The 144,179-nt window shown below is 41.7% G+C and overlaps 4 protein-coding genes and 2 non-coding genes across 8 annotated transcripts; 4 read left to right on the forward strand and 2 right to left on the reverse strand.

The window, feature by feature from the left end:
* Window positions 1–13,371: 13,371 nt before the first annotated feature.
* Window positions 13,372–22,293, reverse strand: prph2a (peripherin 2a (retinal degeneration, slow)). Its single transcript, XM_064321050.1, has 3 exons — window positions 21,293–22,293; window positions 19,221–19,467; window positions 13,372–15,676 (listed from the first exon to the last, which is right to left on the reverse strand). The coding sequence occupies exons 1-3, from the start codon at window positions 21,871–21,873 to the stop codon at window positions 15,467–15,469; spliced, it is 1,038 nt and encodes a 345-aa protein (XP_064177120.1). The 5' UTR covers window positions 21,874–22,293; the 3' UTR covers window positions 13,372–15,466.
* Window positions 22,294–24,172: 1,879 nt separating this feature from the next.
* tbcc (tubulin folding cofactor C) lies at window positions 24,173–26,111 on the reverse strand. Its single transcript, XM_064321054.1, is given in 2 exon segments — window positions 24,173–24,874; window positions 24,877–26,111. Coding segments are annotated over 2 exon segments (960 nt in total). The 5' UTR covers window positions 25,673–26,111; the 3' UTR covers window positions 24,173–24,710.
* Window positions 26,112–28,059: 1,948 nt separating this feature from the next.
* On the forward strand, window positions 28,060–46,640 carry bicral (BICRA like chromatin remodeling complex associated protein). Of its 3 annotated transcripts, none has more exons than XM_064321052.1 (13): window positions 28,061–28,340; window positions 35,545–35,595; window positions 36,171–36,251; window positions 37,097–37,145; window positions 37,421–37,486; window positions 37,666–38,955; window positions 39,081–39,126; window positions 39,384–39,442; window positions 39,734–39,783; window positions 40,151–40,296; window positions 40,453–40,547; window positions 41,514–41,616; window positions 42,406–46,640. In XM_064321052.1, the coding sequence occupies exons 3-13, from the start codon at window positions 36,211–36,213 to the stop codon at window positions 42,903–42,905; spliced, it is 2,445 nt and encodes an 814-aa protein (XP_064177122.1). In that variant the 5' UTR covers window positions 28,061–28,340; window positions 35,545–35,595; window positions 36,171–36,210; the 3' UTR covers window positions 42,906–46,640. The 3 variants fall into 3 exon arrangements, with proteins under 3 accessions (XP_064177123.1, XP_064177122.1, XP_064177121.1); XM_064321051.1 differs by having other exon boundaries at window positions 36,206–36,251; XM_064321053.1 differs by lacking the exon at window positions 36,171–36,251 and having other exon boundaries at window positions 28,060–28,340.
* Window positions 46,641–50,691: 4,051 nt separating this feature from the next.
* LOC135247520 (echinoderm microtubule-associated protein-like 4) lies at window positions 50,692–80,190 on the forward strand. Its single transcript, XM_064321055.1, has 21 exons — window positions 50,692–51,088; window positions 59,562–59,738; window positions 60,737–60,872; window positions 63,488–63,513; window positions 65,614–65,737; window positions 66,728–66,877; window positions 67,345–67,417; window positions 67,968–68,078; window positions 69,661–69,756; window positions 69,975–70,109; window positions 70,424–70,559; window positions 70,644–70,795; window positions 70,988–71,113; window positions 71,651–71,782; window positions 72,012–72,079; window positions 72,190–72,278; window positions 72,605–72,702; window positions 74,010–74,097; window positions 74,786–74,884; window positions 75,385–75,515; window positions 75,743–80,190. Exons 1-21 carry the CDS (start codon window positions 51,064–51,066, stop codon window positions 76,166–76,168), a joined length of 2,598 nt encoding a protein of 865 aa, XP_064177125.1. The 5' UTR covers window positions 50,692–51,063; the 3' UTR covers window positions 76,169–80,190.
* On the forward strand, window positions 68,792–68,885 carry trnai-uau (transfer RNA isoleucine (anticodon UAU)). The gene is made up of 2 exons: window positions 68,792–68,829; window positions 68,850–68,885. It is a non-coding gene; the product is annotated as a tRNA-Ile (tRNA).
* Window positions 69,476–69,569, forward strand: trnai-uau (transfer RNA isoleucine (anticodon UAU)). Its single transcript has 2 exons — window positions 69,476–69,513; window positions 69,534–69,569. It is a non-coding gene; the product is annotated as a tRNA-Ile (tRNA).
* Window positions 80,191–144,179: the final 63,989 nt, after the last annotated feature.

Raw genomic sequence — 144,179 nt, forward strand, 5'->3', positions numbered from 1 at the left:
TGGCAACATACAACAGAGACATGAATTATGGCATTATCTGAAGGCCTCTATCAAGAAGTGTTCTATCCAGACTATGTATGAAATGTGTGCGTAATTTATATATACACATAAATCGCAACTGTGCTATTTATTTTACAAAATCCACATCAGCTAGTGGTAAAACTATTGTACACAGTTCATTCCCAACATGTTTCCCATCGCTGGAAAAAAATAAAAAAAAAGATAACTAAAGGCAGTTAAATTCAGCAAATGTTTTTTCAAGATCCCCCAAAACCTCTCAAAATGGCACATTTTGAATAATGTTTTGAACAAGTTATTTACACCGCAAAAGAAGTTTTCTTCACTCAGATAAAAGAGAAAAATATTTTTTAACATGCTTTTGAGTGTCAATATATTACAAGAATTACCATTATGTTGAATGTTGAAATACACGTTAGCTTGTAGGAATTATGACATAAAACTAATATTTGAGGTTCAATCTGTGGCAGCCGCAGTGGCCACTTGTGATGTCAGCTGCAAGTGCATTATTCAAATCCTGAATGTTCCATCACCATCAGTGTTAATCAATGGTAAGTATTCCAAAAATATATATTTGTGGTATCTAAGTGAAGCTACAAGCCAAACTTGGCAAGTCTTGCTAAAAATGTGAGTAGTATATAGAAAATTGATGTGGTATAATAAAAAATTCTGAGAACACAAATTGACTTTTTTAGTAAACTTCCATGCCTACCAGCCGACATATCCCTCTGCCTAGAGCACCCTCTTCGAGCAAGACTCCGCTTTCCAAATCTGAAAACAAAGCCTCTAATTCAGATTTGCTGTTTCAAGATCTTCAGTTACTTCTGTCATGGTGCAAAACCTTTTTCTCTGATCTGCCATGATTCTAAATATATTTTATAGAACAATACTAAGTTGTTTTGAGAACTAGCTCACTTCAGTCTGTGTGCACTCTCTGCCTGTCAGCACAATCTACATCATGCGCAGGGAGGGGAAGGCAGATATGCACTTGTGATTACTTGTGAATGGCGGGACCTATAGACACCTGTGAGGACTTATTTTAAGGTTACAGTTTTGTCTAATTCATCCTTTAACTTTATTGATTTAAATATGAACCTATCCCTAGTCTGCTGACCAAAGGAAACACCAAGGACTGCTGCACAAGTGTACACTGGTTGGATTGAGTTGAGAAGACCACTGGCAAACCTGATTGGCAAATCATGTAGTAACAACAGAGACCCTTGGGGTGTTCAAGTCCAGCCTTGATATAGTGCTGGTTGATCTCTAGACTAGAATTAATATGAGTACAGTTGGGCTTAATGGCTTGATCTGGTCAATATATATTATTATATCCATGTTGGTGTTGAAGGGCACTGCAGTGGGTAGCACTACCTCACATCAAGAAGGTTGTGGGTTCCAATCTTGGCTTGGGGTCTTTCTGTGTGGAGTTTGTATGTACTCCCTGTGTCCACATGGGTTTCCTCTAGGTACTCTGATTTCCTCCCACAGTCCAAAGACATGCAGGTAGGCTAATTGGAGACTCTTAATTGCCCATAGGTATGAGTGTGTAAGTGAATGGTGAGTGTGCCCTGACATAGATTGGCGGCCTCTCCAGGGTGTATTCCTGCCTCTCATCCAATGCATGCTAGGATAGGCTCCAGCACCCCCCACAACCCTGCTCAAGATTAGCGGGTATAGATAATGGATGGATGTTGGTGCTGACACACAAGTAGGGTTATAATAGCTCCAAGTTACACTGAATTCCACAGACTTATTGCAGTACATAATATGGCAGAACTCATTTTGTGAGAGTGATATGCATTGTCCAGGCACTTCCAGTTCACATACTGAATCACATTCAATCTCTTTTCAGGGGCAACGCTGACACTGGAATGCAGAGGGGAGACTGACACCCTAGGGACATGCAGGCATGATGGCACAGATGATCAGTTCTTGTGAGTGTGTCTAACCAAACCACTGCATTTAATAATTCCGTGTTTAGACTTAAATAATGCAAATCCTACATTTTTGAATGTTGAGACATTGACCTTCAATCTGCATATAATACCGGGGAACTATTGAAGAGAGAATTAAGTTTTTGTATCTCTAAATGTTTTCTTTTTTACTACCCCCATTACTGTGGTCATCAAGTTGATGGATGTGTGCGTCTGTGTGTGTGTGTGTGTGTGTGTGTGTGTGTGTGTGTGTGTGGACATGCACGTGTGTGTACGTGCATACATGTGTGTTTGTGTGTAAGAGTGGTAGGTACGCAGGTGGAAAGTACATTCATATGGGAGTGTTCATAGGACGCTGCAGGAGCAGGACCCAGGTGAGCTGTCGGGAGGAGAAGGAATTGAGCAGCCGTTGAGCGCTTGAGCAGCGGGTTAATGACCGGGAACGTGTGGGGTTCTGCCGTTCAGTCATACCAACCTCTGCTGTTTTCACCTTTCTGCGAGGGAACCTCTGCCTCTCTCCTCGCTCCATTCTGCCTCATTAGTCTTTCATTAAGCAAGCGGTTAACGAGCTGGCACTTAGAACGAACCGGTCTCCAAACATGCTGCCTGTAATCCCCAGGCCCGGCCGACAGAAGGCCTGTCTGACTGGTAATGACCTCGTTAATTAGCCCTCTGTCCCCACACCTTCACCCTGTCTCTCTCAACCGAACCAGGAACGACTGGCCGACCAGAGGACTGAGAAGACTTTATAGAAGGAGCTGACCTGTGGGTGATACTTGTGCACTCCTATTCAAAAATAATGTGGCTCCTCTGTAGTTCAAATAACCAATTTATCATATCAGCATAAGATACATCATGTTTTTACATCGTGCACCTGCCCTCCCAGCGGATGTACCACATTTGCTTAGGTTTATTAATCAGCATTTGAGCGAATAGATTACAGAGCTTTACAGATAATAATTTGATTATTTTTATAAAACATAATCAATCATGCCTTCCTGAGTGTATAGATTACAGAACAGCATCACCAAATATCATTGGCATTCCACAGAAATGATGCTCCCCACAGTTATATATAGGTATATAATCTTTGCTGTGCCGGTGCATAGCATCGCTCATAACACACCTGTCGCTCATCAAAATCGTATCAGCAGTTATAATAATTATGTCACATTTTAAAGTTTTTTAAAATCTAAGTGTCTTTCCTTTCACTTCTACTATTGATCTGAATCACATACACACAAGCACACATACAAATATGTATAATGTATGTGGTGGTTTCAATATAATTGCACACTCCAAAAGGAAATTCACTGGTTTTACTTCCTAGTTTCACTGTCTTCTGGTGAACTTCTGACTCTTGGAAAGTCCCTGTGCGTGCTGTCTGAAGACGGGCAGCAGTTCGGAGCGTACTAAATATTTCTTCATATAATCGTCTGTGCTGCCCAAATTGATCTGGCAGCCTGCCACCTGGGCCTTGGCAGGCTGACTCGTTTGCTGGCCTTGATACCCCGCCTCCTTAATTTGATTGACAGAGGGAGTCTCATCTATCCTTTTTGTTGTTTTCCCCCCTCCATCTTAGAATTACCGTCAGTGGGGGCTTTCAGTCAATAAATAACACCCATTTTCATTATGGTGAGTGGATTAAATGTGACAGGGAGACATCTCCCTGCTCCCAGATCTTCTTAATTCTATGACAGGGAAAAACATCAGCATGACTGAAGGAGTTTGTACATTTTTGGGGACCTCGGAGGAAATGTCAATGACAGGTCTTACAAACCAACGTTCACCTGCTACAGCTCATTTCTGATCTCCATGATAGACAAATTCATTGTGGACTGAGATTATGAGACTTTGGGGCTAGGATTCCCCCTGGATTTCCATCTGGACTGTACATTTATTAGTGCCTGTGTCTCAGAGAAATCCAAAATGCTTGAAGTGAAGCGATGTTTTCTTGTCTGCCATATTTAAAAAAAACATTATGCATGTTTCAGGTTGTATATGAGGGGTTTGAAAGCTACTCTGCAATCTATGCCCATTCAACCACACAACTTTGGTTCTGGACACTTAAGAGGGCATCCATCTAAATACACTTGGTTTATCGAATGCAATTGATCGAATGCTTACCTGCATTAATTGCATACTCCTGTTTCCTTAGTCACCTTGGTCGTGCCAAGGTGATGTGTACCCATTTGATGATGACAGACCAGCTGGTAGGCTACTGCATGTGCACTGGTTTGCTTTGATGTTACCAGGGGAACTGGCTAAGAGTTTCAGTGGACAGATGACATAAACCAAACCAGATATGTACTCTGTTTAACAACAAACATCAACTGTTCTACTACTGACATCAACTGTTCTACTACTGACACTACTGAGAATAACAAGAATTCTTTTTTTCAATGAGCCAGTCATTTTTATGTGGCTCCAGATTAGGTATGTTATAATTAATAATGACAATTCAAATACAAATGTTGACATTAGAATTCATGAATTCTTCATAAATAAAATGATTTATTCCCTTCTTTATACAAGACTATGCATCATTTTTACCTGGAGTCTTAATTGTCTTACCCATATTCAATTTTACAGTACTTTTGAAAAATCTTTTTTCAGTATGAGTGCAATATTGTATACATTATTCCTGCAATACATTTTCTCTGTAAAGCTCTGTCTGGCTTACAGGAAGTATATTCTCCTATAGTCCTTTGTTTGCTTCTTGTCTGCAGCAATACAAAACCACACATTTGAGTCTTGGTAAATGAAGAAATGAGGAACAGAAAACAATGGGTGATGCTCCATCTTAATTTAACAAACTACTGAAGTCATTACTGAATGTGAATGGCTTAATATGTCCAGCACACCTATGCATTCAGGCTCTCTGCACTCTCTACAAAGAGAGCAACAATAGAACACCCATTCAGATCTATCTCTGCTGGCTTGATGAGAGTGGTAACGTGTTTTTTCTTTAGATTTAGAATTTTCTGATACAATATCAAGAAATGTTAATGTATATACAGTGCAGTCCGTATTTGGACAGTGACACAGTTTTTATTGTTTTGGCTCTGTACTTTGAAAAATTGGATTTAAAATAAAACAATGCACATGAGCATAATGCTTTAATTTAAGGGTTTTTACAGCCATTTCCAGTGGTCCATGTAGGAATTACAGCCCTTTTTATGCATAGTCCCCCCATTTTAGGGAACCAATAGTAATTGGACAAATTAACATAATCTTAAATCAAGTCCTATTTAGCATTTGGTTGTAAATCCTTCGCATTCAATGACTGCCTAAAGTCTGTGACCCCTAGAATTCACCATATGCTGGGTATCTTCCCTGGTGACACTCTGTCAGACCTGTATTGCAACCATCTTCAGTTCCTGATTGTTTCAAGGGATTCTTGCCTTCAGACTTGCTTCACCAAGTGAAACATATGTCCAGCTAGATTGAGGTTAGGAGGTTGACTTAGCCAGTGAAGAGCATTCCACTTTTTGGCCCTAAAAAACTAATTGGGTGCTTTAGCAGTGTGTTTTGGGTCATTGTCCTGCTGCAAAGTGAAGAGCTGTCCAATGAGTTTTGAGGCATTTGTTTGAATCTGAGCAGATAAGATGTCTGTACACTTCAGAATTCCTCCTGCTGCTACAATCAGCAGTCACATCATCAATAAAGACAAGTAAGCCAGTTCCAGTGGCAGCCATAGGCCCTGTTCAGACCTGGCATTAAAATGCGTCTTGGGTGATCCGATCACAAGTGGACAGCCCTAACTACAGGTGTTAATGCACCCAAGACGTATTGAGGACGCATTGAGATCCGATCACTCAGAGCACATTCGGAGGTGGTCTGGGTCGCATATGGCCACATTCTTTTAGCAGTGTGTACACGAATGCGTCCTGGGCCACATCAAAGGACCGCCTAGTCAACTGACGTCCTCTGCGTAAGCGGACGTACTCATTCGCGCGCCAATGGCGTCACATTAAAGTGCGAAACAACAAGAAGAAGCCACAACAACGTCAAACACCTTGGGCGATTTGGTTTGCCTGGAACACGCCAAGGAGTAGACCCAGTCTGTTTGTTTTTTAATTTTGCCTGCGTGCCAAGGTCTTTGCAAACTTCTTCTTCTTCTAATTTCTGGCAGACTAGGCACAGGTAGTGCATTGCTGCCTCCTGCTGCTTAAAAACAACAACGCATTTGGTCTTTGCAAATGAAAATGATGTACATGTGTATTAGCATATTGAGCGGGGAAATGAGATCCGATCACAAGTGGTCACTCGAGACGCATGTGGAGATGTATTCTGATGCCAGGTGTGAACTGACATCCGTCTCGACTGAATCTAGACACAATCTGGATATATCTGGATACAAAGTACAGGTGTGAACAGGGCCATACATGGCCAAATTATAACACTATCTGTATGTTGCTTTGGATAAAAGCATCTGCTAAATAAATGTAATGTAATGTACCTGTATCACAGATGAGAGGGGTTGCTTTGCACCATGAGCAGTATCCATACTTCCTTCTTTCCACCACTTTGTCACAGATGAATATTCACCTCATCAGACCAGCATCCATAATGCAACTTTCTGCAACTATCCTATTCTCCTTCCCCCTATTTTGCTTGGAGTGAAACATTGCATCCTTTGATGATCTGTAAGTCATATTTTTTTAATAATGGTTGAACTGATTAATGAAAGGCCTTATCCGAAATTCTCACAAAGGATGACTTTATAATTAGTATTTCTGTCAAAGGCAGACAGATAGAATAACAACACTGACATGCCTTCTCTTCTAATACACGTCTCAGGGTGACTTGGGGGCGGGGACTGAAGTGAGACGGACATTTGTATTGGTCAGGAAAGGGAGGGCAGGGCGTCGGCAGCCTGCCGAGGCAGGTGAGTGATTGAGCAGCTGAAGACCAGTCCTTATCTGACAGCAAGTCATCTACACACATTTCTCTTTAATTCTGAAAATAAGTAGAGCCTTAATGTGATTGATGTCACATTGTGCAGTGGCAAAGGTTGAAATTTAATTAACTTTAGACGCGAGGTCTGGAAGCTCACCTTTAATTTATCATTGCAAACATGCTTTTGAGGATGATCCCTGCCGTTGACGACACAATAACTTTGCAAGATCTTGGTCTACAGCTTCAGTGAACTTGAACTGACTCACAGAAGGGACAGGACAACTGCAAAATCAAAAGGTGTGCTAGTGCAAAAGGGAATGAGTTTCTCACACAAAGGGAGGACTACTTTTGGAGTTCAGAGCTTTCAGGTTGTTTAGCCTCAAACACATTCGCACTACATTTAAATTTCTTCAAAGAAGCTCTTTTTTTTCTCCAAAGGAGGCAGCAATGTGAGAGTAATGCTGAAATTGTAGTTGGCCGTCTGGAATAGGGATAGGGAGCATTATTTTGCTGGAGTGCTTATAGATTTTATACTTTGAAGTGAGAAAATTCATTTCCATTTTTTGCATTGCCATGGAAACAATTTGATCCCGCAAAACAGGGGTTAAGTAGCATAAATGTGCTGAGTGTATCAGTGAGTCTCTTTCCCTTACTGTCTCATGTGGATTGACGGCACACTCTGGTGAGTGTGCAAAGGTGTCTTTTAGGTGTATGTATGAGGCTTTTCACATGTATTGTATGTTTGTTTTTTTTTAGGTTGGGGTTGGGCATTTCAAGTGAAATTCAATTTTTGAACTGAAATGTACTACATAGATGAATTAATTGAATTTCAATTCACTTTGTGAACTGACTGAATTGAAATGGATTTGACCTTAACCTGGATGTGTGGATGATGATGTCATTAAGATAGGGGTTCTCGAACTCATGTTTTTGTTCCAACCAACCTGCAAAGTTTGAATTGTAGCGAGCTATTGCTTCTGCTTAACCAGGCACCAAATGACTGTTAATGTCTGTGGAAGGATTTACTCTCTTTTGACACACTGTCTGTCCATGCATGCAATGGCGTATAAAAAGTTTTGGTTTGTGTATGCAGGGTCCCATTAGCTATACTGAGGGACTGCTTGGCCAGTATTCATCAGAGAAACTTGTAGGCGGGCTCATCTTATTTCAGAGAATCTATGCAAACCGGAGATATTGACATTCCTATGTACACAATACTTTTGGGGTGTATCCAACAGCGAAACAGACAACAATGATAATTCCTCTGAAGAACTGCTGAGTAAACAATGGACATTCTATCAATGTTTCTCTGAGTTAGCATGCTTTCGGGACTAAAAATTACAATGGACATTGTTCGCTGGATTCTTGCCTTGATAAAGATACCAATTTAAGGGATTAAATGATATATTTACAGATGAGTGAGATACAAACTGATGAAAGTGTCATACCCTGGTCACAGAAACAAAATCAATGAACCAAAGTAGGGCATGACAGCAATGCTCCACCTGGGAAACAAATCTACCTTCTTGGGGCCACAACCTCCCTAATCAATACACTACACAGTATGTACTAGTATGCAAGACGGGAAAAGGCTCTGCTTATAAATGATATAGCCTACATTCACTTTTGCCACAGTTCTTTTCATTTTGTGGTGTCTCAGATCTATCTCAGATGTATCTTGCGAGACATCACTGCAGCATGCCTCTTTTTAACCATTCTCGACGCCTCAGATGTTCTGCTGATGCGGAATTTGAGGGGAGCCCAGCATGGTGCTGTTCAAAAGCCCTCATCCATGACATCTTTGTCATCTTGCAAAAGTTTCTATAGCAAATTTAACAGTATAAACCATGGCTTCCAGAACACAGAACACCGAATCATCCTTCAAACAAATGTGCTAAATAGTCTTAAATGACCCCACAGAGATTCTCGGGAAGCTCTCTGTGGGTGCAGCAAGGAACACACACGAGCGGAACGAGAGCAGATGAGATACACAACTCGGGACTTTTTCCCGGGTTGTCCAAAATCATTAGGGATCACTCCAGGCATCCTGTGAATTAAAGTGCAATTAGCACAAAGAAAGAAAGAAAGAAAGAAAGAAACATGCTGTGCTCATGAGACAGAGAGCACAATGCAAGGAAATCTGCAGTGTCATTTATTTGGTTGGCACTGTTTTGCAGCCAGCAGTAGAAAAGATCAGTATCCTTACAGCTCTGTTCTGTAGGTTACATTGCAAAAGCAAATTTAATGCCTGGGATTGCTTGATAACACTGAATGATTTTACCTCTAATTTACCTCAAAGCAGGATTAGTCATGGGTGGAGAGCGGGGAACAATAACATGGGCGCTGTTGTAATAAGCACCACCAGACTGTAGGGTCATAGATCACTGACCCTTCCTGCGTGATGGCTGTGTGTTTGTATGTGATTTCCTCTCGGTTCTCCCCACCTGACACATGGCTCACACTTCAGGAGCTAATGGCGGCCTCGTGCTGCTAGCGAGAAGCGGTGACAGAGCAGCCATGGAACGCGCGCAGGACAGACGCATGTCACAGACCTGACATTCAGGTCATCCCAGCATGAGTCCATCAGTACAGAGGAAATATTCTTTTATCACAAGAAAAAAAAAGAATGCACTGATCCTGGGGTCAGTGTGGCCAGGTGCTAGAGGGACGTGTCAGTACAGATGTCATATTTTGAACAGAAATGCATCTCTGGCAATGTGAAATTTGATGTTTTGTTTCAAAGGTGTAACGGGGACTTAACCTAAAAATATACACCCTATGGAAAAGGATTAAGATAAAATATTTCCATTCCTTTGAAGCCAGTGCGCTTCTTATAGGTCCTCTCCTGATGGAAAGTGTGGTGAGAAAGCACCATCTTGTGGCTGTGCGACATACTTGCTCTTCTGTATAAAAAAGAAAGGCTGTAGAAACCTATTATTTGGCAATATTCTCCCTACAGATGTGTGATCAATGGACGTCAGTCAGTAGGACATGTACTCCAAGCACTATATTGTCTTGAGGATGATGTCTTTTGAATTCCAAACTGTCTTACTTGCTATCAAGATGAGATACATTTATTTTTATTCTACAAACTATGTTTAATTTGGGAGAGAACAAGTTTCACTGGGAGGAATGTCTCAGAACATCACACAACAACATTACTGAGAGCACTTCACAAATGTGTGAAATTAAAGTATATGATAAATTATTTTTTAGTATTAGCAACATATCATTGCAGCAGTATGTGCAGTGAGCTTGTTGTTCTATACAAACATGTTGATGTAACAAAAACCAGTAAGCATTTTGGTAGTCCAGGACAAGGATTGCAGAACCCTGACCTATCACTGATCTAAACCAACAATGACCTAAACTATCATTACCCTAAACTAACAATGACCTGAACCATCACTGACCTAAACTAACCCTGACCTAAACTATCACTTTTTATTCCTGTGGTTTTTAATGTGGTTTCACTTTGTAGCTGTAGAGCGGTGTGTTAGTGACCCAGACACAAGTGCTTGTTTGCTGATGCATCAGATGCTTGTGGTGGGTATTGTATTTAGGCAGCAACAGTGCATTCGAGATGAATTTCCCTCTGGGGACAATTGAGTACATTTTCATCTCAATCTCGGTGTTTGGTTATGTGTATCCTATTGTATTAAAAAGAGACAAATTATGATTTTGATATATTTCAACTGTATTCCACATTAAAAGGTCTCCTGAAGTTGTCCTATAGCGTTTAACTGGACATACGGGACTGATATTTGCTCAGTCAGCTTTGTAGCAGCTGGAGTAATTGAATACAGCATGAGTAGATCCCAGACCCCAGTGTGATTTATGGTTCTATCTCTCGGTTCTCTGAATACCTTCATTCCACTGGACTGAGGCAAACCTTTCAACTACACCAAGTCTATTTATCTCTGTCAATTAGCCATAGCCACTCCAACCTCCCAAGGAGTGAGACATCTGAATCCCCACACGGTGTTTGGCAGGATCCAGTTATCAAATCAAATCAAATCAATTTTTTTGTATAGTTACTCTATTCAAAAGTGACACTGGCACCCCTCCCTCCTGTCCAGGACCTCCAACCTGTTGTTCCCACTTTCCCTATCTCTCAGGTCCCTCCTGGACACACAAACAGCAACCTCAGCCAACCCTGTGCCTCCGACACCCACCTCAGTAAAGCTGAGCTAACAATACCTGTGCCTGATCTGTCAATTACCTTCAGCCGTTCCCTCTCACCACCCCCTCCAGCAGTCCCTCTCCTGAAACAGGTCATCTTATCAATTAGCCTGCACATCCACCTCCATCCCCTTCCCCCTTTCTGACCCCCCCCCCCCCCCACTCAACCCACTGTGCATCCCTTCCCCTTCAGTCCTGCTTGGGGTTTGGGGGGAATGGAGCCTTTGAAATGCCCAAAATAATAAAAAAAACACTATTGCTTGTGTGAGTCGTTCAGAGGCTTTGTGTACAGTTTTAGCTGCTTCTATGATGATATAGCCTCTTATATTATTCAATTTTCATTACTTTCATTTTCAAACTTTTTAACAAGCTAAGGCAGCTAAGCTAAAGCATGTTATCAGTTCAAGAACAATACTTGCATCCCTCTGCTAACCTTTTCTTTCCATCTAAAGTCTATTTCTGTTATCTTCAATTGCCCACAACATGTTTACAGCTTCCTAATTAATCTGTTGCTGCATTTTATAACTATAATGGTGATTCGCACATCATGTCAGTGTGAACCTTCTAAATTATGTGCAAATACACAATCCACAGTTGTACTACAGTATTTGTTATAAAAAGTCCTCTTTCTCCATATGTGTGACTTACATGACTCCTTAGCCACTTTACCATATTAGCAAATTTTGCAAGTTATATCATTATGGATATGGTTGCACACACAGCCTCTGACTAACTTATTATCACAGAAATGGCAGCCCTGTGAAGACTAATCACATCAGAAATATAAATATACTTTAGAGAGCTGTCATTTTGAGGACAAAAATAATTTCTTCACCTAAAATGAATAACAAAACAAATTTTTATGGATAACTATTTCTTTGACCCATACCCATTTTTGACCAGGGAGGTCAGTTAATTCCCATCCAGAGTAGAGTTTCTAATGGAAGCAGTGGAGCAGGACTGGGCATGTCATGTCATGCATCGGTTCTCTCTCCCCGCTCCGTGACACCACAGCATGTCAACTCTGACCCGTCACGTCCTCGCCACCCCCCCACACCACCCCCCCTCCCCTTAGATGGCACTTTTCTACGTCAGTTGAACTATCCTGGAACATTACCTGACAACAGACTAATCTGTTCATCATTAAAGCTGCTTACAGCCCTTATCTCATCAGCTGCTCTTTGTGTGCCTTGGGCCAAATGAAGAAGTCACCCTCCTCTTCACCCACCATCTCCCAGAACATTCCACCATCTTTACCTGTCTGTCCTTTTCAGGCTGTCCTCTTCCCAACTCTTGCCTCGTCCTTACCTACTCAGGGAATTTCTGGTGCAGCTGCCTCTGGCCATTAGATGGCCAAAAAAATGGAGGGATTACACAATCTAAAAACACATTGTAACACTTTATATGTGTGGTTACAGATGCAAAAAATCTAACCACTGTATTATGGAAACTTCCAGAGAGACAGGCCTGGACACCCAAAGAGATTTCAATTGTGTAGCTCATTTTCATAGAGAACAAAACAGATGTATTGTACCTCTAGGCTATCATCAGACTAGTGAGCACATAAAACAGTTCTTGTTCTTTTGGAACTCTTGAACCTTAGAAGGGTTCATGTCTGTTAACTGAGTTCCCAACATGAATGGATGTAAAAATCTTTCGGTGGCATTCATGTAATGACATGTTTCTCTTTGTTCACATTTGTTCCGTGTAAACGCTTTTTAACCATTCAATTATTAATTGCAAAAACACTTGCAACTAGCTAATTAGTCAGAGCACATGAATGTCAATAAGACTGTGAGAGAGAAAGACCTCACATGTAATGTGTGTGTTTCATTTGTAATGCGGGTGTCCAACAGAGGCTACAGTGAAAGACCAGCATGCAAATGTGTTTGTTTCGTCACTGTCCAGTGTGGGGTCAGCGGTGTGTCCTAGCTGTCAGACCTGCTTTCATCCAGCAGAATTACAGTGGGCTCACTCCCTTAGGCCCATGCGAGTGCAATCCTCCCATAATTCTTGTCCTGATCCTATTGGATAAAGGAGACCTCCTGCGGAGCTCCTAACAGCCCGTTGTCCCCTATATTCCAGGTTTTATCTCATTCTTCCATTCTCACTCAGTAACTTTTTCTCTTTCTGAATTCACTTTTCAGTTGCAGTTTCAGCAATTATAAAAGTATGTAGTTTTAAACTTAGTAGTAAACTTGTAGTTTTTTCTTTTCCATCAGACACTATATTTTTTTATTTTCTTTTTGCAGTGGTATTGGTTGTAAAAAGTAGCTGTTTGTGCTCACGGAAAAGTGAATTGGGGTAATTGCTGAAAGAATTGTGTTACATCCAACTAGGTTGAAAATCCAAACTAAAGCTTTATTTAACTCTGCACACACATCTATGCTAGGCACAAAAAAGAGAGTTGTTCTTTGGATTATAACAATTCTTTACATTTTTAAGATTAACAATGACATTTAGAAAAAATATGATATAATATATATTTATGTAAGTACTAAACTATTTACAAAGAAATGAAATGATTGTAAATACATAAATTTACATTTTTTTGATTAGTACAATTCCAGTATAACCTCAGATCTTGGCTTCTGGAGCACCACCTGTACTGGTTTAGATGTGCTATGCAGGTGACTCCAGAGCCTTTGAACCTTCAACCTAGTGGCCCCACCTCTTGCCCCCTTGGTGACCCCCCTCCTCCCCCAAGGTTACTCTGCTCTGGTTCAGAGGGGCAGAGTGAAGAGGTGAGGGAGAGGAAGAATAATTTTAACTGCCAATCGCAGTGTTCTCCTTGGCCCTGAGACGTCACTGTGCCCCAGGTTCTGTGGGCCCTTCTTTAACCATGTATGAACATTCATGCTAAGTATGGGGTTGTGGGAGTTTTGGTCATTAGGTGTTCTGAAGGGCTGGGAGAGGAGGGTGCCTGGGGTTGGGGGTTGAGGGGCCACTGTACATCATCTCACACTTTGACCTGTCATCCTGTCATCCTCTGTGCCTGAATGCCACAGCCCTGTTTCAGAGGATTTCACACTCAGAGTTAGTGCAGAAGCTGCAGACTCCGACAGTAAGCGCTTCTCGATCTGGAAGGCCAGAGGGACTTAGCGAACCTGTGCGCACCTTTGCCTTGTGGGGCTAGATCTACTGTCCGACTCCAACCCCCCAGACCATGACAATGTGATTGATCATGCTGACTCAATGCTGACTCAATGGAAAAAAAAAAAAAAATTGTTTTTTAAATTCCGTGTACAGAATTCACCTGCCAATGTTACAAAGACCCAAACTGAACAAACAAAACAAGACAGAATTACAAGTTAAATCTTTAAGATGTCACAACAGTGTTCTATCAGCCCTTCTGTAGAACTTCAAACCTTCCAGAGACATAGGACAGCAGCAACCTGACATCTAACCCTGCCACTTGCACAAGTCATGTTTTAGCTTTTGTTAAACCCTGGAGATATTTAACCCGGTGGTTGCACTGAAGTGGGTGTGTTTGCATACCAGCACTGAATAGTGTCGAGTATGTTAATTAAAAGATAGCATATAAGAACATGTGTTGCATGCGTCTGTGTACATGAGTAGATGTCAGGGATTGTTTGAAGAGTGTGTTCTGTTTGTACATGTGACAGAACAGACCTTGAAAGGCTGGGACAGAGAGCTGAGACATGGATCCGACAGTTGCCTAACATATATAAAATATATCATATAGCGTAAAAGCTGCCAATAGAAATGGCTGCCCTTCGTCATAGAAATACAGTAGAAGATTTGGAGATTTTTGGGGATTTTATCAGGTGGGATCATACCTCAGCTGGAGAGGTGAATCATTCCTGTCGTGTCAGAATATTGGCCAATGTTTACCACAATTTCAGATTTCGATGTAACTACTCCCTCCCCACCCAACCATTGTGTAGCCATTGGGTTAAATATCCGCCCAGAGATGGACTCCTAATTCAATGAGAGAGAAAAAAGAAGCAGTGTGGGTAAAATAATTTAGAGGGTTGAAAGAGGGTTGAAAAGTGAATGGTTTTCACAAAACGTAATACAACATTGATTTGGCTTGTATTACAAATGATGTGTGCATCGTATTGGAAGTCAATGTCAAGGAGAAGCAGGTGAGTGTATGTGTGTAGGGAGGAGATTGATACATTTTACAAATAATTTTATACAGAATTTAACTTGTGGCCAAAGACATAACTTAATTCACAAAAATCCTTATTAATTCTTAACTGACAAAATATTTTTGTAACAAAGACATACATATATGAATAATAGTTTGTTTTCTTTCTGGTGACTGGAGTGGTATGTGTGTGTGTATGTATGTGGGTGGGTGTCTGTGTTTTTTGTGAGGATACTTATTTTCACTCCTTCTTTGCCCATCTCTCTCTCTCCCCCACAGGAGGGAGTGGTCTCAGTTCTTGTGGGTGTGGCCCCGCTCAGCTTGCCGTGGCAGCAGGCTGCTCCGCTCCGCCCTCCTCTATTTGATTGCTCTTACCCATCGCCTTCATTTTCCCCATGATAGTCGTGAATGTCTCCTTCACACTCTTCTCTAGAAGCCAGCCCTCACTTTCACTTTCTGGGTCCTCGGGGTTCACCAGGGTTGCCAGTGAGGTGTTCACATACTGCAGCCCCACCATAACTCCCACCTAGAGGCCAGAGGAGTGAATAGCATTATTGGGGTCCAACACTGACAGAATAGCAGAGCATGGGCCATCATAGTCATACTAATGAGTCATATTTCTAGCCTGCCTTGTACTGCCAGCCCTGTTTATAGTTAATATGGAGATCGCGGTATGCTTAACTGATACTGTTATTCAAAGACTGCATAGAGGAGAGTTACTTGTGGCTTACTCATTCTTTAGCTGAAACAACTTCTTGTTTTAATTGTTTGACCTTGTTTGTTTGGCCACACATGTATTATCTTAGTTGAGCCTGAAGCATATTTTCTTTTTTTTCTGCACTGCCATGCCTAATATATGATTATCTTGTAAACTATATCAACCTGTGCAGTCTTACCCTTTCATTGTAGCTAGGTTACACTTCATCCAAATGAAAGATCCAAGATTGCCTGCAGCAATTCATTGGTGTTAGCTGTGTTAAATTGTGTTTCCATAGCAGAACTGAGCACTGCACAAAGATTTTGGGGGCGGGTGTTTGGGTTGCTCTGTGAGGTTAGTGGTCGGGTAGAAACTGAGAAGGGAAAGGTCAGAATTCATATCACACATGACAACATAGTTGCATGGCAACAGTGGGGGCACTGTAGAAGTCATGGTTGACAATGTATTGTATTTGTGCTTAAACAATATACTACAATCTATCTGACTTGTCTTTAACTTGGTAAAAAAATTAGTTGTTGATGCAGAAGCCATGGCTTCTTTTTCATTACATTACATTACATTTATTTGGCAGACGCTTTAATCCAAAGCGACGTACAATAAGTGCATACCAAAGGTCACTGGAACAACTACAAAACACAGGTCCGACAAGGTACAACTCATCTTGTAAGTTATTTATGAACACATTAAGTGAACACATTAAGTCCAGTTCACACATTAAACATTACTCTCTGACCTAACCTATGCTAAACTTTTCCAGGCTAACTGTTTATCCTTCTCAAAAGCTTAACGCCTCAGAGAATCCCTGACCATCTGACTTGGTATCACGGCAATGGGTGTGTAACGACATTCTTGCATAATCTCAGCTATTTTGGGTTCACCACGTTCTTTAGTTGCGTTTTGTTCCTGATAACAGCTACAGACCTAGTTCAAGTGGCAGTTAGTAACCATATACAGTCACCTGAAAATTATACATGGTTCACCCTAGCAGCAACCAGAGCTGTATTTACCATACAGATTAGCTAAAACCTCAAATTCAGGTTAGTTAAAAAAATTATGATACACACAATTTTTACTTATGTATCACTTTCTCCTTTTATAGCATGAATAAAACACTCAGATTCATGACAGCTGTGTTTATCAGACAGAGAACTCTGAATCACTAAAGGCAGCCTGCTATTATTGCCAATTTAAACAAATTTGCATACATAAATAACATAAATTAGCTTTCGCATTTTTAGATATGGACAACTCAAACTGAGGTCAAGACTCAGTATTGTCATTAAAGGTAACATTGAACCGCTCACTATGTGTAGGTGTGAAGCAAGGAAATTAGTTGCAGTTTTCTTCAATTCACAGTAAAGATCTTTGAGGTCCTGAGATGAATAGTGCAATATAAATGTGATCCCTTATTATTAGGGTATTATCCTTATCATTTCTTAATGTGCACAGACCTCCTTTATCAAACCTTAAATCTTTGAGACTTAATATGGTGCCAGTCCTCCTCTGTCACAGATGCCACTGTGAACAGAGTTGTGAGAGTCAAGTGAACACAGAAAGTTCCTCTGCATAGAGGGAGATGGAGAACTGTGATAAACAGTCTACAAATCCCCTGGAAACTAAGAGTACTGAAGGAGAAGGGAGCGTAAACGCTTTGCGATGCCAGAATCTGCATCAGTGCACAGGCACCGGAGTGCATGTAGACTCCACTGCTGTCTTTCCAGGCCTTGCCATGTTTCCTGAGATGGGATTAAGATACGACACAAAGCTGCAGCTCATGCCAGACTACACGAATTGGCCCTGGGTGCATCGGGGGTGGACACTGTGGGGGAGGGGAAGGTAAGGAAGTGATCAGAGATCAAACCCAGGCCCACCAGTGCTCTGCGTTGACCTTAAGGCAACTACTTCAATCAAACCACCCTACTTTTGGGTTCAGTTACTAGGGCCAATTGTTACTGGTTAACTATTGAAATGATTCTTTTTTTTTTTTTTTTGCAAATTAAATTCATTTAAATTAAATTTATTGAATTTTGAACATTTTAACATTGTGTCACAGCAGACACATGATCCATCCTAATATAGACAAATTGGTTGTTAACTTTTCTATGCCCTGTAAAGGATTTTAGGATTTACCTCGCACAATGTTAAAATATGTTTATTCCCTATTGAAACCAGAAAATACAAAATAAGTGTATTTTTACAGAAACATTTACTTTTTCAGAACACCAATGACAACGAGTCTGCTTAGCTAGTTTTCATCTTTGAATTTGAATTTGGCAGCATGAGGAATTGGTCAAAGCAGTGCTACGTTAGTTGGACTTATTGCTTGTTTCTTGTGCTGTCATATGAAATTGTCATCCCCGCACTGTGTTCTGAAAAAGTTTCATTTGAAACTTGTCAGATTTCTTCTTATAAAGATTTTGAGCAATGTGAAATCCTTTTAGTGATTTTTTCACTCAGTGCATTCTGCTGTTAACCAAACAATCACATCCCTATCACGCCTCTTGGCCCCAGGCCTGCACTGTGGATATTCAAACCTACCAAAGGTTTTCTATAAACCAGCCAAATAGTCAAATATTGTATTTGTGGAGCATTATAACTGCCTTACCACCAAAGCAATTAAAACAGAAGATTGAGACCAAAATTGATGGAAAAGATTGGTGTGCCTATTTTACATTAAACTGGATGTAGGCCAGGATAAAACACACTGGCTATTACACAGATAGCAAACCTTTTCTGAAATGTTATAAGGAGATCCCACATAGGGGAAACCATGAAAGGAACCCAACTGGATGTCAAAGTTTACTACTGTAGAGTATAAATCTCACACTCTAATGGGTGTGATTTCCTGAGAGACAGCATAGCTCGCATACAGTGAAAACCTTCCAAAAAACAGTATTATGGACCGCTCTTCATGAACAGGTCATCTGCATGCATCATGGCAGCTGTCTTCCCCTAAATATACATTTTGTGGTATGACTCTGGGTAGAAAGCTAGTTCCCACCACTGTTGCACAAATTATAGACAGGAAGCAGCCCTTCAGAATGCATGAGATGATTTCTGGTATGAGCTCATCTCACCTGGGCACCCATCTTGCCAGTGATCTCTGCATGCTGACCTGAAGGGATGAACCTCAGGGGTCTCCAGTAGATGCAACTAAGGCTTTGAATTGCTACACTCAATTACTGACTTTAGTGGCCTTGTTAGTGAGGAGACCTGATGTGTATCAACAGGCATAGCTGTAAAAGATTATTTGCGGTTTAGGATTTCCTTCTGTTTGCAAGGGTATAGAAAGACCACTCAAGAGGACACCGACTTCTTATCTTGGCTATACTACTCCCTGCCAGTGTCTCACCTCCAGCACAGTGACAAGCAGCACCAGTGCTCCAATGGTGTTCATCAAGCCCCCATAGTAGGAGACCAGGGCATCTCGGCAACCCCGTTTCCAGATGTTGAGTTCTTCTGTATAGTGGTCGTAGCTGTAGTGGGCGGAGTTGTTGGTCATCTGGTACTGGATGCAGGGTCTTGGAGAGCTGGGATTGCAGCAGCTAAAGGGAACCCCATCCATCAGGTACTGTCCATCCACATTGCTATGTATACGGCTGTGGATGGATAGATGGACAAACCATTCATGGAACATGTTGAGATATTTGGTCCATCAGAGTGGCACAGATGTTGACCCAAGACCCTGATCTAGTAGATCACTGAAAGGTTAGAACACTCACATGTTGTAACATTGAAGCTATGGAACAATAATGCAGTGGAACACAAAGTTCTGGACCAAGACCACGAAAGAACTGGATGAGAATTATTGGCGTATCTTTGAAAAGTTAGGCTAAAACCAGTTGAGAGAGCCATATCAACACAGGATTCCAAGAATTCATATATTGTTCAATATTTTACTACATGAATGAGAGACAAGACACTTTCTGGGACATTCAGTCTATCTGTGAAGGCAAATTTGTTTACAGTTCAAACTGTTGGGGCCTAGAGACCCTTTTATGTTTGTCATAGATTGATACATATTAACAGAGTGAATCCCTTCCATTCAGCACTGTACCTTTCACTGAAGCAACACTTTTATTCAAATATGTTGGCAAACCAAGTTCAGAAAACACAGGAGGGATGAGGATTTCAGGGAACCAAAGTGAGAAGATCCCAGCATATTCTTACTGAGGCAGCTTGCTCTGGGGCCACTGCTGGTGCTAACAGTGTCTATTCACAGCAGCTCGCTTGGGTCTTGTGATGATTGAAGGAGACAGTAAGCCTTAGAGGTTGTGAAAAAGTGATCAAAGAGGATTATGGTCTAAGTAAAAACAGGCTCATGAGCCTGAAACCACTTACACTGCCCACTGGACTACCCCTGGCCCACTGCAGCACCCTTCTCCATTACACAACACTGTGTCCCCCAAACTCCCCCAAGGCAGCCGAGTCCCACCCTTTCAACCAGGTTCTCTCATTTGCATACAACCAAATTTTGCGCTCACAAATTCTATTATATCTCTATCTACTGCACTGCACTCCATGTAGCCTGGAATGCAAACTGCATGTAACACATGACACAGTAGAAAAAGTGCTTCTCAAGACATTCATTAGGTTAGAGTGTGTCTATTTGAAGAACATTAAAGAACACTTCAAATATCCATGGCACAACATGTGTCAGATGAACATCAACAATGAAGGCTGGACACTATCTTTCAAGAGACTCACTGTTTTTCAATCTCTAGACAGGAGACTATCTTTAAACAGACCTACTGCTTTTTCATCTCTTTTTATGTAACTGTTATATTTTATGTAAGTGGCTATTGTCAACATTTTCTTGTGAAGTCTATGTTATTTCACATCTCACACAGTACATCCTGGGTGGCTGCCCCTCTTTGGTTTCAGCACAGTTTACAGATATCCTGCCACCTGATGGTGGCATGTTGACACAAATACACACCAGTAGTGAACATGTGATATACTCTTGTTCTCAGAAAAGCTATTGTACATCTTCAATGGCTGTCCTCCAAGCCCCTTTAGTGGGGCTAATCTTTTTGACAGTTTTTTGCTTCACAGAAGTAAGGTTTCTGGTGATGAAACCTCTCTTTGAACTTTCAGACTAGCAAGCTGTGAATCTCAATCAGAATGGCACCCTGTTATACTGCCCAACAAAAGGAATCTTTTTCATTGCCTTGAAATTTGTAAAACCCTTAATAGATATGACCCTTCCACAGCAAAACACCTAGGAAAACCCAAGCAATTATTCATCCATCCAACAAAATAGAATATCATAAGCACCATCTGACTGTCCTGCCCTTCCAATAATCACTCCACAGAGACTTCAAGCTATTTCAGCCATGCACGCAAATCCATACTTCAAGAAAGAAAAATTTCTTTACTGATTTAAATGGAAGGAAGGATGTTGGAGAAGGAAAGAACACTCACTCTTTGACCTGCTTGGCACTGAAGTCCAAGTACCGGTTGCTGACCCACTGGATCTCAAACCAGTCCCTGTAGTTGTTATTCCCACAGCAACGAAACTCCATTTGCATCATGTCCAAGGTCTTCTTCATGAAGCAGCGGCCAGGTGTGTCCGTGTCCTTGTAGAACTTCATGCTGTTCTTCAGCCCCTCAGCCAGAGTGAACTGGAGGGCCAGGCGAAGGGAGAAGCAGAGCAGTGCCGTGATGAAGAGGAGCACATTGAAGATGAAGCAGGTTATCAGGAAGGGTTTCACAACTGATTTCCACTTGGCAAACTTAGTGGGATCCAGGGAGTCATAGCAGATCTTTCCACCAAAGATATTGAGCCCACAGGCCAGCAGCCCCATCGCAATTAGCAGGTTTGGGACAAAATGGCTCTCGTTATTGTCCATAATCTCACTCCGCTTGCGAAGCTCAATCTTGAAGAAGAGTCCCATGCTGAAAACCAGCACCCCAGCCATCACGGCAAACCAGTACATCAGCCATAGCCCCTGGGCTAACTTCACACGCTTCTTCAAGTCAAATTTCACCTTCAGAAGCGCCATGGTCACTCACTGTTTCTCTCGTCTCAGCCAACAATAAATTCAAAAAAATCTTTGAAATGGCTTCTTCTCTCAGTCTCTTTATTTTTTTTATTTTTTATTTTTAAAAATAAACCTTCTTAAAATTAATTTTCTTCAAAAGTTCTTCGCTGCTTTAAAATTCACACAACCTTAGACTACTCAGGTGTGGAAGACACAAGGCAGATATATAATCCATTCCTTAGAAAGGGGTTCCACAATGGGTTACTTCGTGCCCATCCTGGGCCACCCCCCCAAATATCTGAAAATCCTTTTAGCGAGGGCGACAGGGGTCGGACCTCAGCGAAAACTATAATATTTTCACCCAAATTAGCACCTGAAAAATGGGATCTGCAGGTCCCGCAACAAATTCAGGTGGCCCTTTCCCTGAGAAAAGAGAAGGATTGCCCAGGATCCAGGTGATTAAGCCCAAAGTTGCAGTACGTCATCCTAAACCTGCTAATCAGCTCTGATCCCATTTGCAGAAAATCCTCCGGCAGGAGATGAGCCACAGCTCTAATCTCCTGCTTTACCCTGTAATTGGTTTCTATCTTCACCTGGTCAGGGACACCAGGAGCGGCCCGGGTCCACAGGAACCTAGGTGAACTTATAACTTGGACCGGTCAGGGCACAAAAACCCACAGTGGGAAGTCCATCAGCAGGAGGAATGCATTTAGTCAACTTGGGGTTTTGGGTGAGAAAAACAATTTGAACTTCTCATCACAAATTTAACAAGCTATCCTTCCAGTGACCCAGTTACACCTATAGATGAGGCAGTAATGTGGGTGAACACAGTACAGTGCAGTCTGTCTGGGCTAGTTGTTACAAGGTTGTGATTTCAGTGGTGAGAGTTAGTCGCAGCGCGATTCAGTAATGCTGCTCCATGTTGATGACACATGAAAAAAATGAGTGCCACCAGATGCCGTTTTCAGTGGTGTTGTATGTAAAGCTGGACTGTGCCCCTTGGGCACAGAAGATTGGCACACTGTATGCAATTTCTGAAAGAGAACAGGTGACGGGGCAATGGCCAGCGTGGGAATAAAAAACAAGACCTCATGGTGCAATCTGTTTGGTGGGAGTCACAGCGGATGCACTCCTAATATCTGCACCTGCCAAATTTATTCCTCCATCTAAAGGCATCATACAGAGAAGTGTGCAGCATGTGGCTTCTGAGGCCTTTGGGGTTGTTGTTCCAGGTCAGTTTGCCCTTGGATATAGAAAGATACACTACAAAGGAAAAAAAAATATGGAAATCATGAAACAAATAAACATATTTGTTTTCGGTCTTTCCTAACTTGTGAAATCATTGAGTAGATATATGAAACACAAGAAAATAGCAAATATCCACCTATTAAATATGGCAGTAGCATAATGAATTTTCTACAAAGGGAGTTAAGCAATTACATTGCAATATGCAATAAACCTGACAAATCAGATCTGTTCTGAGAAAGCACCAGTGCTACCAGCCAAGCAAATCCACTTCTGGTGACTTTGGAGCAAACCATACAGTATATTCCACCCAAGGAAGGGCTTGCATATAAATGTGGCCTGTCTCTTTGTTTAGTGTGTTTTTTCCCTTTTGTGACAAGTGTTAGGCAACTTATTTCTGACCAATTAAGGTAAAACTGCTGAAGTCACTTTTCACACATAGCCCTTTCTTGCTCTGCAGAACATTACACTTCTGCAACATTAATATGTACACCATATCATTTTATCATCATGTTTCATACCATGCTTCTGTGTTCTCCAAAAGTATGGTAATGGTAAAGTGAAATCTGCTATTTTTGCTATATTTAAGGTATTTGGATTTTAGAAGCACACCCTCCATAATTTTTCATTCAAAGTCTTCTGCATATGGTGGCTTGTGTTATATGTGCCAATAGCCAAAACAGAGACTGTGCAGCTGAAAAACTTGGCTCCATATTAAACAGAAGTTGGACATTGTCTGGTAAGTAACATATTCTTTGAAGAAGGACTGTTTGCCTTTACTCTCCTGAATTTAACAAGGATGTTGCAGTGATGGGATGCATATTATGAATTACAGATGGAGCAAGCAAAAAAACATTTTTAATAATACCGTTTCCAAAGAATGCTGACTCCCAGTTTGTCTTATATTTGAAAATATTTACTCACCAAATAAGTTTTGCGATCTCATGAATAGTATGTTCCATGTATATTCCATGTGAAAGTTCATGACCCCGGTACTCCATGTTAGTGGTAACAGAAGCACGCCTTTTTCCTTTTTATTCTAAAAGACCAGTCTTGAGTAAGAAAAGCCTCAGCCTTTTTTCAGTTTTCTGGCAATTGGTTTAATGCATAACAACATACACACACAATGTTTTATTATCCCACAGTAGAGGATTGTAATGGCAAATTTTCACAAGGCAATGATACCACATTTAATTATACTTCAAAAGTAAACAGAGGCTCCTTTATGAAAATCACAAACTTGGTTAATCATTAGCCTACCAGCAATGCTGACATTGCAATAACCAATTTATATAGGGTACACATGTTCTGCTATATTTGCATCCCAGTTTATACCAGTTATGATCCTTTGAATTGTTTAGGTTATATGACGACATGTTAACAATTGGTATTAGATTTTGATTTTATGTGGCCGTTGTCAGTTCATATTAGCATTTTTGGAGATCCAAATATTCAGCGCTTTATCCAGTGTCAAAGACTATTGCTTTTCCCTCTCAAGGCTTTACAAATATACCGGTAGCGGATTGGAGTAGTGCAGTACTGTAAGTCAGATCGTGAATGCGACAAAAACAATGTCACATCGTAACTATAGTCGTTCCTGTCTATCGTGTTTATCATTTACAAGTGCATTTCTTTGCTAAATCAGGAATGACAGTCCAGTTCGGAGACGGAGTGCCCACTGCGAGCCAGTTGAAATCGTCCACCTGGTTCCAATAGTTTCTTTCGATGTCCAACCCGGACAAGTTAAACAGTCGACAGTCCTCGATGATGGGTCGGCGTGAAGGCACACCTCCGTATCTGTGGTCTTGTGGGTTCTCAGCTGCTGCCATGGGAAAGCAAGGGTGCAGCCAGTGCACTGGTCCACGAAGACAGAGCTGGAAACCGGGCCACAGAGTATTTCCGAATCTTGGACATGATTTATGTACAAAGTTCTCGGGGACCCAAGCAAACGCACCTTACAATTTGTCAGGTGCGAAAGGAGTACGTCTCGCTGGTGGATCTCGTCCGCACCCTTCGTCAAAACCTGCGAGTGGGCGTGGGTGGAAAAACCGCATTGATTTGCGCATACAACGCTGTCCAAGGCCAAGCTACCATCACTGCAGCCTGAATTTGTGGATGCGGGGTCATCACGAGGCTGTGTGACTTTATTTTATTTGCTCCAATGTTGCGCGACCGAAAGGCAAATATTTTACTGGGGATAAACTTCTTCTAAGGAGCATTGTAGTTTCTGTAACGATGCTTGCGCTTGCCTTAGCTCATATTGTGTAAGAAACACTGTGCTATCATTCAGAAACTTCTGAAGCTGTTGCATCCTTGGAGTTGCCTCTTCTAAAACCCGGTCACGATCGGCTTCAGGACAGATCGACAACAGCTCCTATATTGCCGTCTTCTCTGTGTTAAACGTGTTAGAGAAGTAATCTATTTTTTCTTCTGAAACGGATAACTTTTCTTTAGCCTCTTTGCGCCGCGCCGCTTCCTCCAGCCTGTCCTGGTCTCTTTTCAGTAACCTGTCAGGAATTTTTACCGTTTCGCGGAGCCAGCCCGGTACCTGTAATTCCCTGACACATCGCGCCATCAGATGCCACCGGCGCCTCCATAATCATATTTCTGTGTTTACATCAGGAAGCAGCTTCACGCATTAATGCATTCCGGTCGCCTCTCATTAAGAAGTTGTGTGATTGGTTATATCTTTTCTGACGTTTAAGTATACTGTATCTCCACTGGTTGCACATTTGTTTACCAGCATTATGACGTCTGCGGCTGGTAGATACGTAAATCCAAAGCATCTGAGTTCAAACGGTCCTAAATAGTCTGTGAAATTTCACTTTGGACCATAAAGAGATTTTAGACGGAACAACCGCAGATCACTAGTCTAAGAGGCACCTGGTTCAAATGTTCTCCATCACAGAATAGAAGCAGGAAAGAAGCATGCACGTGTGTGTGAGGAGAACGTTGATGTATTTAGCATGCTTGATTCCAGGAATGCTGTCACCGTCATGGGCTACCTATGCAGTCTTGGCTCACAACATGTGTTGTCCATCAGCTTTACTTTTATCACATTCTCTGTTTGACAGCTGGTACGATGAATCAGGCACAGGCCTACCTGTGCTGGCGGAGGAAACTGTCATTTTCAGTCTCAGGTCTACAACAGTTTTTTTTCTTTTTCTATTGGCCGAACCACAAAATAAAACAGTGTAAACAAGGCTTGTGCTTTCTTTAATGTTCATTTCATTATTTTCTTTATAAAACACATTTCTCATGATACAGTACAACATTGCCAGTGCAGATATGTTACTATGGGTCAAGTATAATTGCTTTGCTTAAAGTTAATTTGTGTAACCAGGTACATACACTGAAATACGATTCTCACTGGCTGTGATGACCTGGGAGAGCTTCAATACTACTTCTCCCTAAATTGGATTCATATTCATGACTCATGTCACAAGCCCTCATCACAGCCACATGACAGTTATAGTGAAAACTATACCTGTACATATGCATGGAAGTCATATTTTTAATCATGTACCAGCAGTAACACCCAAACAGGTAATGATAAGCTGACAAGAGGACTTTCATTATCCACCATCCCAGTGCTGAAGTTGCTGATGGATTTTCAGTGCCTTTAGCATAAAATATGATGCTAATATTTGAGATTATAATGCTAGCAGTATTAGTACTCAATCACATGAATGACTTTCTGTCATTGCCAGCATTGCATGAAGTCATGATAGTCAAAACCAAACAAGGTTTGACAATGAGTAAAATAACTGTATAGCAATCTCCCATAAAGTTATAGATTGTGACGTAAATATAAAGATTCTCCAACTATAAAAAATTGATGTTATAAATATTTTACTGTGTGGTTTTAAAATGTAAATGTGTTTATACAAGCTAATGTTCTTCTGTATTTGATTTCTTTCTCAAATATTTCATCAGTGATAACTACGACTTGGTGTTTGTCACTGAAAATATTGGCTTAAGTTATGGAGCAGTCATGGCATGGTGGTTGAATGGATCATGGAAATCTGAAAATAAATAATATTTAGATAAATGTTTTAAAAACATTAACTTGTTAAATACACTCATTGATTTAATTTACATCTGTAGGAAATTACTGAGATAACATGCACAACTGTAGCAACAGTAACACGTGCTTGAAGTTTCAAAAAGTTCAGTGGGCTCTTACCACTAGGAAAAGTATGAGAAAAATGCATTGATAGGCTGGTGCATTTAATCGTTTCAGTCCTTCACTGAAACAGATCATGTGTCCATTGTCCTTTCTTTAAAGTGTATTTTGGTACATGTTGTACAATGCAATGTTTGATGGAGCACCTGTTGTCACTGACACCCTGACACTGTAATGGGAGGAGCGCTCGGCATCAACACCTAACCACCCTCCATGTGACAGGGGCCATTAAACATCTGATTGCAACAACTGACCAGGACTTGTTCTTGATTTCAGGAAATTCCAGACTCTGCATAGGCACCATTTAGTTTCTCCTAGCATTTGGCAATATGGTTAAAATTGGTAGGCCTATACAAATCACACTGTAGGCTATGAAAGCAAAAAATAATAATAAAAATAAATAAAAAACAGGAGTCGTGGAAGTGGCAAAAAACTGGGAAAATAACAGAACTGGCAAAAATGACTATCTTTGACACCTGACTTTGACAGACACCTAGCCATAGTGGTAATACTGTTTTATAATAGGCTAATGTTTTGTGTGCTGCACTTACACGTTTATCAGCATATACAGTACTTACCCTATTTCCTAACACTTGGTGTGTAGGATTAGTATTCGCATTTGTTCAGTTAACACTCAACACCTGCACATGTCCACGAAATGACCGAGTTTCATTTTTGATTGCCATGACAGTTCAACACCTCGGTCGTTCCTGTGCTACGCCCCCTGGTGTTCGAGTTAATAATGTGTAGGCCTATAAGACTATCGACTAGTAGTGAATAATTATTTTGAAGAAAAAAATGAAACACTATATATAATAATTTGGTTTTAAAATGAACAGATTCGTTTCATTCCCTCAAGTTCACAGCGCGTATATTTAGTCTTCAGTTTCTATCGGTTCTGGTTCTGGCAGTACGGGCGTTATGTGCAGTCGAGTTGGTGATTTCCTCGGGGCTGTCTGCTTGCAGTTGCGGCTATCTGCATGAGCGCCACTGCCCCGCCGGCCCGTGATGTGATGGCGAGGAAACCCCGTTGACAAGGCACTGCTTTTTCATGACGGTGAGTTTCCCTTTGAGTGTATTATAATTTTGTGATAAAAATTTCAAGGAAAAACACACACAACCTCCTTCCTCCCCTTCCTTTGGGGAGGGATGAGAACTGGAGAGGAAAAAATCTGAGACAGAAAACGGGGAGAGAAAAATATATGAGTGAAAGAGGGAGTGGGAGAGGAGGAGGAGGAGGGGGAGCAAATTAAAAGTTGCCAAATGGATATATTGGGTTTCAAGAGGGATGGGGAGTGAGGGCTTTCCTCTGTTCTCCAAGGTCTTGATCTCATTCAAATTTAGATAAATGTTTTTTGGTCCCCAGCTGTTAAGTTTAGATGAAGAACACAAGCCAGAGGTTTTCAATAAACAGGGGAAGCTAGCAAGCAAAGCTACACCGTTGCTCCGTTTCAGGGCCACTGTGGAGAGAAAGAAAAAAAAAACAACAAAACGGCAAGCCTAGTTAGCGATATCACAAGACAGTAATTTGTCTACTAATTCAGCGGTTTGATATACTCGCGAATTTATTCTGACAAGCTGAGGTGAAACAGACGAAGAAAATCGACGCTTTCCCCATGCTGCCGTGCGGAGACGTTAGCTTGCCTGCTAGCTGGAAGAGTTGTAAATGAAAAGGGGACTCACGTCCACCTCGGCGGAAAGACGGCGTCAGCGAGTGAGAGAGCGAGAGAAAGGCGTTTTGAAATCGCAAGCGACTAGCTACTATTGTCTGTCAATTCATTCTATTTTTGGACGTAAAATTCCCAGCTATACATTACGTTTCCACAAGGCACAGGCGGGATAAAAGGGTTTCGAGCTTATGCTGCTATGTCGGAACAGGATGGGCAGGACAATGTACACTTGCTAATGCAAAGCAAATGCCGTTTTCAACGACGGAAGGATGGAACTGATTTTAAATTACTTCAAAGGTTGCCCCTACGTGCATTTCCACCCCCTATTATCTCTAGAGGAAGGAAAGGACATGCCGATTCCTTCAACCACCCAATTCTCGCTGTTTTCAGGCTACAGTGCTGTGTGTTAGCAGTCATCTTGGCTAATTAGCGTCACGTTAGTTTTTATCAGTATTATATTTCCCCCTCATTAATCGTCCGAAGAGCTTTTCATGAAAAGAAAATCCTTATACACACTCTTAATCGACGTATTCGCTAATGTTGGCTGTGGTTAATTAACGTTTTCTTCATGATTTTATGCAAGTCCTGTTTTTTCCTGAATGTGCTGTCGTAGTTGGCTAGCTTGCAGTCAGGTTTCCCCTTCCATTTTTGTGTCTTTTCGCTAAGACATCTGTGATTGGCATGTTTTATGAAACTTTGCGTCAGCACGTTTTAAATAAAAATGTGAAATAAAACGTGTCGCAGGTGTTGTCCTTGAACCTTTAACGTTGACTATGCCAGTCCTTTAATTGCGCCTCGTCCTTTGTTGGTTAACGTTAGCCTATAACGCTTTGGTGGAAACGTGTGCAGCTAACTTCAAGCAAATTACACACTTGCGTTGGCTATATCGCTGTATATTTCATAATGTCCGTTTTTACACAAAAGCCAATACCAGACTAGTTAACTCGGGTGATTGGCTGCGTTAGCCCAACCAGACATAGCCAGTTTTTACAACCTAAAGCTCTAACCGCCTGTTAAACCATGGCCATTTTCTTAGAACTGAACAACCAGAAATATTAATTGTTCTGGCTATTTACCGTGTCTCACAAGTACTTTGATATCCTTAGCGACTCCTAGGTACTGAAGCAGTTAGTTATCTATATGTTTATAATGAAAAGAGCATAATTTATTTTCTCGTTTCCATTCAGTTGTGAAAACGTCCTTGTCTGGCTGGAAGCCAAGGTGTGGCGTAGTTATTTGTTATAGCCGCCATTTTTATCAGTGTACTAAGTCGTAACGAAAACCTAGCAATGTTCCAAAAGAATTCAACATATTTTACAAAATAGTGACACGGGCTTCATGTAATGTGTCACGCGTTTGCATAACAAATACAAGATGCAAACATTGTCTATGATTTACATTATCCATATTAATTCAAATATAAAAAGATTAAATTAAAATATAACAGCCTATGTGCCCGAAATGCAGATGCAACATACGAAAACGTGCGGACCTGAAATGAAAATAATAATTCCAATGGTACTGTCATCGCATTTCGTTATTAAGCCAATTTTTTGTTTTTGTGTGTATGTGTGGAAAAAATACCTCCTAATGTCTGATTTGAAACTACTTTAAATAATACTTCCATAGCACTCTTAAGAGATGAGTGCTGCGGATTAATCTTAATGATAAGGTTATACTATAAACCCTCATGTGTACAACACTAATACAACAAACTAAAATAACAAAGACAAAAATAAAACAAATATGTGTGCCCTCTCCACCAGTAGGCATGGCCGAGACGGTCCGAAACGGAATGCTACAATGAAAAAATACCCCCAGCAGATCAGATGGTTGTGTGCTCTGCAGATACTGTTACAGTGAGATGGCCTACAGCTCTGGGGCAAAATAGCTACTGAATCTACTGGTTTCCTGTAGCTGGGTGCTCCAGAAATGAATCCATTATTAACTGAGGGTGTGCTAGTAAAGACCAGTTTCATCATAGGATCAGTCATGTTAGGCAATTTTAGCCGATGCTATCCAGAGCAACTTGCAATGTAGGAGAACAGTGTATTAACCTGATTTACATGACTAATAGACATGGCTAACAACCTCCCAGACCAACATATGTAGCATCACTAAAGCCCTATGCAAATGCACTCTGCTCTGCTAAGCAAGAGCCAAAATACAGCAAGTACTATATATAGATTACGTCCATAACAATCCCTATGTAAAATGATTAAAATCATAAAAATAAAATAAAAACGGCAAAACTTTAACTAGTACCAACTATGAGCTTTGGGGGTGGGCATGAGAAGGGAACCATAATGCAATCTAAAGGGCTGGTATTTAGAATGCGTCTGAAGATGGACACCTATTCTGCTGTCCTAACCTCTGCGTGAAGTTTGATCCATTATTGGAAGGGCTGACCATTTTTAATGTGAATCACTATATAATATGAAGAATGATACCACAGTCTGAAAAAAGAAACAACTACATTAGATACAGTGCCGTGAAAAAGTATCCCCCCCCCCCCCCCGATTTTTTCTGTTACTGCATATATCTTGCTGTGAATGGTTTCAGATCTTTAGACAAAATTTAATATTAGGCAAAGGGAAACTGAGTAAACACAAAACACATTTTAAAAATAATTTAATTTATTTAATAAAAAAAGTTACCAAACACCCATATGAAAAAGTAATTGCCTCCTTAGTTACTCAATCAACCAGTTAACCAAATTGAATTAATAATTAGATTCAGCTGATTGAACACAGCCACACCTGCTGATTGCACTTAATCCTGTTGAATCTAAACCTCGCTCATACTGAAACTTGCCTTCTAAGTGAAGTAGTCACCACAAAGTTTCTACATGCACACTATGCCATGATCAAAGGACATTCCAGAAAATATGGGGGAACAAAATTGTTGAAATTAATTTCTAAGGCTCTGGGACTCCAGACGAACAACTGTGTGAACCAGTATCTCCAAATAGAGAACACTTGTAACAGTGGTGAATTTTCTCAGGAGTGGTCAGCCTGCCAAAATTTCTCCAAGGGCACAGCGACAACTCATCCAGGAAGTCACAAACACTCCCAGAAGAACATCCAAAGGACTGCATTCCTCTCTAGCCTCAGTTAAATTCAGTTTCCATGGCTCCATTGTAAGAAAGAGACTGGGCAAAAATGCTAACCAAGAGAAACATCACTGCTCGTTTCACATTTGCAAAAAAGGACCCAGATGATCCTCAAGCCTTTTGAGGTAATGATCTGTGGCCAGTGAGTCAAAACTGGAATTTTGGATGACGTGGGTCCCATTATGTCTGGGGCAAAGCATATAAAGCATTTCACAGTAAGAACATTTTAACAACAGTCAAACATGTTGGTGGTAGTGTGATGGTGTGAGAATGCTTTGCTGCCCCGGGACCATGAATTCTGCTCTGTACCAGAAGTTTTTTTAATCTATTTTTAATCATTTTAATTTAGTCCATGTGCTTAACGTGAAGCATAATTTGGCTATACAGCATGACAATGGTCCAAAACACAAAAGAAAGACCACTTCTGAATTGCTGGGGGAAAAAAAAAAAAAAGATTTGGAGTGGCCTAACCAAAGTTCTGACTTAAACACAATAAAGATGCTGTGGCAGGAAATTGAAATGGGCAGTTCATGCTTGAAAACCCAGTTCTGCAAAGAACAGTGGGCTAAAATTCCTCCCCAGCAATATGAAAGACTGATATCAAATTATATGAAGCGTTTGATTGCAGTTATTGCTGCTGAAGGTGGTGTAATCAGTTATTAAGTTTACTTAAGGGCCATTTACTTTATCACACAGATAATATGGGTGTTTGATAACTTGTGTTTTGTGTTTACTTGGGTTCCCTTTGTCAAATATTAAATTTAGTCTAAAGATTTGAAACCATTCAGAGCAACAAATATGAAATAATATAAGAAATCAGGAATGGGACAAATACTTTTTCACAGTGCTGTATGTAATCTAGTATCCTTTCTGCTACATTTTGAATGTTTTTATTGCAGACATGAATGAGTAGCTGCTGCATCATGTGCAAAAAAAACATATCCAAAGTTCTTCCTCCAGAGGAGAACATTGTCTGCAACTCCTTATCTGCATGTACACATAGATTTTCAGTACTCCAATACCTTAGGATGCAGTCACTATGACCGTTCTTCGTTAAATGGACTGCGACTGAATTTCAACTGTCATGTGTTCTAAAATTGTTGCAGTGCTTAAAATGTTTAAAGATTTTCTTGTTTTCTCCTCATATGCCAGACCACAGTGGCATTTTATCATGTAAATGTAATTCCTTGCCATTGCAGTAGTCACCTGCTGCCTCACAAATTTCCCATGGTTCCTTAGCCATGATCAGGTTTTTGTTAAAGCCACAGGATATGGTGATTTTCATTGTAGCTGAGCACTTAACCAGTTCAGTTCTATTGAATTTTATTTGTGTAGCGGTTTTTACGGAAATACTGTCACAAAGCTACTTTAGAGAAATGGGAAAAATCAGGCAAGACTGAGTATGAACCACTAAAATCCAGCAAGTGAGGTAAAAACTCCCAGTGGGAAGAAAAACACTCAAAACAGCGGTGTGAGATATAAAGGGAGAGCCCACCATTTTCTGGCTGGCCCATTCTCAATGGTCAGAGATAAGCTAAATAGTAATAGACAGGTAATGATGAATCTACTGGAGCAAATAGACAAAGTAGTTGGACAGATTATAGCCTGGATTATAAACTAGTTGGTAAAATCGAAAGTCCAAGCAAATAAATGTTTGTCTATATGCAGATCAGGATGGATCTAGGCCTTTAGGTTGCATCCTGGCATGAGCTTGAACCAGGAGAGGTTCAGGACTGGATCAGACAAATAAATAATACAGCTAACCCTTCTGGATTCAGCATGCTTTTTTTTTGCTGTCCGAGACCAGGATCGGGTACCACTGGTCGAGACAACCTCCTTCCTTTTAGCTTTGAACAACACTGTCCTTTTTATCACTGCTGTAGAAACGACCTTGCATGCCCAAATAAATGAGAAAATCAATATTTATGTCAAATGTGTATTTACAGCATTTTTTTGCTAGGTACTGTATGCAGGGCTCCCCATATTTCCCTCGGCCGATCATGTTGAAGTCCTAGCGATGGAATGGGTTACGTATAGGAAATTACAGAAGTGAGTTGTCACCATGGACATTGGCTTTTGCAGAGCACCAGCCCATCTCCCTAATGAGTGTGAAGCAGCCTTGACCGCTGCTTCACACTCATTAACAGGGCTCATTTTCAGGTCCTTTATAACAGTAAAAACACTGGGCAGTTTAGAGTTTTTTTTTTCTTAGAAAGCCTGATTTAATAAACTTGATTTTCTGTTGGTTCAATCATTTGATACCAGTATGTCCTATACATGTCCACACAGTGAAAAATAAGAATAGTCAATTCAGCCACAGCTCACATCTCTTGTCATTGTCAAGGTTGTTCTGTCTTTAAAACAAATTCTTGAAAGTTAGCTCTAGAAATACCACCACGAGTTAATGTGCGTCTGTGTGTTCATGTATGTATGTCTGTCAAGCATCCACACGTTGAGTAAATGTCCATTCTAAGTTTTAAAGCTGACAGTGTGTGAGGAGCATGCAGACAGGTTGTGGTGCCCTTTCAGTCTAACCAGTACTTGCTTTGCCCCTCATTCTAAATGGCAGACTGAAACCAGAGATGAATGGTTCAAGATTGCTATTACAAGCCCAGGGTATCAGAGGGTTATTAAAAACTAAAGCAAGGTCAGGCACTATATAAGGATGAATGTGAATTGCCCTGGTGAGGCCTTATTAGTCAACAGGTAAAACAAAGGTACTTCCCTTAACTTGGGGATCCAGTCACCCAGTCAGTAAGTCAATGTGAAATGGTGCTAAATCTAGGGTTGCACATTTGGAGGCAAAATGTGATACTTTATTAAATTTGAAGCACAAATGGCCATTCCTGTTAGACTCAATAGAGCCCTAAGTCTGTTTGGTGAAAATCAAGAATGACATGTTCCCTTCCTCAAGTCATGCCTCTAATATGCTGGGGGAAACCTCCCTTGTTGGAAATATTCTCTCTTACATGGATTTAGTCTTTGAACAGTCATGGCAAGTACTCAAAATTTATGTATGTAAATTCTTTATTTCATACGTTGAACAAGATACATTGGTCTTTCAGACTCACTACGTTGATGTGATTTATCATCAGGTCTAGCAATGTAAATGTGCTGATATTGTTAATGAACTGGGAAGCTTTGCAGCTAAAGCAATAGTCTAATTCGACCACAAAAAGTTATGTCAGGTTGTGTTGGTACTGTGAATATCCATAAGCATGTATCTAGAGTGATGCAAATATTTTGAAAATACAATGTCTCAAAGTATTTTCTCCCTGCTATTCTATTTTAATATTTGTCTTATTTTCCTGGAGTCTGACTTTTGTGGCCATTAAGGGAACAAATAATTGAAAGTGTTTGCCCTTGAAAGTATCATCGTAAATCATGGAAAATATTAATCTTATTTGAACGGGAACCTTGTATGAGGGTGGGGTTGTGTGGACACCAGTTTTCATCCGCCCTTCTCTTTCTCCCTGCAGGAAATCTGGGGGGGGTTAAATGACTGACTCGATGGTCCCCACTGGAAACCAGTGAGTGTCACCTCTTTATTTAAATTCCCTCCCAGTTTAGAATGCATTGGGTTTGTTCGTGGGTCCGTCTCATCACTGCAGCCTACTCCTGTTTGGGGTGGTGCAAATGGGCACCTCTGTTTGCTGCTAACTGCAGCTCCTTCAGTCCTCAGGCCATTGGCAGTGCTGTGCAGCTATTGTGTCAGATGAGTACACTTTTTTGTGCCCAGCTGGTGCAGGTGCACTGAAGAGCTGCTCTGGCTAGGAAAATCCCACCAACTGTAGCCCTCCCTCTCTGAGCGACGCTACGGCTAATTATGCACTGCCCCGAGGGGCTGTGGACCACACTAGCTTAGTTAGAATTCAATACCAAACGTTTGGGGTGAATCCACACACCCAAACACAGTGCAGGATTAGCCAGCCAAAGCTCTTTGTTCCTTTGGAGCAGCTTTAATGAATGTTGCATCAGAAAACTGAATACAGCGGACAAGCTGTTTTCTTTTCATTCTTTTAATGTGTTTGAATAATATTTTTTAAAAGCATACTTGCTTATTTTTCTCTCAGACAAATCTGTGTGCTCTGAAACTTTTTTCAAGAATGTGATGCTAGGTCTATTCTCACCTCTTCCCAGGTGTCATGGACGATGAAGATGCTCGCCGTCTTCTAGATATTATAGGGTCAGTGAGTCACCATTTTATTGCCGTGGCTGTGTCATGAGAGTAGATACTTTGCCGATGCTGTTATCTGGGGCAACACAGTTTAAATGTATCATTTTATGAAATTGTACCACTGGAAAATTTGAAAGTTGAAAGCTGAAGCATCATTTATTATCGTGGTTGAAGTTACAATGGTGCCACCCCACATGGGATCTGATCCTGCAGCCTTGTAGCTAAAAAATATATATATATGTGTGAAATGCAACTGGGGAAGGAATGTAATGTATTTAAATTGTACCTAATAGGAGTTTACTTGGACTTTGATGTAAGTGGGTTATGATTGTAGTATGACTGGAATGGGACATACATTTTAAGATTGTGCATCAGGGATAGATATGGGATATGAGGAAAGTAGAATTGTGGACCAGGACTGGCCCACTCCTCGTAGCTCCTGAACAGTTTGTCCTGTTGACCACCTTAACCAGGGGTGTCCAATCTTATCCAAAAAGGGGCGGTGTGGTTGGAGGTTTTTGTTCTTGCCGAGCACAATGACACCTGATTGATTGAAGACCATGATTAGTTCATTAGTTAACTAGGCTGAAACAAACACCGTGCACCCACACCAGCCCTTTTCGGATAAGTTTGGACACCTCTGACCTACACCCTAATAAGCCTGCCTGCAATCGGTTGTTTTCCTCACCAGTCTTGTTTTTTTTTTCATGTTTTTTGTCATGCTTCTCAGCCTCCTTGTGATTGGTAGTTTTCTCACAAGCTTCCTGTCTGTTGACCAGAAAAGTTTTGACTGCTTCTCGTGCAGGTAAAGACCCTATCCTGCCTAACCTATCCTGTTGGTTTCTCTCATTTAGGGATGAGCAGGCTCTGAATGACTATCTTCATGGCCCCAACAGCAAATCGGTATGTCTTTAGCCTACTGTAGCTGCCTAATCAAGGCTGCCAACCTTGCACCATCCCAGTGCTGCCCATTAGTTTTGCAATGTAACATGTTTTGTATAATTACTGTTTCTAGCCCAGAGTTGTGTGCGTAGTGACAAACGTCATAGCATTGTGACAGCACCCAGCTGTACAGTGGAAAATGAGCTGTAAAATTAAATCTGAAATCAGCCTGGCCAGTTTCAACTCTGAAGTGGAAAATGCTACTGTGCTGACATTTTGTTGTCATGGTTTTGCAGATCAATGAAGATGACGTGACAAACACGACCTTTGGCTCTGCCAACTCTTTCTTTATCAGCAATTCTGTAAGTGGATAACTATTGCAGCGCACTTTGAGAAAGTACACGTTGCACTGCATTTTTCATAGAGGTTACACTGCATTTTGACTTGTTAACTTTTTTGTTACTTGTTACACTTTCAGTGGATAGATTAGGGCCGGTCGATTGAGGGGTGCGTGATGTGTCTTTGTCCACGTGTCGTGCAGGGAGGTACTGACTCCGCCCTGAAGGATGGTGGCAGCACCCTCAGCGATGTGGGCGGGGCTGGTGGGGCGGGGCTGCAGCTCTCCAGCAGCCTGCAGTTCATTTCGGCGGAGCTGGGCGAGGCCTCGCCCTCAGGGGCGGAGCTGGGGGAGGAGCAGCCCTTCGACATCCTCCAGAAATCCCTGCTGGAGGCCGACATCACGGAGCAGACCCTGGCCCAGGAGGCCCTGCTGGATTCCCCACCCCCGTCAGCCCCCTTCGCCCAGCAGCTGGCCTCTGGGGGATTCGGAGGCGTGACGGGGGCGGGGCCGTCCCCTCTGCCTTACCCCGGGGCCCAGACCCAGGGCGTGCTCCAGCAGGTCTCCCAGCAGCCCCTGCACAACGGGTCCGCAGGACACATCCAGGTGCTGGGGGCGTTTGGAGGCACGCCCTCAGTGATGACCATCAACAACATAGAGCGACCTCAGATCGTCCTGCGACCCGGGGGCGGGGCAGGCGGAGGAGGAGGGGGGCAGGGCGGCATGTTCGCCCCTCCTGCTGCGGGACAGGTCGGCGTCCCTTTCAAGGCCTGCGGAACGTCCATCCCCCTCCAGAACATCATCTTCCAGAGGGGCCCCTCCCCCCAGGCGCTGGTCCGGCCCATCCAGCCCAAACCGCTGCAGGTGGGCGGGCAGACCGTGTACAACATCAGCGGCCTGGGCCTCCAGGCCCCGCCCACTGCCACGCCCCCTCAGCCCGGGGGCTGTTCTCAGTCGCCCCAGCAGGTGAAAGTGGTGAACCACGCGGGTAACATCGTGATCCAGTCTCCCCTGGGGCAGCCGCAGCAGCAGCAGCCCGGTCAGTTCCTTCTGCCCACCTCCCTGTCGCTCACCCCCACCTCCTCCACCCACGGCCTGCAGGCCCTGAACGGGCAGATCCTCCAAACCTCCGACCGCGCCTCCGTCAGCACCACCTACTCCATCCTGACCAACCACAGCGCTGCCGTGCAGCTGGTCGCCGGGCAGAGCTTCGCGGGCCAGCTGATCGTCAACCAGGGCGCGGTGCCGGGGGGCGTCGGGCAGCAGGTGGCCCAGGTTTCCCGGGCGACGGGGGGCGTGGCCAAGCTGTGGCCCGGCGGGGCCGTGCAGAACCGCTTCACCCTGGTGAGCTCGGCGGGCGCTCAGGCGCTGGAGGGCGGGGCCACGGGGCCCCAGGGCCAGCAGCAGGTCTCTGTCAGTCTGGTGCCCCTCACGCAGGACCCCGTCCCCGCCACAAACGCCGCGGCAGAGCCGTACGCTTTCTCCAGCAGCCAGGTGAGACGGCTCGGCTCCCAGCCTTAGAGGTTCCTCTGCATCCCTTACATGATATATCAGGTTAATAAAATGAAATGTCTCCCTCTCTTTCTGTGGTGCCTGACTTTTTTTCTCTTTTTTTGCAGGACACTTCATCAGCAGCCCAGTTCATAAACCTGCCAGGGAACAAAAGTAGGGTTGTGCAGATGTTTTTAAGCGTGTGTGTGCGTGTGTGTGTGTGTAAATGTGTGTGTGCTGGTGTGGTCTTGGGTTGGGTGAATTTATGATGATGATGATGATGATGATTATTATTATTTTTGTTGTTGTTGTTATCATTATTATTATTATTATTATTTTATTATTATTATTAGTAATAGTAGTAGTTGTAGTAGTATGGTATTATGGACTGTAAAGTGCTTCTCATCCATTGCCTCTGAATTCCCTCACAGTTCTGAAAACTGTGACACCCATCAGCCAGGTTGACTCCACCAGCACAACAAATACCCAGGTATGAATAAAAGGGTCTGCTGGATAAAGCTGTGTGTTTGTGTTTGTGCACGCATGGGTGTGTGTACGCACATTCGTGCCTGTTATAAATTAAGAAATAAGTCACTTAAAAGTTTTTGAGCTAAAGTCTGTTATCTGATATATATACCTTCTAATCTACTGCTGGTATGCGCTTTTGTGTATTAAGATGAGGAACAAACTCAGAAAAGGAATCTAGAAAAAAATGAACTGAAACATAAACTTATGATATTTTTTTAACTGAAATATGATTTGTCTCGCCCTCACTGTGCAGCTCGGCTCACAGAAGAGACCCGCCCCTCAACAGCTCACCAAAGAAATCCTGTGAGTGGCTGCTTCTCTTTGCCAGTCTGTGTAATCGAGGCATGCAGACTCGTCTAGCTGTGCTGTGATTATTATCATCTATGTGAAGTGTGTTTTTTTTTGTGTAATGGTTCATCTTTCTATCCTGAGTTTGTAACTGCCTGAAGCTGTGTAACGTTGTGTTTCTTGAGTTGTGTTAGTTGTGTTGCATGTGTTTGAAATGCCAGTGCTTTGTCTCTTAGCGCTACTGTGGATGTAGCTTCATGTGTGTGTGTGTTCCTACTGTGTGCATTTGTAGTTCCGAGAGGCTGTGCACTTTTAGGGAGTCCTGTAAGATGATGTAACTCTGTGTAACGCCATGTGTGTGTGTGACCCTGCTCCATTGTAGGGTTCTCCAGCAGCTGAGGCGGGACCAGGCCAAGGTCCTGGCAGCAGACAGACTGCCCTTCTCTTCCTTGGAAGACGCTGCTCACCAGCTTCTGCCCTACCATGTGTACCAGGGTTCTCTTCCTTCCAACGAGGACTTCAAAACGGGTGACTCCACGTGTTTCCCCCCCTCCCTGCAGGGAAAAGTGTGTATGTGTGTGTGTGCGTGTGTGTGCACGTGTGTGTGTGTGTGTATGTGCATGTGCATATTTGGCCTTGGAATGTGAGGACCAGGCTCTTGATGACATGCATGTCCCCTTACAGTGGATGAAGAGTTTGAGACGGCGGCCACACATGTGCTAAAGCGAACGCAATCAATGCTGAATAAGTACCGGCGCCTCCTGCTGGTGGAGGCTGAGGTGAGTTGCTCATGCTTAAGTTGCACTCACACTGCTAGTGAACCATTAGCAGATTACACCAATGAAAATTTCACCAGTAAAGCTAATGTATCAAAACATTTGTCCATCGAATCTGCTTTAAACCTCCAAGAAAATAAGAAATTATTTTTCAGCTGAACTGTCAGGTTTAAATAAAAAATAAAAAAAAACATACTGTTTCATAATTTGCCTCCAGTTTGCAGCTAATCATACACTGCCTGGCCAAAAAGAAAGTTGCACACTCTAATATTTCGTTCGACCGCCTTTAGCTTTGATTACGGCGCGCATTCGTCGTGGCATTGTTTGGACAACCTTATGCAACGTCACAACATTTATTTCCGTCCAGAATTGCATTAACTTTTGGCCGAGATCTTGTATTGACGACGGGAGAGCCGAACCACTCCGTAAAGTCTTCTCCAGCACATCCCAAAGACTTTCACTGGGGTTAAGGTCAGAACTCTGGTGGCCAATTCATGTGTGAAAATGATTCCTCATGCTCCCAGAACCACTCTTTCACAATTTGAGCCCGATGAATCTTGGCATTGTCGTCCTGGAATATGCACGTGCCGTCAAGGAAGAAAAAATCCATTGGTGGGATAACCTGGTCATTCAGTACATTCAGGTACTCAGCTGTCTTCATTTTATTGCCGCATAACGTTGCTGAGCCTAGACCTGACCAATTGAAGCAACCCAAGATCATAACACTGCCTCCAGAGGCTTGTACAGTGGACAATGTCCAAAAAAATCCAAGCAGCAACTTTTTTTTGGCCAGGCAGTGTATAATCATGCCTTAAGGAGTTTAGAAAATGTTTCAATATGGGACAGTTGGAATACAAGTCACTGATCTGCATTTCGAATTTTGGTCTGCAGCCTGGTGTTAGATTTCTCCAGTTTTCATTTTCTCATTGTGATTAATCAGTGTTGTTTGACCCTGCCTATCTCTCTCAGCGAACCAATCCCTCATCGGAGTTGGTGATGATTGACAGGACCTTCAATCAGGAGGAGCGGAGCAACCTGACCCGGGACAAGCGGTTAGCGCTGGTGGACCGGGGTGAGTGGCTGGGCAGGGGGCAGGTGGGCAGTGTCTTCTCCTCCAAAAGCCCAAAAAGCCCCTTAAAAAGAAGAAATTATATTGTTCAGAATGGAGGGCTGTTTGTTTCAAAGCTAAAAATGGAAAAACAGGAAGTCAATAAAGAGGAAACAAACCAAAACACATATTCTCTTTGTTACTTTTTTGCTTTGAACACAAATCATTTTTCAGTGTTCTTCAATGATCTTAAAGGCATACTATGCAGGATTTCCTTCCTAGCTTGTTTCCTGTGTTTACAATCACAAATTTCTCCTTCTCCGTTCTCAGCCCCGCCTGCACTCCCAAGATGAAGACTAGACTCACACACTAACAAAACTAGATAATTTTGCTCTGGCAATCATATTGCAGACTGCTGAAATCACGTCTCTTTGTATAATAGAGCAATAGCTGCATTCATACCAGTCAGGCAGTCAAGCGTGCCAAAATGCTCAATAGCAAAAACTCTTGACTTCACTGTCATATGCAGTACAGTTACAGAGTGGCTTGTTTAAACTCATTAGTGATGGAACGGACCTACACTGGCCACTGCAAAATTCTTTAGCATAAGCATGCATATTCACTTCGCTTTTATTTTATTAATTTTTTTATTTATTTTTGCATCTTGACATAGTATTGCTTCTTGTATCTATTGCAACAAAAAAACTATGCCTCTCATATGCCTCTCCTGCCACATAGCTGAATTTACTTTGGAGCAAGTAATAAAGTTACCCTAGTGGTAATGTTATTGATCTTTTTATGCTTGTGTTTTAGAGGGTTTCCTGGAGGATTTCTGCTGCCTGGCCAAGCCTGAGGGTGTGAGGTCAGCAGGGCCGGAGACAGGCCCTGTGGGGGTAACTGAACTGCAGGGGGCTTCTTCTTTCCTGCCACGGACGGAGCATCACCACGGCGGCATGAAGGACCTGGGGAGTGTGCAGGCGGACGAGAACGGGCGGGGAAGCGCGGACCCCGCCCACAGGACAGAGCCGCAACCCGGGTGCAAGGACCCGGGGTGGGAGGGGCCGGAGGTGTCCCTCAGCGAGCACCTGGAGACGGCAATCAAGAACATCCTGGACCTCAAGAAGACCCGAAGGGGCAGCTACGTCAGCCACGCCCCCTCGGCGACGCCCTCGTCGGTACCGCACCAGGCCCTTTTCCCGCCTCAGAGACAGGGCCCGGAGAAGCCCCTCCCCTCAGAGCACAGCCAGCCGCCAACGGTCGCTCATACGGATTCGGTGCTGGAGGCCGCTGTAAATAGCATATTAGAATGTTAAACGGTGCCACGCTCGTAATTTGTGTTTGTGCCCCCCCCCCCAACACCGCCAGCTGTGCTTTTCCCAGGCTGGTATAGAGTGACAGAGAATAGGACAGAGGACAGCATTAGGGATAATCCCCCTCCTGCCTTCCTCCATTCTGTGCCTCTTGTTGCTCGGCTGCCTCTGTCCTGGGTGCACTTGTGTCGTCTCCCGGTGAAGCCGTTTACATGAAGGCATATCATCTGCCCGGGCGCGACCGCGCCTCGAGCTTCATGTGTGTGAGCGCGCGCGCGAAAGGGTGTTTACATTGGTTGTAGTGCAAAGGCACGAGTCTGCAAGGTGTGTGTGGTGTGTCAGGTGTTGTAAGCTGTGTTACATGTGTGAGGGGTCTCCCACCAGTCCACTGCAGTTCACACAGGTCAATTTCAACAACTGTCCATCTCCAAGATTGTCTTTTAGTGTTTGAAGCAGTTGCCCTGACCAATTAAGATACTTCAGAGAAAGTCTTTTTATTTTCATAATAATTTTTTGGTTTTTAAATATTTTATTTCATGTTGCTTTGTTAGTATTTTGTACCTTACAGGTATGTGACTACACACTTCATAGGAGTGGTTTTGTACAAGGTCAGTTTAAGGCCTCAGAATGAGGCATTTATGTTAATGTTTGATATTATATATATTTCTTTTTACATTTGATTTTTGGAAGATAAAATATCAAATCATTCTATTGTGGGCGTGGCACTCTGCTGTTGGGCAGAACCTTGGAAGCGGTCCTGTGCTGCAGGGTACTCATTTCAGTGGCGCACATGACGTTTGTGCCTGTTTGAGTGACGCACAGGAAGTCAGTGCTTATTTGACTGATGCCACAGATTCTGAAGACTAACCTCGTATTCTTAACATTGAAAGTTATGCCTTGATGCTGCTGAAGCTGCCTCATTCAGTTCGATCTTAAGAATATTTGTGAAGGTTTGTGTATGAAGGCAGTAGCAGCGGTGAAGGGTATTCTGTCATGGATTATGCCTTTCACTAAAACCCATTTATTGTAATACAGCACTAGGTACTCCTGTTGCCAATCAGAACCTCAACCTAGAGTAAGGAGGTTGAGAAGGTAGATGCAGGAGCTGTCCATCTGGTTACGATGCAGAATCTGTGACAACACACAAGTAAAAGCTCACTGGTGGTTTGCTTCCAAGGGGCTCAGTTTGCAAATGCGGCTGCTTCGTGTCGACGCAGTGAGGGGCGGGAGAGTGACTGAATCGCACACGTTTGGAGCTATCCTGTGTTATCAGTGACTCCTTATTTTCAAACACTCATATCGTTTTAGCAATAGCGAACATTTCAACGACTGACAGCATCTGATCGCCGTGCCTAATATGGGGCTTGTGAAGCCTGACTCTCCCATCGCCAGATGCTATGCTTCTGAACCTTGGCCCTCTGTGGTAGTGTGACCCTCCAATCAAGGTGGGACTGCACACTTTCACCTTTGATCTCGCTGGGGACAGGTGGCTGTGCTGAATTAACAGGGCTTTCTCAGAGTTCCTCGTGAGCTGCGTTCTGTTATTACAGTGTGGTTTCTGTCTTCCTGAGGGAACTACAATGAGAATATACTACAATGGCTGTTTGGCAAAGTGGCAAGAACATGTGCCCACTGAGTCTGAGTTTGGTCATAGTTACGGAGGGCAAAGTTCTGTAGGGACCCTGAAGGCTTGGGAATGGTGGAACCGTGGTCCATTCGAATCCATTTGAAGAACCACCCTCAGTACAGTATTAGTGAGTGTTTAATTACTCATCTAGGTCCTGCTAAAATGTGACCATTTTTCCAAAAATAATGTATAGAAGCATATCACAGGTTATATGAGTATGTGTGTGTGTGTGTGTGTGTGTAAGAGAGAGAGAGTGAGAGTGAATGTTTCATGTGTATACTGTATGTGTCCTTTGCTAATGTCATTTGAGAGGTGCCTATTTCTGGCTCAAAATCATCCATGGCTCTTATCATTAAAGATACACTACATTTCTAGTATGTTCCAGCGATGCCCCCCACCCTAAAAAAAGTAATAGGGGAGGGGCAAATTGAGCGGTAAAACCAGAAGGCCTGCATTACAAAGTGCTTCTTCACCTTAGGGGAGAACCATTACGTGCACACTTACACACATTTTTTTTTGCTGCTCTTTGTTTTTTGTGTGGCCTTCTCAGATTGCCTGTGGGGATGAGAATCTTAAAGGTGCCTCTCGCCACCTTCAGAATCATCATCAAAGTCGTCATCATCCTCGTTGTTTGGCCTTCATTTGACTCTTACTTTATATGGATGTGTTTGTACATCAGTCTCCCTCAAACACTTGTTTTGTTCTTTGTTTTTTAATTTTTTGTATAAACGTGGACGAAAATGTAAAACAAGATATTTATAATTTTTTGTAAGAAAAAGAGAAAATTCACAAAAAGCTGTAAGTTTTTATGTTGGCTGTGAAGTTTTAAATGAAGAAAAAAATGTATTTGTTTTGATTTATTGTCAAGCTCTTAGTTTCTTCATCGTTTTGTGTGGACGTTCATTGCAAAAACAAGTAAACAAATCAAAACATTAAATAGATTTTCAAATATAGCCTGAGACTGGCAAATGCCTGTGATCTTTCGACTGTATGTTAAAGGGTGTTTTTATTCTATCATTTTTATTTTTTCAGTTTTTATTTATTTTATGGTTCACCCTTTTTTCTTCCAAATTTGGAATGTCCAATTTTACCTATCTGGTTTAGGCAGTGATATCTATACTTGTGTAAGGAACATTGGATGCCCCATCAACCAGAGATGTCCCTATCGATTAACTGGTGAATGCTCCATCAGTTGAAACTCCTCCTTTCCATCACGATGCTGTAATTCAGTGGTTCCCAAAACCTCTTCTTGGGTACTCCCAGCCCGATCCAGCTATTTGATTTGAGTGGAATTGAGTTGTTAGCAGAACGAGGGGGCATAAATGGAAATTAGCAAAAGGCAAATTCCTCGTGGACATTAGGGAGTATTTTTTTCACACGGTGAGTAGTCACTGCATGGAATAGCTTGCCAGGTCATGTAGTAGAAGCAGTAGCTCTGGGGGTTTTCAAGACCAGGCTTCATATGGTGTTAGATACTGTCTAGTTTGTAAATAATCCGGGCACTAGGTGACCTTTAGTGGTAGGAAAATGGCGAGCATTGTTGGCCTGTTCTCGTTGTTATGTTATGTTACATTACGTTAGGTTACGTTACGTAATGCTAAACACACCTGATACACCTAATCAAGCCCTCGGTTAGTTGCATCAGGTGGATGCCTGGAACCGGCTGGGGGTACCCGAGGACGGGTTTGGGAACCACTTTAGCTAATTAACAGTCTGTACTTTCACAGTCAGGATGCAGTCCACAGTTGGACATAGTGCTCTTCCGATACAGGTATTTGCATCTGGTTTGCTGGCCACGCCCACCAGTCGACCCACCGCTAAGATAAGCTGGCCTGGGCTGAATTTTGAACAAAAAGATGAGCCTCAGGTTTGGTTAGACTCGGCAGGGATTATGTAGGGCTTATGCACTGACTTGTTCATGGGCATCAGTTTAAAGCAGATCTGCTAATCTCATCAGTCTGATCTTACATGTGAACTAGTGGACCATTCACATGATGTAAATATCTTTGGTCTGGTGTCAGAGATCTGGCTCGTATCTTTTTTCTGTCCTCATTTTGTTTCTCTTTGCTGTACTAAAATGTGATGCTAAATAAACATTCTTTATTCTGTAATTGGCCAATTGAAATGACACAGACCACCGAATTACATTGTAACAGTAAGGACTAGGTCTGTTCCCATTCTACCAGTTTAGACATTTGCCATTCGTCTCCAGTGATGTTATGTGGGCTAAACTCAAGGTTTAAACCCTTGCGAAGCATGTGGGGAAATTTGTATGGCCAGAATGGGGTGGAGCCGGTCAAAGCCACGCCAGCCTCTCTCTTATTAGGGTGGTTCAGTCATGTGACTGGATTAGCTCTGTCAAGCGATTTACCTTCCGATCCGTTTAACAAGACAGGTGAGTGACCTGGCAGCACGCCATCGTTCTTTGCCCAGCAACAAAGCAGCGCTGGACTTCCAGAAATAGGGAACGTTGCTGTGGCGATACAGAAAAAAAGTCTGGGCCAGCAGGGGGTGCCAGGCTCTAACTAGCAGTCCACAGTAACAGCAAAATACAGGACGTGGGAGGGACATAGTGAAGCTAATTGTCCAAAGGAAACCATGTTTTTAAAATAGTGCTTTCTGTGTTTTTCAGTGTTTGCAGTTTCATTGTAGGCAGGAGAATGAATGGTCTTGTTAACGATAAAAGTAGACTACTGTTTGTCTTTGCTTTAGACCACAAGCCCCCCAATGCCTCGATAACAGCCACTGCAATAATGGCAGATCATCAGCAATATCTAAAATGTCCTGCATTGCACACAGAAAGTGTCTGGGCCAAAAAATAACTGACACTTAAACTGATACAATTAAAAATAAATAAATAACAAAAAAAGAACAATCCCTCTAAACACACACACACACACACACACCACATATTTTTTATTTACCCTTTTAAATATAAGAGGGTCAATTTAAAAAAAATTGTGTTCAATTATTTTTGCTGCACAAAATTATTTTGGAATGCTAATGTGCCATGTATGATTATGTCGAAAAATTTCCTCCCAAAGTAATCGGTGAACAGTTTACAAAATGTTGTTTACCTGGATCAAAGGGTGAGTCCATTTCATGTAATTAGACCTTGAGGCCAGTAGATGGAGTGGCATTCACACTCATGCCATGAAGTGCAAATAACTACTGGTTACCGTCAGCAGAGGTGGAAAGTCCAGGGGTCAGAAAGCTAAAGTCCTGCCATGTGTTTCATCTACGTATGAACTCAGCCAGCTGATTTCACCAATTAGTTCTACCTCCTGGGTGGGGATTTATGCTAATTAGCAAATCCATGTGATTGGAACCAAATACTGGGGATGACTTTTACTTTCTGAACCTGGATTTTCCACCTCTGCCCATCCGCTCTAACTTCAAACCCTCAGCTGTAGTGTATGTGTGTTCTGTGGGAGGAAGTATGTGCAAGTCAGGACCTGGTCTTAGTGCTCATCTGACAGACTGCAGGTGCAGGATCAACCCAAAGGAGTTCCTATTGCGCCGTAATGTGAGACATGCCATCATATTACATTACATCACAGGCATTTAGCAGACGCTCTTATACAGAGTGACTTACACAACATTTTGCATAGCATTTATATTACATCCATTTATACAGCTGTCTATATACTGGAGCAATGCAGATTCAGTACCTTGTTCGAGAGTACAACGGCATTGTCCTACCTGGGAATTAAACCTGCAACCTTCAGGTTACAAAAAACCCATTATACTGCATGCCCTGCTAACTGAACCCCCCTTCCCTGGACAATGCTGTGACTTAATGATCAGCTCAATGGACACACTGCTGTATGAGGACCTTTTATAACAGCAGACAAACTCTGCCGAGTCCAATTAATGACCTCTGACCTTTTATTCCATACAGAATGTATGGAATAAATACAGCCCTGAAATATTCCCTGCATTAAAAAATGGTTAAATTGAACCTGGCAAAATGCCATGTGTAGCTTTTGTAGAAATACATGTTGAGAAGTCCATACATAGGACTGGGATTGCAGACCGCCTTCTGGCTGTTTATGGAACATCTGTGAATGGTATCCCTGTCATAGCAACATGCTATGACACACGCAGGAAGCAGAATAAATTACCACATCCTGTAAAGGTTATCTTGCCGTCGAAGAAAATTATTAGTCAGTACATGGAATCAGAGAGACAGCATGGCGTAACATGTACTTTATGCATATGTTAGATTAAAGGCTTTTTCTCCAAAGCCTATGTCTTTTGTCCTCCCAGAATTTAGAGCCAATTGTTACCTTTCTATGAATTGCATGTGGAGAGATTGTGCATTTGGTTGAACAAATGACCTTTCCCTTTGTAATTTGCAGCCACAAGCTATCATTAGGGTTTGTGGTGAAGTGAACCAGTTAATTGGATTCACCTCTGACCCCTGACCCTTGACTTCATTGGAGAGGCGAGGACAGTAACTTGAGCCGCAGGAGAGTATCGTGACACTATGATGTTAAAGTAGCATTGTGTGTTTGTTATGTACCTGAAGGTTTTGGGTCTGAATCCTGACTGGTGTTGTACTCATGTGACCTAATGATCTCTTCCACCCTTCTTTTTGAAGAAATCAATGTGGTTTACATTAAAATATAATATTCACTCAATTTGCAGATAGTATAAAGCTATAGGCAAGGGCTGAAGTACAACTCACTTCTCAGACCTGGAACAGCTATTTTTCTATTGAAAAGACGGTTTCGACTCACGGTTGCCTTTTGTCTTTTGCTTAATTAGTCCCAGAATGCTAGCCATCTCTTTTACTTTTGTGGTTATTGAACCCTGTATGTATAAATATGTGCACTAAAAAAACAAATAGCACAGCCTCTGCTTTTAGAACACTAGGAAGGGAAAATAAATGACTCTGTGAAGCAGGGAGTTGTTTGCAGCACACTGATCTGGGACATGAGTCAGTCCGTGGGCGGTCTGGGGGTGGTTTGGCCCAGACTCTGTGAGGCGGATGCAGGCTGGTGGCTCTGGAACGGCTGATGGAGTGAAAAATCTGCCCGCTCGCCTACAACACAGCACACGCCCTGACCACGCGCAAAGACACCCATTCAAGAAATATGATAACCTTTTCCAGTTTAATTAGAGAATCGCTAAATGCCTACACGTAACATTTGCACAGAAAATCTCCAGTTGTGGGCGGAACGAAAAGCGATTTCTCCAACCAATATAACTGACATGCCCCTGGCAGAGTAACAGTTTACATGGCATGGCATGTTTGTTCTGAAGTCGTATTTCCTTTTTTTAAAAAATATCAGGTCGCAATTTTGTCCATATAAATTTTGTCTGCGAAAATCAGAACCACCACCCCCACTCCCACCCCCACCCCCCTTTAGTCTCGTTCGACCAGCTCTGGTCAAAATGAAACTAATCCCATATCTCACCTCCAACCCATAAAACAGCAAGGGAGTTGATTCACCAACCGTTGGTGAGCAGGCGATAGTACGGCATAGCTGCCCCCGATTGCTCTAATTTTGCCCTAATCCTAATCCTAAATGAAATCCTAATTTTCAACCACGTATCGCACAAGAAAACCACAGTAAAGAGTAAGACCAAACCAAAGTAATTAAAATGAACAGCAATTATACTATAATTATATAAAGGTACTTCAGGCAAAAAAGAAAAAAATGAAGCACATTTATATAATGAATGAATGAAAGAATGAATGAATGAATTTTGTATCATTTTAGTTGTTGTTTGAGGCACATATAACATAGGTTAGGCTATACAATCTTTCATGTTACATAATAATAATAATAATAATAATAATACATATCAAAATAAATATAAAACAAATGCCTAACGTCAGATACCATTCTATGTATAAAACATACATAGAAGGGCAGAAAACTTACATTGTTCCAGTGAAAGCAACATTCGATCTAACATTTATAAATACTGTAGTCTAATACATAATATTAGCGTTTTACTCATAGGATAATGTGTCGTTTTCTTTTCTTCAGAATGTATGAATTTCCTATTTTTTTTTTTCAGATACACACATTACACCATGCAATTGAAATCTAAACGCAGTTGTAATCATTATCATCAGCGTGTACGGCGTGTAAACACGACCTATCTCGCTTAGACTTCAGACAAAAGGAAGGTACTATCATCAAAAATGACCCCGTGTGCCTAGACTGGGAGACGCGCACTGTCACAGCCAGTCAGGTCCGCGGGACAGGGGGAAACTCCCTGCGCCAAAGCAGGCGGGGTCGGAAACGCGAAAGCCTGGCACAGCACGGGTATCCCACCGTTGGAGGAACGCGACACGCAGAGCTCAGTGCACCGATAGTGGCGCTGCGTAGCCGGTTGAGGGTAGCGCCGATCCGGCAAACACGTTAGCATCACTATTTGATGCAAGGGACGGTTTGAAGAAACCTCCTGCTTGCCTTTACATAATCTAGTACTCTCCTCCTCGATTGCAAGACGGAACGTACATAGAACCAGCGGCCAACAAGTACATACATATCTCATCTGTGGATATTTCCAGAAATGGACGGTTTTGCCGGCAGTTTAGGTGAGTGGCATTTAATTTAATTGTCTTTTTTTTCTTTGCCGAGGTGATGCTCTTATATTCAATGGAATGTCTGGACATAGGGAAGGGGCAATTCAGGCTGTTCTTGTCTGAAGACAGGAGGATGTCAAATTGTAACATTATTTTGATGTGGTCTGCTGTATATGTCGTTTTGAAGGCGAGAATTTACAACGCTTTTATCCAGAGGACAATGTCGAAGGCGATGTTGTGCGTAGTCTTTGAGATTACATTGCTTTGTCTGGACACGGTTAGCCTTAGTACGCTTTGTCTAGCTGTGTTTGGAATATCAACTAGGCTACATTCAGAACCGTAGCTGACAGATCATGAAATATGTCAAGCGACGTGCAGAATGTAATTACTTGATTTTGTATTCTTTTCTCTGTCGTTTTCATGCGTAACATATCCAGATGTTGCGTTTTAATATTTTTACACAGAAAGCCTTAACGCCTTGGTGATCGGAGAGCCAAATGTGGAAGGCTCGAAATTATTTAATCATTTACAATTCCCTGGTTGCCTTTATTTAGTCTCGAGATCTCGGGCTATAGGGACATTGCAGGCTTGTTATGAAGTTTAATCAGTGTCTGGTCCGCACGCTGATAGGGTTGCGGCCGTCTCTGTGTCTAGGGACTTTGAGGCCGTTTCTGACAGCACATATATGCATTACAGGTCTTCTAAATGCTTGCTGAACCACACACAGTACGCAGGGAGCACTGTCTTCACACATTCAGACTGATGATTCATATTGGAATCCATGACAATATTCCTTAAGCGGCAAAAATAGCTCAAAATTTTGTTTTTCACTGGCCATTGTGGATTTAAATGTTTAAGAACCCATCAATATTCATGTGGGCAGTCAAGTTGAGGAGCAGATACTGTATCTCCTCTTTACCTCTCACTTGCCCTGTGCTTAGCACCCGCCCAAGCTGTGTGTGCCTCTCCAGGTTTACTCTGTGCAGTTATCACATGTGTGTTACAGTCCAAGAACATCTTGTGCTTGGCTCTGTACCTTCTGTTTGTGTCAGTGCCATTGTGTATGAAGTATAATTTAGCATTAGTGTCAGTATTTCTGAGGGCATAGTGTGATTCTGTGTTTGTGTCAGTATTGCCAGGGGTTTGGTGATCTTGCATGTCTGGGTCTGTGTGTTCTTGGCACCACAGTTCAGTCTGGGCCAGTACTGCCGTGTGTGGTGTCATTCATGTGTGTTTCAGCACTGAGCTGTGTTTGTTGTCATTACTCTGTTTTTGTGTCTGTTTAGCTGTGTTTACCATCTTTTTAGTGTTTGGGTCAGTACTACCATGTCTGATAGCATCACTTTGTGTTTATGTGTCCACTATTTCTTCTACAATATCATTGTTGTGTGTATGTTTGTCAATATTTCTGTGTCTGGGTTGCATTATAATGTGAACTGTACTGTAAATATATCCTTCAATGAGTATCATTTAGAAATGAGTGGTCCACTGTGGTTTCTCGTTGACATTGGTCTGAGTAAACATCGTAGTATATTGTATTGGAGCCAGCTACCATCCGCCACTAGCATATGTGAGGCAGTGAAGCCTTTGTTAGGGTTGACCACAAGAGGGAGACTGTAGAAATGAGTGTAAATCTACTGTTGGGTCTAACCTAAAAAGAGTTGCAAATTGTTACAGTCTTATTTTTGTCCACAGAGAAAGACAAAAAAATAAGATTTAATAAGCACAACTTAGAGGTTCGGATACAGGAAAAACTGGCTGTCCAGACAAGCCATTTTTTTTGCTTATATTTCCATACTGAAGAGGAAGAAACAGAGCTGAATTTTTTTGACAATACGTGAAATATGGAATTTATGGCCATCTCTGAGATTGAGAGGCTGCCATTCCTGTCTGGAGAGAGAAAGGCATGTGTGGCTTTGGAGCTTTGGCAGTGCGGTACGTTGCCACTTTCCACAAACTGCGGAGCAGTCAGTAACACAAGAATAAAACAAAGACCTTATATGGTTTGTGCGCTAATTTCATATTTATGTCTTGTAGATGTAGAATGCTCTTTCTTTCTTATGTACGTATCTGCTGTAACTGTGTTTGCTGCTGTTCATTCTTGAGGTTTGGTATGTTAGCGTATGCTTTAGCAATGTAAGTGTACCCTTGTAGCCATGCCAGTAAAGAATAGAGCCATTTGAGTCAGAGAGAGGTTGAGAGAGAGAGAATGAGAGTGAGATTGAGACTGATTATGAACAATCATAATAAATGAATTCTAGCAATGACTGACAGGCAGGGAGAAACAGAGGTTCAGTACATGGTAGTGCTGTGCTACAGCTGTTTGGTTACAGCCGACTAAAAGCTTTCCTAAACAGATGTTTCTGAACAGGCGAAAAACAACGCCGCAGAATTCCTGTGCCAAGGCTTAGGTGCCTCACAGCTAAAAGCCCAATAAAGAAGCAAGCCAAGTGCAGGGGGTGCTTAGAGGGCCAGGATGCGGCCTAACAGTCTCTTTTTGCCAAGCCATGCTTGCTGCTGGAGACTGCAGTGCCAGGCAGAGGGTCCTTAATTATCATCCTAAGATGACTTCCAGGAAATTAGTGCACATTACAGCACTACATCCGAGGTTGACGACACTTGACATTGGGATCCTCTGTCTGCCCGAGGTCACAAAAAAACTGAAGTTGGCTCGGCCATCCTCGAAGTACTAATACAGCCAAGTGGTTGGTTCGGACGTCCAAAATCTATTCACTTCCCGATCCACTGCATGCCAGGCGGCCAGAACAGGGTCTAGTCATGTTATATATGCGCACGCTGCTTGAGATTAGATGTGCGGATGTAAGGTGGTATGGTTGAGTGAAGCGGTACCCCTGTGAGTCTCTAATGGGTAGAAGGGGATATGTTTTAGGTTTGGTGGGCAGGGTGAGGAGAAAGTGTCGGTGCATTGGAGGGAAGCCGTGGGTGTACAGTAAGTTTGGGGGTCATATGGGGTTCAGTTTAAAGCATTTCCTGTATGGAATTTTACAAGAGCCTTACATAGACATTTAGGGGAACACAGTGAAAGGCTCGGAGGTGGTTTCTAAACAGCACTCTCCAGCCGCCTGGGATTCCCCTGTCTTTTAGCCACATGGGGGCAGCGTGTGTGTGTGTGTGTGTGGGGGGGGGGGGGGGGGGGGGCAGTTGGTGCCTGAAGATCCCTCTCTCCTGCATTGTTGGTACTGAGTGACTGTTCTGTGTGTCTAGTGCTTGTATTTTTGTGTATGAGGGGGTGGGGGGTGGGCATAGGGTATTTGGCATAGAAACCAGTTTACTGGGCCAGTGGGCAGTTGGGTGGGAGGGGAGTATCTGAGCTTAACAGAAATCTCAGTTGAAGATTGAGGTTATGTCACACTCACAGTGGGGGAGGAGTCTCAGTGAGAGCCACATGGTGCGCTGCAGGGGTTAATTCATCTTCTCCACCAGTTCTCCTTGAATAAAGATCCTCCGTCCTCCGGTAAGGCTGGATGCTGATAGGCTGATATTCCCTGTGATGCACTCTCCCCGGGGAGTCACGGTACCGTATGGCTGCAGCTACATACATGGGCAGCTGGCTACACCAGAAACCATGCTAATGAATTTGGAAAAGAAGAAAGCGTGATCTGCCCCTGCGGGAGTGGGTAGGGGTGGGGTTTGGGGGGTGGGAAGGGGGGGGGGTGTTTGGGGGTGTGCCCATAGGGCAGCCATGGCAGACCACAGGGGGGCTTTAATCTCTGAATTAATGTTGTTGTGAGATAGACAGGCTTTAGTATGGATTAAATTTGAAACTGTCCTACTCCTGCTTGGGGAATAGGGGCATCTAATCTGGGAGTAGTCAGGTGTATGTTAATGGAGGATATGGAGGGGGGCTGTGTTATGGATTAATGGAACAGTTTCTTTCTGGTTTACATTTTTTGGGAGGGATGGGGGAATTTTTGAGAAAAGGTTGGTGGGGGTGGGGTGCAGAGTTAAGATGTTAAATTCATATATTTTTGTTGTGGTTTCCTAGCAACACTGCCAGATCACAGGTCACACATTTGAGATCTGACAAGCAGTCTCATGATCTCCACAAATTGTAGACCTACTTCTGGCATCCATTAGGTTCTCAGGGTTTTCACAGTTTTGGATGGGCTAAATATAAATTTGATTGATTGTGTATTATTTACTTTTTCTATATTTTAACAAGTCATCTTACTGACTTATTTGACATGTAGATAGTGTAAGCATTATTCTATGACTAATCCTGCAGACAGAAAAATTCTGTTTTTAATCCGTAAGTGCCTGTAAATATACATGAACAGGTTATCCTGCCTGTTTTGTTTCATGTAGCATGAATAATAATTTAATAAGTGCTACATAATATACCATAACCATGGTCGTAAGAATACACGTTTCATAGCTAGGCATTTCATAGTATTGAAACTAGTTATGTTGAGCATTTGGCACATGATTTATAATTCATATGAATGCTTGCTTCAACTGCATGCTTCATAACCTCATGTTAGATATAATTTGCTCATAATGCTTTTTACAATGTTTTTGGCAATTATTCAGAGCTGATGAAGGACTAATGAAACCCCAGTTCAGGTGTTATAATTTAATATTTACTGTTGTGGGAATAAAGCCAAACGAGTTTATTACTTTTGGTCAGAAAGCCCCTAGACGGCCATTTTAGCCATGTTTGAATTACAGTGATGCGTCATGTTGGTGCAGGAGGCATGGACCGATGACATCATCCTGCTTTGCAGTAGGTCATGGGAGCATGGAGTGATGACCTCACCCGATCTTGAAGCAACTGGGCAGGCACAAAGGGTCTACCTGGGGTACGTCCCAGTACTCAAAAAATACATCCTCCATTTCTCTACTACCCACTCGCCTCCTCCGTGCCCTGGAAACCAATCTTTGTGTCCTCCCTCCCTCCAGTGTCCCAGTATTGGAGGAGACGAGTGGAGCACACAGAACTGTATTCGCGAAGCAGCTTCAAACTCGTCTCCTCCCCTCCTTTCCTCCACATACTTCCGGTTAGGAGGCGAGTGGTAGTGGAGGAGTGGAGGAAAGGAGGCGAGGAGAGAAGAGAAATGGGACGCACCCGTCGCCTCATATGGCAGCGGCCCATGGTTGCGCAGAGTGATGACCTCATTCTATCATGCAGCGCATTGCGCAGTGCAGAGCAGTCCAGTGCAGTGGAGCAGCGTCGTGAGTCTCTTTGGAGAGCAGAGCTGGAATCAGGCTCTAGTGTGCAGCCTGTTCTGACTGGAACGTTTCCATGGAAACCTTGGAGTGCAGAAAGTAGGCAGAGACCGTGATGTCCGTGATGACCAATCAGAGCGCAGCCTGTTGAGCACAGTCGTCCAGCACTTCAGGTTCTCTTGCTTAGTTAACAGAGCGCTCGTTGCAAGTTGCAACAGCAGCAGGGGGCTTAACCCTCAAGTGTAGAGCAATGGACCACTGAATGTGAAATGAAACGACTGTTTCTTTCAGAGTCCACAGTGTGTTTACATTTATTGCTTGATATGCTATTGATTTATGTTGATTTGTGTTGATTTACTGAGGAAATAGAGAGAGAGAGAGAGGGTGATAAGAGTATTTATGTTAGTCAGATCTTATGTTCCTGAGATAGCTAGTTCTGTGTCAACAGACAGAGGGAAGCACTCTCTGCCTCTCTCAGGGACTGCAGTGTGGAAATTGTTAATGAAAGCAAATGAAACTGGGGCAGCAGAACCGCTCTGCTCCATGGATTCTTCTCAGAATCTGCTGATGCTGTTTTATCTGTGTGTGTATGAGAGAGAGCGAACGCTACAGAGAGACTGAGACAGAGGGAGATGTTGTGAGGATATCGAGGCCATGATGAAAGCACTTGTCAAACCACTTTCATTTCAGAGTGGTACAGAGCTGAGGGAGCAGGAGGTTGCAGGGATGGAGAGAGGGAGGGAGAGGCCCTGAGGAAGGGGGGGGGGCGGTTAGGTTGAGGTTAGGCTTTCTTTATTGAGCTCTCTGGTTATCACATTTGGGCTGTAGTAGGGGAAATGAAAGCCAAGGTTCTGTGAAACCTGTAAGGGGTAGAGATACAATGAGCTGCCAAGCACTGACCCATTTGACATATCTATCCAAAGAAAAATACAGCTGTTTGCCTAATCAGTGAGTGACTAATGCAACACACAGTTTCATGAAACCTTCGGTTTCTCCCATCTCGAGTAAATGTGTGAAGCTGTTCCTCGCAATACTGGGCTCCAGCACCTGTCCCTGCAGTGAAAACAGTTAATCAGGCTTGCAGCCAAGGCCCACCTTACAATGGGGGAAGGGTCTGAGGTTAGAAAGAGACTAATGTTGGTAGCCCCTGCTGAGAATGATGAGATGGTGGTGGAGAAAGATCAATCGCCGGTATCGATCTGTTTTAGACAAACACTCAAGGGAGGTGGAAGGAGATGGCAGTTTTAGGGCAGGCACTGTGCAGTAGCTTGGTGGTGGAATGTCTGACAGGAAGGCTAAGGCAGTTAAGGAGGTGGTTTTCCCCCCTAAATGCATTAGCTTTTATTGGTATGCAGGATACGTTGCTTAGAAAAATATTACCCTAGTTGTGTCCTTCCAGATGAAAATCCTTTGCATGGCGGGGATTCTAAATCAGGGCGTTTTGTCCTGGCCTTTAGTTGGCTGAAGACAAGTGCTGCTTGTACAAAAAATGCATCAGTCTTTGGTACAGCCAGTGCTCACTCTTTGACTTCACTTATTCTTTCTTCCTACCGCAATATAGAATACAGTGTTTTGTTCTTCCCGCCATCTTCAGCATTTTCGTTTCAGTTGTCAGCTCTTCCATGAATTTCAGCTCTCTGATCACATTAACGCGGTAAAACCGCATTAATCCCTGCAAATTAACACCGAAGCTAACCTTTGCCTCTTGACTTTCCTGTGTAATAGCATGTGTCTCTAGGAAAGCCAGGTCTAACTTTGGCAATTCTAAAATGATGTTTTTTTAGCAGTTTTGGAGAAAAAGCAACTGCGTTTTGGAAGGAAGCCTTGTGTTGAGGTGTGACTCAAAAGCTTTTCACTGATAAGGCACTATAAAAAGAAAAATACACAAATGTGAGAACATGACTGAGCAAACTAGTCTGCTACACCAGCCCTGTAACAGGCAGTATAAAAATGAGTCTGCTACACCAGTCCTATGACGTGATATAAGAATGAGTCTGCTACACCAGTCCTATGACATGTGGTATAAGAATGAGTCTGCTACACCAGTCCTATGACAGGTGGTATAGGAATGAGTCTGCTACACCAGTCCTATGACGTAATATAAGAATGAGCCTGCTACACCAGTCCTATGACATGTGGTATAAGAATGAGTCTGCTACACCAGTCCTATGACAGGTGGTCTAAGAATGAGTCTGCTACACCAGTCCTATGACGTGATATAAGAATGAGCCTGCTATACCAGTCCTATGACATGTGGTATAAAAATGAGTCTGCTACACCAGTCCTATGACAGGTGGTCTAAGAATGAGTCTGCTACACCAGTCCTATGACAGGTGGTATAGGAATGAGTCTGCTACATCAGCCCTGTGCCTGTTCTTGTGCAAGAGTGAGGGACATCCCTTTTGTGTTTGTGTTGTGCATGCTGTCTTGTGGAATCACAGCGCTGCACTATTGCTGTGTGTCTGTAAGAATGCTAGCGGTTTGTGATGTGGCCTGATGTTTCAGTGGGGGTGGTGTGTGATAGCAGGCTGCTGTGGTATGGCACTGTGTTCCTTTTAATGTTGCAGAAAGAACTGCCTTTGTGAGCAGTGCTGAGGTATTGTAAAACACTAGCGAGAAGTGGCTTTGCTCTGTAGTGAAATTCTGGTGAGCCATGCTGTAGAACTTCAGTGAGGAGCACTACTGTAGTGATGCTGTGGTGAGCACTGTTGTGTAATTGCAGCAAGGAATGATTAAGTATTGCACTGATGGGTAAAGACTGCTGTGCATCAGTGTTATATCTTTTAATAATGTTATGCCCATATCTCTCACTTTCTGTATGTTTCTCTCGCTTTCTCCTTTCCTCTACCTCTTTTTGCCTACCATTGTCTTCAACTGTCGCTCTCTCTCCCCCTCAACATCTATTTCTCAGGTAAATTCAAAGCGCTTTATTGCCATGAATGATAAACCAGTGAATATTGCCAAAGCATAGAAATACCAATTACAGGCGATGTGTATTATAACACATAATATACAAAATATTAGATTTATATCAGGTTTAGATTTTCAGTGCAGTGGCGCCCAACCCTGGTCCCAGGGAGCTCCTGGTTTTTGTTTTCACCTTAAATACAACAACCACTTAGAGCAAAGAAACCAGGTAAGGTGAGTTAACTTTGCAATCGCCTGCTTTAAGTGCCGACTAAAAACAAAAGCCAGCAGACCCTGCGGCTCTCCAGGACCTGGTGTGGCCACCCCTGGTGTAGTTGAAAGAGAAAAAATACAGTGTGAAATTTTTTTTTGTCCTTTTCCTCTTCCCCAGATGACAGCATCTCGGCGGCGAGCGCGTCGGACGTGCAGGACCGGCTGTCGTCGCTGGAGCTGCGCATGCAGCAGCAGGAGGACGAGCTGGCGGTGCTGAAGGCCGCGCTGGCCGACGTGCTCAGGCGCCTGGCTCACTCCGAGGACAGCGCCACCACCAAGAAACCGTCCGGCAAAGGTGCGGCTCGCCCCTCCCCCTTCGCTTTCTGAGCTCGCCCCGTTGGAGCGTCTGACACCTCCCGCCCCTTTTTATACGTCCCTCCTGTGACCCCGCCCACCCCGTTCTCTTCTCTGACATCCTAAATTTTTCCTGAGTGAGGTAACAGCTCCCCCGCCCAAAATGATGTGTTTAATTTACAACTATCTCTTTTCAACTGTGTGTCAGAATTAATGAGGGGATAATATTCTGCAACACTGCAGCCATGTCTTCTCCTTGTTTGGGCATTTTAATGTAATGTGTGTGGGAGTGTGCATGTGTGTGTGTGTGAGTGTGTGTGTGTGTTTGCGTGTGTATGTGTTTGTGTGTGGGTATTTGGCAAGACCAAGTCACTGCTGCAGTTCTAGTCTCATTTTAAACATATTATGATGTTGCCTATGCTTGCATTCCTGCTTGGCGACGACCTTGTGCCCTGCTCTGATAGGTGCATGCGATACAAAGGGGGGGGACATCAGTCAAAGCATGCCAAGACAAGTCTTCCCTCTCCACCATGCTGATAATCTTTGGTGCTGACTAGAGTTTAACATTTCCCTTAAATCCACTATTTAAAATATCAGGAAAAAGCATTGTTCCTGGAAAATCCCGGTATGTAAGTAGCATTTTAAAGTGAATTGTGTAGGAAAGTCAAACACGCCTGTCTGTGAGGCATTGGGCCTCATTCACAAAACTTTTCTTACATTATTATTTCTTTCGTTCTTAAAAATGTTCCAACGAAAAAACAATATTAGATTCAATCATGTATGAGATGAATGCTGGCTGTTTGTAAATTTTATGCACAATCATGTTCGTGTGATTTGCATAAGGAAACAGCCATGAACAAATACAGATATGAAAAAAACGATGAATGCTGAAATGTTCTTGGAAACGTTCTTAAACGCAGTTTACAATCAAATGTGATCATACATACTGTATGTTTTGTCTGTATTTCTGATATTCCATATCACTATCACACCCTATAGGGCACAATCCTCTACGTGAGGCCTACTCCATGTCCTGCATAGCCAATGGGAGCTCCAGGGGTCGAAAAGCCCATCACAGAGATGGCCTCTCTCTGTCTGTTGCCAGAAAGGAGACCCTCTCCTCTGCAGCTAAGAGGTAATGACACACGTGCTGGCTGACCATTATAGTTACTGATCACATAGTTAACTTAATGAAGTTGGCTTATTGACCAGGCATTTTCCCCATTGGTGAGCTCAGCCAACTTGGTATAATTTATATTGTGCAAAGTACTATTTGGTGTACCAGGGTCCATTAGTGACACAGACCTGGGCCAAAAGTCACTTGCATTGTGTTGTGGAATTAAAACTGTGTGGCGCTGTTACTGTTATAAATGAATAATGTATATCTAATTCGAATCTGTCTGTGTATCTTCCCTTGTATGCTCATGCGTATCTGTCTGTGTATATGTATGTATCTATGTATGTATGTATGTGCATCTATGTGTGTGTGTGCATGCATGTGTGTGTGCATGCATGTGGGTGTGTGTGTGTGCGTGTGTGTGCATGCGTGTGTGTGTGCGTGCGTGTGTGTATGTCTGTGTGTGTGTGCGTGCGTGCGTGTGTGTGTGTGCATGCGTGTGTGCATGCGTGTGTGTGTGCGTGTGCGTGCATGCATGTGTGTGCGTGCGTGTGTGTGTGTGCATGCGTGTGTGTGTGCGTGCGTGTGTGTAGTGTGTGTGTGTGTGTGTGTGTGTGCGTGTGTGTGTGTGTGTGCTGGTGTGTGCATGCGTGTGTGTGTGCGTGTGTGTGTGCGTGTGTGTGTATGTCTGTGTCTGTGTGTGCTTGCGTGCATATGCATGCGTGCGTGTGTGTGTGCGTGCGTGTGTGTGTGTCTGTGTGGGTGTGCACGTGCGTGTGCATGCGTGCATGTGTGTGTGCGTGGTGATGGTGTGTGCATGTTGTGTGTGTGTGTGTGCTGCGTTGTGTGTGTGCATGTGTGTGTGGTGTTGTGTGTGTGTGTGTGTGCAGCGTGTGTGCAGGGGCACAGGCGAGCGTGGGTGTGTGGATCGGCGTTCCCAGAGCACACGCGGGAGGGCGGGAGAGGATAGAGCAGCACGAAGCGGGTGAAGGCCGCCTCCACCTCCAAGCTGCTCTCCAAGGCCGCAAAGAACGCAGAGAAGTACGTGTGTCTCTCTCTCCATCTCCTGCCTGAGCAGGACAGGTGCAGTTAATGTGCAGGGACGAGCCCTGCAGCAGAGAGTGGGATGGGTGCATTACATTAAATTACTGGTATTTAGCAGACGTTCTTATTCAGGACAACTGACACAACCTTTTACATAACATTTACATTATAACCATTTATACAGCTGGATGTATACTGAAGCAATGCAGGTTAAGTACCTTGCTCTGGGTAGCTTGAGCACAACGACAGTGTCTTACCTGCGACCTGTAGGTTGCAAGGCCCGTTCTTTACCCATTATCCTACTCTGCCGCCCCAACCCTTATGGTATGTTCAGATAAAGGAAAGGGTTATTGCAAAATACAACATACTTCCCAACACTTTGTCGGCAAGGGTTGCTTTGCAGATGGCCGAGTGGTATAAACCATTCAAAAAGGTTTGAGAGAAGCCCAAACAGCATGAAGTACCTCCATGCAAGCACTTCAAAATGCATGTATTTGAACTACTTCCCAGCCTTGGTCTTGTTGGTGATGGGGGATGCAAGATCAGTTCTCCTGTAAGACAGGGATGTTGTGAGGGATTTCTCATGTAAGGGTATGTGGAGTTAGTCTCATAGGAGAGAAGAGTGTGGACGATTAACTCTGTGTGAGAGAAAAGGGTTGTGAGGGATGAATTAATTAGCTGAGGGGTGTGGGGAATTAGTTCCGTATAACAGAGGGTTTTCTCTGTGCAGCATATGCTGGTGTAAACCAGCAGCTCCAGCGAGCTGGGCTGTGCAACTTGATATAATTAGCCAGCTGAGCTAAAGACCAAGGTCCCCAGCTAAGGGTATTAGACTATTAGTCATACTCTTATTGCTTCACAAGGGGTGACATCACAGTCTGTTAACAGCTAATCACATATTTTGCTATATTTTACCCCTCTAAACTCTCACAGCAACCAACTGGGTGTGTGCACACGGACAGTTGTATGTCCTAGTCACTGACACACATCCGCTCTACAAAAAAATACAATATGGTAATACAATTAGCCCTCTGTGCTAAAGGCTTAGGTCCCCATCTAAGGGACTATATTACACAAAACAATCTCTAGCCAATCTCAAGAAGAATTTTAGTCTAGGCTTAAAATCCTGTGTCTAAATACTTTTTTGCTAAATAAGACTGAAATATTGTGAATGAGGCAAGACAGTTTGATTTATTTCAAGATTTGCCAATGGGGTAAGACAATTTAACTTGCCAAGCAAACTAACTGAAAACAATCAAAAATGTAATCCTTGAGAAAGTTTAAAACTGCAAGACTAAAACACTAATCATTTTCTGTGTAATCATACTTTCTGGTTCTCAAGGGGGTGACAGCAGTCTGCAATGGACGGCCACATGCTCACTCGCATCTGACACACAAGCATGTTGTTCCCTTTCATTTTGCCAATGTCACCCCTTCAATTCATTGCAGTAAGTCCATAAGTCAATCAGTCTGAGAAAATGAATTGGTGTCACAGTTTGGCCATTTGGTCTGGCCAGGGTTTCTCTGTGCAGGGGATCAGAGAGGAGTCTGTCTGACCTTTGACCTCTGTGCTCATCCTTTACTTTCAGGCACAAAGACCCAGTGATCAGCCAAGGTAAGGCTGATTCTGAATTCGGCACAGATGGGACTGAGTTTAACTATGCAAGGCTGTTCAGTCATTCATAGTTTTGTCTCTCTCCTCTCCCATCACTACACTGAACCACATCATTAAATTTAAAGCATTTTTTTGTTCAAATTTAGCATCTACTGCAGTATTTTTCAGTTAATGTGAACATGACTAAAGGCAGTTTCAGACTTCCCTCTGCTGTAAATATGCTGTTAAGTGGCAGTAAGGCAGTTTATCACACAGCCTGGCCAATTAGAGTTTCCCAGTGCCTGTGATGTCACTGTTATCAGTCACACAGTTTCTCATTTACTTATTAAGTTACATTATGTTTGCTCAATTTGCTCTGGAGTTCAGAACTTGGAGTCTCATCTTTTAACAGGCATTTGAGCAGAGGAAATTGTGCTTGTGGTAATAACTCACAGTAGAAAGGCCTGAAGCAATCATAATATTATACACCACCACACCCTGCCCTCCCTCCCCCAATCCCTCTGGAATATCCTGTTGTTTTCATCATTTTTCATCCTGTTGTTTTCAGGCCATTTCTGTCGTTCATTTTTATTTAGTGTCATTTTTCTGTCTGTTCCTGTCTTTGTTTTGAGTGATTGTGTTTCTGTCTCATAACCAGCCAAAATATCGACCCGAGAAAAAAACGGACAAGGTAAGAGCACGTTCTGGGGGTGTCGACGGCCCTATGAGGGCACAAGCACATCATCACTGCTTTGGGCCTCTCCCCCTTTCCTTCTCTCTCTCTCTCTCTCTCTCTCTCTCTCTCTCTCTTTGTTGCTCTCACTCACTCTGTCACTATTGACAATCCTGGCAGAAATTCTCTTTTGCTCATCATGGTAGTCTCAGCAGCCCTTTCAGTAGCAAGCACGTGCACATTATCACTGCTTTGGGCTGCTCTCTCTTTCTCTGTCTCTTTCTGTCTCTCTCTCTCTCTCTCTCTCTCTCTCTCTCTCTCTCTCTCTCTCTCTCTCTCTCTCTCTCTGTAATGGAGTGTGCATAGAGGATTTCTCTGTCGCTCTCCTTGCTTTATATGTGTCGAAACATTGGGCACCCACCATTACCTTACCTTGACCCCCCACAATATAAAGTTTGTAACTTTGTAACACTTTGTAACAGCACCAGGATCATGGTTCAGAACCCCTGCTTTACATGGTCACCCCCTCCCCTCGTCGGAGTGGGTAAAAAGCATGACGCTTGTCACCCCCACATTCCTGCTGTACCATTTCCTCTCCATCCCCAGTGCCACGCCCAGGAGAGGGGGGTCACAGCCTGACAGGACTTATTCCACTAACTCCGTAACCCCCGTAACCCTCGTAACCCTCGTAACCGTAACCATGGTTACCCCACTAAGCCCCACTGACCAGTCTAGGGTCTGAAGCCCTACTGCTGGTCACTTCTTTGCATTTCTTTTATGCTTAGTCACCCTACTGTTCATTTGTATATTATACATGGTATATGCAAAGGCAACTAGACTGTATGCCTTTAATGAAGCATGTAAAGGGTCCGCCCCTTTTCCTACCTCATGGTGTAAGGGCCTCTTGTGTACTGTTGCCCTGTGTCTGTGTGTTTATTGGGCTGCAGCTGTAGTTTACCTCTGGCTTCCCCACCCCCCTCCTCTGTGCCCGCGCTCTCTGCGTGTCACTGCGTCTCCCCGCGTGCCGATTGGTCGTCGCGTGCCTGGAGGGGGCCCTGACACACAATGCTGTTGGGGGGCATGTCGGCTGAACCAGTTCCACATCATAGTATATTTCCGCAGTATTTATAAGGGCGCATCGTACAGCACACAAAAATTGAGACTTGTTTCCTGTTGTCATGGCAACATGCATATCAAATTGAAGGTACCTGTCTCAGTGAGAGTCCACGAGAAATTTTGGAGGGAAAATAAACCCAAGTTTTTTTGGTTTAACTCAACAACAGAGCAATGGTATTTTTTTAGGCCGATCGATAAATGATTTGTCTGCACAACCAGTCCCTATCACCGTATTCATCTTACACCGTGTGTCACTGGTCTGTTTCACTGGACAGGGGCGTTTGATCATTTTGAGTGATTTAATGCATTCTCTCTTGCCCCCCCACACACAGAGGGGGACTACATCAAGATGTTCTTGCGGGGACGTCCAGTCACCATGTACATCCCGTCTGACGTGCAGAACTACGGGGACTTCAGAGCCGAACTGCCCGAGGAGCGGCTGAAGCTGGAGTGGGTGTATCCTGTCCTGGCTGACATTCTGTCTGTCTGTCTGTCTGACTGTCTGTGTGTCTGTGTGTCTGTCTGTCTGTCTGACTTTCTGTCTGCCTGTCTGTGTGTGTGTCTGTCTGTCTGTGTGTGTGCCTGTCTGTCTGACTTTCTGTCTGTCTGTCTGTCTGTCTGTCTGACTTTCTGTCTGTCTGTCTATCAGACTGTGTCTGTCTGTCTGACTTTCTGTCTGTCTGTCTATCAGACTGTGTCTGTCTGTCTGTGTGTGTGTTTGTCTGTCTGTCTGTCTGACTTTCTGTCTGCCTGTCTGCCTGTGTCTGTCTGTCTGTCTGTCTGTCTGACTGCCCATGTCTGTCTGTCTTCCTGTCTGACTGTCTGTCTTTCTGTCTGACTGTCTGACTGCCCATGTCTGTCTGTCCGTGTGTCTGTCTCTCTGTGTCTGCCCGTGTCTGTCTGTCTGTCTATTTGTCTCTCTGTGTCTGCCAGTGTCTGTCTGTCTTTCTGTCTGTTTGTCTGTCCATGTCTGACTGTCTGTCTGTCTTTCTATCTGTCCAACTGTTTGTCTGTCTGTCGGTCTGTCGGTCTGTCTGTCCAGCCCTCTGTTTGACTACATATCTTTGTCTCTTTTCTCCTTCAGTTTCTTTGTCTATTAAACTTCAAGGTGCTTTATGGGCATGGCATTACAGTGTTGCCAAAGCAAAGGTAAAAACCCAAAAAATTGAGAGAAAATAGGGAAAAAAATGACCGAAAGTAAGAAAAGCATTCACTCATCCCCAAGTTAAAATCATCAAAAGAGGTGTATTGGGCAATATTGTGCATGGCACTTGAAGCATTTGGTACATTGGAGCTTGGTCTGAGGTTGAGATCACAGCAGGTTTTCAGGAAGAAGCCCACTGTAGGCTTTAACGGGTGATGGTAACGATTTAACGGGTTTGCCAGAAATTTCTCTACCTAATCTTCATTTTAAAAAACTTGGGTGCCCTTAACTCACCCGGTCAGGTACGGGTACAGGGGCCGCGACTGCCGGGCGAACGTGTACCTGCTGCCCACGGGCGAGAGCGTGTACTTCATCGCCTCGGTGGTCGTGCTCTTCAACTGCGAGGAGAGGACGCAGCGCCACTACCTGGGCCACACCGACTGCGTCAGATGGTGCGTCGCTCCGTACGCCCGACAGAGCTGGGTCGTCTTTCCCCATCTCTTCCTTTGTTTTCTTCTCTTTTCTTCTGTGTGTTCTTTCTTTTTTCTCCGCGCTCTGATGCGATTGGTGATGATATCAGATCATGGGATATCTACTCAATTTTAATTTTAATTGTATTTAATTTTAAATGCGCCAATACATTACAGTGCAAATACCCAGTCCTCTCTCTATTGAGAAATGACAAATGGGAAAATTAACTCTGCAGCACATTGAGATTTTACTTTTTTGAATAACAGAAAGGAAGTAATATGCGTCTTCTGAATGCACATTCATGCATGAAATAAATTAGGACAGACATTTTTCTTTTTCTCTCTCTCTCAAAATTCAAATTCAAATTCAAAATGCTTTATTGGCATGAAATACACTTGTACTTATTGCCAAAGCGTACACATAGAAACACACTCTCTCTCTCTCTCTCTCTCTCTCTTCGCCCGGATTCACCTGATAAGTCGCATGCACAGGCAGTTGCTGGAGTGGATAAGGATGGGCGGGTGAGTGTTCCAACCTCCCCTCATTAGCAGACTGGTCTTATGTCATTAATGCCTTTAACGAATGCACTGTGCAACCGAGTTCCGCCGGAGGGAAGAACAGGCGTCTCTCTCTCTGTCACACACACACACACACACACTTTATTGGCATGAAATACATTAGTTAATATTGCCAAAGCGTAAATATAGAAGTACAAAAAGACATTGAACATATTGAACATAAATTGAACCAAACAATTACTATATCTAACTGTATATTAACAACAAGAACAGACACAATAATAATAACAATAATAATAATAATAATAATAATAATAATAATAATTCCAAAAAATAAAATAAGTCCATAATAATAAATTAATAAATAAAATGTAATATAAATTTGGTGTTCAACCATTGTCCCTCAAATTATGGCAGGCAGAGATGTACTTTGCTGCTAATGGAGCTGTACATGTTCCCATTTTCTCTCTCCCACACACACACAGCCATGCAGTAACGCACACTCCAATAGTTAGTTATGTAATGATGACGTTGGTACCTGTTGCCTCCGCAGACCCTGCAGCCCCATGTCCGTGTCTGGGACTCCGTCACACTGTCCACCCTCCAGCTCATCGGCCTGGGAACTTTCGAGAGAGGAGTCGGTTCGCTGGCATTCTCCAAAGCAGTGAGTATCTGTCTCACGCACATACTCACCCATGTGCGCAAACACACATACTGCTCGCACAAATCCATATCGTGCGTCCATATTGTGGGCTCCAGTGGGGCAGTCAGGTTAGCTGTGGTGCTTATGCTGCAGTATGTAGCAGATAAATGCTGTGGTTGTCTGTGCCTGACCTGGAGCATAGTCTTTTAAGTTGCTGTGTGGGTTATCTGCTCAGATAACTCTAAAATAGCGTATTTGTGTAGTGGTACATTTGTTTGTTACAAAGCTGATTGTTTGTTTGGTTAACATTACACCTAATGACCATAAATGGGCCTTGGGCCCTGTTTCACAAAGCAGGATTACTGAGTTAGCTGGTTACTGAGTAAAACCCAGAACCTTCCCAAGTCTGGAACATTAATTTAAATAAGAGTTGTTCCAAGTTTTACTCAGCACAGCTATTCAGCTGACTCTGTTATCCTGCTTTGTGAAATAACCCCCTGGTGTGCCTTCTTGGAATATCACAATTTTGTATTCCTGAGAATAACACTGATGTCCACCATTCCTGTACAGCACTCTGGATAAGAGTAGATTGTAGTGTAATATTATAATGTGACATGCACACACATAAACACATGCCCACACACACATACTCACGGGCATGCATATACCCTCACATAGATATCTTCATGCAAAGGCACACACAGCACTCACTCAAAGATTGCTTTGCATGCAGAGCTCCAGTGGCGCAATCGGTTAGCGCGCGGTACTTATACAGCAGTACAAAGCAGAGCAATGCCGAGGTTGTGAGTTCGAGCCTCACCTGGAGCACATCCTTTTAGACTGTAGGTATCACTGTTTGCGTCACCTGTCTAGTGCAGTGGTAACCCACCCGGCTCCTGGAAATCTACTGTCCTGCAGCTTATCACCTCCTTCAACAGCTAAAGGTCTGCATTGTGCTGCTAATTAGTCGAGTCAGGTGTGCCAAATTAGGGTTGAAATGAAAACCAATAGGATGGTAGATCTCCAGGAACAGGGTTGTTTTCCACTGGTCTAATGCACAGAGGTCAAACTCCAGTCCTGGAGGGCCACAGTGTCTGCTGGTTTTCAGTGTGTTCTCAGCACCCATGGTTCTTTTAAGTCGTTTATTGGCTAAAGAATCCACACATCTCAAGCCCTTAATTAGCAGCTCATCAAGAGGAAACCACAAAACCTGCAGACGCTGCTGTCCCTTGGGAATTTTGCTTGACACCTCTGGTCTCATTGTACATCTTTTTGTCACTATGCAAATTGTTTGTTATGCTAACATGGCACTTAGGATTATACATCCACCTTCTCTACCTTTGGCCATGCATGCGCACACAAACACACCCATATGTGCACACACACACTACACATGCAATAACATTCGCACATGCAGAGTTCCAGTGGCGCAATCGGTTAGCGCGCGGTACTTATACAGCAGTACAAAGCAGAGCAATGCCGAGGTTGTGAGTTCGAGCCTCACCTGGAACACAGTCTTTTAACGTAACATCCCCCCTCACATGCAAATGCATGCACCCACATGCAGATCCTGCAGCGCTAATAGCTAAGATGACTCTTACAGGATTCAGGCACTCACCTCGCTGTGGTTGATGACTCGAATGAGCACATTCTGACTGTCTGGGACTGGCAGAAGAAGAATCTCATCGCTGAACTGAAGGTAAAACACGCGTTCCCCTCACTGTCTGCTTTCCTGTTCATCCCACAGTATCCCCCCACCCCCTACCAAATGTTCACTGGTCTTCCCTGTTCATTCCACTCTCGTATAGCTTCATGTTCCTGTTCCATGTTCATATTTAGTTTATTATAAAGATACTGACTGATGACACCCGGTGTCACACGCGATTCCGTCCCCTCCCTCTGTGCCCTGACCTCCAGACCACCAACGAGACGGTGTTTGCGGTGGAGTTCCACCCGACGGACACCAGCACCATCGTCTCCTGCGGCAAAGGCCACGTCTACTTCTGGACCTGGAGCGGCAGCTCTCTGACACGCAAGCAGGGCATATTCGGGGTGAGGACACGTCACATGCGTGCACATTCACACACACGTTCACCCCCGTCCATCAGAGTATTTGCTCCATACTCTGATTCATCAGAATTTGTTTCTTATTCTTTTTGTATTTCGTATTGTTGCTTCTGTATTTCGTATCGTTGCTTCTGTAGGTGGCCCTCTCTGTTGCAATTCATAATTTACATATTCTCTCTCACTCCCTCTCACTCTTTCCCCCTCTCTCTTTCTCTCTTGGTCCACTCTGTCTGTCTCTCTTTCTCTCTCTTTCCATTCTCTCTTTGTCTACTCTCTGTCTCTCCCCTTCCTCCCTGTAGAAGCATGAGAAGCCCAAGTTTGTGCAGTGCCTGACCTTCCTGAGCACCGGCGACGTGGTAACCGGCGACTCCGTCGGCTTCATGATCGTGTGGAGCCGTAGCACTGCGGAGCCGGCCCCGGGAAAGGGGTCTAAAGGTAGCGCCCCCGTCCAGACGCTCCGTCTGCCGTCTCCTCCCGCCGCTCCTCCTCTTCCTCATTCACCCGTGACTCCGCCCACAGGCGCGTATCACATCAGCCGTCAGATGAAGGCCCACGAGGGAAGCCTCTTCACTCTGTGCCAGATGAGGAACGGGACCCTCCTCACTGGAGGTGGGAAGGACCACAAGGTCATCCTGTGGGACCACAGCCTCCACCCAGAGAGAGAGATTGAGGTGGGCGTCCTGCAGTGTTGGGAAGTCACAGCTAATGCGTGGGCGCACACACACACATGCTCTCTTTCACGCACACACACATTATACCTACACACCGATACTCAAACGCACTGTAACTGGACACACAGATGTACACAACCATACAGTGCTGATACACAGTGTTTCTGCCTGTCAATCTGCGTGGTTTGAAAGGTGCCAGAGCAGTATGGAACCATTCGAGCACTGGCCGAGGGGAAGGGGGAGCAGTTTCTGGTGGGGACGTCCCGTAACTTCATCCTGAGGGGCACGTTTAACGATGGCTTCCAGGTGGAGGTGCAGGTGAGCAGACTCATTTGGGATGCAAATGAAACAGTTTAAGTCAACGTCTGTGCGAGTAGTGTTCCAATATGCAAAGTGTAGAAAAATGCACATTACGTCACATTATTTCATGGATCAGTGTGGAAACTCTTGCTTCTGGTCAGAGTCGCAGAATTTGCTGGAGCCTATCCGCCAAGGAGAGGAGAATCTGACAGTGTCGTCATGCAGATACAAATACAGATACATATAATCACTTGCGATAGACTGCGGCCTTCAGGTGATTCTGCCCTTGCCAATCCATGAATGTGCTCCACAACCCTGGACTGCAGGATCAGGTAAGTAAGGGGTGATGGCATAATTCAACATACATGATATATACGTTAACGAATTCGTCACCAGCTGATATCCATTTAAAGCATGCTGCGACAACTGTAAAATAATTACATGAGAAAAGAGTGTTGGGGGTCGGAATAGGAAAATGCATTTTTTACGTCCCAGATAACAACTGCATAAGTATCTTTAACCGTTCTCCTCCCGCACACCCCCACCCCTCCCCAGGGCCACACGGATGAACTGTGGGGGCTGGCCACACACCCCTTCAAGGACCTCTTCCTCACCTGTGCCCAGGATCGGCAGGTGTGCCTGTGGAACTCCGTGGACCACTCCCTGGAATGGAGTAGGCTTCTGGATGTAAGTCAACTGCATTGCATGCTGGGAGCACTGGGAGTTGACCTCAGTGCCGAGCAAGCAGGCATCACCAATTAAGAGAACAAGAAACATGCAACTTTAAGCACTGTCCTCTACTGTTGTGCCCCTCTCCTCTCCCTGTCTGCCTTACCTCACCTCTACCTGACCTCCCCGTACACCGCTTTCTTTCCTCTCTCCTTCTTTTTGTTTCTCCTTCTTTGTCTTTCCTCAGGAGTCAGGACACTGTGCAGACTTCCACCCTAGTGGTGCTGTTGTGGTTATTGGGACCCATTCAGGAAAGTATGTGTTTCTCTCACACTTGTGTTGGGCATCGGGGGAGAGGGTGGGGGAGGCTCTTGCCTCATCCCAAAATTTCACCCCCACCCCCCCGTCCCCACTTTCTGTCGCAGGTGGTACGCTTTGGATGCCGAGACGAGGGACCTGGTGGCCATACACACGGACGGGAACGAGCAGCTCTCTGCCATGCGCTACTCCTCAGGTGAGCGCGCGAAGCCGCTGCTGGCAGGGCGGCCAGCCCCGTCCGAATTTTACAAATGGACGCTGTGGCGGTCCGCTGGGTGAGGAGAGCCAGTCAGGACCAGGACCGACCGTTGAGAGATGGCGAATGGCTACAGCGCCGTTTGGCGAAAAGCCGTCGAAGTAGCCGTTGCCGCTTTGGTCGGATATAGCTTTCACTGCTGCAGTGCTGTGTATTTGTGCATTTCAGTGTGAGTGTGTGGGTGTGTTTGTGTATGGATGTGTGTGTGTGTGTGTTGAGCTGCCTTCTGTCTTTTCGATTGGCGTAACCCCCTGCTCTGTCCTCAGATGGTACGCTGCTGGCTGTGGGATCACATGACAACTTCATTTACCTGTACAGCGTGTCTGAGAAAGGCAAGAAATACAGCAGACATGGGAAATGCACTGTGAGTTATGGGATACTTACACACCTCTTTCTCAAATATGCATTAAAATGACACTAGTGTATATACTATATGCCTCTGTGCAGTGAGGCAGTAAACATATGCCATACATCTTATTCTATGTTCAGTACATTTCTATGCCTTTAGATATATTTACCATAGACCAGGCCTATATGTTTAAACTGTATGTTTGTTGCTTGTTAGTTTTTTTGGATTCCATGTCAATTTTTTGGATAAAAACAGGGAAAAAATATTTAATATCCTGGTAGTTTAAGTAACTATGCTATGCTCACTTTCAGTTCAGTGCTTTCTATAATACAGATGCTGGAACAAGATGCTTGTGGTTCAATGAAACTGCCTTATTGAACAATAAGAAAGCACTAAGAAAGATTTGATCAATGCTTGGCTGTGGCGAGCAAAGTCTTTCTCTTGGTGCTGACAAGTCAGCTCCATTCAAATTAGAATTCACAAAACCTCACTAGATTTAATGTCTTGCTCTGAACTGCTCTGCACTGTTACTCATGCAACATTAATTTCAGCAAATGTAATAAATGCAAGATTGTATATTGTGGAAAGATAAATAGCCACCCAGGGCTGGAACTGCAGTCACTGTGGCGTGATGAATAGCACACGTGTCCCTGGAAGTCGATAATTTTGCTCAGACAGAAGCTCCATTTTTAGAATTTATGGTTCTGTCACTCACTGATGAGTCACCTGATTCACATGGATACCTTCAGAATAATTTAGGCCCACGACAACAGCACAACTTATTTTATAGTTCATCAGAGAAAAGTCTCTGGCATTCTCTGCAGATCAGGGAGTCACTCCACTCTATTGTTATTGATGTCCGCTCTGTAGTTAAGCTTCTCTTCAGTTTATAAATTCCCACTTGCCTCTTTGCCCGGTTCCTTGTCAATGGGGATCACCATATGGTGGCGCCAGAGAGTCAAAAATGTAGTGTCCATGCTTTAAAATAGCAGAGGGAAATTTTTGCTGGAAAATAACACATTAAATCTAATTTATTTAATGTAATCTTTCTATCTTGGATGTTTTATATTAGCAGGTTTATTCACACACAATTGTGTGTGTATGTGTGTGAGGGAGAGAGAGAAAGAGAGAGAGAGAGAGAGAGCGATGCCAACTAATTATGCCTCTGATGCAGGGCATTCAGAGGCAGGGATAGATAGTGAAGGGCTCACTTAAAATAACATCTTTGATTTGGACAAAATCCTGCGAATTTCTGCTTTCTGCCATTTCTTTCCTCCATCCTCCCATTCCGCTCATTCTCTGACTCTCTCTATCCTCTGCAGGGACATTCCAGCTACATCACACATCTGGACTGGTCTCTCGACAGCAACTTCATCATGTCCAACTCAGGCGACTATGAGATCCTATACTGTGAGTGTGGAGCTCAGCCCAAACCCCCGGACTGTGAGGGAGGCTTTTACACTGTGGCTGGAGATGGTGTTCTTCAACCCATACAGTTTTGCGAATAGTGAACGTGCCACGCAGGCTGGTTGTGCCTTGTAGTCAATAGATAGATTTTAACATACGTATGTGTACTTTCACATTGTGGAAGAGTGCCGCATATGACCTACATATTCTGGTTGGAGAGGAGTTGTCTGTAGCCTGTGGTTACTTACTGCATGGGTGGGAGGAGCTAATCCAGGAGTAACCCAAATTCCCTGGGTCAGTTGTGTCCCACTCCCGTTATGTGGACTCCTGGTCATAAGGCCCAGCCTGTACACTTAGCATCACCTTTACTGACTGAGTAAACGCACACGCATACTGTGCATGTATTTTATGAGCTGGGCTGTGATTTATTTTTTCTATTTTACTATTTTAAGTTAATTAACTGAAGCCGGCCTTCATGGCAACAAGCTAAATTGCTCTAATATATATTACAGGTAAGTGGACTATAATGCCATGGCACAAGGCAAAACTAAATAAAAAGCCAATGAGACACAGTGATCCTTGCTGTTGCTGCGCTTAATATATCCTTAATATTGGCAAGCTGGTTAATCACTTAATGGGTTCAAAGTCCAAGTCCTCATTTGTCCCTGCGTGTCTGTTTTGATCCTCCCAGGGGACGTTTCGAACAGCTGCAAGCTGATCAAAAACCGCTCTGAGTGTAAGGACATCGACTGGGCCACCTACACCTGCGTCCTCGGATTCCACGTCTTCGGTGAGGCGCTGCTGAAGGCGAGGGGGTGGGGGGGGATGAGTGCTCTTGTGCTGCATTGATGTGCTCTGCCGAACTGAACTTCTCATAATCTTATTATTTGTAACACTTTAACCTTTTAGAGGATTTATTTCGGATAACTGAGAATTGTTTTAAAATTTCACCAGAATCTAAATTCTAGTACTGAGCTATGTTATTTCAGGTCATGTGGGTGCATTTGTGAGTGTGTGTGAGTGTGTGCGTGTCTGTGTGTGTTTTTGTGTGTATGTACATTCAACAAGACTGTGCGTGCTTGTGTACTTGTGTGTGTACGTTTCTATGTCTTTGCATCCGATCCTCTTAGCTGTCATATTTTTGTTGTAGACCACAGCAGTGTACTGGCCATATTGTCAGTTCTGCTGACATCTGCTGGACACAAACAGAAATGTCTGTCTGTGACATCACTCTTTTATGCGTCCTGGCTGTGATGTAATCTCCTATCTCCTTTGTCTTGTTCTGGACAGGCGTGTGGCCCGAGGGCTCAGACGGCACGGACATAAACGCCCTGATGAGGTCTCACAACAGGAAGCTGATTGCGCTGGCTGACGACTTCTGCAAACTTCACCTCTTTCAGTACCCCTGCTCTAGACCCAAGGTCAGCTGATACACGCCAATCCCTGTAATAATAATGATAATAGTGATAATAAATTGTATATATGTAGCATTTTTCAGTCACTTTATACTTAATGGCTCACTTCAGCAATCAGTTTTCAGCCATCAGTCAAACTGCAGGGGAGGGAGGGTATTTCTCTCTCGGCTTTGCGGTGGAAATGAATTAGCATTGCTAAGCATCTGTCTGTCTACCTGTCTATCCAACCCCAGGCCCCCAGCCACAAGTACACCGCCCACAGCAGCCACGTTACCAACGTCAGCTTCCTGCACAGCGACAGCCACGTGGTGTCCACGGGGGGCAAGGACACCAGCGTCATGCAGTGGCGTGTGGTGGAGAGGGCCCCCTCCCTGGGCACCGGCGAAGGACTCACCCTCGGGCTGGGGGAAGGGGTTCTTCACAACTCCGCCCCCTGGGGCGGGGGCCCATTGCCGGCGCAAGCGCACACGCCCACCGAACCCACCAGGCCCCTTCCCAACTCTGTTGGGCCCACACCCAATGGACACCCAACAGAGAGCTCGCCAGAGAGCACCCCACCCCCCTCCGATAGCACGCTAAGCCCCGAGGATAGCCTGGAGCAACCTAGCGACGACTTGGCCACGCCCAACGACGAGCACGGGCCTCCTTTACCCTTGTAAGGTTCTGCGCCAGAGGCAGAGCCCCTCTTTCCCACACTGGAGTGTACCCAGATGTCACTGCAGCTTCCACACTGGAGTGCAGTACACTTTTTTGTAAGAGAATCTTTGAATCTTTTTTTTTTTGAATGGAAGGGGATTGAGGAGAGCCTGCTTTGTGTCTTACCACTCTACTACATCTCATGGAAAAGAATGAAGGGGGAAGTGATTGCACACACCCACACACATTTTTGTTGGGCTCTCCATATTTTTAAAAAAGCACTTGGAGAGACTCGCATGGTTGAATGTCCGCACTGCATTTCAGCTGAATACAGTATTTGTAATGAAATAACAGGAATACTGAATGAATAGTGTTTCATTTACCACAGCTTACTTATTTCTTTAAAGATATTTTTTTCAGCAGCAGTTGTCAGTGTGCTGCATTTGTTTTTTAATGCTTGATTGGAGAACTTTCCTTTACCAGCAGTACTTTGAAAAACAGAAAATCTGGCCTGATGGCTGTGCCATCTGTAGAGTTTTTTGAAAAGTAATGAAAAGAAAAAAAGAAAGAGAAATGTGTTAAGTGGTTAAGTGCTTCAGGCCATGGTCCTTTTGTTTTTGTTACGGAGTCATCCCAGGTGCTGTTCCCTGTTTGCCAAATCTCAGGGTCAACCTGCCAGGTATCATAAAGCCAGCCAAGATGGAGGCGTCCATCTTGCCCACAGGGCCCACAGGGGCCCTCTCCACCACCCCCGAACAGTTTCTCTGCAGTCTGAGTGGACACAGTGTAGACTTCTGATGCACTTTCACTGGCTGATAATCTAAAGGGGAAAGCCTTCCCCCAGAGTACAACTGGGAGCACCATAGATATTATGTTAATAGACTAGTGGTTGGTGAGATGCATGCATCAAACTGGCCTGTTCACCACACTGGGTGCATTCCAGTCACTTATTTTTCACCTCCTTGCTTCCTTTCCTTGTGTTCTTTCAAAGCTCCTAGCTCCACCCATCGGAGGACGCAAAAAAAGGAAGCAGGGAAAGGACGTGAGGATGGAGGAATCAAGGAAATGTGTATTAGGCAAATGGAGTGGCCTTGCTCTTTCAAGTGTCAGTTTGAAGCTACATCTATTACAGTCATGTAATTATTTTGATTTTATATTTATATGTCAGGCATTCTGAAAAAAAAACTTCAGAAAAAGATGCACTCGCGTTTTCTTGCTCAAGCATCCTTCAGGAGCTTCCTAGCTCCTCACTCCATCAAGGAGTATTTAATGAGTTGGACTGCCTTTGGGGATGGCGGACCTTGATCGATTTTCAGGTCATGCAAGGACCAAGGTGACAAGAACGAATAAAATAAATGATTGGACTGAGCCCCCTGCATTTGAGCTCCATTGTGCCATGGAAACAGACCTTCTTTGTGAACCACATAGCATAGATATGATTGGCTGAGCTACAGGGACCTGTGAAGTAATAGGTCAGAAAACAGAAAGCAGCAACAGACTTTTTTCAACCTGTAGAATAGAGGTGGGGCCACAATTCCATGCTGTAATTGGCCAGTATTGGGCCAAGGCACAGCGTGTTTCTTTCATAAGTGCTTTGTGTTTTAAAGTGTCGGGCCACCTTTGGTGTGATGGATGCTGTAAAAAGGCATGCAATATGGATGCTTTGTCTGTTTGTTTCTGGTTCTGTGAAGTGAGAATTTCTAAGAGACGAAAGATGAAGCCAGTGCATGATGTCAGTGTTCTATGGATCTAAACAGAAAGTCAATGGGAATTATGTAATGCAAAGGTTCAGTACAGTCAGAGGTTTCATTTAGTAGTGACGTTGTACCAACATGGAACCAACGTTGTTCTCCTTTAATGTTCAAAGCTCTCAGCTTTACTGCTGCTGTACAGAGAATCCCTTTTTTTATTTATTTTTTAATCTTGCTTGTATCATGTTAAAATTATTTCCAAATGCAATGCTTGTGTTTTGTTCTTGGTAGAGAAATGGTTTTCCATTATACCTTTGGGACTTACCTGGACTGTCGACAGGCAGCACAATCCCAGAATGCTTTGGGATTACACTTGCCAATGGTGAAATGCCTCTCACACCATTCTTGGGAGAGTCAAAGCTAGTGGAGACAGACAGGAAGCACTAGTAAGCTGCAGCCAGCTGGTAATGAAGAAATGCCAATACATGATTTCTTTGTGGCAGACAAATGATACAATATTAAAAGCAGTCATAAGGGGAAAGGCAAAAATAGCATGCTCAAATATGTGTGCTGTATCTTTAAAAACTTGGCCAGCATCCCGTTCTGGTCATGCAGTTTACATGTCGGTGTGACAGGAGCAATCCTCCTAACTCTCACTTGTTCTCAGATACATACATCATATCTAAATGTGTTCATGTGACCACGCTGACATGGTTACTTCCTGTATATAATGATATAACTTTGTGTATATTTCAGTTCACTTAATTTTTATTTAGAAATTGTTTTTTTTGAACTTGCACTTACAGGAGTATTCTATTGGTACACACCAGTGTGCCCTACTAAACCAATGCATGTGTAACGTTTTAGTCGTGGTTCATTATAGTATCTTGATTGTAATGGTTGGGAAAAATATTGTTTTGAAACCCATGAGGGCTGAAGTAGTGGCACCATGTACATTTTGTCTGACACCTTAACCTCCACCAATAAGAGCAACAGTGACCACAAAACATAAAAATGAACAGTACAAACAGCAAAGAGGTGTGTGTGTGTGTGTGTGTGTATGTGTATGTGACTGAATGAGTGAGTCAGTGTGTGTGTGTGTGTGTGTGTGTGTGTGTGTGTGAGTCAGTCAGTCAGTCAGTCAGTCAGTGTGTGTCTGTGTGTGTGTGTGTGTGTATGTGTATGTGGTGTGTGCGTGTGAGTATGTGTGTCTGTGTTTATGTGTGCTTGTATTTTCCAGACAGCAAAATTAAATCTATAGACTGTTTGGTTATTTCTCTGTCTGCCTCTCTCATTGCAAAAAGAGACATACAGAAACACATGTTCATGAGCCCTAAAGACATATGCTGTTCATATGAATACTTCACATGAACAATTAACCCTGCAATGACAGATACTATTGCGCATAATTATACAGTTTACACACTGCAGGTAATAAAAACAGTTAAACTCAGGTGATTGACAAAGGATCACACGTTAGCTAAAAGCTTTGAAGCCACAACTTCAAAACGATAACCACCAGTTAAAGAGAAATGAAATTACCAATTGGACAAGGCAGCCTAGCTGTCCATGTTTATGTGAATGTTATTACAGGATGCTCTGGTTGCAGGGTCCACCAGGTGAATCTGAATGTCTCTCTTTCCCCCTCTACAATATTCCTGGTGTTTCAAACTAAATAATTATAGGTTTTTGACTATTGCCTTTTCCCTGAGAAATGAAAATATAAAATCACCCAGTATTTGACAGGACAGTCTGACAGTGGCTCTCCTGATTGGATTGAGCTGACAATGCAAAAGGGTCACGGCCATCTGACTGGGCTTGAAACCTTGAATCAACTGAATATACAGTAGCTTAGGGAAGGTGTCTAGGTCCGACCCCATAGATGGAATAAGGTGAGGAGCCGAAAGTGAGCCTGTGAATCCCCCCTGTGGGTCCCCTCTCTCCTGCAGAACTGGGTTGGAGAAGAATGAGTTTGCCAGCACCTACATCCCCCCATAAGGACAGCAGAACCCAGTGCTGAATTGGACTGTGTGTGGGGTATTGGCAGTGTGAGGTGAGATCGAGGTACAAGCAGTAGGGAAAGGTGATAGTTTACAAAGAAAGGAGGAATGATCACAAGACCCAGATTCAATCTAACTGCGAAGTGCTTAGTCCTCGAAATATCATGAATACTTCATTGGAATGGAACCAAATGTGCCACTTGTCTTTGTCGTTTGTCCTTCACTTTTGTTCCTCAAAGTTAAGGACAAAGTGAAGTTATGTGAAGGTATTTGAACCAAGATGTTGGTTACTCTTTTATTCCTTTCAAATGGCAGTACAATGATACAAATAAAATACTTTTCAAACTGAGAAAATGTTTGCTCTTTATTGCTGATTGATTCATTATTAATCAATGTTAAGAAGTGACATATTTTCAGTCCAACCACTATATTTTTGCCTTTAACAGATGGTTTTTATCAAGTTTAACATAGTTTGCAGTTTTCATCTATTGCAATCTATTGGTTCAGCTAGACATTCAGTGAAGCAGTTCGGGTGCTTTGCTCCAGGATACAACAGCAGCACCCCAGCTGGTGCTGAACCCAAAACATTTGTGTTAAAAGATGCATGTCCAACATAAACACTACCAACAAGTACGACGTGGAGGGGATGTCACAATGCTTCCACAGCGGTTCCATTATCTTGTTCCAGTGCTGTTCATAATTTCACATGTTTATTGGTTTTTATTAATATTATTCAGAAATTCTGTGATAGGCATATCCTAAACCGTTCGTTCGAGTCTGTGTGCTGCACAGTCAAAGCTCAGGAACAGATAGAAATTGCGAGTCCAGTTTGCCTGACACTATTTTGGTGCCGTTCCCAAAATTTGAATTGAAAATTATAATCGGCTAATAATAATAATAAATGCACTAAAACTCGAAAACCCTGCCTACAGAATTTTACAACTCACCATCGAACTTTACAAAGTAAAACTATTACTACTACTACTGCTATTACTGCTGCTGCTCCTACTAAACTACTCTAAAATGTAGCCAATTCCACGCTTCAATATACATGTTACTACTATGCTACTCTAAAATATATTGTAGGTAATTAAGATATGATAAAGTGGCTGGTCTGAATCTTATAGCCTGGAAAGGGGAAATATATTTCCACATCACTATAAGTTGCTAGGTAGTGATGTTAACTATTATGCTAGGCATGCTTTTTAAATTTACTTGTTTAAATGCATCTTCACTTTACACCTTACTACTTTGCACGACTTCACACTGGTACTGTACATATACAATTCTACTGCATTGGCTGCACCTGTTTACTTACCTATTTATAAGCTGTTTACACATCACAGTATATATTTATCCATCTCTGTATATTTGATCCACCACTGTATTTATATTTATATGCTTACCTGTCTATGGTTAGTTCTCATTATGTATATACATTTACCGCATTACTGCACAAGCTGTTTACTCTACAGTTTACACATCTTACTTTTACTCCCCTGGCTACCACAATTGTCACCTGTCTACCACAGCAATTTTATTTTATTGCATTTTATATTTTATTATACTCTATTCCTATATTGTAGCTGCTGCACTATTTTATGTGTTATGTCTTAGATTCTTTGTCTTAAGTCTTAGATTATAATCAGAATTTTTTTTTTCCACTTGTGACTTTCTTTATACATCTTTTCTATACGTAAGAGCACTGTTGGAGGGAGCCTGAGAGACTTGCCAATGACTGCGTCCTGTAATTGAAGTGCAAATGACAATAAAGAACTTGTAAACTTGTAAACCTTGTATGTCAACAAACTTAAATTTGTCTATTCTGAGCTATTACAGTGTCATTCATGTTATCCAACTTGTGTAGCTATTGATAAGGATGCTAGACAATGAGTGTTACAATTGCATAATGATTTAAAATGTATGGATTTACGTATGGATCAACATTTTGCTATTTCTTTTCAAGGTGGAGAATCGTTATACATGGAGGAATCGATGGATTCAGTCAAATGATCGTGTTCCTCCAACCTTCAGAAAACAACAGAAGCAGCACTGTGATGGAGCAGTTCGTTCAGGTGGTTGACCGATTTGGTGTCCTCTCTGGAGTGAGATGTGATCATGGTGGAGAGAATAATGCTGTTTGCCTCTTCATGGACATCTTTCGAGGGCCAGCCCAGGGAAGTGCATTGAGAGGAAGGAGCACTCACAACCAAAGGACTGAAAGACTGTGGAGAGACATTTGGAATGGTCTCTCTAATGTATACCATTCCCTCTTCACACTGCTGGAGCACGATGGAATATTGGACTGCAACAATGAAATGCACTATGTGTACTTGCCGAGAATCAACCTGTCAGGGTTCTGTGTCTTCCCCCCGTCACTCCTGGTTGGGCCGCCAGATGGCGGCACCTCTGCTTTGTGTCTTGTTTAATTGTTTTATTGTTTCCAATTATTCCATTATTAGTTGCTTATTGTCTCGTGTTCCCTTCCCTCTCTGTGGCCTGATTGTTCATTGTGCCCTCCTGTGTCTCGTCTGCGTCAGATCTATTTAAGTCTCCATTTTCCCTGACTCAGGTGCTGGATCCTTGCGTGTTTGTTGCCTACCTGTTGCCTGCATGCTTGTTTGTTGCTTGCCTTTTGTAGCCTGCCTGTTTTCTTGCTTCACGCCTGCCCGTCACCTGTCCCCTGTTCCTTGCCTGCTCTGTTTCCCTACGTTTTTGGGATTTTTGTATTTTGGTTTTCCCGTGTTTTTTGAGGATTTTCTTTGTCTTTGTTATAACCGCCCAGCGAGGCTTTCTGTTCCCTTTGTTCCCCGTTCAAAGTCTTTTGTTTTCCCCAATTTTTGGAGTTTTGCATTTTTCCCCGCACTCTGCGCTTGGGTCCATTCCCACGCCCACCCTGACACAACCGGGACCTGCGTCTCTTTGCCAACCAGTGGAACCGCCATGGGCTCATGTTTGTGCGGGACGTCTTCCATTTGAGTGATTATTTTGAATGTGCTGCAAACATGGGACATACTTAAGTTTTTTCATTGTACCCCTACATTACACATACTCCCCATTATGGAGGAATAATTTATTGCTTACAGGTTCTGATCCCTTTGTGTTTGCCCCTTGGGCAAAACAGGGCATGTTCACGATCCTTGATCAAGGCCTGCTTTCTTTTCAAGAACTGCAGGGAAAGTACGCAATCTAACCTTTTCTTATATCTTAGCCTTCGGTCATCAATTGCAGCAGGTGGTTTACCTGTGAATACAATGCCCCTGCCTCACCAGCTTGCAGATCTGTTTTTTGAGCTACCTTCTAATATTAGATTTGTTTCTTTTCTTTATGGCAAATTGCCCTTATCTAATTTGAAATGTCTAAAGTCTACATTAAAATGGGAGAAGGATTTACATGTGTTGGGGCTTACGCCTGATTGGGACACACTGTGTAAGAATATATTTACTTCTTCAAAAAACCTGCCTCATCAACTTATGCATTTTAAATTTGCTCATAGAGCTTATGCAACCCCACTCAGAAGATTTCAAATGAAGTTTATTTTGGATTCAACCTGTCAGGCTTGTCATCCGGGGGCTGTGGGAACCTATCTACATGTTTTTTGGGAATGCCCAAAAATTGTGAATCTATGGAAACATGTTATATTTGTTTTTAACAAGGTGTTTAACATGGTAGTCCCCTTGTCTCCACAAGTGTTATTGTTGCTAGATGACTCGTCACTAAACTTAAATTACATATCAAGAAGGATCTTTCTTGCAGGCATCACCGCCGCTAAGAAAACAATACTCAAAAGTTGGCTCGAGCCCTTAATACATTTCAGTGCTGTGTGGCGAAGTTACCTCTGGACATAATTCTTTTGGAAACAACTATGGCCAGACTTAACGGGTCACCTAATGCAACTCTTAGGGCCTGAGAGGCAGCAGCTGAACTGGCATTGTCATTACTTTAAAGAAAGCATGAATTTTAGTTTACTACTATTTTGAAGATTATTTATTAATTATTTATTTTTTTGTTCCTTTCTCTGGATTGCTTGTATATGTATGGGGTGTTTTGAGTACCTGTCCCCTTTTTGTCACCCCCATGTAAATGGGTCATAATAAATAAATCAATCAGATCCACTAAAGGATGGCTCGGGAGGAAGATATTATGTGTTAACACGACAAAACTGTAAGTGTTAACACACATTTTAATGTCCTGTAAACACAAAATTTCCTATGGCCTTCTATAAGTTCCAGACAACCCGGTGATAACATAATTCTATGTTGGGAACTCGTCAGTATAACATCAGCGCGTTCCAATAGTGGATGTCGGGAAAACATGGACACCCGCAGTAAACTTTGTTTTGCAATGCTGCTTTCCGAGCACCAAAAACAGAGCTGTTATTTAACTTATGCAAGTTTAACCCACCACCAGATGCCTATGCTAATTAATCTAAATACATTTCATGCAGAAAAGCAACTTAAAACGGTGCTCAAAAGCTTCAAAACATGGTACAGCTATTTTATTTACCATTTACTGTGTAGGCAGCCAGGTTGGATGTGATGTCAAATGACGGTATGTCGTAATCTCGGGGTTTAAAAATGTTCCCCAGTTCCCGACTTGGAATTTCCGAGTTGGAAGAGCGTTCCAGTGCATTTAGCCCGTTTTGTTGCCTTTTTATCGGTTTTGTTGCCAATTTTGTTGCCTTGTTTTCCATTTTGTTGCCTGTTTTGTTGCCTTTTTTCCCATTTTGTTTCCCATTTTGTTTACCTGTCATATCTAGTCTGTCAGCAGAGTTTACCTGTCTTATCTCATCTGTCAGCAGGGTCCACCCGTTTTATATATTCAGTTAACAGGGTTTACCAGTCTTTCCTAGTTTGTTTGCAGGGTTTACCTGTCTTATCTTGTCTGTTTGCAGGGTTTATTTGTTTTATCTAATCTGTTAGCAGGATTTACCAGTCTTATCTAGTCAGTCAGCAGGGTTTACCAGTCTTATCTAGTCTGTTAGCAGAGTATGCCTGTTTTATCTAGTCTGCTAGCAGGGTTTACCAGGCTTCTCTAGTCTGTTAGCAGAGCCTACCTGCCTCTTACCAGGGTTTGCTGATCTTATCTACTCTGTTAGCAGAGTATACTCATCACTTAGCAGGGTTAAACTGCCTCATCTAGTCTGTTAGCAGGGTTTAACTGTCTTATCTAATCTGTTAGCAGGGCTTACCTGTCTTATCCAGGGTTCATCTTAGGGTTAGGGCTAGCGTTTAGGGGTTAGGGTTAGGGTTAGGGTGAGGGTGAAAAAATGAGGGTGCTACTGCCATCACTGATGTGATGGACAAACTATGTCTAGAAAGCACCTTGGTGACACTGACTTACATTACTGACTGAATAGTACATGAATTGATGTCACACATGTGGTCTGTGGGCAAACATCTCTCACCTACCACTGTGTGTGTGTGCAAGCCTTTTTCTTCAATCACATTTGTGGGAAACACATATTTTTACATGAACAAATCTTTAATAGCCATTTTCTTAAAATCATATATTGGTCATATGCTGGACACTTTCTCTCAACTTTCACAATAGGTAGAGCTACATAATTTTACATATTGCTTCTTAAATGTTATCTGGACTTTGTCAGAATATTTTTTAAATATGTTTTGTCATTTTCATTTTATGTGGCATTTTATCTGTAAAAATAGGCCAAAAACTGATTTTTAAAGCATGTAAATAGTGTTTTTAGAATAATTAATTAAAAAACAATATTTTGACAAATTGCTCTGACAAGTTCTAGCCACTCAGTTATTAATCACATTAAAACAAAAACAAAAATAAAATAATCTGAATCTAATTGTTGAGCTTAAAAAGTGTCTTGAATAATATGCAAATTAGCACATATTTAATGAGATATTAGCTCATTTACATATTAAAAAAAGTCATAAAGCAAAAAAGTATTTATGTTTATTCAACTGGTAAAATTTCATTTTTTATTTTTTCCATATTCAAGGGTGGTACCTCCCTTTGAATATGGAAGTTGGTTTCCCATCCCGGTCTCACTCAAAGTCGCGAAGGTAATCTCCAGCAACCCAGGACATGTCTACCTGTGTGTACTGTTTCTGAAGGTCATGGGCAGATTTCAGCCACTCCTGCTTGGGGTTCATCATGAAACGATGCTGAAAATACATCAGGCAGATAAAGATTAGAAAAAATCTGAGGATAAATAAAGTTTGGTGAACATTTATGGTAATGGTGTTGGCTATGCCACGTTATTAAAGCAGTGGTGAAATACAGCGTTTACACTATTATATGGAAGGCGATCACCATCAAATATACACTTGTTTTGTGGTAAATGGAAACATTCATATAATACATACAAAAAAAACAGAAAATATATAAACAACAGTAAGGCAATACAACAGTAAAATACAATGAGGGATGCAAAATGGCAGGAAGAGAAACTGGGTGTGGGTGTGTGGAAGTGTGTGTGTGTGTGTGGGGGGGGGGGGGGAGGGTAGCCTAGGAGATATGAGGGGGATTAATGATAAGCAATATTGAATAGATGGGTTTTGAGATGAGAAGTGAAAAGGGGGAGTGAGTCAGAGTCTCGGATGGATGGGGGAAGTGAGTTCCACAGCTTGGGTGCAATATGGGAAAAGGCCCTGTCACCAAAACTGCGGAGGTTGGATGATGGGGTGGCAAGGAGGTTTGCAGTGGAGGACCTAAGGGAATGGGGAGGCTGGTAGGGATGGAGAAGTTCAGAGAGGTAGCGTGGGGCAAGATTGCATAGGACTTTGAAAGTTAACAGGAGGATTTTGTAGTTGATCCGTTGTTTTATTGGGAACCAGTGAAGGTCGCGGAAAATGGGGGTGATGTGATTCCTGGACTTGGTATTGTCAAGTTAAGTCAAGTCAAGTCAAGTTTATTTGTATAGCACATTTTCTTGCACAAGGCAACTCAAAGTGCTTTACAAAAGACATAGAAAGACATTACATAAAAATGTTGTTAAAATAAATTAGAATTAAAAACAATCAACTCAAGCGCTTTACATAAGACATAGAAAGACATTACATAAAAACCTTGTTAAAATAAATTAGAATTTAAAAAACTATCTTAATAAGTTAGAGGAAAAAGAACAATTAAAACAGTCAAATGTAAAGATTTAAATACATGCGACGCAGAACATGAATTGGTTTTAGCTTAGTTTTAAAAGTAGTTAGAATCTGGGCATTTTTAATATCTTCTGTGAGTTTGTTCCAGCTGTGGGTAGCATAATAACAGAAGGCTGTCTCTCCATGTTTTGTTTTAACTCTTGGAATGGTTAATAAGTCAGCATAAGATGACCTTAGGGCTCTGGAGGGTTTGTATGGCACAAGCAGATCGGAGACATATGAAGGCCCTAGCCCTTTTAGTGACTTGTACACAAGCAGCAATGCTTTGAAGTTAATTCTTTGATTAATTGGAGCCAGTGCAAGACCTAAGAATTGGTGATGTGATCAAATCTCCTCGTTTGTTACCTCTAGCAGGGCATTTGAATAAGTTTGCATTGGACTCTTTTTTATAGGCCTGTAAATAAGGCATTACAATAATACAATTTGCTGGAGATAAAGGCGTGAATAAGCTTTTCTAGGTCCTGTTTAGGCATAAAGTCTCTGATTCTTGCTATATTTTTTCGGTGATAGTAAGCTGATTTTGTAATTGAATTAATGTAAGGATTCATTTTCCTGTTGAACTCAATGGAAAAAATATTCAGGAGAAACAATGCTTGTAGTATCTACTGCATATCTGGCAGCACACGGTGTTGAGCTCTTGATGCGGATGGGTGGGGGGTTTGGTTGTGGGGTGTGGGTGAGTGGGTGTGTGTTTGGGTGTTTTCCATCTGCTGGGAACATAATTAGTTTACATTTTTATGTGGGTCATTTGCGGACACAGATGTAACAAAGTTGACTAAACCACTCAAAATTCAATGAAAGTGGTGATCAGAAATTTTGTATGTTCAAATGCCTAGTGTGGAAGAAAACATAAGGTCTTGAGGCAATCAGATGAAAAACACAACAATTATGATTTAGGAAAGTTGTAAATCGGTCAGATTTGACCGGAACACAGGAGGAAGGTTAATTGTCCAACCAAAAACTTCAACGCAAAACTTTAATGCAAAAAAATGGCTCAGTTCAAGGCGCTGAAAAAGCATTAATTTTTTATTTTGTTCCCACATTTTTTGCGATAATGTCAATCTTCAACCTCTATACATACAACCTAATAACTGCTTATAATCATGCCTAATTGTCCGACCAAAGACGTTAAAAAATCATGAACCTTTACCTTTTTTTGCTGAATGTTCTTCATAATATCAATCTACAACCTCTATACTTCTAAACATCTAATAAATGTTTATAATCATCATATCAAGAAAGCATGCCTAATTGTCCAACCAAAAACTTTTAACAGTTCCGCACGAACAGACGCCCGGTATTCCTATGTCCCCCTGACGCCTGCTCCGTGGGGGGGACAATAAACCAAATCAGGAAAAAAAATATGGGTCCAATCATTAATTGTAAATAATCACTGGGGCTGCACTCATGATCTGGGTTGGGTCATGGCACAACACTGAGATGTTCATTGTGTGATTATGAATAGACAGCACGGGAGCACAAAATTCAGCATCCCTCCAATCTATTGTTTGGGTGACAATGGACATTTCTATGTTGTGCCATGGCCTGACCTAGATCATGAGTGTAGCCCCAGTGATAATGTGTCCTGAAGGTACACAAGCAAATATTTGAACGATTTTTAGCATAACTGACCCAAGGTCAGATAAGCTAATGCCATCACTTTTTTTCGTCCGGTGACCATCGTCATCGTCGGCGATGTTAGCAGCTAGATCTGAACCCCTGATAACTTTCCTGCTTTACCAGATAAATCAAGCCAATGTTTTCATTATTTTCACAGAATTTTGACTGAATTGCTCTAAGGCCCAAACTAGCCCAACACTGCAATTTTGGTCACTTTTGGACAGTTTATTAAAAAAACTTTCCTAATCACACATGCAGCAGTTTTTACAGTGATATCTAAAGTCCCCAAGGAGTACAGATGGCACCGAACCGTCATAAGGGCCATTTTAGGCCCCCAAAACAAATATCAAAATTTTACTTGAGCCGCGTTTCCACCGCAGGAACTATACCCCGGAACTAGGAACCTTTTGAGGAACTCAGTGCGTTTCCACCGCAGGAACTAGGGTCTAAATTTAGTTCCGGGGGCTTTGTTTTAGCCCCCAAAAGGTTCCTGCTCGGGGGGTAGTACTTTCCGAAAGTACAGGAACCTTTTGGGTGGAGCTTGCAGCGCTGAACATTTCTGATTGGTCGAGTACTCGCAGCAATTGTGTTGTATTTATTTTCCGCCATTACCCGCCACGTTTGAAAATATGCAGCGGCAAACCAATTTATTTTCATAATAGCTTCAAATCAAACTTGTATGTTATGCGGCGCAGTAGCCTACTTTTGGTTATAGCCTGCCAACGTCATGGAATTATAACGTGTGCTGTTCTGCTCTTTTCTTGCTTTAGTATTCGTTTTATAAAATGCTAAGCATTCGTGCTGGGACAGCATATTATGTACTAAAACATTCAAACGGATTAATTCGGTTGCTGAATATTTTCTTCCGGATTTTCTTTGTTAGCCCGTTAATTAATTAATTTGCCGAGCTGTTCAGAACATGTTAAAATTGCTTGTTGTTAAAAAACTGCTTTAGAAAGTTGGCCATTTTTCGCTGTTGGGAGTCCAAAAATGGAAAGCTTGGCCAAATTGGAAACTGAAATGCCGAAAAAGTCTTAACGACGCAAATGGGGTTGAAATTTTGTTCTTCATGTCGAAGTACCCAAAATCAAATTATTAATGCCAAAATTAAAATTGCACGATGCGAGGGTTTGTAATCTCTGATTGCTCTTGTTCGTAATCAGACACCTTACAGAAGACTTTCAAACATTTGAATTTTAGATGTTTGACTCGTGAACCCCAGTACACTTATTTCAAAATGAAGATGGGACCCAAGATTTTTGGTGCATTTATGAAAAATTGGCCCATGTTTGATGCACAATTTCAAGTATAATATTTTAAGATATTCCCAACATTGTGAGTAGTTCAGTAGCATAAGTTAGGCCTAAATGTTGACTGATACTTCATATGGCCTAAACAGGAATTTATGGCGATGCAATGGCACTCTTTTGGAACCAAGACACCACCCTAAAGATTCAATATGGTAGACCTAAAACAATTTGGGTACTAGCACTTCCACTAATCATGCCGTAATGTTTATTTTACTTCGAATGTTATTGGCCACCGGATATAGTCTGGTCTCCAAAAGTTAAAGTTGTCCATTGTGTTAACTATCAGGGAAGCTTCACAGACTGTACGGTCAGTTTACTATGCATTAAAGGCAGCGAAAGTGAGCAAGGTTGGCCTTTATCACCATGGGTCGAAAATAAACCTCTCTACGGTGAGCGGATTGAGATAATTGTGAAAATCAAATTTTAATTCTACCATTTCGAGTTTTAGGAAATATGTTGCCTTATAAATTTACTACAAACCTTTCAATACTCTTAGGGGTCAAAACTGGGGCTGTGTTTTCTCCACGGCAAGCTTTTTGAAATAATTGCAAAAAACAGATAGAAAGTCAGTTGTTTTCTGGCGGACGTCTGCTTTTCAGGTAATCCCATTAACAGGTACACCCATCTGTAGGACTAGTTCAGGAATCTCTGAACATTTCACAATAATTGAATGCTACAGTTTTGGAGTTATCGCACAAAAGAACATATGCACCGGACGGAAGGACCGACAGAGGCAAGGACATCCCCCACCAGCGAAACACTGAGCAGGGTACCCCACATTTCTAAGTTATAATTCTAGGCCATCTGGGTACCTGGTACGGAGTCTGGGACTTGTCATGGATGACCAGGAAGATGACTCCATTCTGCACCCCGTACTGACACTCGCTATCGACCTTGAACCTGTCCGGCTTGGAACGGTCACTCTGGATGTAGACCGGTATTAAGATGCCTTCGCCCATTCTGTAGGGAAAAAGAGGAAGTTATTATACATGTACAGTATATTATAAATTCTATTGAGGAAATCGAGCAAGAACATGTGTATGGAGTAATCTTGGAATAGTTTAAGACGTATTGAGGACATCGATCGAGAGTATGACTATGGAGTCATCTTGGAATAGTTTAAGATGGATTTAAGATGGATTTGAACGTAACTAAATCTTCCATGTTTTCACTATAATTGGCACAGTAGGGCACACTGAGATTAGCTGTAATATATGGACAGCTACCTGCTACTGCCATTACATTGCCATCACCTATTGAATGGCTGCAAAACTAACATGAGTGGCCAAAGTTTTTGTCATTGCCATGGATGAACATATCTACTCAACGAGAGCAGCACTGAAGTAACAGTTACAGGAAATATATCCAGCTAACCAGCGTGCCCCATTTATCAGGAATTTTGTTGTATTTTACAGCGATACATATAGGTGGCGTTGCGGCTCCATTTTTCTATTAGGAAGCAGTGCCACCTCTCACATGAAGGGGGGGGGGGGGGTCAAGAGAATGACCTCCGATGTAACCTGCACAATTTAAGCACCCTTTTTCTCTTTCAGAAGTATAAGTGCTGGCAAAAACTTAAGAATCCTGCAGAGTGAACACTTATTTCTCCAGTCATTAGGCTAACGTTATATACTCTAGCTAAATAAAAGATGGGCCACCTCGACTAATAAGTAGGCATTTGACACAACGAGGACACAGCACGGGGTCAAAAACGATTGTTCAGACGACCTCTTATTCAGAGTGTGCTTAAGTAAGTAGTCATGTAAGTAGAACGAACCCCTGAAGTTGTGTGTATTTGAATAGACAGGGGTGAATACCAAATAATGCATCGCTACAGGATTTTGTTTCAACAATAGGCAATTACATGTCCCACTCCTCCGTCGATGGACTATAGTATCTAATTCTACTTCATAAATACTCAATTCATTGAGCTGCCGACAGTCATTAAACTTTTAATCATTATTTGTACATCGATTAGTTGTACACGACTCCCACCACCTTCCACATACGCACATGAAACATTTAGTTGCAGTGAGCCTCTTTCCCTCCCCGTATCACGTAGGCTGATCTAGGGGGCTTCCATGGGGCTCTGAAACACTACTGTTGCTGAATGCCTTCTTTAACTGGTGTCAAGAAGTCTCTTTCACAAAACGCACAAACCTGGGTCTGCCCTGACCCGTACACTTATTACATATTCTGTCTCCCTGGACCCCCTTACCCAGTCGTATCCCCTTGACCATTTAATCCTGTATCAATGCCCCCGTATACATTACATTACATTACAGGCATTTAGCAGACGCTCTTATCCAGAGCGACATACAACAAGTGCATTGGTTCACAGTGTAGAGGTGCAAAAGAAACACACTAGAGTGAAGTAAGGATCGTAGTGCCAGAAGTGACCACATCGATCAGGACTCCAACCCTGTAGAGTAACCTGTTCAGCAAACAACAATCCTACCAAGTACAAACTAGAACTGGAATTACATTTGCCTAATCAGACAAAAACAACAACAACAACAACAACAACAGCAATCCTGCCAAATAAACTAACATAATCGTCACATCCTAACTAGGTATACCCCACTATCACGCCACTCACTTTTATGTACACTCGTGGTAGACCCCCCCCCCCCCTCGGCCTCCACAGTACCACTCACTCGTATGTACTCGTGGTAGAACCCTCAGTCCCCACACCCTCACTTGTATGTATCTGAGAACCCAGTCCCCACTACCACTCACTGTATGTACTCGTGGTAGAACCCTCAGTCCCCACTACCACTCACTTGTATGTACTCGTGGTAGAACCCTCAGTCCCCACTACCACTCACTTGTATGTACTCGTGGTAGAACCCTCAGTCCCCACTACCACTCACTTGTATGTACTCGTGGTAGAACCCTCAGTCCCCACTACCACTCACTTGTATGTACACTCGTTGTAGTTCTGGCTCCTGTCGCCGCCGAATCCCATAAAGGAGCCTTGTTTCCACTCTACCTTCTTGACTCCGTGCGAGTTGACTAAGGTCAGGGTTTGTCCCTTTAACATGGCCATCGTGACCTGCAAGGATCAAGAAAACGAGACATCCTGAACGGGGAGGATCAAACAACGTTAGGCTTAGTGAATGCATTTCTGAAACAGACTTCCCGACTTGGGTTGTCTGAATTACGATAAGACAATTAATTGTCCTATAGCATTTGGATTAACCTTTAGGTCAAACTGATTAAGTGGCTTCAATCAGTGAAACAACGCCTCTATCGTAACATTCGATTTGGGTCAAACATTGGGGAAAATGACCCTTAGTTGTCGCATCCAGTTATATTACAATCCAAATTAGCCTAAATGTTAACCAAATGCAAACACAGCTGAAATGTGACTATCAAACTAAAGTGTAATGGTCCTTACGAACACCATTTGTGCATCTTATCCGGGAATGTTTTGCCCCAAAAATGCAATAAATTACAAAACTAACGTAGGCCTAAATAATCCAAAATAGCTCGAGTAATTTTATGCAGTGATCTGTGGCCCAAATAGGCCTAAAATAGAAGGTAAACGTGCAAAAAAGGAAATGCTTCCTTTTGTGTGTCCTATCGAGCGACGGTATTGTAGCCCAAATCAGTTATGATACTCAATGAATAATTGAAAGGTTAACTCAATTCGATATGTTAAAATAAGCATTAAACCAAGACTTATTTTTACAGAATGTCAATGTCTCAAAGTGTCTAAAGTTTAAGATGTGACTTAATATATAACATAATCGGCGCTAATAAAATTGGTAGTGACGCATTCCGAACCCGATCATTGAGATATAGTAAATATAAATATTAAATTACTAAAAACTGATTATATAGTTATTAATGTTGTCTCAATGGAGTGGCAAGTTGGTAGAGTCGGTACTGGTACTAATTTCTAGGTTGCTATGACAACAACTGTACACCACACATATCAACCAACTCTTTCGATTTTGCAATGTGGTACATTTGTATTATTTGTGAACACTTCAAAACGCAAATATAACTTAATTTATAAATACCCATACTCAGTATGAAAACTCCCGTTCAGCAACCATGTTGCTATGGGTGGTATAGGCAATTAACATAGCAACATACACAGATACAAAAGTTAAGCATAGTGAAAACGTCAAAATAATTTTACTATAAATTATTTTATCATGAAAGTGTTGTTAAAATACGTATCATATTGCGTTCCCCATTCAGTGTACTGCAACATCACATGAACTTTATTCAAAATCATTGATTTGTCCTTTTGTTTGGAGTATTTCAGAACATGTTTTTTGTGCTGAAAAATGTTTTTGACTTCAAAATGTTACAATTATGACAATTGTCATGAAATCATTATTAAAATTTCACAACATAAAGTTCTACCTCTTGCGTAATTAATAACACCAATCTTGATTTGATTAAATGTACATGGATATATGACCTACGATTCAGCAGTTTACTATGAGCTGCTGTAATGGTAAATTATGCTTAACTTTTGTCCCTTTGTATAGATGCAAGTGCCAGTACTGGCTCCACCAACTTGACACTCATTGTGACATTAAGGTGGATGTAGTGTCATTGAGTTTGCATGGCCTAACCATTTTGATAAGTCTCATCAAGTCACATTGATTTTGCAATTAACATTTATAGCTAAATTTATCTTTGTCTCTTGCTATAACCATATATAAGGAATGGAATAGTTTAATGTGATTATATATAGTTATTGTCATGGTTTTGGGGTGTGTGCACCATTTCTTTTCCAGCCCGCGTCATTCTTTTGTTTACTACGGCCATTGGGTTTTTCCTGCGCCTTTTCTTCAGTTATTAGGTCCTTTTAGTTGTCTTTTAGGTCTATACGGGACAATAAGATCGCTCAAGTATTGTGGTGTGAGCCCGTTCAGGACTTTAATAACAAGCAGAATTACTTTAAAATCAATTCACAATTGACCTCACACATATCCTCCCCACAGCCAACACTGAAACTAGGAATGGTAATGGCCTACCATCTTTTAATTTTTCCTACGACTGATCGCTTTACTTTTTATTTAAAAAAAAAAATTTTTTTTACCCATGACAACAAACTTAACTAGAAAGTTTTATGTTTTGTTTGGAATCGTTCTTCTCGTTTACATTTTTTAAATTTCTCCATATTCTCACATTCTGGGTTTGTAAAAGCCTGACCTGGAGGGACACGTAATGCTGCTGCAATGCCAAACCTTAATTTGGCCCAGAAGTCTGCTCAGGTTTGTTGGAGCACACATGATTTCATTACATCGTTTTGTATTAAATTAAATGTATCTTTGGATCATATATTGATTGATTTATATATAGTAATTGAGGCCATTGTGACATATTATGAAATGACATTGATTGTATTTGTATGCCTTCTTTCTCCTAGCACGTTACTAGTCCACCTGGATTCTTTTTCAACTGACGTGAAAAAAAAAGTGCATGTGTGTTTGCATTCATGCATGTATGTGTGTGTTTGTCACACTGTTTACATATGCCCTGTACTATCAGAGTGGATCTGCTGCAGCTGGCCCTGCACCTGCTCCCACCAGCACTGCAATCAGTCCCTGTGCTGTCCTGCCTGTGTTCACTCCCTGTGCCTGCTTCAGCTGATCCTCTGGCTCAATTCCCTTAGAGACCAGGCAAGTGTGTCGAACCAGGCGGAGTGACCTGAAGCTGTGTTACCAACCACCTGATCTACAACCGGGCTCCCACACCAGAGCACTTTCTCAACTACAGGCTCCTGGTGCGGATGCCCTACCACCAGAGGAATGTCAGCTTACGCGGTCCACTATGTGGCTAGCAACTACCTGGGTGCGGTATTCATAAGAGGTGTGGCAGGTCCCGGACATCGGCCGATACTACCTTACAATTAGCACTGGCTGCAGAGTAACCCACTAGTCTTTCAATAAGACCATGACTGTAAATTCACGTAGAAAATGTGAACAATTCAGAACTGACGCAACAGGGTACAGCCAGTACAAAGGCACACTATACTGCCCAAACACAGAGACCATGCCAAAGTGGCTAGAGGACATTAAAAAGAAATGTAAAAATTATAACTTGTTTTTACTCTTTTGTAAATAATATTTGTACGCGGTTATTTAATATTATATTTTATTAAATCTTTTGAGTATACCATGGGGCGGAACGGTGGTTCGAATCTCGGCTTGGGGCCTTTCCGTGTGGAGTTTGCATGTTCTCCCCGTGTTTTCATGGGTTTCCTCCAGGTACTCTGGTTTCCTCCCACAGTCAAAGACATACAGGTAGGCTAACTGGAGACTCTAAATTGCCCATAGGTATGAATGTGTGAGTGAATGGTGTGTGTGCCCTGAGAGAGATTGGCGGCCTGTCCAGGGTGTATTCCTGCCTCTCACCAAATGCATGCTGGGATAGGCTCCAGCACCCCCCGTGACCTTGCTCAGGATAAGCGGGTATAGATAATGGATGGATGGATGGATATAACTTTTTTTTTTTAAGTTAAACTTGTGAATAGTTTAAAATTAATCCTTTGTATTGATACTGAAATTTTATAAGATCTGCTCATGCTATATTTTTGTATAGTTATACATTTGTGGTTATGATTTGTTTAGTATCTATACTGTGTTTTCTCATTTATTTTTCAAAGTTATTTAAATAAGTTTAACTTCTTATATAGTTTATAGATATTGTTTATTGAAAGAGCCTTTACTGTTTAATCATAGGGGACACATTATGGCTACTTTATTACACAATACACATAAAATTAGTCTGTTTACCATAAATAAAAATAATACAGTATGAAATAACAAAAGAGAAAGAGTTTGTATGATCGATAAAATCAGATTTCTGTATGTCTCAGGTGGGGATCAAACTCATTACCTCTGCATTCCTACCCTAAAGAGAAAAATGTTGTGATTTTCAATAATTCTCCATATATGTATATATATATATATATTTTTTAGAAAATTGCTACATGAAAACACATGGAGAAAAATCATAATCTCTTTCAATTTTTCTTTCTTCTTCATTTCCCTCTTCTTTTCTTTTTTCCTTCATTTTTCTTCTTCCCTCCATTTTTCCTTCTTCCCCCCCTGAAGTAAACTTTTGTTCCCCAGTCCGAGCGCAGCACTGGGGTGATATGGTCTTAATATCTCTTCCTAGTAAGGACCCCAGCACTCCACGCGGTTACCTGTAGTATTCTCGATTCAGCATCCCGAGCCGGTCGCACTCTAGCCTCTATACCACCAGCTGGACTATCACAACCCCTTGTTCCCACACCCGGCCATATCAACCCCTGGCCTAATGTGATAACGATAACCCTTCAGAGCCCTCTGTTGTTAATCTTTCACACATTAATCACGGGATACATTTTAAAGGCGTTCGGTAGAACCCACCTAGGACAATTACCACACCTCTCCTCGGCTAAACCTCGCGCGCCGAGAAGAAGCAGCCGTCTTCTGCATTGTCAGACTACCGTACCGTTTAAAGTACCAGTGTGAGGAGAGCTAACTCATACTGTACCGGGGGCTCTCTCTTCTCTCCCGACGTGGATGTAGACACAGAGTCCGGAGAACCGAGGATTCAGAAAAGTACTTTTATTGAAAAATCAAGTCCCTTTACAGAGTTTTCTCTAGCCCCCCTACGCAACAACGGTACCTTCAGACAAGCTTTGCTGGCGGACTGCCAAGCTTCTACCAGGCTCACTTATTACCTTACCGATTGATACACGAGAATAGGCGTGAGTAGGCTAGTCTATGTGTACAACCAGATCTGCCCTGAACAGTCCAAAATTCACTGCTTTTATGCAGTGCCCTAGCCAAATCACCGATACCTAAATGCAGCGTCAAAAATGTTCTACAGGCACACACAGGCATAGAGTTGCTTCCTAACTAAAAATAAAGGATATTAAAGATATAACATAAAAGTTCATTTATCAGGGATCTAATCCATTTAACACATTATTTTAAGCATTTCAATCATCCTTCATGGCAAATAAAGCATAGCTCGCCTATCAATCATTTTATCAGTGCAATTGTTTTCATAGCATTTTAACTCTTTACAAGCTTGCAAACTAGCATAAACTAACCCATTACGATAGCTAGCCAGTTAGCTACTGCTTTGTGAATAAGATTACACTCGATAAGAAACTTTTCTCCTCACATACATTTGGGTCTAAATGTCTGAGTCCTACCAACTCCTTTGTTTATTTTTTAATTTTTTTCATTTCCGGGACAACCGAGAGGAACAGAGACCCTGTTAACGGACAGCAGATGTTGCTTCACGCTACGAAAACACCTCCAGAAAATAATTTATGTTATGTCGAAGTGAAATATCTCTTTAATCGGCTAACTTGCTGTGGTTAGCAAGCTAGCTATTTAGCTTTCTGGCGAACCAGAGCTAACGTTATACTTACCTTCATTACCGAATATAAACTTCTCAAAAATAATTTATAGCCCTTGTCTAGTTTAGACCGCTTAACGTTCACTGGCAATGCTTCGACAATGCGGATAACATCGGACATAGTGAACTTTGGCAGAGCAATAGGGACTGGGAGAACATGTCGCTGTTCAGGCTCAATTTTTCGCTGTCAGAAATTGACTTGCGTCCGTAGCAACGGTAACCGGAAACAGATTATCCCTACATCCGGTTTAGGTCGCCATCTTGTGAAATAGGCCTATTAACCCTTTACTGCATTAGCGAGCATTCCCCTGTAAGTCGACAACACCCAATGCCCATATACAATATTTAGCTGATGAGTGGCATTTTGAGTGAGCTGCACTTGGCTAGATGAGCACTTAACTCATACGTTTAGCCATTATGTCTATATTTGAGAGATTATCTACTATATATATATGGACCTGGTTCCTGCTTATACAAATAAATTTATAAAAACTACAATTTCATCGACAATGGATTTCAAGGTTTGTAACCACCCATTTAATTCCACATGAAGAACATTTTCCTATACCTGTACAGAAAGATCACGATTACAGGTTTATAAGTGTATCAATTATTTTAAATTTTTCTGGTTTAAATGTACTGAATGAAAAATCGGTACCTATAGATTATTTTCAACACAATTTTCTAATGGTGCACAAATCACGTGTTAATTCATTTAAATTCATTTAAAACATTCTATTAAAATTGTATAACATTTTAAAAAATCAACTAAAATTTAAGCAACAGCAAGCAACAATTAGATTAAAGTAATTAATTTGGTTATTAATTTAAATTCTCCATTCTATTAAAATTGAGGCTACTCGGGGAACAAACAGTCCTTGCAGGTGAGAGACCCAAAAAAACCTCCACTAACTCCCTGTACTCAGCTATAGCTCCCTTCATTCTAGTCTCACTCTCACTTGATTTAGCTTCTTCCTACTTCTCTCATTTCCCTCTCTCGCTCTTCCTCGCTCTTTCTGTTGCCCTCTCTTTTCCTGACGCTGTGGTGCAGATTATACAGATTCTGTAATCTGTATAACATCCACAGAATCCGCCCCTTTCTCACCACCTACTCAACCCAGCTCCTGGTCCAAGCAATGGTTCTATCCCACCTGGACTACTGCAACTCTCTTCTGGCTGGACTACCGGCATCTGCCACCAGACCCCTGCAACTCATTCAGAATGCTGCAGCTCGTCTGGTCTTCAACCTCCCCAGACATTCCCACGTCACTCCCCTGCTCACTACCCTCCACTGGCTGCCTGTTATAGCTCGCATCAAATTTAAAACATTGGTCCTAGCATACCAGGCAGTCAAGGGATCAGCCCCAGCGTACCTCCACAAGATATTCAAACCCTACATGCCAGCCAGATCCCTCCGTTCTGCTACCTCAGGACGCCTAGCACCTCCCCCTCTTCGCACCTGCACTTCCAGAACACGTCTCCTGTCTGTTCTGGCCCCACGATGGTGGAATGACCTCCCTGTGGAGGTCAGAACAGCTGAGACACTGACCCATTTCAAACAACGACTGAAGACTCACCTCTTCAGGCTGCACCTCTCCCCATCCCTCCCTACCCCCCTGTAAATGACTGTAAGCCTAGGGTTGTAACTAGGTAGCTGTTTCATAGGTGACTTAGGTGCATTAACTGTCTTAACTACTACTTGTATTTTTTCCATAGACTGCGTTGTTGCCATTCTCGTTGTTAGTGTTAATCAGTTTAACCTTCAGGGTCCAAGTTGAACTATGCGGTTGTTCCCTGCACTTGGACCGGTACTTCTCTCTAGGGGTTTTGTCATACTTGTTCCTGGTTATGGTTATACACTTTGTTGTATGTCGCTCTGGATAAGAGCGTCTGCCAAATGCCTGTAATGTAATGTAATGCAATACATTTCATTGAGTTAATTTTAGGTCATGGATATTTTCATATTTTAGTTGACTAATGACTCTCACATTTGTACATGATGAACAACTACAAAATACTGTGTGTGTGTTTGTGTGTGTGAGAGAGAGAGATAGAGAGAGAGAAGGATCAGGTATGGCTGTGATGAAGAGAGAGAGAGAGTGTGTGCATGTGTGTACAGAGCATTGTCTACCGGCATTAGACTTATAAACCTTAAATAACTATGTATGCAACTTCAGGAAGTCCCTAAATGCATATTTCCTCCATTTAAAGAATTTACATGACTGTCCCAGATTACCCAAAGCATGCTGTCCCACATTCTCAATCATATTTGATAAAGTGAGACAACTAAAAAATGTTTGAAAGAAAAAAAAATAAAACACATTCTCAACACTTTAATGCATATTTTGTTGCTTGAATAGATCACAAACATAATTTGATAACAATTAGGAACATTGTCTCATTTATGACAGATTTATATCCTTAACATTAATCTTGTCAGAATCCTATGTCACTGACCTTGTCATGCAATTCCCAGGGTAGCTTCCTGATTGATAAGTGCCCTGCCCCTTTCTGTGACATTACCCCCGTGAAGTCATGTGATTTCAGTAACATGACATTCATGCTAAACCTATAGTAAAAGTCCTGTTGACTAGATTTTGTTAGAACGGGAAATAAACACTGGAGCTTAGGTGTCCCACATTACCCAATGTCCCAGATTACCCAAATTCACCCTAGCTTTATGTCTACAACATTTATGGTTGAAATAAGTTTTCCCCAAGCAATGTACGTTTTTAGGTCAAATATTGGGCTCTAAGTTAAGTTTAAAGCAATATTACCGTACAACCATACTAACCTGTAACCTCAGATGACTGACCTCAGATGAACTTCTCTGTTCCTCTGGATGGCTTTGATTTACAGAAGAACCGGTGCTATTTAAATAAGCTTAAGGCTGAGGGGGTGGTGCCACAGAACACCCACACTAATTTCTTGCCACATTCTGTGGTTAAATATTGTGATTTCCTGCTCTTGAGTCGACCTGATCTTCTTGGCACCACAATGATTTTCTGTTCTTAGTAGTTTTACATAACATTTAATTTTTAAAAATTTGTTTTACATTTTTAAACATTTTTTTTTCATGGGGTGATGTTGCTAAATAGAGATGAGACACCGCTTCTGTTCAGGTTCAAATTGACCGGTTCACTTAAAATCAAGCCAAATGAGTCATAAGGATTTTATTGAAAGTAAACTTTATTTATGCAATGTTTAGAATGTTTAGAAATGAAGAAATGAACAAAAATGAACAAGAGATGAGCAATATGAATGAGGCATGTGTATGTGTGTGTGTGTGTATCTGTGTGTCTACAACAGCACACGAGTGACATGTCCTCACGTTATGCTTTTTGCAAATGAATTTTTGCAAACGTCATGCTGACCTGGCACCTCTTCCACTTCCTTCTTCCCCCAGCAGCAACCTAGAAAGATGAGGGAGATGATTACTATGTCTTTTTGCTGATCCCGATCCCCTGACACGCACACATGCATGCGCGCGCACACACACACACACACACACACACACTTACTTACCTCAGGCACTGGTGTACTAGGTGCAGCCCTCTCCTGGATCTCCCTCACTGTGGCTGCAGTGGCTGGGGTCCTTGTGCTGCCTCCATTGTATATGCGGTACCACGAGTGCCTTCCCCAGCTCCTCGTGGAAGATGCGCCTCTTGTACAGCTTTGACACGTTCCACTCAGGAAAAATCTCCATCCAGATGATGAATGCATTGTAAGCCGATACATCAATTATGTTATAAAAAAGGCCAGCACGCAGTCATTCGCTTGGTGCTGTAGGACCCCGTTACTTTGTCCAAGTTGTTCCACCCCCCCTTTGGTGGCGTTGTAATGAATGGAAGTCAATGGGAAGTCCTCACAAGTATAGCAATACAAACGTGTATGTGTGTGTCTGTGTGTGCGTGTGTGCATGCGGGTGTGCATGCATGTGTGTGTGTGTGTGTGTGATTGGGGAGAAATATGGTGGGAGGGAGTAGGAAATACCTTATGTCTCACATCTGCAAAGAAAGAAATGGTCTAGTCTATAGGGGTCACTTTAAAATATTAGTCTTCTAGCACATTTATTAGCAGTTGATCAGTTTGAAAATATAAGTGTATGGTTAGTATTTGATTAATGATTTTCCTACAAAGTATGTAGGTATAATTGGAGCAAAACATCTGAGCACCTGTGACCTGTGTGGAATTTGTAGTCAGAGAAAAATGCTTTAGGTGCCCGCCTCTGGCTCTGCAGGTGCACAAATCACTTTTGCTCCACATTTCAGACATGTGTCAGGGAATGCGAGGGAATGGACCCAAACACAGAGCCAAAAAACACCAAATCCAAAAGGGTAAATCAAAACCGAGAACTTTACTTTCAATCAGAACACAAACCAAGGAGATACAAAAATAAAGCCACGCAGTGCAAGGTTCAAAAAGTCAAAGTTCATAAAATGCAAAAACAAAGAAAATCCTGAAAAAACCAAAACTATCCAAAACCAGAACACGGGTAGGGTAGAAAACAGTCTGGGCAAAACACAGTCACAAGAATACAAGGGAGACACATACCAAAGCACAATACGGAACGAACACATAAAAAGGTTTCAGCACCTGTGTCAGGGAGAAGGGAACTTAAATAGACACGACACTGACGAGACACAGGAGGGCACAATGAACAATCAGGCCACAGAGAGGGAAGAGAAAACGAGACAACCCAAAAACAATAATAGAATAATTGAAAACAATAATACAATTAAACGGGGTAAAAGGACAGAACTAAAAACTGAAGTACCGGTCATCTGGCAGCCCAAAAAGGGAAACACAGACAAACCACAGAACATGACAATATGTGGTGCAAAATTGCCACTGTCACAGGTGCTCAGTTGTTTTGCTCCAATAATTCCTTCATAATAAAGCAGGTTTTCTCAAAAAAAAAAAGTTCAGGCTACGTAAGTCACTTCTGTCTTGAATTTTCGTAGCATGTGCAGGTGTACCAAGATTTGCCATAAACAAATACTGTCCAATTATAAGTTGTCCTTCTTAGCAAAGATTCTGGAATCTCTGGTAAATATTCAAGTACATGCTGTTTTAACCACTCTGTAAAATGCACTAAACAAATAAAACTGATTTGATTTCATTTGATTTGAGGATTAACTGCAGTGACTCACTCTTCCACCTTTACCTGGGAACTTCGCAGTAGCTTCTAGCTGCTTACGCCCACTCCACCTCTTTCCCTCAGCTGGGAGTGTGATGGCATGCTTAAGAAACTAAACTTGTAGATCTGGAATTGTAGGTTTGATTCTCTGCTGGATCTCTCCGGTTGTGTCTTTTGTTTGAGGTCGTTAAAATCCAGTTTTTCCTGCTTCTGTGAACGTGCAGCAGTGGAAGGCCTGCTCTCATTTCATCTGTTAACCCTCCTGTTCTGTTAATTTTTTAGGTACAACAATAATGTTCCCGGGTCAATCTGACCCGGTGCATGTTTAAACATCCTGTGTGTGTGCGCGCGCATGCATCCGTGTCAGGGGATCGGGATCAGCAAAAAGACATAGTAATCATCTCCCTCATCTTTCTAGGTTGCTGCTGGGGGAAGAAGGAAGTGGAAGAGGTGCCAGGTCAGCATGACGTTTGCAAAAATTCATTTGCAAAAAGCATAACGTGACGACATGACACTCGTGTGCTGTTGTAGACACACAGATACACACACACACACATACACACGCCTCGTTCATATTGCTCATCTCTTGTTCATTTTTGTTCATTTCTTCATTTCTAAACATTCTAAACATTGCATAAATAAAGTTTACTTTCAATAAAATCCTTATGACTCATTTGGCTTGATGAGTCAGTTAAAAACCTAGATATAAAATACACTAGTTTTACATAACATTTGATTTTTAAAATTTTAAACATTTTTTTTTCATGGGGTGATGTTGCTAAATAGAGATGAGACACCGCTTCTGTTCAGGTTCAAATTGACCGGTTCACTTAAAATCAAGCCAAATGAGTCATAAGGATTTTATTGAAAGTAAACTTTATTTATGCAATGTTTAGAATGTTTAGAAATGAAGAAATGAACAAAAATGAACAAGAGATGAGCAATATGAATGAGGCATGTGTATGTGTGTGTGTGTGTATCTGTGTGTCTACAACAGCACACGAGTGACATGTCCTCACGTTATGCTTTTTGCAAATGAATTTTTGCAAACGTCATGCTGACCTGGCACCTCTTCCACTTCCTTCTTCCCCCAGCAGCAACCTAGAAAGATGAGGGAGATGATTACTATGTCTTTTTGCTGATCCCGATCCCCTGACACGCACGCATGCATGCGCGCGCACACACACACACACCACACACACACTTACTTACCTCAGGCACTGGTGTACTAGGTGCAGCCCTCTCCTGGATCTCCCTCACTGTGGCTGCAGTGGCTGGGGTCCTTGTGCTGCCTCCATTGTATATGCGGTACCACGAGTGCCTTCCCCAGCTCCTCGTGGAAGATGCGCCTCTTGTACAGCTTTGACACGTTCCACTCAGGAAAAATCTCCATCCAGATGATGAATGCATTGTAAGCCGATACATCAATTATGTTATAAAAAAAGGCCAGCACGCAGTCATTCGCTTGGTGCTGTAGGACCCCGTTACTTTGTCCAAGTTGTTCCACCCCCCTTTGGTGGCATATGTAATCTAGGATCATGCTTGGTTTCTGGTCCTCTCTGGTGCTGATTTCGGCATTTTATGGAGAGTGCTCATGAGACACTAGGGCTGTGGTGTCTGGTGAAGACGAACTTGGACATTGGGGGGCCTATACTTGATCACCAACATTTTGGCATATCTGCACTTTCTCGCACTTACAGGTGAGGTAGGGATAATGGATAATAAGGAGAAAGAGTGTTTGTATGTATGTGTGTTTTTAGTGTGTGTTAGATTGGGGTGAAATGTGTTGTTGTGTGTGTGGTGTTGTGTGATCGGCATGTATTACTATCTTTGTGAGAACCAAATGTCCCCACAAGGATAGAAGGATGAGGAAAATTATGCAAGGTGGGGACCTTTTGCTGGTCCCCACAAGTTCAAGAGGCTGTTTTAGGGTTAGGAATAGGGTTAGGCATGTATTAGTTGGGGTTAGGGTTAGGGTTAGAAGTTACAGAATGAATGGAAGTCAATGGGAAGTCCTCACAAGTATAGCAATACAAACGTGTATGTGTGTGTCTGTGTGTGCGTGTGTGCATGCGGGTGTGCATGCGGGTGTGTGTGTGTGTGTGTGTGTGTGTGTGTGTGTGTGTGTGTGTGTGTGTGTGTGTGTCTGTGTGTGATTGGGGAGAAATATGGTGGGAGGGAGTAGGAAATACCTTATGTCTCACATCTGCAAAGAAAGAAATGGTCTAGTCTATAGGGGTCACTTTAAAATATTAGTCTTCTAGCACATTTATTAGCAGTTGATCAGTTTGAAAATATAAGTGTATGGTTAGTATTTGATTAATGATTTTCCTACAAAGTATGTAGGTATAATTGGAGCAAAACATCTGAGCACCTGTGACCTGTGTGGAATTTGTAGTCAGAGAAAAATGCTTTAGGTGCCCGCCTCTGGCTCTGCAGGTGCACAAATCACTTTTGCTCCAAATTTCAGATATGTGTCAGGGAATGCGAGGGAATGGACCCAAACACAGAGCCAAAAAACACCAAATCCAAAAGGGTAAATCAAAACCGAGAACTTTACTTTCAACCAGAACACAAACCAAGGAGATACAGAAATAAAGCCACGCAGTGCAAGGTTCAAAAAGTCAAAGCAAAGTTCATAAAATGCAAAAACAAAGAAAATCCTGAAAAAACCAAAACTATCCAAAACCAGAACACGGGTAGGGTAGAAAACAGTCTGGGCAAAACACAGTCACAAGAATACGAGGGAGACACATACCAAAGCACAATACGGAACGAACACATAAAAAGGATCCAGCACCTGAGTCAGGGAGAAGGGAACTTAAATAGACACGACACTGACGAGACACAGGAGGGCACAATGAACAATCAGGCCACAGAGAGGGAAGGGAAAACGAGACAACCCAAAAACAATAATAGAATAATTGAAAACAATAATACAATTAAACGGGGTAAAAGGACAGAACTAAAAACTGAAGTACTGGTCATCTGGCAGCCCAAAAAGGGAAACACAGACAAACCACAGAACATGACAATATGTGGTGCAAAATTGCCACTGTCACAGGTGCTCAGTTGTTTTGCTCCAATAATTCCTTCATAATAAAGCAGGTTTTCTCAAAAAAAAAAAGTTCAGGCTACGTAAGTCACTTCTGTCTTGAATTTTCGTAGCATGTGCAGGTGTACCAAGATTTGCCATAAACAAATACTGTCCAATTATAAGTTGTCCTTCTTAGCAAAGATTCTGGAATCTCTGGTAAATATTCAAGTACATGCTGTTTTAACCACTCTGTAAAATGCACTAAACAAATAAAACTGATTTGATTTCATTTGATTTGAGGATTAACTGCAGTGACTCACTCTTCCACCTTTACCTGGGAACTTCGCAGTAGCTTCTAGCTGCTTACGCCCACTCCACCTCTTTCCCTCAGCTGGGAGTGTGATGGCATGCTTAAGAAACTAACTTTCTAAGAAACTAACTAACTAAGAAACTTGTAGATCTGGAATTGTAGGTTTGATTCTCTGCTGGATCTCTCCGGTTGTGTCTTTTGTTTGAGGTCGTTAAAATCCAGTTTTTCCTGCTTCTGTGAACGTGCAGCAGTGGAAGGCCTGCTCTCATTTCATCTGTTAACCCTCCTGTTCTGTTAATTTTTTAGGTACAACAATAATGTTCCCGGGTCAATCTGACCCGGTGCATGTTTAAACATCCTGTGTGTGTGCGCGCGCATGCATCCGTGTCAGGGGATCGGGATCAGCAAAAAGACATAGTAATCATCTCCCTCATCTTTCTAGGTTGCTGCTGGGGGAAGAAGGAAGTGGAAGAGGTGCCAGGTCAGCATGACGTTTGCAAAAATTCATTTGCAAAAAGCATAACGTGACGACATGACACTCGTGTGCTGTTGTAGACACACAGATACACACACACACACATACACACGCCTCGTTCATATTGCTCATCTCTTGTTCATTTTTGTTCATTTCTTCATTTCTAAACATTCTAAACATTGCATAAATAAAGTTTACTTTCAATAAAATCCTTATGACTCATTTGGCTTGATGAGTCAGTTAAAAACCTAGATATAAAATACACTAGTTTTACATAACATTTGATTTTTAAAAATTTGTTTTACATTTTTAAACATTTTTTTTTCATGGGGTGATGTTGCTAAATAGAGATGAGACACCGCTTCTGTTCAGGTTCAAATTGACCGGTTCACTTAAAATCAAGCCAAATGAGTCATAAGGATTTTATTGAAAGTAAACTTTATTTATGCAATGTTTAGAATGTTTAGAAATGAAGAAATGAACAAAAATGAACAAGAGATGAGCAATATGAATGAGGCATGTGTATGTGTGTGTGTGTGTATCTGTGTGTCTACAACAGCACACGAGTGACATGTCCTCACGTTATGCTTTTTGCAAATGAATTTTTGCAAACGTCATGCTGACCTGGCACCTCTTCCACTTCCTTCTTCCCCCAGCAGCAACCTAGAAAGATGAGGGAGATGATTACTATGTCTTTTTGCTGATCCCGATCCCCTGACACGCACGCATGCATGCGCGCGCACACACACACACACCACACACACACTTACTTACCTCAGGCACTGGTGTACTAGGTGCAGCCCTCTCCTGGATCTCCCTCACTGTGGCTGCAGTGGCTGGGGTCCTTGTGCTGCCTCCATTGTATATGCGGTACCACGAGTGCCTTCCCCAGCTCCTCGTGGAAGATGCGCCTCTTGTACAGCTTTGACACGTTCCACTCAGGAAAAATCTCCATCCAGATGATGAATGCATTGTAAGCCGATACATCAATTATGTTATAAAAGATGCCTAAAGGCCAGCACGCAGTCATTCGCTTGGTGCTGTAGGACCCCGTTACTTTGTCCAAGTTGTTCCACCCCCCCTTTGGTGGCATTGTAATCATGCTTGGTTTCTGGTCCTCTCTGGTGCTGATTTCGGCATTTTTATGGAGAGTGCTCATGAGACACTAGGGCTGTGGTGTCTGTGAAGACGAACTTGGACAATTGAGGGGCCCTATACTTGATCACCAACAGTTTGGCATATCTGCACTTTCTCGCACTTTACAGGTGAGGTATTGATAATGGATAATAAGGAGAAAGAGTGTTTGTATGTATGTGTGTATTTGTGTGTGTTAGATTGGGGTGAAATGTGTGTGTGTGTGTGTGTGTGTATCGGCATGTATTACTATCTTTGTGAGAACCAAATTTCCCCACAAGGATAGAAGGATGAGGAAAATTACGCTGGTCCCCACAAGTTCAAGAGGCTGTTTTAGGGTTAGGACTTAGGGTTAGGTATGTATTAGTCGGGGTTAGGGTTAGGGTTAGGGTTAGAGGTTACGGAATGAATGTAAGTCAATGGGAAGTCCTCACAAGTATAGCAATACAAACATGTATGTGTGTGTCTGTGTGTACGTGTGTGCATGCGTGTGTGTGTGTGTGTGTGTGATTGGGGTGAAATATGGTGGGAGGGAGTAGGAAATACCTTATGTCTCACATCTGCAAAGAAAGAAATGGTCTAAATTTGACACTTATGACCCCTTTTAGCCTCCACTTTCACTGCCGGGTCAAATGGACCCAAACAGTATCTCTGTGATATAAACATGCAGGGGGGGTTTGCAAATACATGAAATGAATCATTTTCATTTCAAATGTTGATTACACTAATTAAGGCCAGTAGAAGAAGTTTCACACTGAAAAAAAAAAAGTATTTTTCCTAGACTTTCAAACTTTAAAAAGGGTCAATTTGACCCACAACATAACAGGAGGGTTAAGTAACGTGTGAAATGTGTTGCACTGATGTGCTTTTGTCATGTTCAGTACTAGTAGTTATAATTATGAGTGAGTCATGATTTTAAATGTAATGTTTTAATGGGGAGTTGCAGAACGTACATACGTAGTAATTGTTTGTATGTGGCTAGATAGAGAACAGGGTGAGGTAACATGAATGTAGAAACGTGGCGTTTGCTGATAACAAGGTTTTGTACGGTAGCCAAGTAAAGAAATATAGTTAGTAGAAATGGCACAGTGGTGAACTGGTGTAACTTTTTAATAAAATGAGCACATTTGCCGTCATGAAATGCATATGGGTGGCCGTGAGTGAGTTTTGGTAAAGAAAATATAAAAGCGTAAGAAAACGTTAGTGTAAAAGAGGAAATTATCTGCCTGAGGGCGAGGCGGGATTCAATCCTTCAACCGGAGGTTTACCAGTCTGTGACTTTGTTAGTGCAGCACCATGACATAGCTATGCAATGCGTGAAATATCATTAGCAAACCTGTCCGTGGTTTTAAAGAAGAACACAGGCCAGTTACCACAGAAGAGCTCCCGTTGAATCCATATGGCTTTGCAATATTGTAGCCGAGTAATAACTGAACGTGCAGACGGTACGTCATAATGCAGTTCGTTCGGTGAACGGTGGGTAGATATGGTGCAAAAGCAATAATTGAGAAGTAGTAGACAATTATTAGTGAGGGTAAAGCAGGTTAAAGAAACATGTACCTAGCTGGGCTTGAACCTACAACCCCATGTTCCCAAGACTGTAACCTTACCCACTAGGCAAAGGTATGGGTATTTTGCGTGTGTATGCAAGTTTTTGATTGGGTCGTGAGGATGAGGATTTGGCTGATGTCGGTAAAATGTCCAATGGGGAGACATGTTGTTAGTGGGATAGGCGGCAGGAAAAATAAGAATGAGAAGAAGAAGAAGAAAGAGAAGAAGAAGGAGAAAACGCAAAATCCCCTTAGTTTGGGGCTTTATTGTGTGGACATGTGAAGTTGTTTATGAAATCTGTCTGTTGAAATGGGGTCAGAATGTACAGAATTTAATGTTTTTAAGGGCTGAGTGTCTGTGGCTGTTGTGTTTATTTCTGTGGGGAACCTTGAAAAGTGCCAAACTCTCAGTGCTGTATAGGTACGAGGCGTAACTTGGGGGGATGGCATACCTGCCATCCCAATAAAATAAAATAATATATAATATAATACATATATATATATATATATATATATATATATATATATATAATAATAATATTAAAAAAATATAAGGTATGGGGCAGGCCCCCGCCAAGGCGTAACTTGGCGGGATGGCATACCTGCCATCCCAACCCAATAAAATAACTGTAACATGTTTTGAAGCTTTTAAGCTCTGTTATCAGTTGCTTTTCTGCATGGAATGTATTTAGATTAATTAGCATAGGCATCCGGTGGTGGGTTAAAACTTGCATAAGTTAAATAACAGCTCTGCAACTGTTTTTAGTGCTCGGAAAGCAGCATTGCAAAACAAAGTTTACTGCGGGCGTCTATGGCAAGCCGTTTTAACATTTAATCGAACCACACTCCAATCTGTAATTACATTTTAGATATCCATTATAGCATTTCTCCTAGTCAAAATGGTATTCTCACTAGTCTGAGTGGTAATTAAAGATATCCACAATAACATCCTTCCTAGTAGAAATTGTATTTAAATGTTAAAACGGCTTGCCATATGGAACTCCAATTAAAGATATCTACAATTCTGGTTTTACATCAAAGCAGATTTTTTTATCTTTTCAAAGTAAAAAATACATATATATTGTAATTTAGTAACTAAAGGAACAATGTAAATGTAAGGAAAGGGAGGCTGCACAGGGACTTTAACACCTAGGGTAAGTGATCAAATTGCCTAACTGTATACTTATAGCATAAGTTACTCAACAAGAGACCACTCATCGCTGCTCATTGACTACGTTTACATGCACAAAATATTCCGGTTTTTGCCCTTATTCCGAAAAAGACAGCATTCCTACTAAGCTGTTTACATGGGTAATGAAAATGAATATTCCAGTAATATTCTCGTTTACATGCAGCCGTGCATACTCCAATTAACGTAATGACGTACGCTGTGTTTGACAGGGGTCGATGCCCTAACATGTCGTTTATCATGGCAAAATATGTAAAAGTGGAACGGCTGGAGCCGCTTGAGACATTTTGCTGCTTTGCGTCAAAATAGGCTTTTTAAAAAGTTTTCCACGGTGGCGGACCTGTTCGACCGTGCGAACACAGCCTCCCTCTTTCATTCGATCAACCATCTTCTTGAAAAGGTCGGCGTTGTTTATATTTGCGCATTTCCAAAAACCAGTTGATAACCAAGATTTTCATAATGTTTAAAAGTAGGTGTGTTTCTCCTTCCGACCAAAAATGTGGGCCTTTCTTTTGTTTTTGAATAGGTCGGGCCAAGTATGACGACCCCAGCCTAACCCTAACGCTTACTTTATACCCAGCTAAGTTACATAAGATATCAAATGATTTGCCAACACTCACCCCATTCTTAAAAGTTCCCAAAGTTCTTCCGTCTCTCTTTCCGCTGAATTAACTCACTGGCAATGGCGATTGCATCCACCTTGGCTAAAGCATCCTTGTACATCTGGCTGCACATCAAGTCATTAAGTCTCCTTTGAGTCATGGTCAACCGCAGTTATGTCTTCATGCGACGTTGAGAAAGATCTCTCTTCCAGAAGTTTTGATTGAGTTTGAAAATGTATTCAATTGTGTCCGTAATCTGTCAAAGTCAAAATCCTTGTTGTACAAGGACAATGTGGAGGATGGGAAGCTGACCGTTTCCCCCTTGGCTGCAGAGAAAATCACACTTTCCAGGTCAGCTGCCATGTTCAGGTCTCTCTGGACAAAACAGCGGTCTATTTCGACATCCAGTAAATCCAAAACTTCAACGTACCTGTAGTAATTGAATGGGCTCTGGAATGTGTGCATGGCCTCCCCAGCATCCAATTTTTTGGGGTGTTTCTGATGCCTGGGCAACACAGGAACTTCTTTTAGGTCTTTCGAGTCCTGTATCAGTGTGTTGTAGAAATAATCAAAAGCATGATCTGATCTCTGGCGCTGAATAAAGCCACGAGTACCTGCCACTGCTTTTTGCGCATCCTGTAATGATATATTGACAATTTGCAAAGTCCTAGATAACTCTTCAATCGGTGGTGAAAAAGGCAATTCGCAGGCCAAAAAATGTGCTAAATTTGTCAAGCACTGCCTAAATCCCCCCAGCTTTCCTGCCAGTTTTGTCATGTGATTCTTCATTTATTTGTGTCATTAGAGAGGAAAGAACAATGTAGTGAGCACCATAATTCATTGGACAGTGGCACTGTTTTTGTTATTTTGGTTATGTACTCTAGCACTTTGAATTTGAAAGGATACAATGACAATGAGGTTGAAGTGCAGTGTCAGCTTAAATTTGAGGGTATTTTCATACATATTGGATGAACCGTTTAAAAATTATAGAACCTTTTGTACATAGTCCCCTCCTTTTTCAGGCATCAAAAAATATTGGACAGTTTAACATAATGTGGAATAAAGTACTGAGCTATGTTATTTCAGGTCATGTGTGTGCATTTGTGAGTGTGTGTGAGTGTGTGTGTGTCTGTGTGTGTTTTTGTGTGGTGTGTATGTACATTCAACAAGACTGTGTATGCTTGTGTACTTGTGTGTGTACGTTTCTATGTCTTTGCATCTGTTCCTCTTAGCTGTCACATTTTTGTTGTAGACAAAGGTGGGGCCACAATTCCATGCTGTAATTGGCCAGTATTGGGCCAAGGCACAGCGTGTTTCTTTCATAAGTGCTTTGTGTTTTAAAGTGTCGGGCCACCTTTGGTGTGATGGATGCTGTAAAAAGGCATGCAATATGGATGCTTTGTCTGTTTGTTTCTGGTTCTGTGAAGTGAGAATTTCTAAGAGACGAAAGATGAAGCCAGTGCATGATGTCAGTGTTCTATGGATGTAAACAGAAAGTCGATGGGAATTATGTAATGCAAAGGTTCAGTACAGTCAGAGGTTTCATTTAGTAGTGACGTTGTACCAACATGGAACCAGCGTTGTTCTCCTTTAATGTTCAAAGCTCTCAGCTTTACTGCTGCTGTACAGAGAATCCCTTTTTTTATTTATTTTTTAATCTTGCTTGTATCATGTTAAAATTATTTCCAAATGCAATGCTTGTGTTTTGTTCTTGGTAGAGAAATGGTTTTCCATTATACCTTTGGGACTTACCTGGACTGTCAACAGGCAGCACAATCCCAGAATGCTTTGGGATTACACTTGCCAATGGTGAAATGCCTCTCACGCCATTCTTGGGAGAGTCAAAGCTAGTGGAGACAGACAGGAAGCACTAGTAAGCTGCAGCCAGCTGGTAATGAAGAAATGCCAATACATGATTTCTTTGTGGCAGACAAATGATACAATATTAAAAGCAGTCATAAGGGGAAAGGCAAAAATAGCATGCTCAAATATGTGTGCTGTATCTTTAAAAAACTTGGCCAGCATCCCGTTCTGGTCATGCAGTTTACATGTCGGTGTGACAGGAGCAATCCTCCTAACTCTCACTTGTTCTCAGATACAAACATACTTCATATCTAAATGTGTTCATGTGACCACGCTGACATGGTTACTTCCTGTATATAATGATATAACTTTGTGTATATTTCAGTTCACTTAATTTTTATTTAGAAATTGTTTTTTTTGAACTTGCACTTACAGCCAAGAGTATTCTATTGGTACACACCAGTGTGCCCTACTAAACCAATGCATGTGTAACGTTTTAGTCGTGGTTCATTATAGTATCTTGATTGTAATGGTTGGGAAAAATATTGTTTTGAAACCCATGAGGGCTGAAGTAGTGGCACCATGTACATTTTGTCTGACACCTTAACCTCCACCAATAAGAGCAACAGTGACCACAAAACATAAAAATGAACAGTACCAACAGCAAAGAGGTGTGTGTGTGTGTGTGTGTGTGTGTGTGTATGTGACTGAATGAGTGAGTCAGTGTGTGTGTGTGTGTGTGTGTGTGAGTCAGTCAGTCAGTCAGTGTGTGTCTGTGTGTGTGTGTGTGTGTGTATGTGTATGTGGTGTGTGCGTGTGAGTATGTGTGTCTGTGTTTATGTGTGCTTGTATTTTCCAGACAGCAAAATTAAATCTATAGACTGTTTGGTTATTTCTCTGTCTGCCTCTCTCATTGCAAAAAGAGACATACAGAAACACATGTTCATGAGCCCTAAAGACATATGCTGTTCATATGAATACTTCACATGAACAATTAACCCTGCAATGACAGATACTATTGCGCATAATTATACAGTTTACACACTGCAGGTAATAAAAACAGTTAAACTCAGGTGATTGACAAAGGATCACACGTTAGCTAAAAGCTTTGAAGCCACAACTTCAAAACGATATCCACCAGTTAAAGAGAAATGAAATTACCAATTGGACAAGGAAGCCTAGCTGTCCATGTTTATGTGAATGTTATTACAGGATGCCCTGGTTGCAGGGTCCACCAGGTGAATCTGAATGTCTCTCTTTCCCCCTCTACAATATTCCTCCTGTTTCAAACTAAATAATTATAGGGTTTTGACTATTGCCTTTTCCCTGAGAAATGAAAATATAAAATCACCCAGTATTTGACAGGACAGTGGCTCTCCTGATTGGATTGAGCTGACAATGCAAAAGGGTCACGGCCATCTGACTGGGCTTGAAACCCTGAATCAACTGAATATACAGTAGCTTAGGGAAGGTGTCTAGGTCCGACCCCATAGATGGAATAAGGTGAGGAGCCGAAAGTGAGCCTGTGAATCCCCCCTGTGGGTCCCCTCTCTCCTGCAGAACTGGGTTGGAGAAGAATGAGTTTGCCAGCACCTACATCCCCCCATAAGGACAGCAGAACCCAGTGCTGAATTGGACTGTGTGTGGGGTATTGGCAGTGTGAGGTGAGATCGAGGTACAAGCAGTAGGGAAAGGTGATAGTTTACAAAGAAAGGAGGAATGATCACAAGACCCAGATTCAATCTAACTGCGAAGTGCTTAGTCCTCGAAATATCATGAATACTTCATTGGAATGGAACCAAATGTGCCACTTGTCTTTGTCGTTTGTCCTTCACTTTTGTTCCTCAAAGTTAAGGACAAAGTGAAGTTATGTGAAGGTATTTGAACCAAGATGTTGGTTACTCTTTTATTCCTTTCAAATGGCAGTACAATGATACAAATAAAATACTTTTCAAACTGAGAAAATGTTTGCTCTTTATTGCTGATTGATTCATTATTAATCAATGTTAAGAAGTGACATATTTTCAGTCCAACCACTATATTTTTGCATTTAACAGATGGTTTTTATCAAGTTTAACATAGTTTGCAGTTTTCATCTATTGCAATCTATTGGTTCAGCTAGACATTCAGTGAAGCAGTTTGGGTGCTTTGCTCCAGGATACAACAGCAGCACTCCAGCTGGTGCTGAACCCAAAACATTTGTGTTAAAAGATGCATGTCCAACATAAACACTACCAACGAGTACGACGTGGAGGGGATGTCACAATGCTTCCACAGCGGTTCCATTACCTTGTTCCAGTGCTGTTCATAATTTCACATGTTTATTGGTTTTTATTAATATTATTCAGAAATTCTGTGATAGGCATATCCTAAACCGTTCGTTCGAGTCTGTGTGCTGCACAGGCAAAGCTCAGGAACAGATAGAAATTGCGAGTCCAGTTTGCCTGACACTATTTTGGTGCCGTTCCCAAAATTTGAATTGAAAATTATAATCGGCTAATAATAATAATAAATGCACCAAAACTCGAAAACCCTGCCTACAGAATTTTACAACTCACCATCGAACTTTACAAAGTAAAACTATTACTACTACCTTACTTCACTCTAGTGTTTCTTTTGCGCCTCTACATCTTGAAACCTATGCACTTGTTGTACGTCGCTCTGGATAAGAGCGTCTGCTAAATGCCTATAATGTAATGTAATGTAATACTACTACTGCTATTACTGCTGCTGCTCCTACTAAACTACTCTAAAATGTAGCCAATTCCACGCTTCAATATACATGTTACTACTATGCTACTCTAAAATATATTGTAGGTAATTAAGATATGATAAAGTGGCTGGTCTGAATCTTATAGCCTGGAAAGGGGAAATATATTTCCACATCACTATAAGTTGCTAGGTAGTGATGTTAACTATTATGCTAGGCATGCTTTTTAAATTTACTTGTTTAAATGCATCTTCACTTTACACCTTACTACTTTGCACGACTTCACACTGGTACTGTACATATACAATTCTACTGCATTGGCTGCACCTGTTTACTTACCTATTTATAAGCTGTTTACACATCACAGTATATATTTATCCATCTCTGTATATTTGATCCACCACTGTATTTATATTTATATGCTTACCTGTCTATGGTTAGTTCTCATTATGTATATACATTTACCGCATTACTGCACAAGCTGTTTACTCTACAGTTTACACATCTTACTTTTACTCCCCTGGCTACCACAATTGTCACCTGTCTACCACAGCAATTTTATTTTATTGCATTTTATATTTTATTATACTCTATTCCTATATTGTAGCTGCTGCACTATTTTATGTGTTATGTCTTAGATTCTTTGTCTTATGTCTTAGATTATAATCAGAATTTTTTTTTCCACTTGTGACTTTCTTTATACATCTTTTCTATACGTAAGAGCACTTTTGGAGGGAGCCTGAGAGACTTGCCAATGACTGCGTCCTGTAATTGTTGTGCATATGACAATAAAGAACTTGTAAACTTGTAAACCTCGTATGTCAACAAACTTAAATTTCTAGTCTATTCTGAGCTATTACAGTGTCATTCATCTTATCCAACTTGTGTAGCTATTGACAAGGATGCTAGACAATGAGTGTTACAATTACATAATGATTTAAAATGTATGGATTTACGTATGGATCAACATTTTGCTATTTCTTTTCAAGATGGACAATCGTTATACATGGAGGAATCGATGGATTCAGTCAAATGATCGTGTTCCTCCAACCTTCAGAAAACAACAGAAGCAGCACTGTGATGGAGCAGTTCGTTCAGGTGGTTGACCGATTTGGTGTCCTCTCTAGAGTGAGATGTGATCATGGTGGAGAGAATAATGCTGTTTGCCTCTTCATGGACATCTTTCGAGGGCCAGCCCAGGGAAGTGCATTGAGATGAAGGAGCACTCACAACCAAAGGACTGAAAGACTGTGGAGAGACATTTGGAATGGTCTCTCTAATGTATACCATTCCCTCTTCACACTGCTGGAGCACGATGGAATATTGGACTGCAACAATGAAATGCACCTTTGGGCTCAACACTATGTGTACTTGCCGAGAATCAACCTGTCAGGGTTGTGTGTCTTCCCCGTCATTCCAACAGGCGAACAAACAATGTCTGCGTCATAGGTAAAGGTTGTTACCAATAGCACTTGTGCATGTGCACGCAAAAACACATACGTATGAAAGTGCATGTTCAATATATAACAGAAGGTGAAACAACCAACCTGTAATCTCAGATGACTGACCTCAGATGAACTTCTCTGTTACTCTGGATAGCTTTGATTTACAGAAGAACCGGTGCTATTTAAATAAGCTTAAGGCTGAGGGGGTGGTGCCACAGAACACCCACACAAATTTCTTGCCACATTCTTTGGTTAAATATTTAAAATATTTAAAATATTTAAAATATTTTAAAGAACTTTTGGATAGGGCAAATTTTCAGACATTCCCTTAGAATAGAATTAAATAGAATAGAAAACTTGTAGGTATGTAGGTATAATTGGAGAAAAACATCTGAGCACCTGAAATTTGAGCAGTGGAATTTGTAGTCAGAGAAAAATGCTTTAGGTGCCTGCCTCTGGCTCTACAGGTGCACAAATCACTTTTGCTCCACATTTCTCTGAGATATGTGTCAGGGAGGGCAAGGGAATGGACCCAAACACAGAGCCAAAAAACACCAAATCCAAAAGGGTAAATCAAAACCAAGAACTTTACTTTCAACCAGAACACAAACCAATGAGATACAAAAACAAAGCCACGCAGTGCAAGGTTCAAAAAGTCAAAGCAAAGTTCATAAAACGCAAAAACAAAGAAAATCCTGAAAAAACCAAAACGTTCCAAAACCAGAACACGGGCAGGGTAAAAACAGTCTGGGCAAAACACAGTCACAAGAATACGAGGGAGACACATAACAAAGCACAATACGAAACTAACACACAAAATGGATGCTGTGGCTGCTGTCATGTTAACCATAGCAACGCAGAGGAGGTAATTGCATAAATCATTCATTTATCAGGTGATGGCAGATAATGATTTAGACAGCTAAAGATTTAAACAGCTAAACAGTGCATGGTTTATGCACATACAGCTACAACCACACACTCAGGACCAAAATTGCACATTAAAAATCAACTGGGAATAATAGTGGAGTCTATTAACTGACATTGCTTCTGAAAATGTGAAAACCCTAAACAAATAATAAATTAGCCATTTGAAACTAGAATACACAGTAGCCTTTTTGCACACTTGATGTAATGTGAAACCTTCCAATAAATAGAAAACAATCAAACAATAAAGTAGTTCACCCAATGGTTCCTTTGCAAGCACCTCAAACCAAAGATCAATAACTTGGAGAAAGGGGTGATAAGGCCCAAATAAACACCTGCTGATTTGTGTGAGCACTAAAATAAGGAAGATTCTCATTAGTTACAAACCCAAGACATTTTAACGTTCCAGACATTTTGTGAACCTGCTGTAATAGCTTTATGTACAGTAATCGCCATGTGATCTAATATGATGAAACGTGGGCAGAGGTTGTGTGAACAGTTGCTCAAGTTTATTTAAATCTAATTTGAATGTGAGATGATCTTTGAGCAATGATTTTAAAATGACTGTATAAATACTGGAGTCAGCGGAATGCAGAGATGTCCAATCTTATCCAAAAAGGGGTTGTGTGAAGACACTGTCCCTTTCTGGATAAGATTGATCACCTCTGATGTAATAGAAATGTATAATCTGGAAATGCGGTTGCTTGCAGCCAGTACTTTGGCGTTCTCCAGAGTGCTTCATAATAACTGGTATAGTATAATATCAGTCTGCAGTGTCTCATTTCACAAGGCAGAAGGCCTGTAAGTATGCCTTGTCAGACAATACACTCAAATGTAAAGAACAGCATTTTAATTGAAAGTCAGTCTGGCTTTTTACCCCAGTTTAGAACTAACAGCTCAGATTTACACCCTGCACAGTTTAGTCAATGGTATATTCCCTAAAATAAGACGGAGTGTGGCACAGTGGGTAAGGAACTGCGCTTGTAACCGAAAGGTCGCAGGTTCGATTCCCGGGTAAGGACACTGCCGTTGTACCTTTGATCAAGGTACTTAACCTGCATTGCTTCAGTATATATCCAGCTGTATAAATGGAAACAATGTAAAGTGCTATGTAAAAAGTTGTGTAAGTAGTTTTGGATAAGAGCATCTGCTAAATGCCTGTAATGTAATATATGTAATAAGAAAAGTATATGTACATAGATATTTTCAAAGGATTAGACTAAATTTGTCAAAATGTGTTTTTTCTAAGCTTATGTGAAGTGCTGTAGAGGATAAAGATACAATAAAAAGCCATCCAACAGACAACAAATATCCTAAATACTATTTAGGTCATTATAGAAAATTCTGTTTCACAGACTTTCCTATACCACCTTGCCACAGGGCAGTAGCATCCAAATGTCAACAGTTAAAATTCCATTGAATTGTAACACTGCGAGGACTAAATTACATTAGGTACTTGGTGGAATAGAAAACTTTATTGTCCATTAAATATAAAATAAAATTCCTTCAGCTCAATGGTTTATAACCTGAAACCAGCCAAACTGGTTTTTCCCATGAGCATAAAGTATGTAGGTATAATTGGAGAAAGACACCTGAGCACCGGTGACCTGTAATCAGAGAAAAATGCTTTAGGTGCCTGCCTCTGGCTCTACAGGTGCACAAATCACTTTTGCTCCACATTTCTCTGAGATATGTGTCAGGGAGGGCAAGGGAATGGACCCAAACACAGAGCCAAAAAACACCAAATCCAAAAGGGTAAATCAAAACCAAGAACTTTACTTTCAACCAGAACACAAACCAATGAGATACAAAAACAAAGCCACGCAGTGCAAGGTTCAAAAAGTCAAAGCAAAGTTCATAAAACGCAAAAACAAAGAAAATCCTGAAAAAACCAAAACGTTCCAAAACCAGAACACGGGCAGGGTAGAAAACAGTCTGGGCAAAACACAGTCACAAGAATACGAGGGAGACACATAACAAAGCACAATACGAGACTAACACACAAAATGGATCCAGCACCTGAGTCAGGGAGAAGGGAACCTAAATAGACATGACACTGACGAGACACAGGAGGGCACAATGACCAATCAGGCCACAGAGAGGGAAGGGAAAACAAGACAACCCAAAAACAATAATAGAATAACTGAAAACAATAATACAATTAAACGGGGTAAAAGGACAGAACTAAGACTGAAGTGCCAGCCATCTGGCGGCCCAAAAAGGGAAACACAGACAAACCACAGAACATGACAATATGTGGTGCAAAATTTCCACTGTCACAGGTGCTCAGTTGTTTTGGTCAAATAATTCCTTCACAATAAAGCCCCACCACCTGGACTTCTTGCACTCAAACCTCTCTTGATGCAGGTTTTCTCAACAAAAAAAAAGTTCATGCTACGTAAGTCACTTCTGTCTTGAATTTTCGTAGCATGTGCAGGTGTACCAAGATTTGCCATAAACAAATACTGTCTGATTTCTAAGTTGTCCTTCTTAGCAAAGATTCTGAAATCTCTGGTAAATATTCAAGTACGTGCTGTTTTAACCACTCTGTAAAATGCACTAAACAAATAAAACTGATTTGATTTTGTTTGATTTGAGGATCAACTGCAGTGACTCTCTTCCACCTTTACCTGGGAACTTTGCAGTAGCTTCCAGCTGCTTACGCCTCTACTTTCAGACAGCACAGCAGCTGTCCTGCCTCTGACCCTCTGACCCCTATGTATTTATTTCGCTGCCCAGCCTTTCTGTTGCGTGAATGATTGTATGTTTCTTGGTATAAATGTCTGTTCATAAATGTGAATGTAACATGCTGCAAGGGAAATGTCCCCATGGGGATAAAGAAGTTGTCTATCTATGTATGTACAATATGTATTTTACATGCAGTATTTATTGTACATAGCAAATATACAATCACTGGTTCATTTACTGTAATTCAGTTCAGAAGCAAGTATAAACATATGTTTTCTGGAGAAATACGCTTCCTGTAGTTACTGACCAGCAGTTTTCCACATGAATTTCAATGTGTTGCATGAGGCAATTCGGAATATTTGACACTTAGATCTGACACAAAGTTAGCATGACATTGTAAAATGGTAAGATTACAAAACACAGGGCCAAGTGACTTGAAAGAAATGAGGAAATATTGGGTAGCATTGCTTTGGAATACATCTTATTAAATTTTGGCAAGGCAAGATAGCCTATATTGTTTGTAGTCATTTTGATATAAATACTTTTAATGGCAGGCCTGGATTTTGGCAGTCTGAATGAATGAGTTATAGACGGTGTATGTCTTGTATGTGTGAGTAACTTGGCATTTTTGTACGTTGAAAACGTGTTTTTTATGAGATATCATTTCTTTTTGCAAAGCGTTTTATTATGAGAGTGAGAAATGCGAAGTGACCCTGTAAGAAACGGTTGTGGATTATGGCTATCCTTGTGTGAATTTGTACAGTCTGATGAGCGTGTACCATTTAGCAGTTTCGGTTTGCTATATATGTAAAACAGTGGCTGTGACAAAGGGTGCAGTGGCGTAAGTGTAAACGCATCAGAAACGCAGGTGAAATATGGCGAGTGTATGTACTCACAGATTTGACGGCCATCCAACGAACCTTGATTGACAAAAGAATCAGCAAGCCCGTAGAATTAGAGCTCCCTAGGTAACAACTTGTGTACCCTACTGTCCTGCTCCGTTGTCTGTTATTTCGTGGAGATGCAATTTTAGTGTTTGTTAGGTTTATAAGACATTTTGATAGGCTTATCTGCAGGTAGGAATCCTCTTCGCTGTTTTGTTAAGCTAAATTGGCACTAATCCATATAAATGTTGGTATTAATTAACATAAATTTAAAATATCACTTAAAATATCACTTTTATATTACTTTAAAAATACTTGTGACCGCCAAATTGGCACTAATCAACATAAATGTTGGCACTGTTGAACATAAACCTAAACATGTTAACTTTTAAGTAAAACTTAAACATTGCTGGTCATCATCAGTGTAAGTTTTCTGGCTCATCTTCATCATCTTCATCGTCATCACATGCAGCCTGAGATGAATTTGCACACCCCGATCCTTTGCAGTTGCTAGATGCACAGAGCACTTGCACGTGCACCATAGGCTGCTAAAGTCTGTCTTGCAGGTGCATCTGATGACCCGTAGGAGTTCCGGTGGAGCTGGTGGTAAGTCAGTTTGGAAAGGGACAAGCCCCCCATCACTCTCTTTCCATCCCCATTCTTGTGGCAGGAGTTCATCAACGGATGTGCCCTGATAACCGTCGAACACGACAACTGCCTCTCCATACTTCCTTGTGACATACTCGCTGTACAGCTTGCAGGTGTCCTTGTATGTGGATCCACGTGTCCACGGGATGCGCTGAACAAGTGCTCCATCCAGCACATACTGAACATGGCCTGTGACTCCTGGAAGGTCAGGTGTGAGGAGCTCCCAGATGGCATCTGCTAGCACTGGCTTCTGTGGCTGTCGAAGCAGCTGGAAGGTATCAAACAGCGCTGGAGGATGACTACACAGCTCATACTTGAACACTGATGCCAGGTCTTGCGAAGCTTTTGCAGCAATTGTGAGTCGCTGGAAAAGTAGTTTAGGATCCACCTGCACTGCTTCGCCATCAATCTTCACTGAGGATTTCTTACTTGTGATTGCCTGATCCCTCTTCTTGAATGTGTACTCATTAGTAGTCTGTCCATCCATGCTGGCCAAGATGGTGTTTCCGATGGCCTTTGCCTTATCAACATTCATAGAAGGGTGCACATGGACCCCAGTTGAGACACTGCGCAAGCTTGGATCCGAGCAGAAGGGGTGTCTTTCTTGGAGATAGTCCAGAACTGTGAGTGTGTCCTTCATGTCACGTGCTTGTCTAGCATCTGTCATCTCCTTGTTCTGCTCGCCAGTGTTGTGGTTCACCCCTGTCAGATCTTGCATGGCATTGTTGGCATGGAGAGCAGCCATGTCAAACGTTGCAGTTCCGTCATCCCTCGTCCTCTCGTGAGGCCACCACTGGTTTTCATACTTCTCATCAGCACCTGCTCGATGATGAGATCTACAGACAGGTTAGCCCATAGGCGATCACTTCGTCTGACCACATGGAATCCCTCTCCAAATCTCTGGTAGATATCTGGATGTTACACCTGGAGCTTGCACATCCACTGTACATACATAGATTTGAGCCAATTTCGTGTAGAGATTGTGCCCAGATGCTTCCATGAAAGGAAGCATTTCTGATATTGCCTCAATGTGTCCAATGCCCTCAGAAACTTGCGAAGTATATTTACCATATCCATGTACTGCAACCAGAGGGCAGTAGTCCTGCTGGAGGATTTCAAGGATTCAGTTTTGCTTTTGAGTAGTTCCTTTATTCTGAGAAACAAATCAGCATTGCAAGCCTTCTCTGCAGACCCTGATCCCTCCATCAACTATGCATAGAGGACAGCAACTTCATCCAGATCAGAGTTTCCCGTTCCATTTCCAGCTGGGGTATCTTCCTCTGATGACGTCTGTGCATCACACTCTACTGTATCTCCTGACAGCAGAGGGGGAGCCACATCTTCTGGTTCTCCTGGCTGCTGAAGGGGAGCCACACCAAGTGCATCAGGTCATTGAGGACGCCATCGATCAGGAGGTGTGCACGCACAGCCTGTGCAATCTCCTTCCCTGTCATCATGTGCACCATGGCATTGGCTTGCATAGGCAAGCTCCATCACTTCCTGCAAACCAGTACCAGCCATGAGATTCCCACAGTTGATAAGAATTAAAGGTTCCTATGAAATTCCATAGGAAATGCAAGCGGGTCATTTTTGACCCACTTATGGAAGCTTGGGGTAGTAATACAAAAACTACAATTTCTTAAAAAGTATAAAAGGTAAATTAAAAATGTAAATGGTCTGATATCAAAAAATTTTTTTTTGAGGAATACCTGGAATGTGAAATGATAAAAACGATATTGCAAGAAAACAAACCCACCAGGTCATTTTGACCCACTTATGCATCTAAGGGTTAAGAATTTCCTTTTGTACATGCACTGTACTACATCCAACTCCATGTCTCATGTAAAACACAGTTTCTGATTGATTGTGGACAGTACTGAACCCTTTGTGTGGACATCAGACAAGAAGACATGCATAAATCAATTTTTTAACATGGGCGGCATATGGGAAATTGTGGCATCACTGATTTCAGTATTTTTCGATACTTTCCACCACTTGGATTTCTTAGGACTTTCGATATGTTATAAATGACATATTTATGAGACTAGAACAGTTGAAAGAGTTTCTGTTGCAATTTGTGTGGGGTCACGTCGTATAATGCCTGTACTATAACCGCACACCTCGTGATTTGTGCAAACATGAAAGTAAAAACAGTGAAACGCACACAAAAGTGATCAAGGGTAAATTCAAGTTTCTGCTAAAATACTTCAAATTAAAAAGATACTATTTCAGAGCATCGCAATACTACTTTTTAATGTCTGGATGGCATATTGATTAAACTGTTTAAATAGACCACATTATTGTCATTTTCATTGTTAATGCACATGCACAAGAATATACGTAGCCTATATATTTTTAGTTCTGATAAATTACATTGTTAAATCTCCCAGAAGGGGGTGCCACAGTATAACTAAATGAACTGGTAAACTGCTTGCATGGTGTGTGCATAGCAGCTGAATGAATGAATGAATATATATATATATATACTCACACATAAATATATATATTTAATACAGTTACTGTCATATTTAATGCTATCAAACATTACTCATTACTTTGAGCTCTTATATTCTGTAAGGTATCATTTGATGCAATACAGATAATATCAAGTTACATTACAGCACATTCACATTTCAGAAACACCACCATTTTTTTTCGCACACAATACATTCCATTTCACCTGGAATTACTGGTGGCGTTTGCTTTACAGAGTAATGAGGATACATTACAAGACAGCAGGGGACCTGCTACCCATGTTTCCTCTCAGCAAGACTCTGTATGAGGCTCTAGTCTAAACACATATTAATCTCAGGAGCAGGGAAGGTTCCGGATTCTGAGGGTGTTGTGCCAAGAACAAGGAGCCATGATTTCTGAGAGTGCTGTATTAAGACTGTTCAATAATGCATGACTCGGTGAAACATTGGCTTGTTTTCTCTGTGGGAGTGTGTAATTGGTCAGCCTTGGGCTGCAAAGTTCCCAGCACTCTCCAGAACCCTCTGTCAGGCATCCAGTTCTTCTCACTTCCTGTCTTTACTCTTTCCTCTTCACTTTTCCCTTTTCCTCTCATCCCCACTTTATCTTCTTATCTCCTCATTTTTCTCTTTGCTCCTCTCCCCCTTTTTTGCTCATACTCTCCTCCCAACATCTTATTTTCCCTTTTCCTGAACTCTTTCCTCTTCAATTCCCTCCTCCCTTTACTTTCTCCTTTCTCAGCACTCTTTCCTCTCCTCTTTATCTGTTTTCTTATGCTGCCTTTTCTTCAAAACTCATCACACTCTCATTATTTTCCTTCTCCCTTGCTCGTTCTCATGAGTTATTTGTCCCATGATGTTTGATTTATCTACTGGGTGAGGATTATATGACGATTAGTTATGTCCTAATATGTAAAACCATAGAATCCACAGGGTAGGGGACAGCCAGTGAGATATGTGGCATTCAGCAAGACACCCTGGTCCTGATGGTTGTTGCTGATTTAACTCGACTCTCTAAAGCAAACCTTTTAAATCCTGGAAGTCCTGTTCCCCAGTTCCAGATTCTAGTCAATGTTTTAAGTGAATTATCTGGCTGGAAACATGTGTCTACCGACTTCATGCTTTGGCTTACTTACATTTATTTTGTCTTTGAACTTATGGTTTTGTTTCAGGGTTTTAATTTCATAATTTGTGCATGCATTCAGGTTTATTTTATTTTTGCATAAATTTTGCATTCAATCAATTGCTATGACTTCCCTTAGACCTCAAGATTTCTGTATTTTGGGTCTGGCAAACAAAATGGAAAGGCATACAAAATATTCATGTGCATGGAGTTTGTACATAAGGGGAAAGAACTGAATACACAGGCAAGGAAACTTGTGTAAACAGGAATACTAGGTGTGCTGTCCCCAGCCATAGGAAGCTGTTCATCTGCCCAGCCAGCTCTATATACAGGTCACTGGATGGACCTGTCACACTTGCTTTTTCATATGTTACTGAAATATTTCATTTTGTGTTTCAAGGACAGAAGCAATTATCAGGCAAAAAATAAAATAATAATAAAAACACAAAACATGCAATCATGGTAACCTCTAAAATGGAATAAAAAAGGGGGAAAAAAACCCAAAAAACAAATGGGCTCATATAAAGCCCATGATTTCTACACTTCTGTACAGCACACATATTTCAGTCTGCAATCTCTCATAAACGGTTTCTTTCCACCAGAAAGGGTTTATTAAACGGACGCAGCACTATTGGCAAATGGAAAACACTCCTTTGCTGCCCCTCCTTTGCTGTGTAATGAACCGCATCCAAGCTGGGCTTTGTTCGAACTTTAATGTCAAGAGTCCAAAAATTGCAGCAGTTTGAAATTTGTATTGGGTCAAATACAGATGCTAATTAAATTGTATTTGAAAATGATGTTTTGATATGTTTGAAGTATTTCCAGTTAAACTGGCCAAAACAAATTATTTTTGTTTGAACCAAATACTTGCATTTGACGTATTTTAAATACATAATCAAAATACAGTTTGAAATAAACCCATTTGAAATATTATAGCACTTTCAGATTTAAAAAAAAAAATCTTAATTCAATTTAAATACTTTATTGAAGTCAGTGTCCATGAATTTAGAAGCTTTTGTAAAAATGTTGATGTTTATGCTCCACCCACTGCAAAGGAAGTTCATGACCTGAGGGGTTGAGCTCATCTGCCATTAATTAGACAGTTAAGCAGCTACATAACGTTCCAATGCACCTGTGTGGAATGGTTGGACTTGAGCTGTTCAGCATTTAAACTCACATTTTGCACAGAAAGGACAAAGAAATCTTTATTGCATTTTGCAATAAATGGCTATTCTGAGGGAGTTGTAGACTGCATCTCTCTGCCAATTACCGACTCAAGAGGTAGACCGATTTGAAAGTAAATGTACTTTGGACTGTCAAGAGCTTGCAGTAGTAACCCTCTCCGGTAATAATCAGTATGTTCTTTTTTTCGTATACCGGAATTCACCCATCTTAAGCAACACTTTGATGAGGTAAGTACAGATGAATTGATCATTTTTACATTTATAAAATAACAAAAACAGTTAATACTATTCACTCACGCCCCCCCCCCCCGGCTTTGGCTAGTGGAGCAAACCCCACTATATGTTCAGCCTGCCCCCCACATTCTGATGCTCTCCGCAGGTATAATCTGCTCCACACTCACAGCATGAACTAAGCTCCAGCAAAGATCTGCATATTTGAGGAAAGATTGTGCAAGCACACTCTCACCCACGCACCTAGTATACAGCACAGTGACTCCCACTCCAGCCCCCAACAGCACATTTCCATTTAAGGAGGGAAACCCATCTGTCACTGAACGAGGAGGAGCAACTTGAACATCCACTCACGCTCAAGAGAACCAAAAGTAGGATGTACCCACATTACGTCTGGCTTGACGACATCCCAAATAAAAACTAAATCAAACCAAGATCCCGCTTGATGAGCAATAGCAGTAAAGACTTTTATTGACCACATCATTTTATTAGCAGTCTCAATAAAGAGATCAGAGCAATATTAACAAATCTGCAAACCTCACTGTCCCGGCTACAAGAATTCAAAAGAATGCGAAGAAGGAAAATTGGTTTTTATGTGATAAATCCTCAGTGCACCATATTTGAGGAACTCAGATGAGTTATGCTTAACATTAAAAAGCATGGCGTGGGCTTTCCCTAATGGGCCCATAAACCACAGCCACGGAAAAAAAAAAACTAGAAGTGGAAAGAAAGTGGAGCCGGGCGCAGTGCCGCAAAACTCCAGATATTATGAAGAAATGCGATGAATTATTAATCGTGAAATATGAGGCCATGTTTTATTAAAAGCATTAAGTTTGGCCCCGGTTCTTTGTTCATGTATCATTTGTGGTCTCCCGAGCTTGTGAACCGCACGTCGAAGGAAGCGGGCTATTTTGAGCGCTGATTGGTCGCTGGGCGAAGGGGCTAATGTCCTGTCAACAATATCAATAACTGCTCAGAGATGATAGATGCTGAAAAGGGAACCAGGACCCAGGAGCAGAATCGGGTCCCTCGCTTTCTTCCAGGTGGCTTTCATAGGACGACTTTTGTCCCTTTGTTGATGGAGTTTATATCAACCCATGACTTACATCATTCAGTGTGGTGGTTAGAGTCCATGACATGATTTTAGTTTCTCTGTGGGGGAAATTTCAGTCACTCCATAAGCCGATTTTAGTCACACTGTGAAGTGGCTATACTCATTATAGTCACTCTCTGCCATGGTCATAATACATTTGTTTAGATATGTATTTTCATAGTTTTGGTAGTCATTTTTAAATGTGACTAGAGCCTGTGAACTCTTTTTGAGTCAATAATACTCTGCATCAATTATACATTAACTTTTGTTTTTGTTCAAAAAGCAGAGATTTGCATTTAAATTGAAGTGTCATTGTTTCTTCAGCAGGCAGGCTCTGGAGCTCTTTGCGTGTCACTGCTGTGTTTGTTTGTATTCGATCTTGATTGAGGCCGAGCCGAACTTCCACAGCAACAGCATGTGGTGTGAACATGACAGATGCTGCCCTGGCAGGTACTCCAGCCACAGCCCATTCAAACACACGGCCCACCTTTTGACAAGATGCAATTAGCTAAAGACCCAGGTCCCTGGCCTAGGGGTACCAACTGTCATCTTGTCCTCATATCACCCTCTATTTCTAAGTTCATGAGCTCTCTCTCTTTCTTTTCTTTCTTTTTTTTTCTCTGAAGAAATGAGATTTGTCTGTACCCACACTTCAGCAAAAGAAAAAAAGAATAGCATGGATGTTTACCCCTGGTCCTGGAGGACTGCAGTGCCCTGTATTGTTCACATTCAAACAATACTGATGCAAATTCAGGTCCAAGACTAATTTTTTTAATTGGGCTGAGATTGATCATTTATTAATTGTATTAATTATAATCAGTTCTCCTTTGTTCTGACTTAACTGACCAAACCACTCTACATTACTGCAGTCTTTGCACAGAGAGCATTGGCATGTTCCAGAGTCCGAAAGGGGCAGGGCCACATCCCAGAGGGAACTTCCAACAGGGGTAGAAGAAACTGCACCTTTAAGTGCCTCTCTAGATGACCAATTGTGTTACAGATTTTGGTGTTAAAAGAAAGCTGGAGAGATTAGCTGAGACAAAGCTATTTTCAAGCAAAATGCTTCCCATTATGACGCGTGAAGGAGCAAAGCAATTATCACAGAAGGAAGTAATTTCACTGAGCGATGGTGCTGTAAGTGGGGCCTCGTGTTCCCATGGCCGTATGGTGCAGTGATCCCCAGTTCTGCAGTAGCACTGTGATCAAACCTGTTTCTATTAATGCACTGCACACTCAGTGCTTCCCTGTATAATGCCTACCAACACTACAGTGATCCTTTATAAGCAGGCTGTCCGATTTTGCCATAATACTGTCACCATCGGCAAACCAACCGATTCTAGTAGTGACATCATATCTCACAGTGTTGTAACTCATTATGATGAGATTCAAAGACCAGCGGTCTTTCCCACCTCTGTTTAGGGAAATTAGATTTTTTTTTTTTACCCACAGTCTCACATTGTGAGACCACCTGCAACACAGTTCCTATATGACCACAGTAAATCGTTAATAGAGACACGTAAAACTTAATAATCTTTCCAAATAAAAGGCAGCATCTGTGTTTTGTTTTGTCCGATCCCAGGCTATGCAGGTTAGATTTGTGGAATTATATATTCATATCAGTGATACTGTCGCAGCGTATACGATTCCACATTGACAAAGAATACTGTGAAGTTGGCACTCCATACAATAAAATCATCATAAAAATAGGTTGCATTGCCATGGCTGTTTATTCAGTACCACGCTACTCTAGCACCAGTCATCTTATTTTAATTGTTCAATTCATTAAGTTTATGAGAAGGATGACAGCGCAATGTTTGTTGATACATCCATCACCCTAAAGCACTTTGAGCATCTGGAAAACTGCTACATAAAATGCAATGTTTCATTCAGTCATTCATTCATACAGATGACATGTTGGGCTCAATTTACTGTATTAGACATTGTGATAATAAATTAAAATGTCCACCAAGAACCAAAAAAAAGAGTTTGTCTTTGAGGTGGAAAATAAGTCATTTGAAATAAACAATCCACTGTGTGGTGTTAAACATATTTTAAGGGCGAGACGTGTGGTGGTTGACTCTCTAGTACTACACCCCATGTGGGCAATGTCATGTCAGAGCTATTGTCCCTTTTTTATTGTTACCATCACTGTCTGAATAAAAAGCACAAAATATAAGAAAATAGGGTGGACAGATGTTATTGTTAATCTCATGTTTAAGTCCTAAACCTCTAAATGTTTTCAATGTAATCAAACATTTGTAAAGTAGCCACAATTGATTGTCCTTTCATGGATTAATGCTGATGTGTGAAAACCTGCACATAAGCATTGCGCTTTGCTCAATGTTCACAGAATTAGAAAAAGTTAGAGATAGAGAGTTTCACGTTCCTAACGTGTTTCTTTTCATTCTGATGTTCAGATCACAGTTCTTGACAAGTCTGGAACAAAAGCCAACAGGAGGATTTTTTCATCCTGACTACAAGCTTAACCCTAAGGTCACAGATCCTTGTTTCTTCAAGATATATGTGAGCTGGTTGACTGAAATGTTTTGTTTTACAGCTGAACGTGATTTTGTATTCTGTGAGGTCCTTAGTTACTTTTAAAATAAGGTTTCAGTATATTCTGTTTATGCTGTGAAACTGTTGTGACTATGTCAGACATTCGCTCATCAGCTAGCAAACAGTAATAATCTTCTTCTGAATAAAACCTTGCACAAATAAGGATTATAGCTATTTCTGAATACCTTTTCAAACACTGACTGCCATTAGAGTGATGAGATTGTGCAGAGTCATCCCCCAATTTCAATGCAGTGTTTGAGGACTACATAAAATTTTGTGAATACCAAACTGGCCTTTCAATGAATCTAGTTGGGCTAAATTATTTAGTGTTTGGGGTTCTCTGACCTTGGGAAGTCACACAGCATCTTCTTGTCATTGCTCACAATGGAGGGACATTGATGCATTTTCAGCTATTCAAAATAGGCAAATGAAGCACAACAACTATATTAGCAAATGATGTGGGGATAAGTGGCGTTCTGCAGGGAGAATTCACTATAGCACATAATTTCACCAGGAGAAACAGGCACATATACGTAGACCCATTTATCTCAAGAATAGTCACAGAGTGTAGCACAGGAAGCGAATACACAGTGTTATAAAATATGAGGGTCACTTCTGGTCTCTAGACCAATGAGCTTTCCAGGGGATTGGATTTGCCCAGGAGCCAAGTGAGTAAACATCAAGCTGGACAGCAGCCAGTTCTAACAGCACATCATGCCTTAAATGTCAGCCTTTAAGATTATCAGGCCATGTAGTCTTTTTCATGATGCGATTTCAATTAAATTAGCCTCGTACAGCCCACTCTCTCACCTCTCCCCTAACTCAGGTTCTATATCTCCCAGATGAAAAAAGTCAATTATAATATCATTTACATCACTTCCAGTGCAGTAATGCAGGCATTTATCCACCTCCTCTGAACTTTCGCACTTTGAAGTTCACATCATTACCGAGGGAGAATTTTTACTGTCATCAATCTGGCCATGTAAGTGCAATGCAGTAACGGCTGGTATGTGATTATGTGAAAGGACTGGGATGAAATTCCAATTTCCACTGAACTGCAGTATCGTTGAAGTCACTCGGGCATGTACAACTTCAACGCAGTGTTAGCAATCATTTAACCTTATTCTCCACAGAAGCTCAGAGGTCTGTGTTAAGGCCTGTCATGAAGGATGGGGACCCCCCCCAACCCCCAAATTACAGATTTCTCAATAAATGACTATTTCAGATGTAAATATCGGGCCATTTGCAATTACAGTTAGAAATGTAGAAGTCCACTCCCGGCAATAATTCAAACCGCAATGTTTCTCTTTAGACTATTCAGAATAAGGATAGAAATTGTCTCGCTTTACAAACATATAAACTGGAGCACCAGGTGCATGGAGTGTGGGAAAATTCTAAACATGCTGTTCGCACTCTGCACTCAAAAAAGATTGAAGTCAAAATTTGCTTAAGCAGCTATTTATTTGCAGAATCACATCGGAGAATAGAGTAAAACGCTCAGTGCATTAAAAAGCAGCCCACACATTTCAGTGTGCAGCTTTTCTCAGTGCTCTCACAGCACAAGTCACAAGTGCAAGACACATAAGGCTAAACATTATCTGTCCAATTTAATGTTTGCTTGTTCGGAAAGGGTTTTGTTACATAGAAGGGGCGGTGACCAGGATAGTAAAGTATTACAAAGGGAAGCCTTTTGGAATTTTTAACTTAACACGCTCTTTCCCTCTGAAATGAATGAAGAATTTGGTTTTTCAAGTTTTCTTCTGAATAACTTGTCATGCCTTGTCTTTTCTTTACGTACATGTTTTTCTATATAAAGAGTAGCCAGCATCTATGTAGTGGTAAAAAATTAAGTTTGGTTTTCTTCTGGCTGAGTGTCAGGTAAAGGCTAGGTAGGACCCAAACGCAGAGGAAAAAAACTCAGGAGACATCAAAAGGAAAATTCAAACAGAGTTTACTTTCATACAAGTAACAAAACCAGGAAACCAAAATCGAGGCCACGCAGGGCAAGTTAAAAAAAATACAAAACTTCAAAACAAAAATCAGAACTTCAAAAAAACTAAAAACATGCAGCACCAAACTTGGGCAGGGAAGAACAGCAAGCAGAAACACACAGATACTCGGGCAGAAACTCACGGGCGGAAACACATGCGGAAAAACAGAGTCAGAAATACAAGGAACCAGCACTTGAATCAGGGAAACAAAGGACTTAAATAGACAGGACAGTAATGAGACACAGGAAGGCACAATGCACAAACACATCAGAGGGGAATGGGATAACGATGCACAAAAGGAAACAATGATTGAGTAATAGAAAGCAATAATACAATTAAACAGGGAAAAGGAACAAAACTACAAACTGAAGTGCTTCCATCTGGTGGCCAAAAAAGGAAACACAGAAACAAAAACACAGAACCATGACAGCTAAGGGTATGATCTCTTGCTGCTTTTCACATTTACTGGGGCCTGTATGTGTCAGTTGTCTTGATAATGAGCCACTGCCTTAATTGAGGACCAACTGGTCATTGTTTAACTAATTTGTGAACTGGCATGTTTATGAGCACTTTTTTTTTTCTTTTCCATGTGATTCTGCAAGTTGCTGCTTAAGCAAATTTTGACCTTGGAAAACAGTGCAATGTTCCGCAATTTTAAATTCTATTTGGGTTATTAAATTTTTTGTGGAATGTGCCTTTCCATCGTGGATTTGAATCCTTGTAGGGTTGTCCCATCCATGCTATGCATGCAAGGCATGTTTTCATTGTCCCTTTGAATGTGCTATAGCATGGACAAGCAAGCCCTTGGTCTTATGCAAAACAGGGATCTGAACTAAATAATCTCAAGCACTTAAAGCCAGAGCTAATCAATGATTACCTATTATCTTTCAAATTCAAATTGAGGCTTATTGCCGTGTAAATTGGATGAAAGCATATTGCCACAACTTAATAACTAGGTACAGATGCAATGTACACAAAAAAAACAATTACATAAACAATGATGTTTGTTGAATTCAAATTTTCCCAACATTTTTTATGAGCAAATCCTAAGCACTTTGGCAGGAATTTAGTTTTTTTGATCTCAGGGCTGACCTGATGCCTTGCTATGTCAAGTTTGAAAATTCTCTTTTTGAATACCCTGAGCAATCAAAATCACGATTATGAATAGTTATATGATACATAAAGACATAGAAATAAATGAAAAAATACCATCATATTAAACCTACTTTATTCAAGATTAGTTTAATTTAATTCATGTTCATACTGTATATACACATTTTAAATCTCTGAAATCCTGTTGCTTGGTGAAAATTTTTAAATGCAAAAAGAAAATGGTGATTGTACAGGGTCTTTAGATAACATGCCTTACTTTCTAAATCAATGTGTTTGCTTAGGAATGCTTCATAGCATAATTATGATATGATGTTAATGGTGTCAAATATGCTCAATTAAGATATTGAGACAATGCACTTTGCGTAAAGACAAGTCATATTATCTGAGCACACCAGCAGTGTCAGTGTGTACTCTTCCACTTTGCAGGAAAGTAAATGCTCCAGATGCACATGGAATGGGTGTACTGGGAATTCATGGTTTAAATGGAAAGTAGTAGGGTGTACACATTAGCCAGCACTGATCAATAATGTGATGTGACATAGAAAGCGATGGGCTCCAGATGAGGTCTATGCAGTCCCCAGAGAGAGAGAGAGGGGGCGAAAGGGAACGTGTAAATACCTTCAGACATGACAAGGGCACAGTCACCCTATGTACATGCAGAGCACTTGCACATACACAGTCGGAGATACATACATACATGCATAAAAACAACACATATGCACAGATTATTATTGCTGATGCCTTTCCTACTATGTGTCATTTTTGGTCCTCAAAACCATTTCCTCTTCAGAATTGAGGTTTAGCAAACAGCTTGAATGAGTACGGCTGAATTTTTACTAGTAAACACTTTCCTCTTTGTTCATGGAAGGTTATTGAGGAGATGAGTAGTCTGCCATGTTAAAAATATCCCCACGTTATTGCCTACTCACACTGAAAAAAAGTTTCATAGGATAAAACAATATTTTTTTACTTCAATTTGTTACACCTATATTTTTAAAGTTTTCTCAATTTAAAAAATTTAGGTCCATTTGAATGAAGGAAACCAATCTCAATCTCAACAAAAAATGAACGTCCCATTCAGGATGCTCTACAGATAGCTTGGCAGTCTATAGTTGAGATGAAACAAGTGATGAAACAAGCCTTGAAGACCAAGAATTTCTATGAAGCCTGTTATCTTGTAGTTCCTGGATGATGTCACTATCAGACTCAATCCGCTTGTCCAAAGGCCATGGTACGGTAAGAGCCGACATCTTTGCATACATTTCACAGGACTTTCAGCCTTAATTAGAAGGTAGATTTGTGAGGGTTTTCCTATTTTCTTTTCTCTGTATAGGTTCAAGCAAGATGAGGTTGTATCGATTTTTTTCACTGTGGGTTGGAATTGAAATCTACCTTCGCAGCTCTATTTCAATTGAGGAGTTGCACTTTCCTGACATGTCCTGACATGCCCACTTTTGGGACACAAAAAAGCTGTGCTCATCCACTCTGAAGCTCCACTGGCTGAAACTCACTGATTTTCTTCCATCCCATCTGGGTGCTGGTACTGGTGTACAAGTTTTGCTACAGTACCAGGGCTTTTGTTGTTGTTGAAAAGCTGTTGGTTAACCAACTTCTAAATCATTCATCACACATCGATCATTAGAAGTGAATGATTATTAATGATATGAATCATTATTTATATGGTGATTACATTTATTTCATTAGCTGATAAACGAAAAACACATAACTCTATGGCAGTTCCTTTTTAATTACTCAATAATACAGTAACCCTTCATGTATTCATACTTTCTAAATTAACTTTTTGTATTTTACACACACACATGCACACGTACAAACACACAGTAAATAGCTGTTGTTTATTTATATTCAATAGAGATACACAGATAATCTTGTGTATAACCACAGTAACTAATGCATTTTTAAATGAATTTTTTTCAACCAGGTATATCTCTGTATTGCCACCAGGAAATGTGAGATACAGAGATATACCGAGACACATAATCACACTTCACACAAGTGTGTCCTGCTTTATTGTATTTTTTCCCTTCACATAGAACCTGTACCACTTACCTCGCTACATACCATTATGAAAGCAGCCCCTACGGGGGTGTTTGATTGAATTTTATGGAAAGAGGTTTGTTGTTAAAAGAACATTCCTGACGCAGTGGGCTTTTTGTTGAGAGACTATTATGAAACAAGGATGGGAGACATCTGCTTATGACATATTTTGAAAGATAATTAATATTTAATTCAGAGAAATGTTAGACTTCTACCAAAGATATTGCTACTTTTCTTTATCCGGATGTCTTTTGTGATGAAAATATATTTTATTGATATTGAGGTTATAGGCTTTTCTCAAACACCGTAATATGTCACCAGTCGTGTTTTGCATAGACTGCACATTTTGCATTCATATTATTATTATTTGCGTGCTTAGAAAATATATATCCACAGTGAATTGTAGTACAATGAACTCATTAACTACATTCCCATTGAATTTTTCAGAACGTCAGCTGAACAAAAAAAAAAAAACAATCAAAACAAGCTTAAATAGATTATGTCCAGTGACGTTTCTGATTGGGCATTTTAACTTAGAATGTCAAAATAATGAGCTACAACCACACTTTTCAGTAGTATTTTCATGCAGCCATGGTGTGGAGAACATTTTCTGTGAATTACAGCAGTTTGCATTTATCTTAATGCCTACTAAACCCAAGCTTAGTGTTTATTGACATTTTATATTTATTTGGCATTTACCCAAATGTCTTGACATGCTGATTTTTTTGCAAACACACTTTTCATTTCCATTAGAACAGTTATGAGAAAAAAATATTGTGGATCAACATCATTAAGTCTTCATGATAAAGTAAAAGCCATTGAACAAATTTTTTAATGAAATTGGATTTTCACCCCAAGCAATCAAAATACATTATTAATTTTGCAGGGTACAATAACTGTGCTGTTGTATTTATCGTAGCAGCATACAGTGGGGACTGAAAGTCTGAAGACATTACCCAGGCTTGGCCATTTTCATTATTTATTGAGGAATAATGAAATAATGATACTCCAATTACACTTCTTATTCAAAAATACATTACTGAGTACATGGGTAGCTTATTGGGGTGGTATTCCCATTAGAGTGACCGGTCCTGAACCCAATAAAACATCCCTGGGTGCAGCTGAAGAGGGAAAATTCCAAGCAGTACGCAAGACAAACAGGGAAGTGTTGAGAAACTGCTGGGATGGAATGGAAGATGAGTTGTTGCATGAGCTGGTGGAAGAGCAGAGTAAAGGTGGTTATCAAGGTGAAAGGACGACACATCAAGTAATAACAATTTTTGACATTCAATAAATACCTGCACACATTTTTGACTTATGTTATTAAGAAAACTAATTGTCTTCTTGAATAAGAAGTATAAACAGAGCATCGTAATTGTGTTAGCCCTTGATAAATATTGAAAACAATCAGTTCTTGGCAGTGTCCTTAGACTTTTGGCCCCCACTGCAGGTCTCAAAAATGTAGAAAACAGCATGTAATGGCTGTATTTTGGCTACCCTTGCATGTCCGTGACTGCTTCAAAGGTTCCCTTGACCCAACACTGCCTGTCATTGTTATTCTTTTTTTTTTTTGTCTTATTTTTTCTGGAATGTCTGTTTCTTTAAAGAGATCTGAATTTTTAAAAGAGCCCCAACGTTTTCCTCCCTTGTAAATGCTACCTTATGGTGCATAAAATAAATACCCTATTGATCTCCATCAAAACTCACATCTCAGCAAGAGATTTTACATCTGCTGCCCGCTTAGCTATCAAAAAAAAAAAAAAAAAATTCAACCAGTGATTTATAATTTTGTAATTACATTTTTATTGGTTGCTGCGTGCTTCCACAGGCAGAAATTGTTTTTTGTTGTAAAAATACTCAGAATACTTTTGCTCAGTATTCTAGGTATGGTCCTATCTATCACCAAAGTGAAGATGAAAGGGAACAGGGAGAGATTTATACTATTGCACACAGCTGAAGCACTGCTATCTTTTAATCATTATCATTTATTTTAAGTCGTTGTAATGCCCTCCCACTTCTGAGAGAGATTAAATGAATGAAACAGGAGCCCTCCGGAAAGAGAGGCTGTCTCGTGGGCAGACTTGTGAATATCACTAATCTAACACCCCGCTTGGCAGTCAGTCAGCTGATCGATCACAGGACCATCGCCTGGCAACGATGAAATGGTAAGATTAGCCAACAAGCTATTGAGGCAGATTCTTTTTCATTACCATTACAAATTTTTTAGGGGCTCAAGTACCACTGTGTTCTTGTTCTTTCTGTTCTGTTTTTATTCTGTATATATATTGTATTGCACTTCAAGTTCCTATACTCCTACAGTTCCTATAGTTCCTATACTATTTTGGCCACTGTGAAGCACTTTGTGTTAGCTATGTAATGCAAGGCGTTCTATAAATAAAATGTATTATTATTATTACTATTATTAATGTTATTATTATAATACAACTCTAAAGTAGTTAGCAAAAACTTATATATATTTATTTCAGTATTGCATTACCCAACACTGCCTGAAAAGCAAATATACTTAAAGGGGAATTTCACTTTATAACACTTCTGGGGTCATTTTCACACCTACCCAGGCTTTTGTGTGCACCCCAGACTGTTTTTAGGTTGCTTGCTTCAATATTTCGATATTTGATACCCGTGTAAGCAAAACCGCATTGTGTGGAAAACTATGAAAATGTGCTTTCAAGGCAAGTTTAACGGGGGCATTATAACAACCAGGTACAATGCACCTCATTATTACACCGATACCGCATCTAACAAAAGCTAGCTGACATTAGTTTGTTTGATTTCAACGCTAAGTTAATGGAATGTTTTGCTTCGCTTCTTCTCGATTTTGCTGCGAAACAAAAATGGAAACCGTACTGCTATGTGGACGTTAGACATTTAACATGAAATAACTAATCGAAATGTGAAGGGTGACATTCATTAGAAGGACATTATCAGTCATGAGAAACAGGGACGTGTGTTTACAATGAGTCTAACGTGGAGTTTGATGTTGAATGGGCTTCTGTTGGATGGGGGGTTGCTGACACGGGTATCAAATATCTAAATATTGAAGCAAGCAACCTAAAAACAGTCTGGGGTGCACACAAAAGCCGGGGTAGGTGTGAAAATGACCCCAGAAGAGTTATAAAGTGAAATTCCCCTTTAAGCGACACTGGACACTTCCCCATGTGAGGCTGCACAAATGTGACAACGTAGTGAGCTAGCAATAAGGAGAGGAGGGAGAGAAGATGATATGAGGTTCAAACCAAAAAGTTTATTTGAAGTTAGGTACACATTTGGAAATAAAAAGCAATTCTATTTAGCTGTGCTAATAGAGAGGAGGATGTTGGCAGATGAATGTTAAAAGGGGGCACACCGTCATTGCAAATGGAAGTTTGAGATTTTTATATCAGCTGCTTTCAGTTCTCGGTTTGGCGGGGGTTAGTGTCAGGATACACAATCAAGATCTCTCAAGCGCCCATAGAATGAACAAGACCACACAAACAATGAATTTTCTTCTTGTTTGTTGTTGTGTGTTGTTTTGACCTGAAGTAAACTTGAACTCAGACTGTAATGCAAGCTAAGGTGACCACATTCATTACTGTTTTAAAAAAACAGCATTCAATGTGGGGCTGAACATGTCCAATTCTCGCCCTAATTCGGAACATCCAAACACATTTACAACTGCAGCCGCGAACCCCACTGCCAGTTTGGGAGGGTGTATACATATGGGGCTCTCATCTAAATCACATGGTGTCGCTAGCTGCTTCTTTTCACATCACAGACTACAGCCAAGCTTGCACATAGTGGAGTCTGAGGAAGACCTTTCATAGGCAGTTTCAGCGTGTAGTCCACCGGCGCCCGATCGACCAGCAGGGGTCACTAGAGAAGAGCGATGAAACATAGACCCCTAACCAACTGAATCCTGCCATGCTCTAGGTGACACAATTGCTCATCTTGCATCACTACAGAGCTACCGGCCACAATCGGCATCAGCACAGTCTGGATTTGGTTCAAGGGCATGGGGGCTCCTCCATGCAGGTGGGGAACGTGGTGCGTGGTTGACCCAACCCCAGAGAATGGCAGCATCATGCATTATGTCTTGCTTGTGAAGCCCTTGTGAGTAACCCCTCCTGGAATTGGCTTCCAGAAACAAACCTAAAAGAGCACTCACTGTCACAGATGAGTGGAGCTGTCAGGGGCACCATGCACCTTCACCCCTGCCCCCACCTTGTCCTGAGAGCCCCAGCTCTGGAGTCCCTGATGGAGCATTCTGTCCTCTGCCTTCTGGTTTGCTCATCCTCTCCTGTCTACTGTGTGTGTGTGTGTGTGTGTGTGTGTGGGTGAGTGTGTGTGTGTGTGTGTGTGTGTGATTGTGTGTGTGTGTGAGAGTGTGTGAGTGTGTATGAACGCACACTTTCTGAGGCTGTTTGCACCCAACTTCTGTATAGGCCTATTTTGCTCTCATCTCTGGAATTTTGGGAGGAGGGAGAAGCAGGGTTCAAGCCTGAGAATGTCCTCTGGATCTGTCTCTTTTTGGAAGATATTCTGAAGAGAAGAGCAGAGGAAAGAGTGAGCATTACATGGAAAATGAAACAATCATATTTGTTATTTACAATAAAGATCCTCTGCCAAAAAACATATCCCAATTTAAGCAGAGAGAGGGAGAGAAGGGGAAAGAGAAGGGTAGAAAAATGAAGAGGAAAGAGTTTTGTTTACTTTTGAAAGCTCCTTAAATCATTATTATAGTCATTTTCCATCATTGACTATGTTCACTATGTAAGTACTACTTTAAGTGACTCTAATACCTCGGTCCGTATATTGTAACTACATTGGCAGATAAAGTTTAATTACAATGTGCATACAAATGATTTCATTTACTGAATTTTCATATTTTAATATTGAATTAATTAATACATTTTTTTAAGCTTTGCTGACCTACCAATCATAGCACTCTCATGCATAGCAACTGCTGCTACATCTTTTGCATTGTTTCCAATGGAAAAACCTGTTAGAGATGAAAGCTTAATGGACTTAGCAACAGTAACTGAGGGCAGCATGTCTTGACAAACATTTTTATAGTGGCCTCCATGCACTGCAGCTTGAAACGGCTGCTATACTTTAAAAGCAGCCAATAAAAGCAAAGACGGTAAGTGCCTGAACTAAATGAAACAATTACTAATTCATTCCGCAGCCGTTGAAAGATTTCTGAATATGAATAGTAAAACAAACTTAAATATAGAATAAAAAACAACAAAACCTTACTAAAATAAGTGTTTATACTCAAGAGCAAAATGAGGTGAGATGATCCTGCAGTATGGCAATTAAAAATGTAAAAAAAAAAAAAAGAAGAATGAAGCAAACTAATATGTAATCTTATGAAAAACTAATAATTAAAGAAAATTTGTTAAAAATTTGTTTTTGAAAAGGTTTAAAGGAAGACGCAAACCCAATAGACTGACTCTATTTGTCTCCAGAATTGAATTTGATTTTTAAGTACCGTCACCTGACTAACGATATTGATGTTTTTTAAAAAGACATTGATTGTTAAGGATGCCTTAGGTACGTGCTGTTACTATATGCAGGATTTTACATTGTATATTTTAATACCTGAATATGGTAGCATACATTAAATTGTGATGGTCCCCCCTTCCTTTTTGGGTATGACTATATGGAGTTTCTGTTTGCAATGGCAAATATGAGATTCCTGCCTTTCAGTTGTTGTTAAGTATATAGTAATGACGGTTCAGTAAAGTTATCTCACCCAATGCCTGTTTCCTTATGGCTATATTATAGTTGCCATTTCCTTCACATTTATTACCAGGGCCAGGTCTGACAGTATTGCGCTAACCAGGCTCTCCATCAGTCATGTTCTGTATGCAACAGAATAACCAGGTAATCTGTACAGTGACCAGTGACCAGGGACTGAAAATTCTAAACTCTGTATTCTATCATGGTCAGCCCACGTAGATGAACAGTGTTGAATTTAAGATTAACTCACTCTTGGCCCTGAACAAAGAGGTTCAACTCTTTTTTCTACCTAATTTAATTCTAATTTTCTTATACATGTCATATTTATGACCTCATTAAAATTTCCACTACACCACTGGTTTGAATTAAAACATGCCAGATTTTTTACCAAATGCCTTATTGAATTTTTTTTTTCTCATTTGTAGTAGGTTGTATTTGATACAAATATAAAAATCAGCATTGTGAAGATTTCAGTTAGACTTTTGACCTCTACATACAGGCTGTAATTGTCAGTCTGTGCAGTGGACCCAAGTGCAGAGAAATGCAGGAGACGGGGAATAAACAAACAGAAAACTTTTAATAAGGAGAACCAAAATAACAAACAGGAGGGAACACAAAGAACTAAACACAAAACATTACACTGTAGGAAAACAAATAGTACAGGAAACCACTAGAGAACAACTAACGAACACTGTAGATACCAGGAATAACAATAGACAGGCGCTAAAAACAGGCTGAGGATACGTGGGAAGACAACAAAAGCCAAGCAAAGACTGAACAAACACAGCAAACCCAAATACAGAGAGCAATCAGGTAAGACTAATGACTAATGACACACAGGTGAGGAAACCTAATCAACCAATAAAACAATAATAGAAAGACTAACAAGGGAACAAGCAAAACAGCCAGAAAAAAAGAGAACCAGGTAAGGACAACACTACAAAGAAGGGAGGCCAAGCAGGGGGAAGACGGGCAGGGCTTCGACTGGGGGCTAACAGGTCTCTTGCATCCAGGAACCATGACCGTAATGAAGACAAGAAATGTTGTATTTCTACATGGGAACCTCCACATATTATTTCTTACAGAGCTGCCTCAGTCAACGGTTGTCGATGTTATAGTTCTCTTCACTCTTAAAGAAGATAAGACATGTGTATTTTACTTCAGGTGTCAAAGACGTAGCCCATACACAGTCAGATTGAGCATCCTGCATTGTCAGCACAGCCTCCTGCTGTTCGTGGCTACTGTGTTTAAGCATAAAGGGGACATCTGGTTTCTGTGCTTTTGGTTTTTTCTTTGCCTATTTTTTATTTATTTTTTTTCCTATATTGTCACATTTTCTATTCAAACATATAGCAAATGTCTTGACAGCCCGATGCACTCTTTCTCCCTGTCTGTCACCTTCTATCTCAAACAACATTTAACAAATAGCACTTAGCACTCCTAAGGAGTTGACATGTGTTTCTGATGAACTGGCAGGCAATGACAGGCTGCCACAAGGAATAGGTTTCAGGTGGAAATTTGCAATGTCACCAGTGTGCCAATGCCTTGTGTCTTTGTGTATGCCCTATGTCACCTTGACCCAAGAGAGAGCCTTCCTATGCAATAGAGACAGAGATGCAGGCTGGACAAAAAGATTCTAATGACCAGCAGCCCGCAAACGAAGGACACCTGGCATTGCCCCAGCCTGCAGAGAGTGGGTTTAAGTTAGCCAGGTTTCTGTGAGGAACCTCTATGTTAGTTCCTTCCCATGAGCACACAAAGGCAACAAGCTGTCTTTCATGATACATA

This window comes from Anguilla rostrata, chromosome 2 (genome assembly GCF_018555375.3).
Source record: "Anguilla rostrata isolate EN2019 chromosome 2, ASM1855537v3, whole genome shotgun sequence".
Classification (NCBI taxonomy): domain Eukaryota; kingdom Metazoa; phylum Chordata; class Actinopteri; order Anguilliformes; family Anguillidae; genus Anguilla; species Anguilla rostrata.

Coding starts and splice junctions, on each gene's coding strand:
- prph2a (XM_064321050.1), bottom strand. CDS start 21,873: ATGGCGCTTCTGAAGGTGAAATTTGACTTGAAGAAGCGTGTGAAGTTA. Junction 19,468..21,292: donor AGTGCCAAGCAGGTCAAAGA/GTGAGTGTTCTT, acceptor ATCCATCCACAG/CCGTATACATAGCAATGTGG. Junction 15,677..19,220: donor TGCTTGTCACTGTGCTGGAG/GTGAGACACTGG, acceptor TCTGGCCTCTAG/GTGGGAGTTATGGTGGGGCT.
- bicral (XM_064321052.1), top strand. CDS start 36,211: ATGGACGATGAAGATGCTCGCCGTCTTCTAGATATTATAGG. Junction 37,146..37,420: donor ATGGCCCCAACAGCAAATCG/GTATGTCTTTAG, acceptor ATGGTTTTGCAG/ATCAATGAAGATGACGTGAC. Junction 41,617..42,405: donor GTTAGCGCTGGTGGACCGGG/GTGAGTGGCTGG, acceptor CTTGTGTTTTAG/AGGGTTTCCTGGAGGATTTC.
- LOC135247520 (XM_064321055.1), top strand. CDS start 51,064: ATGGACGGTTTTGCCGGCAGTTTAG. Junction 69,757..69,974: donor ATCTCATCGCTGAACTGAAG/GTAAAACACGCG, acceptor CCTGACCTCCAG/ACCACCAACGAGACGGTGTT. Junction 72,703..74,009: donor GCAGACATGGGAAATGCACT/GTGAGTTATGGG, acceptor TATCCTCTGCAG/GGACATTCCAGCTACATCAC.